At 40.5% G+C, this 117,808-nt stretch overlaps 1 protein-coding gene across 3 annotated transcripts; it reads right to left on the bottom strand.

The window, feature by feature from the left end:
- Positions 1-10,012: 10,012 nt before the first annotated feature.
- LOC127435764 (anoctamin-1) lies at positions 10,013-115,883 on the bottom strand. 3 transcript variants are annotated; one of them, XM_051689439.1, is made up of 26 exons: positions 115,560-115,883; positions 103,481-103,636; positions 95,590-95,925; positions 78,932-79,030; positions 78,691-78,842; positions 77,951-78,005; positions 77,418-77,469; positions 77,198-77,253; positions 76,553-76,594; positions 66,411-66,475; positions 66,198-66,332; positions 61,748-61,908; positions 50,357-50,439; positions 50,226-50,237; positions 49,708-49,779; positions 46,213-46,287; positions 21,827-22,028; positions 18,270-18,381; positions 17,878-17,935; positions 17,678-17,778; positions 17,387-17,529; positions 16,680-16,832; positions 16,431-16,483; positions 16,033-16,217; positions 15,770-15,875; positions 10,013-12,681 (listed from the first exon to the last, which is right to left on the bottom strand). In XM_051689439.1, exons 2-26 carry the CDS (start codon positions 103,583-103,585, stop codon positions 12,454-12,456), a joined length of 2,841 nt encoding a protein of 946 aa, XP_051545399.1. In that variant the 5' UTR covers positions 103,586-103,636; positions 115,560-115,883; the 3' UTR covers positions 10,013-12,453. The 3 variants fall into 3 exon arrangements, with proteins under 3 accessions (XP_051545399.1, XP_051545401.1, XP_051545400.1); XM_051689441.1 differs by lacking the exon at positions 21,827-22,028 and adding an exon at positions 20,637-20,658; XM_051689440.1 differs by lacking the exon at positions 50,226-50,237.
- Between the last annotated feature and the right edge of the window lie 1,925 nt (positions 115,884-117,808).

Below are 117,808 nucleotides of genomic sequence, written 5' to 3'. Positions count from 1 at the left end.
TGATGTTCCCGGGCCAAATTGAGAATAAATGCTAAGGATGGCTGCAAAACATTTACATGTCCCCAGCAAGCAATGTCTTCCATAAAGTCAGTGGAGTAATTTATTTTGTAGTACTCACATTGTAGCCGAATGGACCGACTCACTGAACATTTAATTGACTGTTCGAGGAACTGAGCACCTTTTTTGTTTCTTTTTGTGCTGGTTCCGCCTAGTGGCTGGAGATTGTTTTCCCTCCTCCAATACCAAGTTTAAATCTTTCTCCCATAATCTCTTGATAGAAGTTAAAGCTCCGTCCCCCAGATTCTGAATTAGCAGGGAGTAATACACTGATCCCTCATGACCTTTTCCAAAAGCAGTAATCACCATTCCCAGAGTATCTGCCTCTTTAAGGGGGTGTATGCTACTTCCAAAAAATAGTACAGAGCAGGTGGTGCAGCTGTAAATACCTAAAAAACTGAGATCTGGGAATCCCAAAATGTTGAACCAAATTTTCAAAAGATCTCAACACCCCACTTTCAGGTCTCACTCTATAGGTCACCGAGTGTATTAACCTCCCTCACAATCCACTCTGATCAGCAGAAAGGGGACTTATTAATACATAATTTTGGGTTCAGCCATATGCTCGAGGCAACATTTAAATAAATGTCCGAATTAAACACTCTAGACACTTGCAAGTGCAAATGCGAGATAACGGGGTCTAACTTAACTTATGGTTAGTTTAATAGAAAGGCTTTGCAATGGTGAAATAGGGTAAGAACTTCCTGTTCAATTCAAAACCAGGGAGGGGCTCTCTCAGGTGGAAGTGACCAATGAGCCAAATGTCTGAGACCGAATGCATAATAATAAAACAAAATCTTGGGTAGGCCTAGCCCACCCATGTCAATCGGCCTATAAAACTTACTGAAATTTAATCTGGGACATTTACCCAAATACTTAATGCCCTGTTTGGGCCACTGGAAGGCGCCCAGCTGAAAAGATGTTACCGGGCAGTACGCTGTTAGAGCCAAAGCTTCGGATTTAGACCAATTACCTCTGTATCGTGAGAATTTAGAAAAGGAATTAATTATGTGGAGGCAAGGCAAATATCTAGTACGGTCGTACATGAATAATAAAATATCATCTGCGTAAAGTAAATGCTTATGCGCCACACCTCCCGCCACCACCCCTGGAAAATCATCCTCCTTTCTTATCGCAGCTGCTAATGGTTCCAGGGCAAGACAAAACAATAATGGGTAAAGAGGGCAAACCTGCTGGGTGCCCCTTTCTAGAGTAAAATAATCTGAAATTAATCCATTCGTTTGTACCGCCGCTACCGGGTGTCTATAAAGTAACTTAATCCAACCAATAAAAGTATTCCCAAACCCGTACATTTCCAAAATCTTAAAAACATAATCCCATTCTACCATATCAAACGCCTTTTCGGCATCAAGTTAGATGGCAATGACCGGAGTCTGATCATTCGCCACTGACCACATTATATTGATGAAACACCAAATGTTATAAGAAGAGCTACGGCCTTGAATAAACCCCACCTGATCTATATGTATAAGAGATGTCATAACCTTATTTAATCGGTTAGCCAAAATTTTTGACAATATTTTAACGTCTAGCTGGATCAGGGAAATTGGACAGTAACTCTTACACTCACTTGGATCTTTGTCCTTTTTAAGAATCAGACTGATCCAGGCTTGTGTCATGGTTGGCGGAAGCTTTCCATTCTTTAATGATTCCGTATAAACTTCTAACAAAAGTGGAGCCAATTCTGTAGCATAAGATCTAAAAAACTCAACGGCAAAGCCATCTGGCCCCGGAGCCTTGCCAGTAGGCAAGGCCTTAATTACCTTGCCAAGCTCCTCCAAGGTTTTCTCAGAATCAACAGAATTTTTTTGCTCAGCTGTCAGTTTAGAAAGTTCAAATGGTTCCACAAAGCATTATTAATATCAATGGCTGAGGTAAACATTTCACCACCAGCAGATTTCACTGAGGGAATGGTAGAAAAAGACTCTCTCTGCTTTATATATCTAGCCAAAAGCTTCCCTGCTTTGTCACCTGACTCAAAGTATGACTGTCTTGCCAAAACTCCACTTTCTGTGACAAAATAGTATTATATCTATATTTCAATCGGGTCAATTCTCTGAGGCCATCAGCTGACATACGGCGCTTCAGCTCTGCCTCTGCACTTTTAATATTCCCTTCCAACTCCACAAGTTCTTGTGCTTTGGATTTTTTGATGAATGAGGCATACTGTATGATTCAACCCCTAAGGCGGTTGCCTTAAGTGCCTCCCAAGCCACGCCCACAGAGGATACTGAGGACCAGTTGGTCTCCATATAAACATTGATTTCAGTCTTTAACATTTGTTGGAAATCAGGATTTTGCAAAAGGGATACATTAAAGCATCAACTATATGATTTATTTTTCTCTATATGTGGCAACACCTCTAAACTCACATTCTGAGACTAAAATGTTTCAAATTGAGCAATCAACAACAGATGAAATGAGGGATTTGGATATGTAAAAAAAATCTATTCTAGAATAAATCTTATGGACTGATGAAAAAAATGTATAGTCCCTACCAGATGGGTTCAAAAGTCTCCAAATATCTGTAAGACCAAGATTTTTTACACAACCTGTGAAGCGTCAATGTTGCTCTAGGGGGCTTGCACAATTTTGCTTCACTGTGATCAAGGATTGAGTCCATCAAAAGATTAAAGTCTCCTCCCAATATTATATCATGAGGGGTGCCAGCGGTTTGCAGCATCCCTTCAAGATCTATAAAAAAGCCCTGATCATCAGCGTTAGGTGCATAAAAATTTTAGCCAAAATCAACCTTTGCCCTTGAATTTCTGCTAAAACAATAATGACTCTTCCTAATTTATCTTTAACCTGCATGAGACATTTGAATTGTAAATGTTTACTTACCAATATAGTGACTCCCTTGCCAGCACTAAAAAAAAAATCCACCCTATATCTTCCCAAATATTTCAGCTTCATGCGGGGAGAGATGTGGCATTAACCCTGCGCATGAAAGCGCCAACCGGCGACAATCCCTCTAAACTCAAAAGGTCCATGAACGCCTACGAGAGCCCCCGTGACAACTTTGCCATCGGATTGCTCAATTTTGCCTCACAATTACATAACAGAAAAACTTTGAAAAATAAACCCAGCAAATAGGAAGAATGAACACAAAGAACGTGTAGATTCATTCACAGAACTGTCTCAAAGGTGTGATCTTCCACAAAACAAATTCCAGCTGATATAAAACCGTTCAGATTCCTCGGACAGAAAAACGAATGTTCAGTGAGCCAGCTGTTAGGAGTTCAACGGATGACATATTCATTCCAATATCCCGTAAAAAAAACCTCAGCAAAACAAACTACAGCCAGCAGGAGGAATAAGCATGAAGAATGACCAGATTAATCCACAGCTGTTCCAAAGGAGTGTTATTCAATAGAACAAGCTCCAGCTGCTAGGCAGATCAACACAAAAAGAAACAAAACCGGCATCCCGGTTCCCTGGGTGGTCGAGTCAATTCACTTGGAGGCCGCATAAAAGTATATACCATGACTTACATAATCCGTCAACTTTATAAAAGACATCCTTTGTGTGAGCATGTAGATATTTTGCAGTCATCCATAGTGTCCACTCTCAAACTGGCCGGGAACTTCAATGCAAATGTTTCTTTAAGGAAAAGTGTTATTCACAAAACAAGCTCCGGCCGCATGGCGGAGCCAACGCAAAAAGAAAAAAGAAACTAAAATGACGCCCAGCTTCCTCAAGAATAAGTACAGTGAGTCGACCCACTCATATGAGAAACATCTAATGGTTTACTCAGACATTGATTCAATAAAAGACATTGCTTGATTGGGATATGTAAATACTTTGCGACCGACCTTCATTTCTATTCTCAGTTTGGCCGGAAACATTAGAGCAAAAGTAATCTTTCGCCGATGTAAAAGTTTCTTACATTCCTTGAACCGATCGCGTTTCTCTCTTGTCGAGTTCGCAAAGTCCGGGAACAAGAAAATATTATGGTTCTTCCAAGAAAGCTTCCCTTTGCTCCTCGCCTGGCGCAACACAAGATCTTTATCGGATGATCTCAGAAATCTGGCCAGAATCAATCGGGGCCTGTCTCCCTCAGCAGATCTATGAGCTGGGACTCTGTGAGCTCGCTCGATTTCCAGCCTGTGGCCTGTTATGTCGAGCAGACTTGGGAAAAGCTCCTCTAGGAATTTCACCATATCTCTGCCCTCCTCATGCTCAGGAATTCCAACAATTCGAACGTTATTCCTGCGGCTTCTATTCTCAAGATCTTCAAGCTTTTCAAGGAGATGTTCCAAATCAGCTTTGGTCGCGGGCGGATTAGTGGTTAATTCCCTCTCCGAAGATTCCAAAAAATCGATTCATTTCTCAGCATCAGTCACTTTTGTAACTAACTCAGAGAATTTTGTTTCCATCGCCATAATCGATCGACGTATTACAGCGAGATCCTCCAAGTCAGCAAGAATCTTCGTCAACATCGCCGACATGTTGGACAACTGACGCTGGATTCCTTCTCCCGCCGCGCCATCCAAATCGAGTCCCCGGTCTGTAGGTCTGTCGGGGCTTTCATCCTGAACACGTAAGTGTCTTTTAATGTCTCTAGAGCCCGAGGATTTTGACTTCCTTGCCATGTTATGCATCAAAGAGCAAATGTGTAACTGGGTGTATCAAAATTCACCAGATTATAACATGAAAATAATTACAAATTTAGCAAAGTGCGCAGAGCTCATTGCTCACACGTCTGCCCCTTGCGTGGCGTCACGTGACCTCGAGAGAGAATGTTGACATTGGTTGCGAGATACAGAAGAATAAGAAGAACATACAGAAGAATGGGAGAATATTTCCACAAAATGTTTTGAAAACTCTTTACATGTGCTTGTTCCACATGACAGGTTCATGCTGCATGCCTCTGAACAAACAGCGAATCAGGTGAATTTTTTTGCTTAATTGATTTTGCTTTAAAAAATTAATTCATTTATTGAAACACGAAAAACAAAGAAAAGATATTTCTAAATTCAAATTGCACTTTATACGAAAAAAGCAATAAAATAACAAAGTAATCAAAAAATGTCCTGGTTACTTTCATAACCTCCATTTCCTGATGGAGAGAACGAGACGTTGTGTTGATGTAGTGACACTAGGGGTCACTCTTGGGAGCCCCAAACACCTCTGCTTTTTTTAAAAAAGGCCAATGAGAATTGGCGAGTGGAATTTGCATGCCACTCCCCCGGACATACGGGTATAAAAAGAGCTGGTATGCAACCACTCATTCAAGTTTTGTGCTGAGGAGCCGCGACCAGGTCCCGGCCATTTCAGCAGGTAGTTCAGCTTTGTGGCAAGAGGGACACAATGTCTCATTCCCTCCATCAGGGAACGGATGTTATGAAAGTATGCAGGACATTCTGTCACTCACTCGACGTTGTAACTCTTACACTTGACTAAGGGTCCCTATTCAAAACGCCACAACTAGCTGAACTGTGTTATGTAAACTGGCGGTGTGTGATGGGCAGACTGCTGTGTGCCTCGTAGCCAGTGCACCAGGCCATCACGTAACCTCTCCCAATGCTCTTATAAGCGTCGAATGGACCATTAGGAACAAGTCGGCTACCCAACTATAGAGACAGGCTAGCCCAGCCGCGGCCTCTTTTCCCTCTCTTTTCTCCCCAAAAAGAGTGGAATTTGTTAACTGACTGGGAGCCATAAGTGTCTGCATCGGGGGGTGTCCCTCCCAAGGGGAAGACACCGCGGAGACCACACCCCACCCAAAAAGAGGGGGGGGGGGTATTCTGAGTGGAATACGTCACATGGTCTTACCGAGTCTTGTCATGTGGAGAGGTCCCATGGTAGGTCCTACCCAAAGGGGATGGAGTTTCTACAGAGCATGGCGACCGGGGGCAGAGGGGCCTCTGCCCAAGGAAGACGCAGTTTGCCATCAGGGAAACAATTTTGCTGAAGATATCACATGGGGTCGCCTTCGAGGAATCAGCACATGTGGAGCACCTACCTCAGTACAGGGGCTCATTAGCGCATGTACTGGGCCGGTCAGCGATTTTCTCCGCAAACTCAACTGCCAGAGGGCTAAGGAGGAAAGTCATCCAGGGATCACAGTCTGTGAACACAACTGGGGGTCAAGATCGCACATCTTCACCTCAAGGGAGGGGAAAGGCGCTTTGCGCAAGTGGTACACCTGGCCAGTTTGTCCTAGAACTTACCTGCTCGTGCCTGCCAATACACGGGACGAGACCGGCTCAACCCTGAGATTGTAGAACCCCTCAAAGGTGTTGGGTGTTGCCCAGCCCGCTGCTCTGCAGATGTCTGCCAAAGAGGCACCACTGACCAGGGCCCAAGAGGCCGCCACAATCCCGGTGGAGTGGGCTCGTAACCCTGCAGGAGGTGGCACGTCATGATATGCCATCGTGATGGCGTCAATGACCCAGTGGGCGAATCTCTATTTGGAGACAGTGCTTCCTTTCCGCTGTCCACCAAAGCAAACAAAGAGCTGCTCGGAGCTTCTAAGGCTCTGCGTGCGATCCAAATAGATGCGTAAAGCTCGCACCGGACACAGCAATGCCAAGGCTGGGTCTGCCTCCTCCTGGGGCAGCACTTGCAGGTTCACCACCTGATCCCTAAAAGGGGTTGTGGGAACCTTGGGCACATAGCCCGGTCGGGCTCTCAGGATCACGTGAGAGTAACCCGGACCAAACTCCAGGCACTATTCGCCGACAGAGAACGCATGCAGGTCCCCTACCCTTTTGATGGAAGTGAGCGCAGTCAGGAGGGCAGTCTTCAAAGAGAGTGCTTTAAGCTCAGCTGACTCCAAGGGCTCAAAGGGAGCTCCCTGTAGACCCCAAAGGACTACAGAGAGGTCCCACGAGGGGACAAGGTGTGGTCTGAAGGGATTCAACCTCCTAGTGCCTCTCAGGAACCTGATGATCAAGTCGTGCTTCCCCAAATACTTACCATCTACTGCATCATGATGAGCCGAAATAGCGGCTACATACACCTTCAGGGTGGAGGGGGACAGTCGCCCCTCCAGCCTCTCCTTGCACAGGGTCTGTGCAAGTAGGCTCACTGGGGGAAACGTGTATTTGCGTAGTCCATGGGGCCAGCTGTGTGCCAGCGCATCTATACCGAGGGGTGCCTCGGTCAGGGCATACCAAAGCGGGCAGTGGGACAATTCCCGGGAAGCAAACAGGTCTACCTGTGCTCGACCGAATCGACTCCAAATCAGCTGGACCACCTCAGGATGGAGTCTTCACTCTCCCCTGAGGGTAACCTGACGTAACAGCGTGTCTGCTGTGGGTTGAGGTCACCCGGCGGTTAATGTATGCTACCGTCGCTGTGTTGTCCGTCCGGACCAACATGTGCTTGCCCAGGATCAACAGCCGAAACCTCCGCAGGGCAAGCAGAACTGCCAACAACTCTAGGCAGTTTATGTGCCAACGCAGTCGCGGGCCAGTCCAGGAGCCGGCAGCTGTGTGCCCGTTGCATACGGCGCCCCAACCCATCTTGGTGGCATCTGTTGTAACCACGACACGCCTGGAGACCTGCTCTAGGGGAACCCCTGCCCGTAGAAATGCAAGGTTAGTCAAAGGGCTGAAGAGGTAGTGACAGATCGGCGTGATGGCCACGCCACTCCAAACCGAGAAAAGAGATGCTCAGAACCGGGGAGAGTTTGCTCTTTTCCCAGTTGACCCGAAGCCCCAGTCGGCTGAGGTGCCAGAGCACGAGGTCCCTGTGTGCGCACAGCAACTCTCAAGAGTGATCTAGGATTAGCCAGTTGTCAAGATAGTTGAGTATGCGAATGCCCACTTCCCAGCAAGGGCTGCCTCTGTGACCTTCGTGAAGACGTGAGGGGACAAGGACAGGCCGAAGGGGAGGACCTTGTACTGGTACGCCTGGCCTTCGGAGGCAAACCGCAGGAAGGGTCTGTGTCGAGGTAAGACCGAGACGTGGAAGTACGCGTCCTTCAGGTCTACCACCGCAAATCAATTTTGATGCCGGACGCTCGCTAGAATGCATTTTTGCATCAGTCTGTGCAAAGCCCTGTTCAGTACTCGCAGGTCCAGGATTGGTCGCAACCCACCACCTTTGTTCGGTACGAAGAAGTAAGGGCTGTAGAACTCTTTCTTCATCTCGGCTGGATGGACAGGCTCTATCGCACCCTTGCACAGAAGGGTAGCGATCTCTGCACGCAAGGTAGCGGCGTTCTTGCCCTTCACCGAGGTGAAGCGGACGCCGTTGAACCTGGGTGGGCGCCTGGTGAACTGAATCGTGTAGCCGAGTCGGACGGTCTGGGTCAGCCGTCGCGACAGGTTGGAAAGCGCGAGCCTAGCGCCCAAACTCTGGGCGAGGGGGACCAAGGGAATGATCACATCGGACGTACCGGCGGGTGGGGCCTCGTGGCGGTGTGGAGCTTGAGGTGCCACGTCGAGGGGATTCAAGCCCCGTGGCCGTGCTGAGTCCAGGGACATCGAAGCACTTACATGGCTCCTGCCGCCCACCATAAGATTGGCCGAGGAGTGGGGAGGAGGAGTCTCGTCCCTGTAGTCCACTGGACCCAATCCTGTGTGGGCGTGTTTGTGCCACAGCTGGGCACACAGGTGCGGGGGGACCGCCGCTGGAGCGCCATACCTGCGAAGATGGAACGGTGGACGGTGGTCGTGAAGACGGCCGTGCGCACCGGACATGTGACCCAGGGAACAAGAAAACCGCTCTTTTGTTGAATTTTTGGGTACTGCAGCCTCTTGGACATGTGCCGAAATTAAATGAAAATGAAACAAAAGATTCTTCTCCGGGGTATGGAGTGGTCTGCTCACCAGCTCCAGAGAAGTGGGTCTCCTTGCCCCTGGGTCGCCCGTCTCAGGGGTGCTTCGAAGCATTCCTCAAGTTCTTGTTGGCCGGCCATGAGACGGGTCTACCCGTATGTCCGGGGGAGTGGCATGCAAATTCCACTCGCCAATTCTCATTGGCCTTTTTTCAAAAAAGCAGAGGTGTTTGGGGCTCCCAAGAGTGACTCCTAGTGTCACTACATCGACACAACGTCGAGTGAGTGACAGATAGGAATCATATTTAACCACCTCCCCAAATCCAAAATGTTTTTTATAAATTTATTTTTTTGTAAATAATTTATGCAATATATGGAAAACACAAATGCTTTCTTGTCTCCTTGGTGCTTAAGCTTTATTTTCTGAAAATATTTTGGATGTTCAACACTTATAGACCCCAATTATATATTCATGAAAACAGAGTGACCTAAGTCTCTCCAGTATGAGTACAGTGTGTGTGTGTGTGTGTGTGTGTGTGTGTGTGTGTGTGCGAGAGAAAGAAATTGAGCTGCAGTTCCGAGGTAGAGGCACTAATTTTACATAGTACGTTAACGAATTCTAGTGAAGTAACCCTTTTGGACCACACTATCTGCCACATTGAAGAACTCCGGGTTAAGTGAATTATCACTTCTACCTCTAATCAGCAATCATGGGATTCATTCATGCTCCTTAGATGCCAGATTAGGGCTACACACTAATTTTCTGTCATGGTCTATGGACCCCCTTAATTAGACTTGGCCACCCCCTGGCCACCCCATGAATAAAACTCTAGTTCCGCCACTGTCTCTGTAGAATAAATCAGCTTTTATAAGGTTACTGATATGACTGGAGTCTTCATTATAATGTGAGTGGTAATGATTTTCTACATATATTGCAAAATTACAATTTATGTCTTTAGGAGTTAAACTTTTTTAATGATGAAAAAATTACTGAGTGCACTTAAATATAGTTGATATCACATAACAATATAAATGCCATTTTTAATATGTAAGTGGCACAAACTTGAGAAACAACATTTATTTGACAACTAATGCAGACCACTTTATTTGTATTAAGAGTTCTATATAGTTACATTACAGTGCACAGCTACACAATTCACTATAGCCTAAAGTGTCTGGTGTAAGGCAAGCAAACAGAAGATATACAGTATATCAATAAGAATTTATGTTGAGTAGACATATGTAAATAATAAACATACTTAAAATATTCGACATTGTAAAATATTTGATACAATACATTGTTCTGCCCCAAACCTTAAAAACTATCAGAGCACAGAAATGTTTCATATTTGGAGCATGAAATCCCATTCAGTTCATTTGTGTCTTTATGTGGTTTTCATGAGGCTGAGCTGCATTTGCTTTTACGTTTATTAAATGTTGATCAAACCCAAAAATCTGAGGATAATATAGTCTATGTGAATGGTTCTGTATCAAAGCTTAAACTTTACTGGATTTAAAATGGAATTGATGTTTTTTTCAAGTCTGTTGCACTTTATGAACACAATGTGAATGAAAACCGTTAGAAGACTGACGTCATAATGTCTCAGATAATGATCCATAATGTTTATGTTTGCTTACACTTCATTAGCTCAAGACTCTATCAAGCACCATTAAATATGAAAGCATCAGATGTAGAAAATAATGAAAGCCAATAGAAAAACACCATTTTAGAAAAACACCAAGGCAATAAAATATGTGATAACATGAAATATTCATCAAATGTTTGAGGCATCTATGCATCTAATAAAACAGAAGAGATCACGGTTCAACACATTATTTACTTTATTCCGAGACACAGGCTGTCTGACAGTTTTATCACTTACTAAACATTTAAAAGCCACCTAATAAAATTCGCTTGTTGTTGTTTCCACATTTACGTAAGTTAGGATGTTTCAAAATGACAAATATTGTTTTATTAAAATGTATCAGATTACTCATTTGTAATGCTAAATGGGACTTCATGTTTTAATCATTGACTGTTGTTTTCTGATTACACTGATTTGCTTTTAATTTGTTACAATAATTTAATCATTTAAGTAAATTATTTAGACAACTGATTTAGACATTAAACCTGATGTGTCTTATATAATAGATCCTGTCTATGAAATCCCACAGACTCAAATGATAAGGCTTTGTGTATAGGTTTGAAAATATTCCACATAAATTACATAGAACAGAGATCAACACAATAAAAAAAATCCCAGGAAAAAACCGTCAGGAGCTCAAACATATTGAAATATACAAAATACTGAAATGTCAAACTGAAAACAAATCAAGTAGCCCTTTTTAACTTCATACTGATAAATTATTAAATATATTTAGTTTTTATACCATGATCTCTTAAGATAAATATTGCTTCATATGAGCTTTGCTGTGTATTAGAACAACTCTGCAATCTGTTTGGGGTTTTGTCTCTTAAAATGAAGTGCTGGATAACACATTTTTAATATGTAGTTTTTTAGGATAATTGATTTGAAGAACAATGTATGTTTTTACAAACAGTAGCTCATTGGACAGAAGCATATTTGACGCAAGTATGCAAATGCAGATGCAAATTGTAAGCGTGGTACTGTGGTGGAAAAAAAAAAAAAAATCTTAGTACTCAAGGGGGAAACAGACCCTAACATTCAAATGTGCCATTAAACTGGGTAAATCGGGAACAATAAGCTATAAATATGTTGACAGTTTAACTAACTTAAAGTTCAATCTGGCCCTCTGACTGAATTCTGATTTCTGACTGAATTTATGTAAAAAGACAGTTCTATATTACATTGACAATATCAACCCACTTAAGAAAATAGCGACAAAGATACAGAATTTATCAGATCTAAATGTTCTACCAAGGTTTTCGTAATTTGTAAACAATAGCCCTGCATTGTTAAAATTATCATTACATTTTTTTATTTTCAATGGAGAGTTCATCAAAACCTATTTGTTGTTAGTTGAGGGTGTGAGGTCATATTTGTTCTTCAGCCAGATCTTTAGAAAGAATTTATTTCCAGACCATAAAAAATATTAATTGAATACCCATGAATATTTTAATGTAAATAAACGCACAGTATTAATAGCATTAAGTTTCGTCTTCCGTGTTAACATGTAAGTTACATTGAAAATGTCAGCTAAGATAAATATGGAAAAAAGTTTGGCCCCCATCAAGTTTTTCTCTGGATAATCTGGCCCCCGCAAGAAAGTAGTTGAAGAGCACTGGTTTAAGCTAATGCCTGCTATAGCACCCCTTGCGGCTTTGCAGAGAATTGAAAGCATATCCGCGTTATGAACTGCGCTTGGAAATGACAGAAAATACAAAAATACAGCTTGTGTAGCATCTGAATTGACATACTTGCGTAAAGTTTGTTTTGGAGCTTTTTCCTCAGCTGTAAAGATCACTGCGGTGTGAGACGTCTATTGAAAAGAGAAAATCAGTATGACAAAAAGAAATGTAGAGTACACATATCACACTTCGAGAAACATGAGAAATGTTCATTATGCATTATGTCGTGACAGGGTGTCTTTTCGACCTGGTAGCATGTTTGGGATTTGTCAGTGGAATGTAATGATAGAAAGCAACCACACGGGTGCTAATGTTAGTAGTTCTTGCAGGGCGTGTGTGAAATAGAGCGCGAGCGTGTCAGAGGACTCGTCTCCTTACAGCCGCTGTACAACACTCTGTCCAGGGTCTGCGTCTTTCCCTGCTCCTCCTTCATAAACAGATCCATTATCAGGATTTTCTCTTTGTGGATCTGTAAGCTGATGTCTTTAGGAATATCTGGAATGATCCAGTCCACTATGTCACTCATCAACATCACCACATTCTACACAGGGCCAGAAGAGACACACAAACACATGAATCTGCTGATCTGTCACCTCTTCCACTCATTATATTACAGGATACACAAACTTAAGAGGAGTGACACTTAAATGTAAACACAGGCTTTACTCTCAAACTTCATGTCCTAAAGAATGAATGTTTTAGACTCATTAGGCCTCAATTAAGCAATTCAAGTATGGCTGAACGATTATTCGAAATAAAATCGAAATTGCCGCAAGGGCTGCAATTTAATCAAACAAATAAATGGTCTGCATGCGCTGTAGTTCTAGCAGGAAGATTTTGGGATTTATTCTATCAGGCATCTCATCCCATCACGATACAGCCTCCGCTTTATAAGCCTGCTCAGCTGTCTCTCATTGTTGGCATACTTCTGTTGTTTTCACATCACATGCTATGCCTCGTAATGCCTCATATTTTTCACTCGTGCATGGAGTGGCAGTTGCGTTGTGCGGGTACCGAGTTCAGGTCATTGCTCATTTGTTTACCAGTGTTTGCATGCCTGGAGTTACTTCTCATTGGGGAATCAGGATCCAGTGTTCATGTACAACATTATAAGTACTCTGTGTCAGGGTCTGGGTTGTGATGATCTCTAAAGGCCTTTAGAATCACGCCAGTCTTATTGGCAGATGGTAGTTGGCACTTGGCTCAATCCTTGTCCTAAGCAGCGCAAATGAAGTCAACAACAGGTGCAACAACTGTGGCATATTTCTGCTATCGGCTCAGAACATCTAAGCAGCGCAAAGGTGCTGTCCGGGTGCTGCAGCTGTAGTGTGTTTTCTGCTATCGGCTCAGATCAGCTTCTAAGCAGTGCAAATGTGCTTTCCAGGTTCCGCAACTGCGGCATGTCTTTCAGGTCATGCTTTTTTAAGTGTCCCACGACATCGCAAATGTGGTTGATAAATAAAGCATTTGTTCTCCCTTCACAAGGCAAAGCATTGTTTATCTTTGCAGGGGTATTGCACAAACAATGCTCGCCCTTATCACAATGCTTGCCCTTATCATGGGGCTCAAACGCAAAATGCTGTTATCCTTGCAGTGGTATTCCACAAGCAACACTGCCCTTATCGTAGGGCTCAAACGCGAACGTTGTTTGTCCTTTGCAGGGGTATTGCACAAACCATGCCCAGCCTTTTCTTAAGGGCTCAATCACAAAGGAAAGGCTCAGTCACAAGCATTGTTTACCCTTTTTTAAAGATATAGCACAAACAAGGCTCACCCATTTGCAGGGGCTAAAAAATTATCATAAGCTAGCCTACCCTTCTGCAGTGTATGGCACAACAGTAGTACATTTGTACAGTCATATACAAGCTTATGTTTGCATCATTCATTTATATTTCTTCTTCTTTCAGATTTGTCGCTCACCTTCAAAAGACCTGGTTGTTATCCTGAGTCTAATTTATTGTATTTTCTTTTTGGGGGGCATAAGTTATAAATTAGTTTCTTTTTTCATTTGGGGTAAGCTCTGCTCCCCTGCCGTCATCGTTTCCTGCTGGATTTGACGGTTCTAGCAAGTATCCGAGCGCCAAACCATAGGCCAAAATTATTACACCAAAAGTATCTCTACATTTGTATTAATCCCAATGATCCCGAGTCTTTTTTGATAGAAATGTTAGTGTAAGTAAAGTTCTAGCAGGAAGATCTTGGTATTCATTCTATCAGGCATCTCATCCAATCACAATACAGCCTCTGCTTTATAAGTCCGCTCAGATGTCTCTAATTGTTGGCATAATTCCATTGTTTTCACCCTCCTCCACCCCATCATCACCACTTTAGGTCCCATCCTGGGTGGTAGTAAGCTCTGCTGCCCTGCCGTCATCGCTTCCAGCAGGATCTGACGGTTCAAGCAAGTATCCGAGTGCTGAACCCTAGGACGGGGCTTACGCCAAGCGATATAAGTATCTGTACATTTGTATTAATCCCAATAAAACCAAGTATTTTCTATTAGAACTGTATGTGTGAAGATCTGTTTTCTGTACAAATACTCAAAGCACACCTGAGGCTAATGAGTTGAGCATGTTAAATTTACAGTGCTCTAGATTAACTAATTGCACATTTTCCGTGTTTCCATATGCTTTGCTGCTAAAAGTTACTATCCAAATCTAAAGCAACCCCATAACTCTGGAATTTTTGTGGTCAGAAGAGTGGATGAGAGCATTTCTCTACAATAAACGGCCATTGTGAACTAAACTACAAACAAACATCTTCCTTCATGTTCCGTCAAAATAAAAGCTACACCAAAATAAAGGCTTAAGAGTTTAACCGGGACGCATAGCAATGCCGCATTGCAAGTGTAAATTAGTGCATGAAATTAGTTCATAAATATGCTAATGTTTTATAATAATAATAATAATTATTATTAGTAGTAAAAGTAGTAGTTGTATAAGTAGAATTATATAAAAATATATATTTCCATAATAATTTCTTAATAATAATTTATCTATTGGTTCCAAAAAATAATAGTGAAAAGTGTCTGAAACCCTATCACAAAGTGGACCACAAATAGGTACACAGTAAAGAGATACAATTGGAAGGTGATGTGAATCTGTTTTTCCCCCACTCAAATGTGAACTTTTTTAAATATTTCGTATTTCTACTGGCAGAAGAGCATGTTTGCCCATGACTTACTTTTGGTAAATATTTGTTTGTTTTTTTATTAACATTTTTTATGTTAATAATCATATCGCAGTTCAAATTGCAATCGCAATCTTTTTCAAAATAACCACAATTTGATTTTTTGTCTAGATCATTCAGCCCTAAATACAAGCCTACATTTTTGAGAAAATTATTCATAAAACCATTCTTTCATAAACTGATACATTGAATTGAATGCAACAATTTAACAATGGTTTTATGAATGATATATACAAATTCGTTATGTAGAGATTTCATGAATGAGGCCCAAAGATATTGCTAAAAATGTGACAGCACAAATATTATTTTATGCATTTTCTCTCTCTTTTTTATTTTTCTTATGGTTGTATGAAGCCCTAAAGGAAAAAGATAAATCAACTGCTGCTGAGAGTAAACAGTTAGCATGGCGGAAGTAACAAACACATAATTCAGACACTGACCTGAAACACAATGACAAACGCTAGTCTGGCTGCTAGCACAGCCCAGAACTCTTTCGAGATCTCATACGGTGTTAATGACCATGGAGGTTCTCTGTAGTCTTTATACCTTTCAAGGAAAGAGACATTTTTTATTGAGTTTTTAAAAAATGGGTCCACTCAAATATTAGGATAAGCAGCTGAATGTAATTAGTCATTTATATAAATAGTAATCTAATGTAAATAGCTGAATAAATTAGTTTTGTACAGCTTTCTTTTTGCCATACCTGCATATCTCCACATGGAAGCCCAGGTAGGAGGGCTCGAGTGGGGCAGTGCCGTTCTGGAAGTGGCTGACATTGAAGTATGAGAGCGTGTGGTTGACAAAGCCGTGCATGGACCCATCTGGACTGTACATGTACTGATAGACCAGTCGTGGAATAAAGTCTGAAGTGAAGGAGATCACAAATGCCTACAAGAAACATAATGAAATCACTTGTGAATCTATGCATATAACCAATATGATTTTTTATTTTAAATCAAGATGTTTTACCATCATTCAGAAGAATTGACTTAATGACATTCTGTTACAGTTAAGTCATATTATTAGGATTGGAAAAACTGAGAAAACTTTAAACTTTCCCCTCTTTGATAAAATATGCACAAAACAAATAAGCAGCCTTACATTGACAATAACTGCCACTTTTGCAACTCCTCTGAGAATATTATACCAGATTCCTGTGAACACAAAGAGAATACAGTGAAATTTCTCAATTTACCAAGAGTGTGAGGTGTTAACTTAAAATACATCCTCTGAATCATGCCAAGACATAATTATTAATGTTATGTGAAGCTATTTATGGTTTTATCACATGATTTTTATTTGTTAATGCAAAGTATTTGAGTGAGAACAGAGATGAGTGTAAATCCAGACCGATGTCTTTGGCTCTGGCTGCATCTGGTCTTCTGAGCTCTGCTACAAATTTCTTTGCATCCAGACGGATTTCAATTATGTTGTTCAGAAGAGCAAACAGAGGAGCCAATGGAAAAGATGCCACAAACAGAGTCACAAACCCAAACTGGATTACTGCAAAAACAGAAAAACAACACTTACTGTCTTTTTATAAGGAACCTTCCCTTGTCATACTGCTGTACTTTAGTTTATTTTGATACAAGCTAAATGTAAATGTTGAAGCTCTATGAGCAGTCTGTCTCATCAGTTCCTCTTGTAAGTTCTTAATAAGAACCATCTCACTCTTAGCGACACTCTCAGTCTGCTCTATTTCAGTGTAAATACTGTTCTCTTATCAGGGCTTGTGCTTTCAGGTTTACCTTTTCATCACAAAAATGCTCTAAGCTGAAATCTTTTGAAATGATACAATGATTATAACCTGCTTTTTAAGATCACCAAAAACCATTTGCTATTTGGTAAAACGTGTTATTAGTAGTAAACAGTCCATCCCATCCATGATTATGGTGGGTAATGGCAACAAAACATGGATAAAGTCTATAGCCGTACTGTTAATGCATGCCAAATATGATGTAAAATCACACTAGCATCCTGAAATTGACAGAAAACAGAGTTTATACAGTACGGTGATTTGAATGATTTAGTTTATGAACAGATTAAAACAGACTCACTCATCTCCATATACTCTGGTGTCAGACCAACAAATGGCTCTAGGAAATGATCTGTCTCATAACGTTGTAATTTCTTCTCATATTCCTCCTCCTGGAAAGAACCTCGCTTGGATTTGATGAACCTGATCAACTTTTTCAGTTTACTGCAATCAAACAACACCCAAACAATAAATAACACAAAATACTTTCAACATGCCCTTAAAAACCCTCTAAAGAGACACACATATAACCTATATAAACGATTAAATGCTTTGATTAAATGTTTGTTAATGTAGTGTTTGTGATACTCACGGGGTGCCAATCTCAAACAGGTTGTTCTGGATAAGTTGTTTGCCAAGCATAGTGATGCTGAGTTGAATGCACAGCTCCATCAGACAGCCACCATGAGCGCACTGATACAGAGCACATATCACATAATCAAATTCATCATTTCACACACTACATCAACATCTAAAAATCTTTCACTACTGATATTGTGTTTGTGTTTTTACCTCCTCCATACGATAGGACTCAAACACATAAAGATAACTGCCTGGACATCCACCAAGTCTGTACAGTAAAACAATGATCAGAGGTCAGCATCACTATCATCATAAAGACTTGCTTATAATTAGTATGAAATAGTCTAACACTAATAACAAAACTTTTAACATGATTCATTCATTGCCAAACATTATATAATGTAGTACAGATCGGTAATTCAAGAACAAATAAATATGAATACATGACTCAAAGCTTCATTTGAATGTAAATTAACTAATGATGTGTTATGCATTATAGTATAATGAACTGTATAATGCGAAAGCAGAAAGCATATGGTGCAGAACTGTGGAGTTCTTTATCATTTTAGGAAGGTTTGTGTGAGTCTAGTGAAAATACTTACCTGCCTCTGAAGAATGCAATGTATATGATCGGAGTGAACGCATTCACAAACTTGAGGATGAAGGTTTTGAAGATCAGCCTTTCTTCAAAACTCTTATCTGTTTTAGGAACCTCTGAGAAGACCAAGATAAAATTAAGTTTGACTTCACATAAAGAAATCATAAATATAATACATACATACATATATATACACCGATCAGCCACAACACTAAAACCACCTGCCTAATATTGTGTAGGTCCCCCTCGTCACCAAAACTGTGCCAACCCGCATCTCAGAATAACATTCTGAGATGATATTCTTCTCACCACAGTTGTACAGAGCGGTTATCTGAGTTACCGTAGACTTTGTCAGTTCAAACCAGTCTGGCCATTCTCTGTTGATCTCTCTCATCAACAAGGCATTTCTGTCCGCAGAACTGTCGCTCACTAGATGTTTTTTGTTTTTGGCACCATTCTGAGTAAATTCTAGAGACTGTTGTGTGTGAAAATCTCAGGAGATCAGCAGTTACAGAAATACTCAAACCAGCCCATCTGGCACCAACAATCATACCATGCTCCAAATCACTGAGATCAAATTTTTCCCCATTCAGATGGTTGATGTGAACATTAACTGAAGCTCCTGACCTGTATCTGCATGATTTTATGCACGGCACTGCTGCCACACGATTGGCTGATTAGATAATCGCATGGATGATTGTTGGTGCCAGATGGGCTGGTTTGAGTATTTCTGTAACTGCTGATCTCCTGGGATTTTCATGCACAATAGTCTCTAGAATTTACTTAGAATGGTGCCAACATCCAGTGAGTGGCAGTTCTGTGGATGGAAATGCCTTGTTGATGTGAGAGGACAACAGAGAATGGCCAGACTGGTTTGAACTGACAAAGTCTATAGTAACTCAGATAACCGCTCTGTACAATTGTGGTGAGAAGAATATAATCTCAGAATGCTATTCTGAGACGCAGGTTGGCGCTGTTTTGGCAGCATGAGGGGGACCTACACAATATTAGGTAGGTGGTTTTAATGTTGCGGCTGATTGATGTATATATACACATATCTATCGATCTATCTATCTATCTATCTATATATATATATATATATATTTCAAAAAAATCTAATACATTTTAAATCAAACCATCAAGTTTTATGCATTATGCCTTGTGAAATATATTTAATCATATGTGTGCTTTTTTTTTTTTACAACTTAAGGCCTTTTCACACCGGAGGTGACACGAAAATGTGATTTTTCGATTAATTGTTTTTTTGTTTTTTTAATTCGGTCGATTCTATATCGTTTCTGAAATCAATGGATCGATCTTTGTGTACTGGGTCTGATTAACGTGAATCCTTTTATTACTAGCTTCTCCTCTAGATATCTCTCTCTCAGCATTTCCTGCACTGCTGTTTAGCAATGGCGCTGCAAAACAATGTGCAGATCAGGGGTGCATTAATCCACAGGCTTACGTGGTCTGCAGCTAACAGGTACGCAACAGCTAAATCTGTCCGTGTAGCACATTGACAGAGTACAACTTTTCGTCGGCTTTTGTGTGTGTGTGTGATTTCCAAGAGTGCTCGCGATGTGGATTCGCGCAAGAATGCTCAAAAATGCTTAAAAATTCTGTCAAAATACCCATCTGGTGACTTATCGAGGTATGAATGTAAACACAGAGAGTTATTTCTAAAGTAAATGTAAACAGTGGAAAAAGGCTGAGTTGTATCAAAATATTTAAATTATAAATGTCTAATTCCAGCTCCGTCGCTGTCTAGCATGTCATTAATAATAATCAAACAACAAGGAAACGAAAAATCCTTTCACTGCTCTTGGCTGGGTTATTTTAGTAGCTTTAAAATGTATTATAATCTTATAGTGAAGACCACCAGTAATAAGTAGAATCTTGAATCTGCTGTGTGTGTGTGTGTGTGTGTGTGTGTGTGTGTATATATATATATATATATAGAGAGAGAGAGAGAGAGAGAGAGAGAGAGAGAGAGGGGCTATATATGGGCTATATACAAAATTTGAGGGGGCGGTCTACAGGTTTCCCCCGTTACTCAGAATCCTGTAGAAAACAGGAAACAGTTATTTTTAAATTGGTGTTCCATGTACAGCTTTAGAAACATCTTTCCAGTTAGTAGTACTGAATTTTCAATGTCTGATTAATCGATATTCGAATCGGATTGAATCGAATTGAGGTCTTGTGAATCCAATTGGGGCATCTGTGCTTATACCCAGCCCTACGAATCACCATTGAATGGTACTATCACATAGAAAGTGACGCGAATGTTTGCCATTAGCACATTCACGCCTTTACAACAGATGCACTAATCAACAAGCAATTTTACCCCTGTATGGTAGGTGGCTCAACTCACCTTTGAGCTGGTCTGCCTCCGCCTATGACGGAGGAGAGGAAGAACTACTTAAAACTTCGCAAAACAACCATGGAATCACAATACGAGAGTCTAGCAAGCAAGCCAGTTCTCTTGCAAGCTGAAAAAAGAAGATGTATTTCTTTTTAAGCAGCAACGATGATGAGTTTATTGTCATTTTGCTCAACAAAGAAAGTGGAAGAAAAAGGCGTGGATAATGGGTTCACCCCGTTCTTGAGGGGAGTTCCACAGACTGATACAGGAGCTGAAGTTGTATCATGGTTATTTTCATCTAGGGATGCAAATTTTGGCAAATTCTTTTAACCGGTTAACCACCAGCATTAACGGGTTATTAACCGGTTAACTGATAAGTAATGAATCAAACAAGTGACCAAACAGGCATGACAAAGGTCTATACTGGCTGAAACAAAACAGGGTCACATGACAGATGTGCATATTTAGCAGTTATTTCATCAACATTTGAATGAACAACCGTATATTTCCTTCTTATATTTTGTAATAAATTTTGAATGGGTTCGCTTGCAAGCCAAATTAACCTACGAGGTGATAACTTTTGGCAGTTTAAAAACGGAAGAATAAAAACAGCCAGCATGCAGCTGAACAATCCTAATCATTTTTGTCTAGAACAGTTAACACACATATACATGGGCAGGGGTCAGTATGGTAAGCAGCCGTTTGACAGCATGCCCGGGAAATCGCTCCCCTCTCCCGTGCAACATAAATTAAATGCAGGGCTGTAAACTTATGCTCTTTGATGTCGAGTATTGCAGAGGTTTTTCATATGGTACAACATTGTACTTGTGTTACTACTAAACTTTAAAGTCTATACTGTGACATTTAATTGAACATAAATGTTATGAAAGGTCATCACACAGGTGACATTAGACATTCAGCAAAATCATTTTCAATTATTTGATCGTAACTCTTTTGTTTATGTTGCTTTCTTCTTCGGGGTTTAATGTCAGTGGTCAAAACAGTGTTCTGTGCTTTGGTAACTGCTTTTTATCTCAAATGTTCTCTCCAGGTGTGATTGGCTTGTTAGGAATCCATTGTTTCTATTCGAAATGTTAATTGCAGCGAAGATTTGCATTTGGTGTGAAAAGGCCTTTGTAGTCAGTGATGCAGTATGAGTCCTGTGTGAGTGAACACTGCTAGTAAATGATATGACTGACCAAGAACAGTAAGCCAGCGCGCTACAGCCCCGTACACTTCATCCAGAATAAGAATGACCACCAGGTTAATGATGGCTGCAGTGGTTTTAACGGTCAGCCGGACGTTAGAGCGGGTCATAGGGTTGGAGCTCATAGCAAGCGCCGCTTTGGTTGATATTCGGTATAAAATCACACCAAACACTATAGCAAACGTCACACCGATCTGGAAAAGAATGATCATAAACTTATGAGTCAGTTTATTCAGCAGGTAGATCTTTGAACATATATTTAAGAACATAAAATGATTTAATGTAAACTGTTTTATTTTAAATTAAGGCAATCCTAAGAGTACACAATCGAAAATACACCCAGATAAACACCAACCAAAAAGTTTTGAAAAACAAGATAAATCACTAAAAATTATACTAAATTAAAAGATGAATGTGAATCCATGACAACAATAAAGGTATAAAAAAATTTTTTTTTTAAAAATGACATATGAGTAACATAATTGTGTTTAAAAATTGAAAAAGGAAATAAATGCTAAAGAACACAAAATTATTTGTTGAAAAAAAAAAACATGATTTAACAATTCTGAGTGTTAGATTCAATGTCAATATCAGTGCTTATGTTATTATTACATACTTTTTTGATTTTGTAATTTTGAAATATTGATAAAAGTTAAATTTTGTTACATATGCAGCAAATTATTGTCAAATTATTATAAGCACCCCAACCCGGACAGACTTAACAATAACCAATGACGAACCTAGCAAACAAAACAAGGACTACGAGTGCTATATGAAAATGTGGCAAGATTGGCAAAAACTTGCATGGCCTGAAGATCCACCAGGCCAAGATGAAATGCCTGGGGTAGGAGCAGGCAGCACAAGGCACATGGGTCTCCCCTGGTGAGACGGAGGAGTAGCTAAGCCTGGAGCAATCCAAAACAGCCGAAACCTATCAAGTGCCTAAAGCTTTAACCCCGGGCTGGACACAGGAACATTGTTGAACATCAGTTAAATTAAGACATGAACAGAGGTCTTGAAGCAACAGAGAAAGGAGGTGCAGACGAACATCTTCAGACCATGTTGGCAATCATCATAAGTCTGCTGGCTGAAAAGTTCAGAGTGGAGGAGAGGAAGCCAGCCAGGACAGTGCACACCAGGAATGGGAGGAACAAATTCACCAGTTGAGGCAAGAGTTGAGAAGTCTTAAGCAAGAATACAAGTGAGTGGAAGAGACAGAAGCTGAGAAAGAAGCTGAACCTAGGCAGGGCAGAATGGCATATGAGAAAGAAGAGTGAAAGAACAAAGAAGAGCTCCAAATAATTTGGGTTCATGAACAGAAGGGAGTCATGATTCCCAAGAAGGAACATTTTCAAGCCATTGAGCAGTTCAGGACCATCTCCATGCTCAGCATTGAAGGCAAGATATTCTTCAGTATTGTGTCCTGAAGGCTGACAGAGTACCTCCTCAAGAACAAGAACGTCGACACTACAGTGCAGACAGGTAGGGTTCAAAATGTGCCTGGATGCCTTGAACACATAGGAGTAGTTACCCAGCTCATTAGGCAGGAAGGCAGAGGAGACCTTGTGGTGCTTTGATTGGATCTGGTCAAATCTTTTGGGTCAGTTCCTCACAAGCTGGTGAAGGAAACTTTCGATCATCACCATGTTCCAGACATGATTTTGGATCTCATACTGGATGATTCAAATAGTTTCTATTTGAAAGTCACCACTGGGTACATAACATCAGAATGGCATCACCTGGAAAAAGGCATTATTAATGGCTGTACAATGTCAGTTATCCTCATCGTCTTGTCAATTACCATGTTGGTGAAAGGTGCAGGGTTGGACTGCAGAGGCCCCTTGTCTAAGTCTAGGGTGTGGCATGCCCTGATAAGAATATTAATGGATAACCTGAAGGTGACAACATCATTGGTGCCAGTTGCATCTCGCAGGGGCTTGAGAAGTTCATTTTTAACATCAGCACCATCCCTATACCATTTATTACTGAGAAGCTGGTGAAAATCCTAGGGAAGGAGTTCAGTCAATCCAGGCAACCAACCAGACTCTGGAGTCCTGGTTGGTGGTTGGTCTTCAAGTCAGGCCTAACTGGAAAGTTTAAAGCATGGCTATACCAGCATAGAATCCTCCCACACATCCTCTAGCCGTCCTAATTTATGAGGTCCCATTAACAGTGGAGAGTATCGAGAGGGGAGTAAACCATTAACTCCAGCTGTGGTTGGGCCTACCTCTGAGCCTCAGTAACATTACTTTCTATGGTCACCAGACCAAACTCAGACTTCAGTAGCATTAAGCAGGAGTATATCTTGGCTTGTGTAATTGAAGCCATGCAGTACAGGGACTCCATTGATCCCAAAGACTCAGAAGCTGGCATCGAGGTAGAAACAGGGCAAAAGTGGAGAGCACTGGCTGCAGTGGAACAGGTAGAATGCAGCATAAAGAGCTGGTGCACTACAGACAGACCCAAGGCAAGGAAAGGCACAAGCTGATTCAACAAGAAGTTGGAGCACGGGTTAAAGAGGCACAAGTCAGCAGGATGGTTGGAATGAAACAGCATTGGGCATGGGTAAGGTGGGAAGCAGCAGCAGCACGAAAGGTCACATGGCCTGAACTCTGGAAAGCAATGCCCCAGCATATCAGCATCCTGGTACAGGCCATCTTTGACATACAACCAATCCCAATCAACCTCTTTATCTGCAACAAAGTGAAAACAAATGCATGCTCACTATGCCAATGGAAAGGAAGCTTGAACATGTCCTGAGCTGCTGTCCCAATCCAGGAGCTGCCAGGATCCAGGTGCTACAGGAAATCCCCGAAACACCATTGCTACTGCCTTTAACAACATCAAGTGCTTCTGAACAACAAAGAGCACTACCATCACATTTTTCAGCGAAGGATTGTAAATAAAGCTTGACTGCCAACAAATGGTACTTGAAAGTCAACCTAGGAAATAGTTAAGATTTCCAGTGGAGATCACAGAGACCACCCTCAGGCCTCACATTGTACTCTTATCAGTCAACCAAGCAGGTGGTCATGCTGGAGCTCACTGTGCCTAGTAAGATTGGATAGAAGAGGCCCTTGAGAGGAAGCAATCCAGGTACGAGGACATCGTAAAGCTGTGCTGCTGCAAAGCGTGGAAAGCACAGAACAAAACTGTAGGGGGTAAGCTGCTGAGGATTTACAGGATCACAATGAGCAAACCGTGGAGTGTATGGGCTACTCCGACACAAGCTTGATCAACCCTGGTTGGGCCATCTGGGTAAGGGTGAGGTCTGATGTTGAAAGTCCCAAAACACTGAATGACCACAGGATACATCACTGATGATGTGTCCCAGTGCACCAGCAGAGTAACAGCAGGTGTGTATTACAATTGGAATTCCTTTAGCATTGGATTTCAACATTAATATTTCCTAAACTGGGGTTTGAAATCACACAAAGTCACACATACACTGCCTGGCCAAATAAAAACAAAAAAAACAAAAACAAATTGCATAATCTAATATTTTGTTGGACCGCCTTTAGCTTTTATTACAGTGTGCATTTGTCGTGGCATTGTTTCGACAACCGTATGCAATGTCACAACATTTATTTCCATCCAGAGTTGCATTAATTTTTGGCTGAGATCTTGTATTGATGACGGGAGAGTCGAACTACTCCGTAAAGTCTTCTCCAGCACATCCCAAAGACTTTCAATGGGGTTAAGGTCAGGACTCTGTGGTGGCCAATTCATGTGTGAAAATGATTCCTCATGCTCCCTGGACCACTCTTTCACAATTTGAGCATGATGAATCTTGGCATTGTTGTCCTGGAATATGCCCGTGCCGCCAGGGAAGAAAAAATCCATTGATGGGAACCTGGTCATTCAGTACATTCAGGTAGTCAGCTGACCTCATTTTATTGCAGCATAACGTTGCTGAGCCTAGACCTGACCAATTGAAGCAAACCCAGATCATAACACTGCCTCAAGAGGCTTGTTCAGTGGGCACTATGCATGACGGGTGCACCACTTCAAGCACTTCCCTTCTTACCCTGATGCGCCCATTGCTTTTCAATAGGGTAAATCTGGACTCATCAGACCACATGACCTTTTTCCATTGCTCCACAGTCCAATCTTTATGCTCTCTAGCAAATTGAAGTCATTTTTTCCAATTATCCTCACTAACAAGTGGCTTTTTTGTGGCCACACAGCTGTTTAGTCCCAATGCTGTAAGTTCTCGTCGCATTGTGCATGTGGAAATGCTCTTACTTTCACTATTAAACATAGTCATGAGTTCTACTGTCGAATTTTTACAATGTGACTTCACCAAAAGTTTTAGTGATCAAAAGTTTTTTTTTTTTTTTTGCATTAAAACACACAATTTAGTAATATATGATCATTTCCCACCTTGCTTTTGGCCCTCTGTCTGAAATGCTCGGTTTTGACCTAAGCGCCTCCTTAAAACTTCAACATAAACGCCCACTGTTCTAATTGGATAACTTCATGCAGCCCCTTTAGCAAACTCAATCGGAAGAACATTATAAAACAAAATTGCAGGGTTTACACATAAGCACATCCAACACATTGCATCTGAATATACTGAACTGTTCATCTCAAACACAACTGTTAACACTCAGCACCATAAACTATCAAACAATCATATACACACATACATACTGAAGGTGCACTGAGGCACACATCAGCAGAAACACATCAAAACAGTTAAAGACTTCCATCGTCCAAGACGTCCATCATCAAAGACGTCCTATGTTTACATACACAAACAATTAAAAATAGCACAGATAGGCGAAAGAATGCGTCCATGATGCGTTTAAGCTCAAAACAACAAGAGGCAGCAGCTGAATGAAACAGAATTGCTTCTCCCTTTCAGAGTTGTAATTTGACACCGCATATTTTAAAAGCGGCACAAGATATGTATCAAGTGGTCAAAGATGTCTGTCTAGTGCATGTGAATAAATAAAAAAAGAATCCAAAATAGTCCAGATGGGTCCCCTTTGGTGTTATGTTTGGAACAGTTAGCCACACAAGGTCTGTTCTCTTGACTTGAATTGCGTGCCAGTGGGTGGGGCTAAGGGTGCAATGACACATGTTGTGGGATGTGTAAATACAAATGAGCAATGTTTCATGATGTCACAAACAGACATATTTCAAAATGAGACGTTTCAGCAGAGTGGCAAATATAAATGTTCTTTTTAGACTGAGGAAGATGTTTTGAGTTCTGAAATTTACAGTATGTTTTTTTTAGTACAGTTACCTCTTTTATGTCTAAATATCAAGGACAATTTTATTCTCCATTTCATGACCCCTTTAAGACAATTGATAAATAACCACATACCTTATGAAAATAAAATTTTCACTGTTATTGCCCAGAAAAAAGAAAGAACATTGAACACAGGTTTCATGTGAATGTTAGGGATGACACATTCCCCTCACATTAAACAGCCTATTAAACTTTTTATACTCATTATAGGTTACCAGGGCCTGTCAGATCCAGCTTTGTGTCCAGTTTATGTACCAACCACACTGCATATGTGTTGCTAAGCAGTGACTTCTAACTGCAGCCTGTACCAACCAGTCAACAAGGGACACTTCACTGACCAGTTCCTCCATCACTTCAGTCTACTAGAAGGGACTCCACAGATAATGACCTACTACAAACTACCAGCCAGACAGCATTTCAGTGACCACTGCCTGCATCCTCTCAGTCTGGATGCAGCCTATGCAAGTTTAAACAGTGAGTAACACTTCAATGACCACTGCCTGCATCACTTCAGTCTCTTAAAATGGAATACATAGACACTAAACTATGGTCAACTAAAGCCTATACCAGCCTGACAGCCCCTGAAGTGAATTTTGGATGAACTTCAAACACACTTTATCATTAATCTTACAGTTCAGTAATTACACTTACAGTTTTAAACATTGCTTACTACAAAATGCATCATGTAATATATTCAATGAGCACAGGACTTGTATTACACATAAAATATAGCTAACTAATATTGGAATATGTTCCTGCTGTAAAGCCAGAGAAGGATGGGTTCCCACAACTGGTATATTGGTCTTCTCAGAGGTTCCTAAAACAGACAAGAGCTTTAAATAAAGGCTGATCTTCAAAACCTTCATCCTCAAGTTCCCTTACAATTCAGTTCACTTGACATTGCGTCACTAAGCTGACGCTATGGGAGTGTCCTTCTACATGACCTAGTTGAAACACTTCTACAATAACGGAAATTGTAAGATTGGCTATGGTGTTTAAGCCCCACACATTTAGGTGCAAAGATGTCTGGTATAAAAGCGGGCACACAAACAGAATTCTTTTCCTCAGAATTTTCTTCCTTCAAGACTGCGAGCATCTCTCTCATCTAGAAGCCCTCTACAACTTCACCGTCGACATACACAAGTCAGCAGGCGGGATCTTCATGGCAACGAGAAGAACACTCCCCTGCAGTGTTCCGGCGAACATTTACTCCACCTCGCCTCTTGATGCTTCGCTGGTGAACAGGCCGCTTCAGCATCCTGATTCCCTGCAGGACTTTTGTATCCTTATAAGCTATTGTTGATATTGTGTGTATATGCAGTATATATATATATCACAAAAGGGCCGCTTGCACATCCAGTCGTCAGACGATCATGATAGCTGTGTTCGTTGTTTGGCCCGTGGCCACTCTGAAGCAGTACTTATGGAAACATTGCCCTCACTGTGAGAGCATGAGTCTCAAGATGCTTTACTCTCGGATCGCTTCGACCTCATTCTGAGGGACAATTCCGTCTCACACGCTCTCCCACTTGCCCCTTCTGTGACTCTCGAGGGATCACACGAGGGGGCACGGCGGGGGGTCAGGTTGAGCTAGATGAATCAGAGGTGGATTTCAAGCCCTGCAAGCCCCTCGATCTTCTTTTGAAGTGGCTTCACCTATATATTATATGTGTAATGAGCTCCGGTCCTCTGTTGGAGCGCGGGACCTCGTTACGTTTGCCGGTTGTGACGATGAAGAAGATGCCATATCCCTCGCAGCATCAGAGACTGCAAATGGTCCAATGTTGTCGAGTGATTCCCTCCTAAAATGATGAGTACTGTGCACAACTGCTTCCCAGTGGCGAGCAGTGCTCAGTCTCATCTAGCGCACAAGCCGATGCGCCCATTTTCCTGGTCCATGGATGTGTGGCGGGTCTACACAGCTACACAATTCAGTTCATACACCAGCCACCTCACTCCCAGTTTGAGAGTAATTCTTCTTCCCAAATTCACTAGGTGGGGAAATTAATCATTTATCACACTTGAGAGTGCAGGGTCAGCCATGATATGGCACCCCTGGAGCAGATAGGGTCAAGGGCCCAACAGTGGCATCTTGGTGGTGCTGGGGCTTGAACCCCCAACCTTCTGGTCAGTAACCCAGAGCCTTAACCGCTGAGCCACCACTGCAGGTCCACATGGCTACATGACACCAGTGCCGGCCACAGTGCTCTCAGTTTGAAATTAATCTTCCCTCCCAAATTCATTAGGTGGGGAAATTAATCATTACTAATCACACTTGAAGTGTGTATATTGAATGCTATCACCGTCCTGTGTGCTCTGTGACATCCTAATTATTTTCATCCCTCCCATATTCACTTGGTGTGGAAATTAATCATTACTAATCATACTTGAAGTGTGTATATTGAATGCAGTCACCACCCTGTGTGGTCTGTGACATCCTGTATATTTCCTTCCACATTACTAATCACACTCTGAGGCATGTATTGAATACTGTGCACAACCACTTCTCGGTGGTGAGCGGCGCTCAGTCTCATCTAGTGAGCGAGCCGATATGCCATTTTCCCACTCCGTAAATGAGGGGCGGGCTCACACGGCCATGTCCGACTGGGTTTTAAAGACGGTTGGACACGGCTGCACGATTCAGTTCGTACGCAGCAACCTTGCTCTCAGTTTGTAGTCAATTTTCCCTCCTGAATTCACTAAGTAGGGAAATTAATCATTACTTATCACACCACCCTGTGTGGTCTGTGACATCCTAATTATTTTCCTTCCTCCAGGACCGGGATGTTACTCAAAATGTTGTTTCTGTATATTACGTTCAATAAGAACATTCTCACAAAAGAGAACGCACTCATTGCATGAGTTGCACACACATTCTGCTACACGCTCCAATATGGAACGTCAAAACGGTCATATTTCACCAATGGTGTCCTATCATTCACAGTCCTATTAAAAACTGAGGTGTGGGGGGCCAGGGTAGCTCAGCGAGTAAAGATGCTGACTACCACCCCTGGAGTCACGAGTTCGAATCCAGGGCATGCTGAGTGACTCCAGCCAGGTCTTCTAAGCAACCAAATTGGCCCAGTTGCTAGGGAGGGTAGAGTCACATGGGGTTTCCTCCTCGTCGTTGCTATAATGTGGTTCGTGCTCTCAGTGGGGCGCTTGGTGAGTTGTGCATGGATGCTGTGGAAAATAGCGGGAAGCCTCCACAGGTGCTATGTCTCCACGGTAACACACTCAACAAGCCACGTGATAAGATGTGCAGATTGACGGTCTCAGATGCGGAGGCAACTGAGATTCATCCTCCACCACCTGGATTGAGGCAAGTCACTATGCCACCACGAGGACTTAGAATACATTGGGAATTGGGCATTCCAAATTGGGGAGAAAAAGGGTGAAAAAAAAAGTGGGGGGTGATGGTGCAGTGTGCAGAAAATGCATTAGAGATTGTTTAGAACTGTAATACCCAATACCTGCACTGACCTGACATTTATAAAGAATACTCTTCCTGAGAACACAGGTGAACCTTTTGGTTAATGTTTTCATTATTGGTGACCCTTGCTTTAATGTTTGGCAGTATGGTTTTATAATATGAATAATCATATAACTCAAATAACCATACTGTACCATTGCATTCACAAAGTTGCATTAGTTTAACCATACTATTGTTGTATTGTTTAGCACAGTGCTGTCATTTTACAATTTAAATGTGGAAAATGCATTGTATGTTTGTAAAAAAAGTTTAGCAGCAATTAAAGATCATTAAATTTCAAGGCAGGACTACTTCAGAGACCATCTGCGAGAAGAGATCACTTCCCAGTCACCAGATGATACCTCCAACAATTCTGATGAAAAGGACTTCTTTTCAAGAATGAAACACACATACAATTAGGAAAGTGACACACACACACACACACACACACACACACACACACACACAGAGTGTTGCTGTGTATGGCAGTTTTTCTTAATAAAAAGCTCTAAACTATCTGTGTGTCTGTGACATTAGACCACTCTCTCCTTAAATGTATATGAGCAGGAGGATACAGCATATTGAATTGCAAAAAAATATTAAACAAAAGCTTTAAAGGGATAGATCCCCTTTATTTTTTCTGCACAACACAAACAAAGATTTTTAGAAGAATATTTCAGCTCTGTAGGTCCATACAATGCAAGTGAATGATGATCAGACCTTTGAAGCTCCAAAAAGCACATAAAGGCAGCATAAAAGTAATCCATATGACTCAGTGGATAAATGTCTTCAGAAGTGATATGAAAGTGTGTGTGAGAAACAGAACAATATTGAATAAATTCTCCTCCCTGCCCAGAAGGTGGCGATATGCACGAAGAATGTGAATCGGCAAAAGCAAAAAGGAAAAAAAGTGAAAATTGAGATTTACATTAAAAATCTGTTTCTCATTAACACTGATTACATCCCTTCAGAAGACATGGATTAAACCACTGTTGTCACATGGATTACTTTTATGCTGCTTTAATGTGCTTTTGGAGCCTCAAAGTTCTGATCTACGCATGCCCGGCCCCCAATCAGGCTAATCAGCTGAGGAGAGGGATAAATGCAGCCGGATGTGGCAGTTCGGGAGATAGAGAGCCACACGCAGCTGCCGTATGTGTATACGTGTATTTAAATTAAATATTACTTTGATTGTTCAGCCAGTTCCCGCCTCCTCCTTGCCCATCCTACCCCTGTTACAAGGTGGTAGCTTAATAATTGCTAAGTGTAGATTTTATGTTTAACAGAGACATGGTTAGATTCGACAATAAGCAATGAGGAAGTTAGTGCTGAAAACTATGATATAATTAGAAAGGATCGCAATAGAAAATGTGCTCTATATAAACACTGTGCATGCATTTTTATTTCTTGATGTAACACTTCCCGCAACAAAGCCTATTCTGTTTGGAGTGTGTTATCAACCACCAAATCAAAATGATTTTTATGAGGGGCTTGAGTATGCCTTAAACAATTATAATGGTGCTTTGACAAAGGAATGTATTATTATGGGGTATTTTAATACTGATGTTAGTAAAAGAACAGGGGGGAATTATAATGCTCTACGGAGATTATGTAAAACTTTAATTTAACTCATATAATAAAAAATCCCACAAGGTTTTGGGACAGTGGTGATAGTATCATCGATCTTTTTTTGGTGTCTGATGAAAAGAATATTTCTCAGAAAGGAGTGATTGAAAATGGTGTCAGTGATCGTGATATTTTCTGTACGAGGGAATGTTTTAGAAAAAATATAATAGTCATAAAACAGTAAGGGCTAGACTGCTTAAAAATTAAAATGATTAAATATTCAAAGATCACCTAAATAGAGTATTTATTTTGTGCTCTGTTTGTTTTGTGGAAGATCACACCTTTGAGACAGTTCTGTGAATGAATATACACATTCTTTGTGTTCAATCATTCTTCCTATTGACTGGGTTTATTTCACAAAGTATTTTCTGTTATGTAATTTTGCCTCACAATTTGTGAGGCAAAATTGAACAATCCGATGGCAAAGTTGTTGTGGGGACTCGAGGGCGTTCATGGACCTTTTGAGTTTAGAGGGATTGACGCCGGTTGGCGCTGTCGTGCGCGGGGTTAATGCGCACGTTTTTCTTTTTTCTGTTTGTTTTGTTCAGGGGGATGTTTGGGGTTTGATTGTTTCACTAATGGGGAATGTGGTCTTCATAATTTTGTTTTTGGCACACAATTTATTTTTTCTATTATATCAATATGTCAGTTGTTAATATAAGTGTACTATCTCTCTCCACATGGAATGTAAATGTGTTGGGGCCCCCCATAAAAAGAAGGAAGGTTATTACTTTTCTTAAACATAAGAAATATGATATAGTGTTTCTTCAAGAAACAAATCTCTCCCCGCAGGAAGCTGAAAAATTTGGGAAGATATGGGGTGGACATGTTTTCTTTAGTGCTGGCACAAGTAAGAGCAAGGGAGTCATTATATTGGTAAATAAATATCTGCAATTCAAATGTCTCAAGCAGATTAAAGATAAATTAGGAAGAGTAATTATTGTTTTAGCTGAAATTCAAGGGCAAAGGTTGATTTTGGCCAATATTTACGCACCTAACGCTGATGATCAGGGCTTTTTTATAGATCTTGAAGGGATGTTGCAAACCGCTGGCACCCCTCATGATATAATATTGGGAGGAGACTTTAATTTTTTGATGGACTCAATCCTTGATCATAGTGAAGCAAACGTGTGTAAGACCCCTAGAGCAACACTGATGCTTCACAGGATGTGTAAAAATCTTGTCATACAGTATGCCTCATTCATCAAAAAATCCAAAGCACGAGAACTTGTGGAGTTGGAAGGAAATATTAAAAGTACAGAGGCAGAGCTGAAGCGCCGTATGTCAGCTGATGGCCTCAGAGAATTGACCCGATTGAAATATAGATATAATACTATTTTGTCGCGGAAAGTGGAGTTTTGGTTATTCAGGGCAAGACAGTCATACTTTGAGTCAGGTGACAAAGCAGGGAAGCTTTTGGCTAGATATATAAAGCAGAGAGAGTCTTTTTCTACCATTCCCTCAGTGAAATCTGCTGGTGGTGAAATATTTACCTCGGCCATTGATATTAATAATGCCTTTAAAGAGTTCTATATTGATCTTTATAGTTCCATGTCTTCATCTACTGATGAAGATTTTAGAAACTTTGTGGAACCATTAGATCTTCCTAAACTGACGATTGAGCAAAAAAACTCTCTTGATTCTGAGATAACCTTGGAGGAGCTTGACGAGGTAATTAAGTGGTTTTAGATGGTTTTGCCGCAGAATTCTTTAGATCCTATGCTACAGAACTGGCTCCACTTTTGTTAGAAGTTTATACTGAATCATTAAAGAACGGAAAACTTCCTCCAACCATGACACGAGCCCGGATCAGTCTGATTCTTAAAAAGGACAAAGATCCAAACATGTGTAAAAGTTACCATCCAATTTCCCTGATCCAACTAGATGTAAAAATATTGTCAAAAATTTTGGCTAGTTGATTAAGTAAAGTTATGACATCACTTATACATATAGATCAGGTGGGGTTTATTCGGGGTTGCAGCTCTTCTGATAACATCAGGCGTCTCATCAATATCATGTGGTCAGTGGCGAATGAACAATCTCCAATCGCTGCCATCTCACTTGATGCCGAAAAGGCATTTGATATGGTAGAATGGGATTATGTTTTTAAGATTTTGGAAATATACGGGTTCGGGAGTACATTTATTGGTTGGATTAAGTTACTTTATAGACACCCTGTAGCAGCGGTACAAACAAATGGATTAATCTCAGATTATTTTACTTTGAATAGGGGCACTCGGCAGGGTTGCCCTCTTTCCCCATTATTGTTCTGTCTTGCCCTGGAACCATTAGCAGCTGCGATTAGAAAGGAGGATGATTTTCCAGGGGTGGTGGCGGGAGGTGTGCCGCATAAGCTTCTGCTTTATGCAGATGATATTTTATTATTTGTCTCTGAACCTACTAAATCTTTGCCTTGCCTCCACAGAATTATTAATTCTTTTTCCAAGTTCTCAGGATACAAAGTCAATTGGGCTAAATCCGAAGCTTTGGCTCTGACAGCATACTGTCCAGTAACGGCTTTCCAGCCGGGTGCCTTCCAGTGGCCCAAACAGGGCATTAAGTATTTAGGGATTTTATTCCCAGCAAATTTGTCTGATTTAGTTAGTGTTAATTTTGACCCTTTAATAAAAAGGTTTTCGAGTGATGTCAGCAGGTGGGCTTCATTACATTTATTGATGATTGGGAAGGTTAATGTTATTAAAATGAATTGTATTCCAAAATTTAACTACCTGCTACAATCTCTCCCTGTAGATGTCCCCCTCTCTTATTTCAAGGAATTTGATAGCATAGCGAAGTCCTTCATTTGGAATGGTAAACGTCCCAGATTGCATTTTAATAATTTACATAGGCCGATAGACAAAGGAGGGCTAGGCCTTCCCAAGATTTTGTTTTATTACTATGCGTTCAGTCTCAGACATTTGGCTCACTGGTCACTTCCACCTGAGAGAGCCCCTCCCTTGTTTGTTATTGAACAGGCAGTTCTTGCCCCTATTTCGCCATTACAAAGTATCTCTATCAAACGAATCGGAAAAGTTAAGTTACACCCCGTTATTTCGCATTTACACTCGGTATGGACTAAAGTGTCCAGATTGTTTAAATTGGACACTTATTTAAATGCTGCCTCGAGCATATGGCAGAACCCAAGAGTGTGTATTGGCAGGTCTCCTTTCTGTTGGCCGGAATGGATTGTTAGGGGGGTTGCAACACTCGGTGACCTATAGGAAAGTGGTGTGTTGAGATCGTTTGAAAACTTGGTCCAACATTTTGGGATCCCCAGACCTCAGTTTTATAGGTATTTACAACTGCGCCACCTGCTTTGCACTATTTTTGGGAGTAGCACACATCCCCCTAAGGAGGCAGATGCTTTGGGAGAGGTGATTGCGGCTTTTGGAAAAGGTCATGAGGCATCAGTGTACTACTCCCTGTTAATTCAGAGTATGGGGGACGGAGCCTTAACTTCTCTCAAGAGAGTATGGGAGAAAGATTTCAATTTGGCATTGGAGGAAGGAGTGTGGGCTAAGATTCTTAAAAACATTAAGTCTGCATCTAGTGATGCAAGGGTGCGTCTTATACAATTCATAAAATGGTCTTAAAGACACACCCACCTGTTGGTGATGCCAATCGGAGGATGGAGACATGGCCCATGTTTTTTGGTGGTGTGTCGAGATCCAGAAATTCTGGTCAAAGGTTCAGAATTTTGTGTGCGATGTGGTGGGCACTCAGGTTTCGTTTTGCCCCAGACTTTGTGTTCTGGGCGATGGGGTGGTCATCGATGTGGGGGATGGCCATATAGGGAACTGGGTTCTGACATGTGTGATGATTGCCAGGCAGGTTATTTTGAGGGGTTGGAGGTCAGCTGGTGCGCCCCCATATCCGGAGTGGTGCACGGAGGTGGGGAGGGTGGCAGCTTATGAGGAGGTGTCATCTAGAAGACGGGGTGGCTTGGATAAGTTTGTTTGGAAATGGGGCAGGTATTTGGAGTTTTTGGAGGGCTCTCGGGTGGGGTGTGGAGAGAGTAATGTATTATAGTTTGTATGATTATTATGTGTGTGTGTGTATGTATATATATATATATATATATATATATATATATATATATATATATATATATGTATATGTATTTATGTTTGTATATGTATGTATGTATATGACAACAGGGTTGTTTTTTTGGGGGGGGGCGGGGTCGGGGAGGGGGGTTGTGGGGTTTAAATGTTGATTTATATATATTATATATAAAATTTGAAGAAAAAAAGAAAAAAAGAAAAGGAATTAATAATTCTGTGGAGGCAAGGCATAGATCTAGTGGAGTTGGAGACAAATAATAAAATATAATCTGCGTAAAGCAAAAGCTTATGCACCACACCTCCCGCCACCACCCCTGGAAAATCATCTTCCCTTCTTATCGTGGCTGCTAATGGTTCCAGGGCAAGACAGAACAATAATGGGGAAAGAGGGCAACCCTGCTGGGTGCCCCTATCCAGAATAAAATAATCTGAAATTAATCCATTTCTTTGTACCGCCGCTACCGGGTGTCTATAAAATAACTTAATCCATCCAATAAAAGTATTCCCGAACCCGTATATTTCCAAAATCTTAAAAAAATAATCCCATTCTACCATATCAAATGCCTTTTCAGCATCAAGTGAGATGGCAGCGACCGGAGTCTGATCATTTGCCACTGACCACATGATACTGATGAAATGCCTAATGTTATCAGAAGAGCTGCGGCCCTGAATGAACCTCACCTGATCTGCATGTATTAGAGATGTTATAACTGTACTTAATCAATTAGCCAAAATTTTTGACAAAATTTTAACGTCTAGCTGAATCAGGGAAATTGGACGGTAACTCTTATAATCGCTTGGATTTTTGTCCTTTTTAAGAATCAGACTGATCCGGGCTTGTGTCATGGTTGGCGGTAGCTTTCCATTCTTTAGTGATTCCATATAAACTTCTAACAAAAGTGGAGCCAGTTCTGTAGCCTAAGATCTAAAAAATTCAGCGGCAAAGCCATCTGGCCCCGGAGCCCTGCCTGTAAGCAGGGCATTAATTACCTCGCCAAGCTCCTCCAAGGTTATCTCAGAATCAAAAGAATTGTTTTGCTCAGTAGTCAGTTTAGGAAGATCTAATGGCTCCACAAAGTTTCTAATATCCTCATCAGTAGATGAAGACGTGAAACTATAAAGATCAAGATTGAATTCTTTAAAAGCATTATTAATATCAATGGCCGAGGTAAACATTTCACCACCAGCAGATTTTACTGAGGGAATGGTAGAAAAAGACTCTCTCTATCTAGCCAAAAGCTAGATTGAGCTAGATTGAGTTGTCCCCCAACTCAAAATATGAGTCTTGCCCTAAATAACCAAAACTCCACCTTCCACGACAAAATAGTATTATATCTGTATATCTTTCAATCGGGTCAATTCTCTGAGGCCATCAGACGACATTCGGCGCTTCAGTTCTGTCTCGGTATTTTTAATATTCTCTTCTAACTCCATGAGTTCTCGTGCTTTGGATTTTTTGATGAATGAGGCATACTGTATGATCCGACCCCTAAGAACCGCCTTAAGTGCCTCCCAAGCCACGTCCACAGAGGATACTGAGGACCAGTTGGTCTCCATATAAACATTGATTTCAACCTTTAACATTTGTTGGAATCAGGATTTTGCAAAAGGGATACATTAAAGCGCCAACTATATGATTTCTTTTTCTCCATATGTGGCAACACCTCTAAACTCACCAGGGCGTGATCTGAGACTAAGATGTTTCCAATTGAGCAATCAACGACAGAAGAAATTAGGTAAAAAAAATCTATTCTAGAATAAATCTTATGGACTGATGAAATAAATATATAGTCCCTACCAGATGGGTTCAAAAGTCTCCAAATATCTGTAAGACCAAGATTTTTACACATCCTGTGAAGTGACAGTGTTGCTCTATGGGGCTTGCACACTGTTGCTTCACTATGATCAAGGACTGAGTCCATCAAAAGATTAAAGTCTACTCCCAGTATTATATCATGAGGGGTGCCAGCGGCTTGCACCTCCCCTTCAAGATCTATAAAAAAAGTCCTGATCATCAGCGTTAGGTGCGTAAATATTAGCCAAAATCAACCTTTGCCCCTGAATTTCTGCTAAAACAATAATGACTCTTCCTAATTTATCTTTAGTCTGTTTGAGACATTTGAATTGTAGATGTTTACTTATCAGTGCAATGACTCCCCTGCTCTTACTTGAGCCAGCACTAAAGAAAACATGTCCACCCCATATCTTCCCAAATTTTTCAGCTTCCTCCAGGGAAAGATGTGTCTCGAAGAAACACTATATCATATTTCTTATGTTTAAGAAAATAAATAACCTTCCTTCTTTTTATGTGGTACCCCAGCCCATTCACATTCTACGTGGAGAGAGACAATCCACTCATATTAACATTTGACATTTTGACATATTAGAAAAAATAGATTGTGTGTCAAAAATAAAATTATAATAACCACATTCCAACATTAGTGCCACAGTCAGACCCCGAACTTCCCCCGAACCAAACAAACAGAAAAAAGAAAAACGTGCGCATTAACCCCGCGCATGACAGCGCCAACTGGCGTCCATCACTCTAAACTCAAAAAGTTCATGTACGCCTATGAGAGTCCCCGCGACAACTTTACTGTCGGATTGCTCAAGTCCGGTGCTTCTGTACAAATTTTGTGAGACAGAATTACATAACAGAAAATAATCTATAAAACAAACTCCAGGCAATAGGTAGAATAAACACAAAGAACATGTAGATTCATTCACAGAACTGTCTGGAAGGTGTGTTCCTCCACAAAACAAATTCCAGCCGCTAGCGGGACCAGCACACACAAAAAAATAAAAAATAATTGTTCAGTTTCCTCGGACAGTCAAACAAATGTCCAGTGTGCCGGCTGTTTCATTAGTGCAGCAGATGACCTAATCCTGCAATGTCCTGCAAAAAATACTCTACGAAACAAACTCCATCCAATAGGAGGCATAAGCACAAAGAATGAGCAGATTCATCCACAACTGTCCTGAAGGAGTGTTATTCCACAAAACAAACTCCAGCCGCTAGGCGGAACCAACACATAAACAAAAAAGGCGCCCAGCTTCCTCAGACAATCAAGTGTATGTTCAGGGAGACAAGCTCACTTGGGGGCCATATGAAAATCACTAAATGGTTTACTCACCCCATTGTCTCTATGAAAGACAATGCTTGCTGTGGGCATGTAAATATTTTGTGGCCATCCTCAGTATCTATTCTCAATTTGGCTGGAAACATCAGAGCAAAAACGATCTTCCATTGATGTAAGAGTTTCTTGCATTCCTTGAATCCATCACGTTTCTCTCTTGTCGAATTCGCCAAATCTGGGAACAAGAAAATGCTGTGATTCTTCCAAGAAAGCTTTCCTTTGCTCCTCGCCTCGCGCAACACGAGATCTTTATCTGACAATCTCAGAAATTTGGCCAGAATTGATCGGGGACTGTCTCCCTCAGCGGATCTCCGAGCTGGGACTCTGTGAGCTCGCTCGATTTCCAGATTATGGCCTGTTATGTTGAGCAGACTCGGGAAGAGCTCATCTAGGAATTTCACCATATCTCTGCCTTCTTCATGCTCAGGAATTCCAACAATTTGGACGTTGTTTCACAGATTACGATTCTCCAAATCCTCCAACTTTTCCCAAACGCATTCCAAGTCTGTCTTGGTCACTCGAGGATTTGCAGCTAATTCCCTCTCCGATGACTCCAGATAATCGATCCATTTCTCGACGTCGCCGACTCTTGTAACCAACTCAGAGAATTTGGTTTCATCGCAGTAATCGATCGACATATTACAGCAAGATCTTCTAAGTCAGCAACAACTTTCGTCAGCATCACAGACATGCTTGCCAGTTGGGGTTGAATTTCTCCTGCCGCACCGTCCAAATCAAGTCCCTGGTCTGCGGGCCTGTCAGAGGTATCAGCAGGAAGAGTGACGTCACTGTTGGTGCCCAACTGCGCCGTCTCTGCCCTAAAAATGCCCACATTCTCCACCACTGTGGTGGGGTGAGCAAGAGACAGACACAGTGGGTGTTATGTCAAGCCACTATGGAGCAAATTGTGTCAGGGAGAAATTGTGTCCGAAACAAAAGGGGATCTGGCATCCTCGCAGTGAAACGGTTGCTCAATGAAGGTTGGGGGTGTGTCCATGGAGTGGCCCAGACATGAGCGGGGTCCGACGGCTGCACACGCTCCCCTCCTAGATCCATGGCGCGTGGGGAAGTGTCGTCGTCAGCGGACTGTCCTCCCAGGCCCGCGGCAGGTACAGTGTGTGCACACATGTATAAATGTGGTATTGTATTGCATTAGTTAACTGTATGATACATGTGGATATAGTATGTAAAGGTCAGTTCTATCAATTCCAGTGTACCTATTGACATTAATGTCATCTATGTTATGTAATATCAAGGACCATAGTGGAAATATGGTTTTAAATTTATTGTGTTATCCTTAATAACAAATAAATTGTGATTCTTTTAACTTTTTATTGTCAAATAAACCAAACCAACAGGTTTTTTACTGTATTCATCAAATACTTTTCTCGCTCTCCAGGCCTCTCCCGTTTTGAGCCTGGCTGATGGACGGCCCTAAGAGGCGGGGTGACAATGACGAGAGGGAGGGGCAGGTTTGCTCCACAGCAAACAAGATAGTTGTTCCAGTACCCTGGATGGACTCCTTCGGTCAATGTACATGCGTAATACCTTTACAGGGCAGAGCATGTGCAGTCTCTAAACCTCGTCTGACTCCAAGGGAGGAGGAGAGAACACCTGTAAGGTAACAACCTGAGCCATAAAGGGGGTTGCCAGCACTTTGTGTGCATAACCTCTTCTGGGCTTGAGAATGGCCTTTGACAGGCTCTGTCTGAACTCTAAGAAGAGTTGCTGACTGAAAGTGCCAGAAGGACCCAAAACATTTGACTGATTCCAAAGTGATTAGCAGCACAGTCTCCAAAAAGAGTATGCCAATGATTACCACCTTGAGTGGCTCAAATGGGGAACCTGTAGGCGCATTTAACACCAGCGCTAAGCCCAGACCCGGGTCTCGATCCTCGCAGAAATCTGCTAACCAGAGGGGTGCTTGCCTATAGACAAGCCCTCAGAGATCATGAGTGGTCTCAATGGAAGCGACGTAACCCTTGAGTGTGGATGGAGTGAGTCTTGCATTCAAAAGCTCCTGCAGGAAGGAGAGTATCGTCTGTACAGGGCAATGCTTTGGATCCTCACTCCAGGAGGTGTACCAATCAGCAAACAGTTGATACTTCAGCCGCCTTGTTGAGGGGGCCCTGGTCTGGTGCCTGGCACTGGTTGTGACAACCCTATTTTGTCAGCTGAGCTTCGTACAGAGGCCAGACATGCAATCTCCACAGCTGTTGCTGAGGGTGTCAGATCATGCCTAAAGCTAAGGGATCTAAGCCTAGTGGAATTTTCTGTCATGGAGTATTAGAGGCGATGATGCGTGGTCTCCAGGAAGGCAAACAGGTTTACCTCGGCTTCCTAATACCTCACAATTCCACTGAACTGATTGTAGGTGGAGTCTCCATTCCCCCGTCCTGGTACCCTGGCGCTAGAGTAAACCTGCTCTGCTGTTCTGGTGGCAGGGGACATGCATCGCATGTAGGAGAAATTACTCCCTCCAGAGGAGAATTCGGCTTGCCAGGTTCAACATTGGAAAATGAAAAGCACCTCACCTTAGTGCATACATGTCTCATTAATGAGAGCCCCACGATATAGCATTTCCTTCATCTCTGCTGAACATTAATGTATCATGTGCGCCAACTGTGGGGTGCAGATCGCTACATTCAGGCAAAGCAGCTTTATATGGAGAAATAGGAGGCATGCAAGGCTTGAGCTGGCGAAAAACCCTCCTAAAATATCCACGCTCTATATTCCATCCTTTCGCATCTCATTCATGCAGTCCCTAAGGAGCGGATGTGGAGCGTTAGCGGAAGGAAATGGAAGTGGGTTCGATTTTCAGAATGAAAGCGAGCCGAGAACGAAGCGTGTTGAGTTTCATGTGTTCGCCGTGAATACAATCAATCTCAGTGAGGGCTCCATGCAGGCTATATACAGTGCTCATACTGAATGGCAAACCACTTAAAGGAGGCATGCAAAGTTTGAGCCTGTGGCAAACCCCCCTAAAATCTCTGTGCTTCATATCCCCTCCTCTCATGTCTTACTCATATGGTCCCTGGGGAGCTGCAGAGGAGAATCAGAAGGAGAGAGGAGTGGCTTTGGCTTTCAGAATGAAACCAAGCGTCATGAGTTTCATGTACTCACACTGAACGCAATCAGTCTCAATGAGAATTGTTAGAGAACAGCTTTTCTCTCATGCCCATTTCAGCCAGAGGGATATATCGCTTGCAGGTGGAAAACACTTGTGAAGCATTTCCCTCTTTAAAAAGACATACTTTTCAGCATAGTTTTCTTCAGTATACTCTATGAGGAGTGCAGTGTAAACACATTACAATCCCGAACAAGCTTTTGAAAAGGTACATGTTGGAACACAGCAGGAAAAAGAAAAGAACTCAGTCTCGATGACCGAGTGCAGGCCAACAGCGAAGCTTTGGTTTAGGGTTCCAGAATACGAGAGATGTATACACTGCCCTGAAAAGAGTAAAATTCTGATGGCGTGATGCTGGGCTCTGGCTTTTATGCTTTATTGTCACTATTGTTGAGTTATGTATACTGAGTGTTGATATGTGTCTAGTTGATAAATCATAATTTCACCAGAAACGACAAACACTCAGTTTACAAAAATCACATTGCAGAACTCTATTTATATGTTTACAATTATATCTTTAGGTACTGTATAATGACATACACTATTGCTACATATACAGTAGTGGCGTTTGCAAGTTTTCCTTCCACATTCCCATATGTCTACTCCATGCATAACATGTGCCCTCAAGCACATCCCTGTTATTTGTTACAGACAGTTTATACGATATAGACGCAGGACACAACACAACCCGCACAACCTACGGCCACTTTGCACATCAGCGCCTGCTCCGCTCTCATTTTCAGTGGGACTCTGGAACTGCCAGTCAGATGTGAACAAAGCTGACTTCATTCCAGCCTTCGCCACACAGTCCACCCTCAGCATCCTTGCACTGACAGAAACATGGATATGTCCAGAGAATACAGCAACACTCTCTGGTCTCTACAGCAGCTTCACCTTTTCTCACACCCCTCGACATACCGGTAGGGGTGGGGGAACAGGTTTGCTCATTCCAAACAACTGGACATTTTCACCACACTACTCTCTATATAACAATACTTCTTTTGAATTCCATGCTATTACTACAATGCAACCCACAAAATTCCATGTTGTCATCATCTATCACCCTCTAAGTCAGCTGGCAAACTTTCTTGAGGAGCTGGATGTCCTGCTGTCCTCCTTCCCTGAAGATGGTAGGCCACTTGTGGTTCTTGGAGATTTCAACATACACCAAGACAAGCCCCAGGCCACTAAACTTCATGCTCTTCTGGCCTCGTTTGACTTGGAAAGACTAAGCACTACAGCAACTCACAGATCGGGCACCCAGCTGGACCTAATTTTTACACGTAACTGTACCAACACAAATATTCTTGCTACTCCTTTACATGTCTCTGATCACTACTTTGTTCAATTCAACATGACTCTTCCATCTATATTAAAACAGACTCCGCCTTTGGTTTCCTTTCGCCGTAACCTCTGTTCTCTTTCACCCACACGCCTTTCCACTGCTGTCTCTACCTCTCTTCCCACACAAAACTTATTTTCCACCCTGGATGTAAACACTGAAACAGACACACTAAGCTTTACTTTAACAACATGTCTAGACAGCATCTGTCCACTCTCCTCTAGGCCAGCATGTATGACACCACCCAGCCCCTGACTCTCTGACATTCTTCGTGAACATTGGACTGACCTCAGGGCAGCTGAGAGGAGATGGCAGAAATCTTAAGATCCAGCAGATCTGGGTAAGTATCAGTCTCTGCTTGCATCTTTTTCAGATAACGTTAAATCTGAAAAAACTTCTTATTACCAGGACAAGATCAACAGCACCACAGACACTCATAGCATATTTAGAACATTCAACACACTTCTCTGTCCTCGCCCTCCACCGCCTGACACCTCATTAACAGCAGATGTCTTCACCACATTTTTTACTAATAAGGTTACAGCCATAGCAATACACCCTCTCAAACACCCGCCTCCTGTATACAGCTCTTCTGTCTCTATGTTTTCTCCTCTGACTGACACTGAGGTCTCTAAACTCCTCTTCAACCTGAACCTTGGACTTAGGATGGACAAAAATCCAAAACAAAAACAACAAAATCCAAAACCTTTGTCTATTGATGGACTATACTCTTGAAATGGAATTCATAGACTATAATTTAATTGCCAACAAAAGCCTTCATCAGCCACAGGCCCAGTTCCAGATCAAAATCACTGAGGGTGCTTCTGAAAATAGTGGGGGTGCTCTGTATCATAATTACACATTTTTTAATATATTAAATCATGTTTAAATGCTACTTAACGTAAAGAAAAGTTTGTTTTTTTAATGTACAAAACATTTATTGCTTCTGTGTTTTTTTTCCCCATGATCTGTTGCTGAAAATGCTGCACCTGCAGATTAGGACATACTGATTTGCAAAATCATACACGTTTATAAGTTCTGATGCAGCATTTTGTGCATTCACAAAATGCAAGGATTTTTGTGTGTTTGCTGGTATTCAAGAAAATCTGCTTGCCAATTTACAGTATTAGTCTTACATATTCAGTTGAGCAGGGGTGTGCAATTATTTTTGTACTGGTGCCACATCAGCCATTAAGTAGAACATGGAACAGAGAAGATAAAAAGTTCTGCATAGTTTTATCTTTTAAGCCCAGACATGCACTCAGTGAATGATGCACAATTTTCTGAAGTGTATACTGATGGGACCATTCTGCGATTGCTTGAAGTTTTGCTGCTATACTTTCTATCATGTGTTAGTAAAACTGAATAAAGACTGAATAAAATTATAATTGATTATTTTACCATACTTCAATGCAATGGTAATTTAGTATTCAATTTAACACCCTATATCAGGAGTCTGGTTTAAAAGTAAAGAGATTCTAAAAGTTTATTTTCATGTTGGCTGCAAAGTGGACCCGTTTACTTATTTTATTCTCAGAACATTATCAACCTGTTTACATGTGGGTTTGTCAATGCCCCCCATTCAGCACACAACTGAATAAAACAGGCTGCATGACACTGGTAAATGATTACTGCCAGAGTAACATTCACATACAGGTGTGAGGGACTTCAGCATTTTACAAATAACACAAAGAATAAATATATTCCTCTCTCACTTGGTTTTACGTGCACCATTGAGTGCTAAGTTGTTGTTTGTTTGTTTTTTGTGGAGAGAAAGCATGTATGGTTGCCAGATTGCATAAATTAATTATGACATAAGGCGAAATATTTCCAATTTGTGCACGTATAAATCTCTGATTGGGGTGTTGCATATATTATCTGGCAACCCTGAGCATATTAAAAGCTTGTAGATGCGTGATAGGTCCAAAAGCCAGATAAATGAAAGATCTAATAAAAAACGTTCATGATAAATCGACCTGCGGGCAGTAGTTTGCCCTGGTCTGCAATTGAGGGTGCTCCAAGTTTCATTTGAGGGTGCTTAGCACGATGCATGATTACCTGTAAAGCTGCTTTGAAACGGCGTGTGTTGTGAAAAGCGCTATACAAATAAAATTTACTTGACTATTTACCATAAAACTAGTCCCTTCACAATGACCCTCCTCTCCATCTGGTTTACAACACTTTTGAATGTCTGTCTCATTTCTCTTCTACATAATAAACACACTCACATATTCAAATGGATATGACATGGGTTGTTAGATATATACATTTAGGAAAAATAGAAATCAATAAACAGGAAGAGTGGAAGAGAACCAGGAACAAGAATATGATACAGTAAGAGTAGTTGACTCACCATTAAGAGCATTATTATGAGGTTTGTCATGTAGGCAGGACATCTGTCTTTGCATGTTAGCTTTTCCTTCTCTGGCTAAAAGAGAAAAAACAACTTTATTCACTATGGTGATACAATTTTCAAAAATAAACCTAAAATAGGCTGAAATGCTGAAATAAGATATCTCATCATCACTCAGGGCCTTAGCTAGTAAGGCGAAAGGTGGTGACAATTCTAGCAGACCACAAAGGGGGGCCCACAAAAACTCCAGTCCAGATAGACAGCCCTGGGCTTTCGGGGCTATAACCCTGAATCATTTTTCTGTAGCCTCGAACTCTTATCTCTCATTCCTGCACCATGCATATATATTTTCCCTAATCTGACTTTTTGCTATGGTTGCTAAGAGCTGTGGAATCGCCCCTCCCCCGCTTTAATACAAGCAGAAAGTTGCCAGCACACGGATTCAGTGGCTGTGTTCACAATAGAATACAACCATAACGCTCTTACAGTTTCTGCAATATATGGATGCGGCTAAAATAGTAAGAGTAGTATGCTATTCCAAACAGCATACACATCACTCTCACATATTTGAGTGAGAAACTGAAAGTGTAATGGAGAAATAAGGAGATCTGAAATGTATACCCAACAGTTTTTGGTTACAAAAACACACACCACACAATTCTTCTGATGAGAAAAAGGATGGAGAAGCAGTAAAACCCTCTTCAGGTACTGTGATGTCATGTTTGCATTCTTGCCAGTACGGTGTACTGGCGTGTACCGGGCCACTTCTAGCAAGGGTCATAATCCCTGTCTTGATGAGATGTAAATGTAGTTTTTATAACAAGCAAGAAAAAAAATCTAATGTGTGTAAAAATACGGGATGTATTAGGTTTTGCAGTGTAAATGCAGCAATACAGACCTTCCACTGATGGAATGTATGTTTTTACTAAGACAATAATACTGTAAAAAAAAAAAAAAAAGAGAAAACAACTCTCTGTCATTGGCTGGATGACTTTAGTAGCTTTAATTATTAATATATTATTTACTTGAATTAACTGTAATACATGATACTGCTGTTAAGACACCTGAAAGTCTTGAAGAGCTTTTTATTTAATTGCTTGTATTTGTTGTTTTTTTGTTCTTTTTTTTTTATCAATTACCGTTTGTCTTGAATAATTGCTTGAGAACTTGAAACAATGTTTACTTAACAAATATTGATGGCTAAATGTCTTTTATTTTTTATATAATATTTATATAAACATTTAACTTTTTAAATAAGAGTGTATACAATAACAGGCTATTTGTTTTGGTATTGAAATTGCTATCGAGAAGCTTTTAACATTGGTATTAAATACTGACATTTTACTGTTATACTGAAATTTTGATGTTGATGCGAAGATTTCTTAGGATGGTTGATGATCAGCTGTTACATAACAAGTACAAGTCAATTCAGAACTGATCTAATCCAGTTGGACATCAAAGACATTATAAGTGACTTGATCAGCAAAAAGGTCCAGCATTTGGATTTTGGTTCAGCCCAGGTGTATATGAGGTAGCCTTTTATTTATGGATAAAATCATGTGAAGCATACAGTAAACTAACTGTTAAAGTTTTTGGTCATTCTCATTTTCAGTGTTATTTTGTGTACTGTGTAGTGATGTGTCGTTCATGAATTAATTGTTTTTTTGAATGAATCTTTTAAGTGAACGAATTGTTCTCGTTCACCACCATACACCGACTCATATTTCTTGTTTACGGATGTATTTCCCTTTCGAAGCCAATGTGCTCAGCGCAAGACTGCTTTGGTGACTTTTCATGCCTGTAAGACTGACAAGATGTGACGTCTCATTAATGAGCAAACTTAATATACTGGTACACTTGTTCATTAACGAAATTAATAAATCGTTCAGTCATCTCGTTCATAAACGAGGATCTGTGAGAGGAGGAGGCAAGTCGTTCGTTCACTTCGGAATGCGAGTCATTAAGAAGAGAAAGGGGTGAAATGCACTACAATAAGTTAATAGGTATGCACATAATCCTCAATTTATGAATGTGTAAAAATAACTGAAGACAATATAGTTAATAAAGAAAAAATGACATGGATTACGAATGGAAATGTTGTGCTTTGGTGCACAGTGTAAGATATTTAGGCTTTTCTTGAACTTCATAAAAGTGAAGCCCATTATTTTTCAGTCACCTCATTCATGAACGAGGATCTGCTGACTGGCTGAACAAGAGACGGCAAGTCGTTCGTTCAGTTTGGAAATCTCGTTAAACAAACAAAAAAAAGGGGCTGAATAAATTATGAATAAAATTTTTTATTTATACAAGAATAAACAAAGTAATGTTGATGAGTTTGCAAGTTAGTGTATGAAACTGGTGTAACAGCGCAAACTGAACGATTAGAAATGACGACGTTTATTATGCAATTTCTCTGTATGTAGCACTGAATAAGTTTCATTGAAGCTGTCAAACCGCAAAATGACATACTTGTAACTGAAAATGCATTGTGTAGGCTATATGAAAGATATATACATATACAATTTATCATTCACTGATGGCTAAAGTAAATAATCTTTGTCCTTTGATAATGCTTTAGGTCAAATTGAATGGAAAACTATGCGAGTTGCGCTCCGTGGCACTTCAGAATTTTGACTGAGCGTTGGCGGTGTGTGGGTACCTTCGTAGAAAATAATTGTTTTGAATTTAGGCTGGTATTGTTTTCTTTTTTGTATGGCTCGATAAATAGTTGTGCTTAGCAGTTCACAATATGATAGATATGCATTATAATTTATGGTGAAACATTTATTATGCTTAAACACTCTACAGAGTTGAAGTCTCAGTTGAATTGTAGACACGCACATTTTAATAAAGGATAATTCGATTTTTTCTAGTCAACTGTGCTTTTGGTTTAAAGCAATTATTAGTTCAAAACATATAAGACAGTCATTTGGCACCATCTACTGGCATATAAAGGCATATTTGGCCATTTGAAGGCCGTATACACATATTTTGTAATCGCTTTTACCTTTTCAATTTGCTAATACACGTGGAAAACACATATATTAGACACCAAAAAAACAGAATAAATATATATATATATATATATATATATATATATATATATATATATATATATATATATATATATATATATATATATTCAAATATGGGCAATTCTCCTATGCTTTTATTTGTGTTTGTGGAGAGAAAATATAGCTCCACTTTTATATTAGCTGTTTTCAAACAAGTAGTAAAATATTTCATACGTGTGCTTATTGTGTGCATATGTGTTATTCATGTGAAACCCTTGTGAGAATCATATTTGCTGCTTTACTTTAAATGTAAGTACAATTTAACAACATGTACTGTATATACACAGTAAGTACACTGTATCTAATGCTTCATTTTTATAAGAAATAAGAAGAAATACTTAATAGCATTACCATTTCACTGAAAAAATACATATTCCTGTTTTACTGTAATGACAGAATAAAACAACATATGTAGCCTCACCTTCTGTGATTTGTGCTCTTTCTTCAGGGATTTCTGCATGACTCTGAATTCATATTCAGCTCGTGGGTGATCCTGATATAAACACATGATCATCACATGTCAAAACCGACACAAATCAACCGAGCGAAAGGAAGGAGGCAAGGAAGAAAGAAATTCTAGTTTTAATCTATTAAAAAAATTAGATGTAATATCTACATTTTGTTCTATTCATATTAAGAGCTTTAACTCAATGCAGGAAATCTTTTAAAGTGTCTGCATTCATTGAAGGACATTGTGTTGTTTTATTTATGTGAATGTTTCACTAAGAAATTTGACTCAATTTGAAAAGTTTTGCTGTCATTGGCAGGTATTTCAGCATTATCCTAAACCAATGTACCCAAAATGCTCTGAATCCTGAGACAGATTTGAAAGGAAATGAAGAAGTTTTTTAAAGTGTGGGCAGAGAAATCTTTTGTAACAGATAGCTGTGAAAGCTGAGAATATAGTGAGAGGTTAAAGCTGTTTAAAAGAGTTCAAACCTTCAGTGCTTCCTATAAACACCAGGGGAAGAAAAGCATGACATTATTATATTAAAGCATCAATTAAAAAACTCTAATACAAACAACATGTGTTCATGATTATGTGTTATATGCGTGTCATGTAATCAGACCTCCTCATCCTCGAACCCTGTGAGATCCCACTCATAGTTGAGACGCATCTGCCGACGCTTCCAGTGCTCCATGAAGAACGCCGCTGAAACACACGGCAAACACGCAGATTAGATGACATAAAGTCCAGTGCTGGTGCTATATTATTAATGACACTGATGATGAGATGAGTTCATGTTTAACAGGAAATGAACACTCATTACAGTTCTGCTCACACCTGAGAAACTATTAGGAGAAAAGGTGCTAAATGTAGCAGAATATGATCAAATATTAAAATTTTAATTAAAGAAATGATTCATAATCACATGGAAATTATGAAAGCAGCTAAATGAGTCTATGTAAGAAGCTGTAGAATATGACAGACACATAGTAACCCGATTTTACCATTATAGTTTGATCTCTCTTTTTGTCATCTGGGTTTTACTCAGTGGTCGATTTGTAAAACAATTTCAAAGGGGATGTTGATGTCAAACTTTTGTGTGTGTGTGTGTGTGTGTGTGTGTGTGTGGGGGGGGGGGGGGGGGGTCATAATGCTTATGTTCATTGACAAATAAGGTTGTCTGAGGAGTAAAAAATAAGAAATCTTTATTTTAAAAAAATCTAATTTAAATTAAAACACTTTTGTCAAGTTCTTAGAAATTTAATCTTTATGTTCAGTTTGGTCACATAAATGTTTGAAAAAAACCTTTACAGTATTTAAAAAAAAAAGGACAATTTTAAAAATGTCATGTGGTCTAACCATAGAGTAAAAGGTAATGTAATCCTTTCTTTGCACCTTGAATACACGAGAGGATAAACAACTTAATCTTTAACAAAAAAAATATATATATTTTTAAATCTGAAGCATTTTTCTAGGTAAAAAAATATTGTTTATTCCTATGATGAATTTGTTTTGGTCAAAAATATCACTACATTTTCTCAGGGTTACACCACATGACCAGAACAAAATGTGCCTTTTCATAAAAAAAGATGTTTTTTAAAAACTTCAAGTTGTCTTGAGGATCTCAAGGTGTCCACTCTGTTTTATGGTCAACATAAACAACAAATACACGTTGGTTACATCACATGACTTTGATTTTGTGGACAAAAGCGTTTTTAAAAATGAGTCATATTTTAAAACAATTGTTTCACTGCTTATTTTTTTTTAAAGAAATAACATTAAAAGATAATTCTGCAGTAGTCATGCTAACATTTATTATTTCAAGAATTTCAGCTTTTAATGAGCCTTTTTTTCTGTTTCTGAACACCACATGACATATTTTACTTTGAGCCCCAGAAAAAAATATCAATATGACTTCGAACTCAACAATAGAAAATATGCTCAAGAGGTGTATTCAAGTAAATGTTTATTGTGAAATGCATTTTTATGTATTTTTAGTTTAATAGATCTAGAAAAAAAAAAATGAGCGTCACGTCATTGACCCTCACGCATGGCCATAATATACACTTGTTACCCTCTGTTATTGTATTTTATGATTAATTTTGTGAATAAAATCCATGTTATGACCATGAAAGAATCAGACACACACACATTTGTTTCTACTCCAATAACCTAACTATAAGGGAAGTTTGGGCTGTTTTTATGAAGGATGCTTAAATAGTGGCGCAAAAAGTTGTTCTACACACAAAAGCGTTTTATGGGCGAAACCCTGAAAATTGTTTGAATTAAAAACATGTTCATGTTGTAACTGTACATTTGTCATCTTACCTTCTTTTTAAAGAAAGACAAAGGATTTCCTCTAACTGTTCTCTGTGCCATCGAAATCAAATTCTGGTCACCAATATTTAAAGGTGCAATATGTAACATTTTTCAGTGTGTTTCAATTTGTCAATGTGTGAACGTCTTGTAAAGCAACTTAAAAAATGACCCTTCCCAGATTTCCTAGGTTGCCTATTAAAGCCTGTAGACTGATTTTCATGGGAAGGGAGCGGGTCGCTTTTGCCGGGAAAATCCAAAGGATGTGACGTTTATGCATGCTCCCTAGAGCCTTGCCTCAGTGCTTCCGCTATTTAACAGTGTCAACAGACAGTATGCAACACTAGGTGACGTTATCTTAGAGATGGAATCCAGCAAACAGCCGGTTCCCAGCACAACACCGACTCCTACACAAACTCTGAGTAAGCCAAAAAAAATAAATAAATGTATCTCCTGAATCCCATCTGGCTAAGCAGGAACGTGATCGTGGTCAAGCGAAAACTAGAGTGAACATCGGCAGGGCATTTGATTCCTGGAGGGAACTTCGTTCAGTTTTGGGGATCAAAACCGCCCCTGAATTGGCGTTCTTATTGGACAGGTAAGCTTACATAACTGCAAAGCATGTGAAATATAGTGCCATAAGGATTGATCTGTGTAATTTTAGCTAACTTGATCTTGCCCGCTAACGCTGACGAATTGCAAGCTACCTTGCTTCGTAACTTTCAAATAATTTCAACGATCTTCTTTTTATACTAAAAGTCAGGTTAAAGTCAATGTTAATCTGTAATTATTCAGCAAGGTAAACTACAATAACACATGAAATGAATGCTAGACAATGTTCAAGATAATGCAAAAAGACCCATTCATTAGTGTAACATAACTTGGCTATACAGAAAATATATACATTCTATTATTATAAAACAATAGCGCATTGATATATCAAAATGGCAGTTGTGATGGAATCACATCAATACTGAATTGTGTCAACATATTTATAATGTACAGTCTATTTTATAAACAGCTACTGACATCATCCACCAAATTTAGCTAAGAGCTATTGATAAAGCTGGCTAGCTAGCTAACGCCGACATAGGCTATCATATAAATGCAGTCAATATATCATGCAAAGAAAAGTGATTACTTCAATCTACAGTCTCGCATAGCCAGACCTACTGTATATCCACACTTTGTTTTAGCCCTGTTCCAGCACTGGAGAGTCAAATATAATATGCAGTCTCAAAGTTTGTAGTAAAACAATCATAACTGTGTAATTTAAATTATGCTACCTCATCTGTCAGCGTGATGTCGGTGAATCACGTTCAGCCTCCTTGTACGTTACGTCATTGTTTTGGTCGATGCTCGCTCGCGTCCCTATGGAGTGTGTGCATGAGCACGAGCAACAGGTAGCTGGCTGCAGTTTACTTAACGGCCACAGGTGTCATTAATATCAAGGGTTTCTGAATCTTACAAACTGCACCTTTAAATCTGTTATTTATCGAACGTAGAGAATTAAATATTTTATTTGCATGATTAGTTATTTGTAATACATGACACAATTGATCTAAAGGGGACTGTGGTTTTACAAAGGGGATGGTATTTGGTATTAAGTTGAATTAACAAGCGTATTTGCCATCTCAGTTTGCTTAACAAAGCTGTATGAACAAATAAAGATTTAACAGCTCCCAGAATGCATTGCAGCATGAATAAATAATGAGGTTAGTACTTATTTTTTTTTGCCATTTGCTAACTTTATTTGTACTGTTGTTTTTTATTACTGTTAGTTATTAGTTGCGTGATGTTAAAAGCTTATCTTTACTTGATGTTTGTTGAGTGTCACCATTACTGAGGTTTGCGTGTGAAATGTTGAAAACTATGTGAGTCCCAATCAAACTATTGTCCCAGCCTTTACCATATCCAGTCAGAGACCATTCTGCAATGCGAAGACTACATAATTTACTTTGTAACAGTCCTTCTGAACTGTTCCTTTTCTATTTATTTATTTATTTAATTTTTGTGTAATTGTCATCTCGGCCTCTAGGGGGCCTTAGAGATTTACTCTCTGAGAAAATTTCCTTTATAAGGAAGAGAAGGATAGAGTGTGTGTGTGTTTGCAGGTGCAATGAGAGTTTGCTTACATTTGTTAACCACAGCTATAACCCTATTTTAAGGAACAACTTTGTTAAAAAAACTCAATGTAAGTTACTTTAAAGCTGTTCTTTTTTATGTTATTGTGTGCTGTGTAATTAGCTGCTTAAAAGCTATGATTGCCTGTCAGCATACTTCATTGGTGTTTGTTGTCTGCTTGTTTGGATTTACAGGGGTTTTTCTGCATGTGTACTGGCTTTTCTCTGAGGACATCTCTGGATTTTCATCACTGCATGGTACATCACCTCACTATATGAATTATTACTTTAAAATGGATTAAGAATTTATACTTGGATCGTCAATGAAAACCTCAACCCATCAGGTTTACTTTCCACCAAAATAACAATTACTCTGGGTCAGAGACTGACTGAAAGTGTGGGGTATAATGCATTACTAAGTATTTAATTACTGTAATTAAATTACTTTTTCATAAAAAAAAGTAAAGGGATTACTCTTAATTTTTCAGTAATTTAATTACAGTTACTGTAATTGTGTTAAATACTTTATAGACTATAGAACAATTCTATATAAAACAATAGTGAATTTAAAATATTAAAATGGATGTTTTCTAATTGAATGCAGCCCTCTTAAATTCTTTGGCCAGTTCATGAATAATTTATTTGATTTTATATTATTTATTTGAAAGAATTAAAAGAACAATTTCATGTCTATCCTTGTATTTTTCATCTGGTCGAGGTTTATAAGGGTTTAAGAAAGTAACAAGTAATGCAATTACTTTTCAGACAGAGTAATTGGTACAGTAATCTAATTACACTGTAGATGATATAATTAATTACTTTTCTGGGGTAACTTACCCAACACTGTTGACTGATATATCTTTTTGTCTGCTGTTTGAACTCCCACTGGTACTAAAGGTTTCCTTGAATTCAGAAGCCTTAGAACTGAACTATGATCTATTGAAATTTATGAATGACAATGGGACTGCGTGTATACTGTATATATATCTGGTGAAGAGTTTGTTGTATATCATTGTTCTGTTTATTGTAAATACACTTTGAATGAGCTTGGATTTATCCCCCCCTCTTTATTTATGCGGCCTCGCCAATGGATTTTTGATGAGCATCACAACTTGATATAAAAGTCAGGTTCACTGAACACTAACTGCAGAAGACTAAAAAACTAGGATAATAATGTTGTAATAGTTGACTAAATCTAAAAAAAATTAACAAACAATGCTCTATATAAAATGATTAACTTTGAAACACACATTTTGCTTTGCTGTAGCTATCCAACTTCTGGTGATACTATACACTCCTAAATGGTGAGCACAAAAAACAACAGCTGTAAACACATGTCGTAATGGGTACCTAACTATTCATAGAAACGAACAGCAAAGTGAACTTATTTAAATTGATCATTTGGAGTTCATTAATCAGAACATAAAACATCAAAACTGTGGCATCCTCGATAACATTGGATAACTTAAATAGTTTTGTCAATGGATTTAGTTGTCTCAAAACTTAAAAGAAATGTATATTGTTTATTAATGTAACTTGACTGAGTCAAAGCTAAAAGATAACTTGACTAAGTTAAGTCGACCAAATTTGTTTTACAGTATAACAAAGTACTACTAACAAAGTAGCTAACTACATCTGCACAATAGACTTTTTTCCACAGACTGTGATGACGCGTTTCCGCCTTATTTGTCAGCGTAAATCTCGCAAAACTTTTTATAATACACATTTTATAAATATTGAGTGTACATTTTTAGAACCTTATGCTTCTTGTTATGTGACCCGGAATTCGTTTTAAAAACTGAATTACCACAGATCCGAGGGGGTTTCTATTACAGCTGCTGAGAGAGTGACCTCAAATTTGGCATCTTCTCCCATCTGACTGTCTTAATCCACCACTCTCTCTTTTTTTTCCTCTTCTGGAAAGTCATTCAAATGTAATAGTGGATTTTTTCTTTTGCTCTTGGAGCAAATGGGTAGGTGAAAATAATATTTGCTGTGATCTCCCATTCACTCCCATTTACCGCTGTCAAAGTTTACCCTGCAAACATTTACTTCTGCGTTCCAAAACCCGAGTGTGAAAAAGGTCTATTTAAGAATTAGATATGTAACAGTTGGATGTTGTTATTTATTCCATAATATCACCTGATAGTTATATATTCAATTAGGGTGACATTCCCTTATGAAAATTAACCATGGTTTTACCATAGATTGGTTAGTGGTATTTGTAAAACCATAGCAACAACAAAGTTAACCATGGTTACTATAGTCATGGTTACTATACAACAGGCTTTGACTATAGTAAAATCATGATTCATTTTGGTAAGGGTTAAACAAATAGGGTGACAACATTAAAGACATAAAATCAAACTTGAGCTATAATACCTTATAACGCTATAAAACTGCTATTAAAAAAATCTGTCAGTCAAATATAAAACACTTTAACCAATTATTTAAATATTCGAAAATAAACATTTATTGGTACGTTTCTACGAACAGACTTAAGTATTAGCTAGTATTAGTATTATCTTTTTAGAAGTTATGGTGTTGTTAATCATTTTAGGGACTGTTAATTTTCCGTGTTTTAGACAGGTGATTGGTGATCAGCTCAGTTCACGCAGCTCATGCGAGGAAATCCCCAAAACTATGCCAGGATTATTTAATACATATTTCTTGATTATTCTTTTTGAAAACATTTTTAGTGCACTGTTAATGTCTTTCAGTATTTTTTTTCTCACATTTTCGTACAGAGTAAAAAAGTTTAAATTAAATCCTTACATTTGTCATAATCTTCTTTTTCTTGTTTTTGTTATCATTTATGTAATAAAAATACCTCTATATATTTTCATCATTACTTTCATCAAGGTACACTGTGCGTACTGACCTGAAGAAAAATTCTCAGAATATTTCAGCAAAAATGACTTGTGTCCCATACTGATGTTGTCTATTTAACAGAACTATCGCTGATTCATTCGCAAATTGGGCATTCTATTGAGTCTTTTCTTTTCAGTGAATTGGCTAAACAGGCTTGCAAAACGGTCTGAATCGATTCGTGATTCATCCAGTTAGTTCATTCGGACTGCTCTCTAATGGAATAATTTGGAGCGGTTTCTCACTCATTAAAACAGTATCATGATATTTAAAGACAGAGAAAACAAACAGCACTGGATAAAGTTAATATATACCTACAATCAACTGAAACAAAAGACTGCCTTTTTGAGAGGTAACTTCGAGAAACTTCAGCTAGTTCAGTGTTCAGTCTGTTCAAGCCAAATGTGTTTTTTGTGTCCGCGCACGCTTTTTCAATCGTTTACCATATAAACATTTGTAGATGTGTGTCTTTTGACAACTGTGTCACATTTCATTGTGTTTTTAGCATCTCTCACAGAAGTGCAGCATTTTTAGATGCCATGTTAAAAAGTTAAAAAGAACTTCAGATGTACATGTTTCGAGACACCTGCGTTCTGCTCTATTCGTTGTGGTGTCTTGCTTTTTTGTGTGAGAGAACGCGTTTGTTGTGAACGGTTACTGTTCTCAATGGTTCCCAACTCTGTTCCTGGAGGCCCCCCAACACTGCACATTTTGTATATCTCCCTTTTCTGACACACCCAATTCAGGTCTTGGAGTCTCCACTAGTGAGATGATGAGTTGAATCAGGTGTGTTTAGGGAGATGTCCAAAATGTGTAGTGTTGGGGGGGCCTCCAGAAACAGGGTTGGGAACCGCTGCTAGCCAATAGTTACATGAATGCTACACATACTCGAGAGAAAAAAATGTTTTTCTTAAAGTCACCAGAACTGAATGTTTTGGTGTTATTGCAAAACATTTTTTTTTAAAATGTGTATGCCCCTGGAGCCCCCCTAGATATAAGCGTATATTAGTCCGATTTCTGTGCATACCCTCCGATGAAATCCTGCAGGCGCCCATGAATGGAACATACTTATTATCATGCTTTAGCAGTGGAGACAACAGGAGATTCAGTAGGTGTACCTCTGAAGAAGTGAAAAAGGTCTGAAACAAGAAGACAGAAAGACTGGCAAAGGCAAAAAACTAGAGTAAACATCAGTACGGCATACACAAGCTTTGATGAAAGATTTGATGACGAAGAAACCCCTGAGTAGTGATGCTGATGTTGCTTCTTTTTTGTTGGACAAGTAAGGAATTATTAATTGTTTAGGCCACTCTCTAAAATAGTATTAGTGGAATTTACAGAAAACTCATACAAGTTTCCCTCGAAATTTTTTTAAATTACTTGTGTAGTCAGCATATGTTAGTAATGGAAAGTTTTCAGCTGTGTTTACAAACGCAACCGGAAAGCAATGTGTAATTTTCTTTTCTTTGTTTCACAGCTATAGTAAGGGGGTCCTATCTACCTCCACCTCTATGAAACGGCGTATGTCTTAATTTGTGTAATGCAAAGTAACTTGGCAAAGGGATTGTTGTGGATTTTGTGTAAACCATGACTTTGTTTGCTTGGAAACAAAACAAGTTTGCCAAATACAGTGTTCATGGACATGCTAAATTTGATAATCAAAAACTATTCTAATCTTTCCTTTATCATAACATTCTGTATCGCTAGATAATTGAGGTTTATTTTACGCTAAGCAATTCTCTAATAAAAGACAGTCTCTAAAGGTTATTGTAATAATAATCTGTCCTTAACTGTAAAAGTCTGCTCGCTTGAAATGCCATTTGTTTTGAGGCAAAGCAATTATATTATAGTAGTAATAAATAACTTTAGAAATTACCTGAAACTCTGACATTTTCCAGATGCAAATTATATTCCTGAGCTGTAGGGGGCAGCAGAGACAATCATGTTGATTCACATCAATAGATGGCAGCACAGCGTCTAACACCACTGTCGTATTGTTTCTTAAAGTACACGAAGAAGACCAATGCTAAGGCTACCTAGAGAACCACTGAATGCCCCTTTAAGGCTACTTAATTTGAACCAGTCCATTTACATGAGCTCTTTGAAAGAACAGATTCACTTAAATGCTACATGAGAGAAAAATGACAGTTTAGGTGAGTGTGTTTGATTACTCTCTCTGCTCCACAATGTGACAAATGAAGCCTTTTGTGCCACTCCTGCACAAGATGCTGTAAAAACAGGATACATGGGGCAACGGTACATGACGTCCATCTAGCACAGGTTTACATAGGCAAACAATTGCAAAACATCATGGATGAATGCAAAAAACGCATTCGGTGTGAGCCGCCCCTAAGACAAATAACAACCTCATGCGGACCACTGAAAAACGGGCTGGATTTGGCCCGCAGGCTGCCAGATGAATAGGCCTGCTCTAGTGACTAATAAAGAGCTCTAGCAAGTATCAACAGCTGTGTTTCACAGGATGTGTTTGAATAATAATAATAAAAAAAATTTAACACACAAGTAGGGCAGAAATATTTTGAGAATATACACTCACTGAGCACTTTATTAGGAACACCTGAGCACCTAATTATTCATGCGATATCTAATCAGCCATTCATGCGATTATCTAATCATGTGGCAGCAGTGTAATGTATAAAATAATGCACATACGGGTCAGGAGCTTCAGTTAATATCCACAGCAACCATCATAATGGGGAAAAAATGTGATCTCAGTGATTTGGACAGTGGCATGATTTTTGGTGCCAGACAGGCTGGTTTAAGTATTTCTGCAACTGCTGATCTCCTGGGTTTTTCACACACAACAGTCTCTAGAGTTTACTCAGAATTTTGCCAAAAATAAAAAAACATCCAGTGAGTGGCAGTTCTGCGGATGGAAATGCCTTGTTGATGAGAGAGGTCAACGGAGAATGGCCAGACTGGTTTGAGCTGACAGAAAGGCTACGGTAACTCAGATAACCTCTGTACAATTGTAGTGAGCAGAATAGCATCTCAGAATGCACAACATTTCGAACCTTGAGGCAGATGGGCTACAGCAGCAGAAGACCACATCTGCCACTTTATTAGGACACTAATAAATTGCTCAGTGAGTGTAGAAGATGTACACATTGATTGAACATTACGGTATTCTTGGGTAGCAGTTTTGAGCCCCTTAATGAGCATCAGCTCTTAATGAGCATCAGCTCTGTCATATTGGAATGGACTCTATACTGACTACGTTCACCTCAAAGCAAAACAACATACAGAAAAATATAGTCTGATCAGAATACAAGCAACAAATACAGTACCAGTTTGGACACACTTGACTGAAATCCATTTTCTCATTATCTTAAAAACCTTTTGATCTCAATAATAAGTCCCCTTTCTGCTGGACAGAGTGGATTGTGAGGGAGGTTAATATGCTCGGTGACCTATATGAGAGTGGAGTGTTGAGATCCTTTGAAAATATGGTTCAACATTTTGGGATTCCCAGATCTCAGTTCTTTAGGTATTTACAGCTGCGTCACCTGCTCTGTTCTATTTTTGGGAGTAGCATATACCCCCCTAAAGCGGCAGATACTCTGGGAGTGGTGATTACTGCTTTTGGAAAAGGTCATGAGGCTTCAGTGTATTACTCCCTGCTAATTCAGAGTCTGGGGGACGGAGCTTGGGCTGCTCTCAAGAGATTATGGGAGTAAGATTTAAACTTGGTATTGGAGGAGGGAGTGTAGGCTAGGATTCTAAAAAACGTCAAGTCTACATCTAGAGATGCAAAGGGGCACCTTATGCAATTTAAGATTTTACATAGATTCTATTGGACCCCCTCTAGATTGTATAGGCTTGGTCTTAAAGACACACCCACCAGCTGGCGATGCCAATCAGAAGATGGGTACATAACCCATGTTTTTTGGTGGTGTGTTAAGGGGGGGATTGTTTGGGGGGAAGGGTTATAATTTTATATAATTTGATTCCACATTTTCTGTTATGTTTAAGTTGTTGTATGGAATCAATAAAAATTGTTTATATATATATATATTAAAAAACAACATTTTGATCTTAAGTATCTTATATGTTTATAACTTAGCTAACAATGAGTGGAATGATTCAGTGTGTCTCATACCCATTCCTCCAGGAGTAAAGAGAACAACTAGAATTCAGATTAAAGTGATAAAAAACAGAATGAGAGGTTTCAGGCTGCATTCTGAAGACTCCCTCAATATGATTATTTTTCTGTTTGTGTAAAAACAACATTGAACATTAAATTACTCATCCATATAACAAAGATATCCTGTTATTGGACTCCTTTATTGTACTTTAAATACATATAATGTTTGTAGGTATTTCAATATCAAAAGCGGTATTAACTGGTATATTTATATTTGTAAAAGAGCAAAAGCTGCCACATCTCTCTTTGCAAACACAGGAAACAGAGTAAATCTTGTGTGTGAACTTCTGCCCTCAAACAGATGGAGTCAATGACTTCCTGTACAAATCCCTCAGCAGACGACACTGAACAGACCGGATCAACTTTACAGAAATGTGTTTAAACTGCCTACAGACAGACACGCACACACACACGAAACAGATGATAAAGATGAAGAGATGTTTAGTTTAAAAGATCTAGTGATAGAGACAGATGAGATCTAGTGACAGCAGTAAACTGAGGTGTTGTTCCTGAGCAGAAATGAACACACTGATCTTCTCACCCCAAAGAGCCATGAAGATGGAGAAGAAGACAGTGGCAGGGTTATCAAAGAGATGACTAGCTCGAGCTGTTCCACACGCCATGCTCAGATTCCAGTAACTGCACACGCGGTCGCAGAGTGGACACATGGTGATGTTCTTTCGTGGGTCACAGATCTCCATACTGTCAATATAGAGAGAGAGAGAGCGAACACATCTATAACACACTTTACTGAACTCATATCACTTTTCTTGTGTCCAGTAACTACTAACAGGAATATTACTGGATCAAATTGGGGTCCCTTTACTTTTATAAAGCAATATAGGCCCAAAATCCATGTTTGTTTGATATAATGCCACATCAGCATAAGAGCCTATTTGCCACACCAAGAACAAGGTTGAATCAATCAATTAGTAAAGAAAGAACATTTATAAAAATAGTTCAATTCTACCTTAGGATACCTTAAACAATATGATCATGCAAGTTACTATTTGCAATATTGCTAATAAATGTTCCAGTACCCTGACATCGACCCCATTCTGCCTAGTTCTTGACAAGTGTCATCTACTATCAGACATTTTTGCCTCCGAGACCCAGGTTCTGTTCCTATGTTGAAACCAGCAAGTAGTCATGTTTACGTAATCAGTAATGAGCGCGATTCTGAGGTTGCACTTTCCCTCCAAGATTACATTTTTACTCCAGTGGTGGTAATGCTTATGGTAGAGAGAATTAAATATGCATTCCTCTTAACTGTATTACATCACTTACAACTAAAAACAACTCGCATTTGGCACCATTCTATGGACATTTCACCCAAAAACTGAAGTTCACTTCCCGATTCAGCCACTGGGGGCAGTGTTTTTTATTTTGGTAAACGGACCAATTTCAGCGAAATAAATTTTGACCATGTTGCCAAATTTAGTGAAATCAATCTGACTAAACATCCTCCAAAGTACTTTCTGAAAAAAATTTGGCCTATTGTGCCTAATGAAAATTATGTCAGGGGTGCTACAGGAGTGATGATAGTATGATGATGGTTTGTCATCTTTTAATAAAAACCCATGTGTAAGTCTAGTGTGATTTATTCAACATATTGTCTAGATAGTCTTTTACAAATAACAAGGTTAATTTTAAATCATTTGTTGCTTTCAAATTCTTCTAATTATACTTGCCATTTGTTTAAAATATTGGAGTTGAGTAACCACTTGAGGTCTGGAGGTAGAGTTTACAAATTCGATGCTCTTTAGACAGAACTCTATAGAACGCAGCAGTCTGGTACCAGAAGTAAAAATCCCATTCATGTTTTCCATAGGGGAACTGATTATTTACTTATAAACTGTTAAAGACAGATCTACCATGAGTTTTGAGGTTGTCAGTCGATGGTATATGCTTCTGTTGAAGCCATCAGTCCATGTTATTTTAACTTTATTTATAAAAATTGCATTTCACAGCAGAATTCCTGGTGAAGAACTACACTTCACATGATCCTGAAGAGAAAGATCCATCAATCATAAAATTGTGATCAAGAAAGCACGGCAAAAGCTCTGGGGTTCTAAATACAATTATAATTTAATTATTTATTTTTATACACAATTTACAATCATATTTAATCAAACTACACAATGATGACTAAGACTTTATAGATATTACAGTTTCATTTTCTGTTAAAGCATAATTTTCTGTAAAGCTGCTTTGAAATTATGTGTTGTGAAAAGCGCTATACAATTAAAAATGACTTGACTCTGCAGCAACCACCCACTCCCATGATGCACTGTGAATGACACAATCTAATCACTCTCTCTACACTCTTAAATTACTTCTTTATTTGAATATGTCTAAATATTTTGCAATATTGATACAAATATATTGATTCTATACTGTACTTAAAATCAATAGTTTAATATCTTTCCATAATTTTTAATTTGATTATTTCATTCGCAATGCTTCATGGGATTGTACTTAATTCCCTCAATAAAGACGTTAAGTACACAGTCTTGTATCTTTGTCTTTTTATCTGATTTTCATATACTTTTTTAAAATCAAAGTTTGTAATGTTGTGATTCACCTCTGAGCTGGTTGGTTTGGATGGGTTCATGGCTTAGAATTCTTTTATGAAGCATTTTAAAAAATCCCTATGGAAAAAATTTATGGGAAAAATACTTACAGAACCAAGATGGCTGAAACGGTTGCACTCTGTTACTAACTTATTTTAATCCTCCTATGGTATTCAGTAATTTTTGACCGAAATAAATTGTAAAATGTAATAAAAATGGTTTCCTTTATCTGAGCAGTAAAAGACTTGGTGACTTTTCCTCCATTTGTCATATGAACATGAAAATTTTGGGCTTGATTCAATGAGTCTAAGAGGTTGTAAAAAGCGACACTTTTGATATTCGTGGACAAAATTGACTGACTTTTTGAAATGAGACGATAACACACACAGAACCAGGGCATCCATCTTTTGGTCATTGTTGGCATTACAAGTCATCTATTGTTTTCCAATATTGACTCAAACACACACACATGTTTGCAAAATACATTTTTACTATAGAAAGTTTGAAATTGCAAAATGTTTACTCTGATTCTTCTGTTTCCTGATGTTCATTTTCTTGACATTATTATGCATTTACTTTGAGTTATTACATTTTTATGTTTTAAATAATTATTGGTAGTAAAATGCTTATTCTATATCTTCTCTTTGTAACACCATGGTCAGGTTTGTTGACAATAATAATGACACTTCAAATCAATATTAAAATGCTAAACTTTGAGAAATAATAGTTTGATAATGTCTAAATATACATCCAAATGGATATCTTGTGATAAAATATAAAATTAGGTTACAACAAGCCATCAGACTTCACAGTAGGTGGCTACAGCCATCAACTGGCTCTTACTGGCATGACATGATTTTCAAGTCATATTATTTATATTTTGTTCACCAGATAGCAGCAATGTGCCTCCAATTTATGTCACATTCTAATATTTTTTTCATGCTTCAACTCATAGAAGTGTAAGTTCTGAATTTTTTTTTTCTTCCAAAAATTGCTTATTTGTATATGCAAATTAATACTAAAATGTAGACATTTACATGTAAATAATATAAAAATAGCATAAAATCCCTAAAGAAATGCATAATGTCATTGTTCTTACTTCAGGGAAGAAAAAATTGTTTCATCACCATCATCATCAAAAAAAAAAAGAAAAAAAGAAAAAAAGAAGGGGTTATACATCTGACCCTTCCAGCCAAAAATGACAGCGAATACCAAAGGAAGGTGCCATTTTTGAATACCATAGGAGGATTAATGACGAAAAACAGAATATTTAGCTTCTCCCACATTTTGTGTGTAACCCTGTTACTGCATGATTTTGCCCCACTACAAAACATTTACATTCTTTAAAATTGACACAAGAAGTGACATCATTTGTCCCTTTCTACTGCATGGTGGGAAGACAAGTAAATAAACTCATTTTCTTAATCTGTACTCAAATTGCAATGTTAACTGCATTAATCAAGCTCAACCTATAATCCTATTTCCAAAGTTATTGTAAAATGATCAAACAAATGTTTTTCTTTAATTTATGGGGAAAAAATTAAGTTTATCAAAAACTAAACACAAACATTTTTTCCCAAATTAGCTAGCATCTGCAACACTGTTACTTGCAACAATGTTAGCCATATTGTGTACCCTTTTCATGGAAAGTGCCAATTTACATCTGTCTTCACTGTCATGGAAAAACATTATAAGGCTTCATGCCAACATAAGCATTCATTTACATCCTTTAATTTAACCTGATGATGGTCAGTATTCTTATCATTTCTATTCCAAAGAATGAGTTTAAAATTAGATAAAAACTGCAGTAACGGTTCCAAACGGCCTTTGTCAGACTGTGTCATAATATCCTGACAGTGACAAACTCCAGAGGGACTTTCAGACAGATGTCTGGTTTTATTCACTCTTTCTCAGAGTATGAACTTCCTCTTTCACAGTTTGAGGCTTTATACACAGGATGGGGAGCTCATTTATTAGCCAACAGTATTTTTAGACCAAAAATGTGATGGTTCAAGACTACCCTCACAGAGGAAGAATAATCTTCAAGAACTGTTATTTAACTGTGATTAAATTAGACATGGGTTGTGATAATGTTTCTAGTTATTGAAATAGACCTCAACGGTCTTTTGGCAGTGCATTTTATTCTGTAATATACTTATTTTAATGGTCATAGGACATCCCAGGCAAAAAAAAAAAAAAAAAAAAAAAGAGAAGCTAAGAAAAGCATATGTGTGTAAGGTCAAATATTCTGTTATGTATCAATTCCATAAAAAAAAAAAAATGTCTCCTTTAGCTTCTGAAATGTTGTCATTACCAATAATAATTAAATTAATAATAAAACTTGCATGGAGTCTGGATCGTGCTTGTATCTTGTCCACTGAAAAAGCAACTTGAATGAATGCAGTGGTGTCCACTCACCTTGGAATGTCATCATCAACAGTAACGCATCCGTAAAGGAACACAAAGACCCCTACTATGGACGCAGGGATCAGCATCTGGGTGTAAACACCAAGCCAAGCAAAGTACAGACCGATCTTCTCTCCAAAGTACTTCCTGTAAGGTTAATGAGAGATGTTAGCAATGAACCAACAACACTATGACAAGAAATTAAAAGAGAGAATAGAGATATACCTGATCAAACCAATAGGCTGGTACTTATAAAAGACGCTGTAGCAGGCCCATTCTTCATACAACAGCTGAAATAAAGAGAACAGTGTAAAGTCTCTTACCATCATTTTCCCCCCACTCATCTTCACCTCCAAAATAAGAAGCTGCTCTCAGTAAATGTTACTGCACATACCAGTGATTGGCTTCATAAAACAACAGAATATTTAATTTCCTCTTCTTTTTCAAACAGTTCCTACATAGTTTTGCTTTGGGTCATTGGCCTCTGGAAAATTAATCTTTGCTCAAAGAGCAGATCTTTGAAGGCAGCACACTCAACAGATCAACATGACAAGATGGCCTAGAAATGATGGTGATGAATGACTAATCCCTTAAAAGTTAATGGCTTGTGACTCAACTTTGGCTCAATTGGTAAGGTGCTGATTTCATTAAGAATGAAGGTAACTGCTTTGAATTCCACTAGCTGCATCTGTTTCAGTATTGTTTGTGGGGTGCACACTCAAAAAACTTGCTCTTTGGCTGAACTTGATTCAGTTGTGAACAGTGATCCACTTGTTTGAAATTACACTGCCTGGCCAAAAAAAAAAAAAGGTAACATACTCTAATATTTGTTGGACCACCTTTAGCTTTGATTAAAGCGTGTATTCATCCTGGCATTGTTTTGACAATCTTATGCAACGTCACAACATTTATTTCCATCCAGAGTTGCATTAATTTTTGTCCGAGATCTCGTATTGATGACGGGAGAGTCGAACCACTTCATAAAGTCTTCTCCAGCACATCCCAAAGACTTTCAATGGGGTTAAGTTCAGGACTTATTGTGGTGGCCAATTCATGTATGAAAATGATTCCTCATGCTCCCTGAACCACTCTTTCACAATTTAAGCCCAATGAATCTTGGCTTCCCTATCTGTCACTCACTCGACGTTGTGTCGATGTAGTGACACTAGGCATCACTCTTGGGAGCCCCAAACAAGGCCAATGGGAATTGGCGAGTGGAATTTGCATGCCACTCCCCTGGACATACGGGTATAAAAGGAGCTGGTATGCAACCACTCATTCAGATTTTCTCTTCAGAGCTGAGCCATTGTGTTCAGCGAGCTGAATTACTCTACCGATCCATTCACCTCAAAAAGCTGTTGGATTTATGGCGCATTACAGCGGCTTCTCCACCTCTTGCACTGGTGAAGTGCAGAGAATGCCCTGGGCGCTTCAGCAGCTAAAAGAGTATATTCTTCCTACTATAAGAGTATATTTTCCCTTCTTAAAAGAGTGGCATTAACGGAGAGCATCTTTTTAAAGATGCCTCTCCATTTGTGTGTATTTGCTGGTTGCGGTCATTACCTCTCCACTTCCGATGGCCACGATCGCGGTCTTGGGCGCTGCCCACGCGGAGACAGCGTTCGTGGACGGGTCATGTTCTCACTGCGAAAGCGTGACCATGGCAACGTTGCGGTCACGGTTTTTCCTTCGTTAGAGGGAGAGACCACCCCAGCGGCTCCCCGCCTCGGTCCTTCTACCTACAGGTTTGAGGCCACGTCGGTTAGCACTGGGGGTGATTTGGGGACCCCAATGGGAGCCACTCTGCAGGGTATCTCCCCACGGACCTCCTGTTCGGCCGAGATGAAGAAGGGGTTTTACAGACCCTACTTCATTGAACCGAAGAAAGGCGGTGGGTTGTGGCCAATCTTGGACCTACGAGTACTGAACTGGGCCTTGCACAGAATCCTGTTCAAGATGCTGACGAAAAACGCAGTTTAGCGAGTGTCCGGCATTTTGGTTTGCGGCGGTAGACCTGAAGGACGCATCGATACAGACCCTTCCTGCGGTTTGCTTTCGAGGGCCGGGTGTACCAGTACAAGGTCCTCCCCTTCGGCCTGTCCTTGTACCCTTGTGTCTTCACGAAGGTCGCAGAGGCAGCCCTTGCCCCGCTAAGGGAAATGGGCTTACGCATCCACAATTATCTCAACAACTGGCTAATCCTAGCTCACTCTTGGGATGTGTTGTGTGCGCACAGGGACCTGGTGCTCACGCACCTCAGCCGACTGGGGCTTCAGGTCAACTGGGAAAAGAGCAAGCTCTCCCCGGTTCAGAGCATCTCTTTTCGATGACAGCGCGCCTCACATACGAGCACGCACAGTCGGTGCTGAACTGTCTGAAGGCTTTCAGACAGAAGACAGCGGTTCCACTGAAACTTTTTCAGAGGCTCCTGGGGCATATGGCATCCTCAGCGGTGGCCAAACCACTCAGGTAGATGCATATGAGACCGCTTCAGCACTGGCTTCAGACTCGAGTCCCGAGATGGGCATGGTGCCACGGGACACATCGCGTGGTCATCATGCCGATCTGTCACCGCCTCTTCAGCCCTTGGACCGACCTTGTATTTCTATGGGGCAGGGGTTCCGCTACAGCAGGTCTCCAAGCATGTCGTAGTTACGACGGATGCCTCCAAGACGGGCTGGGGCGCCGTATGCAACGGGCACACAGCCGCTGGCTCCTGGACTGGCCTGCAGCTGTGTTGGCACATCAACTGCCTCGAGTTGTTGGCAGTACTGCTCGCCCTGCGGAGGTTCCAGCCATTGATCCAGGGCAAGCACGTGTTTGTCCGGACTTACAACATGGCGACGGTAGTGTACATCAACCGTCAAGGCGGTCTACGCTCCCGTTGCATGTCACAACTCGCCCGCCGTCTCCTCCTCTGGAGTCAGCAGCACCTCAAGTCGAGGAGCAGGTCATCCTAGTGGCACTCTGGCCCACCCAGACATGGTTCTTGGATCTCACGCTCCTTGCGACAGCCCCTCCTGGCGAATTCCCCTGAGGAATGACCTTCTTTCTCAGGGACAGGGCACCATCTGGCACCCTCGACCAGACCTCTGGAATCTCCACGTCTGGCCCTTGAAAGGGACACGGAAGACCTAAGTGCAAGCGCTGCCCCAGGAGGAGACAGCGTTGCTGTGTCTGGTGCGTGCTTTAGGCATCTATTCGGATCGCACGCAGAGCTTTAGAAGCTCCGAGCAGATCTTTGTCTGCTTTGGTGGACAGCGGAAAGAAAGCGCTGTCACCAAACAGAGGATCACCCACTGGGTCGTTGATGCCATCGTGATGGCATATCACGCTCAGGACGTGCCGCCCCTGTGGGGTTACGAGCCCACTCTACTAGGAGTGTAGCAGCCTCCTGGGCCCTGACCAGTGGCGCCTCTTTGGCTGACATCTGCAGAGTAGTGGGCTGGGCAACACCCAACACCTTTGCAAGGTTCTACAATCTCCGGGTTGAGCCGGTTTCGTCCCGTGTATTTTCAGGTACGAGCAGGTAAGTTCCAGGACAGCTGGCTGGGTGTACCGCTTGTGCATAGCGCCTTTCCCCTCCCTTGAGGTGAAGACGTGCACTTTTGACTCCCAGTCGTGTTCACAAGCTGTGATCCCTGGATGACTTTCCTCAGCCCTGTGGCAGACAAGTTTGAGGAGAAACTCGCTGCCAGCCCAGTACATGTGCTAATTAGGCCCTGTACTGGGGTAGGTGCTCCACATGTGCTGGTTCCCCGTAGGTGACCCCATGTGATATCTTCCACTAAATTGTTTCCCTGTCGGTAAACTGCATCTTCCTTGGGCAGAGGCCCCTCTGCCCCCGGTCACCATGTTTGTAGAAACTCTCCCCCCCTCGGGTAGGACCTACCATGCGACTTCTCCACATGACATACTTCCGACAAGACTCGGTAAGACCATGTGACATATTTCCACTCAAAATTCCTCCCCCCCTTCTCTGGGCAGGGTGTGGTCTCCGCGGTGTCTTCCCCTTGGGAGTGACACCCCCCCCAACGTAGACATTTATGGTCCCCAGTCGGTTAACAAATTCCACTCTTTTTGGGGAGAAAAAGATGAAAAGAGGCCACGGCTGGGCTAGCCTGTCCCTATTTGTTGGGCAGTCAACTTGTTCTCGAAGGACCGTTCGACGCTCATAAGAGCGTTGGGGGAGGTTACGTGATGGCCTGGTGCGCTGGCTACGAGGCACACAGCGGTCTGCCCATCTCGCACCGCCAGTCCACGTAACACAGTTCAGCTAGTTGTGGCGTTTTGTATAGGGACCCCTAGTGTCACTACATCGACACAACGTCGAGTGAGTGACAGATAGGGAATGTCCTGGTTACTTTCGTAACCTCCGTTCCCTGATGGAGGGAACGAGACCTTGTGTCCCTCTTGCCACAACACTGAACTACCCGCTGAAATGGCCGGGACCTTGTCTCGGTTCCTCAGCACAAAACGTGAATGAGTGGTTGCGTACCAGCTCCTTTTATACTCGTACATCCGGGGGAGTGGCATGCAAATTCCACTCACCAATTCCCATTGGTCTTTTTTCAAAAAGCAGAGGTGTTTGGGGCTCCCAAGAGTGACCCCTAGTGACACTACATCGACACAACATCTCATTCCCTCCATCAGGGAACGGAGGTTACGAAAGTAACCAGGACAATTGTTGTCCTGGAATATGCCCGTGCCATCAGGGAAGACAAAATCCATTGATGGGATAACCTGGTCATTCAGTACATTCAGGTAGTCAGCTGACTTCATTTTATTGCTGCATAATGTTGCTGAACATAGACCTGACCAATTGAAGCAACCCCAGATCAGATCCAGAGGCTTGTACAGTGAGCACTATGCATGACGGGTGCATCGCTTCATCCACTTCCCTTCTTACCCTGACGTGCCCATCACTTTGGAATAGGGTAAATCTGGACTCATCAGACCACATTACCTTTATCCATTGCTCCACAGTCCAATCGTTATGCTCCCTAGCAAATTTAATTTTTTCCCATTAGCCTCACAAACAAGTGGCTTTCTTGTGGCCACACAGTTTTTTAGTCCAGGGCTGGCCAGTGGGTTTGTGGGGCCCTAGGCGAAATCATGAAAATGGGCCCCGGTGTTAAAATTGTCATAAATTTAAAACATTAACCACTACAAACGTGATAAGCATTTTTTTTAAATAGAAAGCACTAAAATAGAAGCACTCTGTAGCTCAGTAGATGACAAATAACGTGTCCAATTGCATTTTTTCCCAACATGAAGATGTTAGGTTAAAATCTACATGCATGCATAAGGGAATATGTGTATTTTACACATGCTGTGACAAGTCATCAATTTATAGCTTTATTTTGATCACTTTTCAACCTTTTTCTAGAACTACAAATAAACCAATGTCTCATTTATTTTGAGGTCATGGAAACTGGAAGTAGAATAAGTACTGGGTAACATTTTACAACAAGGTTTGCATTAGGTATCATTAACAATGTCAAATCAAATCACTTTATTGTCACACAGCCATATACACAAGTGCAATGGTGTGTGAAATTCTTGGGTGCAGTTCTGATCAACATAGCAGTTGTGACAGTGATGAGACAGTACCAATTTACAATAACATCAAATTAACACAGCACAATTTAAACATCTGATATACACATAATTACACTCAACAATATACAAATAATAACATACACTGTACAGTATACAATACGCACTATATAGATACACATTATTCAATAAAAATAACAAATAAAAATATATAAAAAAGTATATATAGTAGTATATATAGAATGTACAGTATTGTACTGTATTGACATTCAGGCTGTCGGTTGATAGTCAGTTGTTAAGAGAGAATATAATATAATAATAATAATATAATTTATGACAGTCCGTTGTGAGATATAAGAATAAGGGTAATAAAGTGCAGTGCTGATGTATTTTGATCGTGGGAGATCAAGAGTTCAGAAGTCTGATTGCTTGGGGGAAGAAGCTGTCATGGAGTCGGCTGGTGCGGGTCCTGATGCTGCGATACCGCCTGCCTGATGGTAGCAGTGAGAACAGCCCATGGCTCGGGTGGCTGGAGTCTCTGATGATCCTCCAAGCTTTTTTCACACACCACCTTGTATATATTTCCTGGAGGGAGGGAAGTTCACCTCTGATGATGTGTCTGGCAGTTTGCACCACCCTTTGCAATAATTTGCGGTTGTGGGTGGTGCTATTGCCGTACCAGGCAGAGATGCAGCCAGTCAGGATGCTCTCTACAGTGCAGGTGTAGAACCGTGTGAGGATGTGGCGGTTCATTCCAAACTTCCTCAGCCGTCTCAGGAAGAAGAGGCGCTGATGAGCCTTCTTCGCAACGACTTCAGTGTGGACGGACCATGTGAGTTCCTCAGTGATGTGGACACCCAGGAACTTGAAGCTGCTGACTCTCTCCACTGGTGCTCCATTGATGGTGATGGGACTGTGTTCTCTGTCTTTTCTTCTGAAGTCCACCACAAGCTCCTTTGTCTTACTGACGTTGAGGGAGAGGTTGTGCTCCTGACACCAGTGTGTCAGAGTGTGCACCTCCTCTCTGTAGGCTGTTTCATCATTGTCAGTGATCAGACCTACCACCGTCGTGTCATCAGCAAACTTAATGATGGCATTGGAGCTATGTGTTGCCACACAGTCATGTGTGTACAGGGAATACAAGAGTGGGCTGAGAACATTCTCACATAAGTGTTCTTTTTTTCCAGGTGGGAGAGAGCAGTGTGTATTGTAGATGCAATGGCATCATCAGTGGAGCGGTTGTTGCGGTAAGCAAACTGCAGCGGGTCAAGAGAGAGAGGCAATACAGAGCAGTCTCTCAAAGCATTTGCTGATGATGGGGGTCAGAGCAACAGGACGCCAGTCATTTAAGCAAGTTATTTTTGATTGTTTTGGAACAGGCACAATGGTGGATGTTTTAAAGCATGTGGGGACTACAGACAAAGAGAGGGAAAGGTTGAAAATGTCCGTAAAAACACCAGCCAGCTGGTTCGCGCATGCTCTGATGACGTGGCCCGGAATGCCGTCTGGGCCCACGGCTTTACGGATATTCACCCGTCGGAAGGATCGGGTTACATCCGCTACAGAGACGGAGAGTGAACTAACCTCTGTAGCTTCAGCCATGAGAGCTCTCTCCACGAGGGCGGTGTTATTTCCCTCGAAACGAGCATAAAAAGAATTTAGCTCATCTGGGAGAGAGGCAGCGGTGTTCATGGCGGAGTTTTTATTCCCTTTAAAGTCCGTGATGATGTTAATTCCCTGCCACATGCTTCTAGAGTTGATGGTGTTAACCGGTTTCGTCCCAGGTAGTGGCACGCAACACAAGCGGATAAGCCCGGGATAGCCGGCCGGGTGTATCGCTTGCCCATAGCGCCTTCCACCTCCCTTTGAGCTGAAGACATGCACCATTAATTCCCAGTAGTGTTCACAATTTGTTCCCTGGTTGACTTCCTCCGAGCCCTGTGGCAGTCGAGTTTTCGGAGAGATTTGCTGCCGGCCCAGTACATGTGCTAACTAAGAGTCCTGTTCTGAGGTAGGTGCTCCGCATGTGGCGGTTCCCTGTAAGGCTAACCCGATGCGATATATATCTTCTGCTAATTCGTTTCCCTGTTGGCAAACTGCGTCTTCCTTGGGCAGAGCCCTTCTGCCCCAGTCTCCATGTTTGTAGTAACTCCTCCCCCATTGGGCATGATCTACCTTGAACACTCTCCACATGGTTGGAAAGACCATGTAACGTGTCCTTCCACTTAAATATCCCCCCCTCTCTTTGGGCGAGGTGTGGTCTCCGATGTGTCTTCCCCTTGGGAGGGACACCCCCCGACTAGACCTGGCGGCCCAGTCGGATAATCCCCCTTCTTTTTTAGGGAGTGGAAAAAAGAGAAGGGGAAAAGAGGCCATTACTGGGTTAAGCCTGTCTCTATCTCTTGGGTAGTCGACTTGTCCACAAAAAGGGCCGTTCGACACATAACTATGTTGGGGGAGGTTACGTGTCAACCTGGTGTGCTGGCTATGAGGCACACAGTAGTCTGCCCACCTCACACCGCCAGTTCACGTAACACAATTCAGCCAATTGTGGTGTTTCGTATAGGGACCCCTAGTGTCACTACATCGACACAACGTCAAGTGAGTGACAGAGAGGGAACATCATGGTTACTTGTGTAACCTCCGTTCCCTGATTGAGTGAACGAGATGTTGTGTCCCTCCTGCCACAACGCTGAACTACCCGCTGAAATGGCCGGACCTTATATCGGATCCTCAGCATAAAACCTGAATGAGTGGTTGCATACCAGCTCCTTTTATACCCGTATGTCCGGGGGAGTGGCATGCAAATACCACTTGCCAATTTTCATTGGCCTTTTATCAAAGACCAGAGGTGTCTCGGGCTCCCAAGAGTGACTCCTAGTGTCACTACATCGACACAACGTCTCGTTCCCTCCATCAGGGAACAGAGGTTACACAAGTAACCATGGCATTTTCTTAATTTAAAATTACTATGTAATCAAAACACAAACACTTTGTGTAGAAAGAACCTAGTGGAATTGGATAAACCTAAGAAATGTAGATGTGTCATTGCAACTCAAATGTCTTCTATTTCTTTATGTACTGACTAGTGAGAGTAAATGTTAGCATGTTAAATACATGCTGGTTGGAAGCACTACAAAGTATAGTTTATTAACTATACTATGGTTAGCACAGCATTTGCTTAACAAAGTGAGCAATCATTTTCATGTAGAACCTCTACCTATCCTGATTGTAGCTCAAACTCCACCCTTCATCGTTATGGTAACCCCCAAAAATCCAACGTAACAGAAACTCTTCTAAACCTCAACATAACAAAAGATTAAACACTAGCAGGTATGCCCCTTAATATTCATTTTGCACAAAAACACATAAAATAGCACTTAATTGTAACATTTACTCTCCCTATCGAGTCCCATGCAAAGCATACTGGGAAATGGAAATCCCCTGCCCAGTTTCATCAATGCTACTTTAGCACCACAAAACATATTAATGTAGCCCCAACTCAAATGGATTAAGAAAACTTCCATTTTACAAATTTAAATGGATAGAATGCAATTTAATCAAGTTGACAAAATGTTCTAGAATTTTGTCTCTTTAGTTCATTTTAATTAAGGAAAATTAAAAAAGGAATTTTTTATTTTATTTTATATAGTGGTTAAGATTTAAGACTGGTGACCAGAAGTTTGCTGGTTTAATCCCTTAAACAGGTTCTCATCAAGGATGTGTCTTTTTTCTGGCTCTATCCATGTTGCCCTTAACGGTAAGCCATTTCCTGGACATTAGTGACAGTGTGATCTTGGTCAGCAGACCACAACAGTTTTGCAACAGACTTAAAGTTGGCTTTTCTCAGAATGGACTTAATTCTAATCTCTAAATAAATTCTTCACAGATTCAGACTCCCTAAAAAAGAGATTGAATCAATTATGGGGTCGAGAAATTGCTGTAGAGTTCCACTCTCTGAAACACTGTCAGTGTTGGAGCACTTTAGTAATTCTCCAACCAGTGACAGTTGTTTAATTTTGTGGTTACTATAAAATACCATGGTGATACTATGGTAACTGTAGTAAAACCATGGTTAATTTTTGTAAGGTAAGGTTAGGTTTAGGGGTAGGAGATGGTGTAGCGTGTCTGTTGGACTATGAATAATGACAATTTGAAATTACTGGTGTAGGCATTTATGAAATATAAAAATGGAGATGAGGAGGTGGAGGGATGCTGGAAGAATAATCGCCGGAGCGAGGAAAGCAGCTGCTTATATATACTTTGGATATGATTGGCAGGCCTAGATGGACAAGCTCCTCCTGAACTTACGTTTAGAACTTAATTTTGATTTTTGTTGGTGAGCATTTCAGGAGATTACATTTTTATGCTAGTATGTAGCAACAAATGAGCGTCTTTTATGTTAGTGAGTCATTGACTTCATAACCAAAACAAAGGAAGTGAATGAGAAACAGTCATTCAAAAATGAAGATTCATCACGAAGGAAACACCACTAGTTCAAAACCAGAGTAAGAGCGCAGTTCAGAAAGTGAGTTTTGCTTGATGGATTCTTTTAGAAATAAGAAATGCATGAACTAACTAGCCAATATTTGTCTGAAATGTAAGTTATTCACTATTATATGCTTGTTTTTACTGAACTGTTGCCTCATGCCTAAGGCCGAATCACAGCCATGCTGATATTCAGAACAACAGCACTCTTTCTCCTGAGATATAGCTTAATTAAGTAGCTTTTAAGGAACCCTATTAGGCAACTCACATTCAAAAACATTAGACTTTACTGATCTGGAGGAATACTGAATATAACTCACCTTCCTGTCATTTGGCTCAGCATTTTCCCCATCAACATCTCCCTGTAATGAAGAATACAGTCTATCATATCCTGTAGAAAAGGGGTTTCAAACTCAATTTACCTGGGGTTGAATACATGTCATTTGAATACCCCGTAAGTAATTATAGCTTACTGATTTAAGTCTCACAAACCATAGTGCACTTATGGTAATCTTGGTTCATTTCGAGTCGGACATGAATAAAAGGTCTGATGACTTACAGTTTAGTGATGCCTTAGAATAATTCAAACCGATAATGGGTCGCATCTCAGCTCTTTAAATTATTGATTATAATTATTGATTATAATGGGAGAAATGTAGTTTTGTTTAGGTGTGAAAGAAGCCATGCGGAAATATTTATGTGTATTTCTATATTAGTCTACAAATATATTATAAGGCTACTGTTTAACAATCCTTTCAGAAAGAGAAAATGTATTTGTGGGCTGGATTTAAGGATAAATTATTAACACTTGAGGGTGTACATGCATTCATATGAGAAGTTGGACGACTGGTCTGTATCTAGATAAGATTGGGTTACTATAATACTGCAAAAATCCTGATCAGATCTGTAAAGCTTAATAAGTTCAACAGAAAAATGTAAAAGAAAGTATACAGATTCATACTTACATCATGTAATGGATAAGCAGCTGTATACACACCACTCCCCAGTAGACTAGTTAATCCTAAATAACATGTCACAATTATATGATGAATTATTTCTGGATTATTCAATTTTAGGCTTTGTGAATCGGTTTGTGCCTCTACAGGTAAAATGCTAGCAAAGCACTAAATATAAAATGGAACTATTCATTTTCAAAAACATTTCCCAGCAATCCTAGATACTTACCCATGCTAAAATTTGCTTTTGTGCACTTAGTTCGTTTCAAAACTTCACATACCTAAAATACATAATAAATAATAAACATAATGCAAATAATAAAACTTTGCATACATGAAAAGCTAACAAAACTTTAAACTGCTAAAATATGACAATAGATTTCATTCACTAACCATGTGTATGCATGTATTTGTGCGTACAACCTTTGTACAAAAGTTTTCACACAAGAATGATTTATCAACAAGTTTGTACACACACACACACATATATATATATATATATATATATATATATATATATATATATATATATATATTAACATTTAGAATAAAATTTAGAACCATCTCAAACCGCACATAGGAAAAACAAAAACAGAGACCGCTGCTGGCCTTAGAAAGCACCTGATGCACGCACCTGTTTAAATTTTGCATGAAAACGTTTCTGTTTCATAATACTCAAAATCATAATACATGTACGCAATCATTAAGTGAATGAAACCCATTAATACAGTACATTTGACACTTTCAACACTTTATACTTACTATTGAGCTTCTTGTTTTGCTGTCAAAAAAGGAATCTCTGTCAGACAAATCGAATCTGTCAAGACAAAATGGCAAAAAGTCTGTTAACACCAAGAGCAATGACAAAGACATGAGCGTGGATTGGAATCTGAGTTTAACGGCTGACGGGAATGCTTATCATTAAATAAAGACTTAAATTTGGATCCAGTTCCTCACACAAAACCATCACAGATCCAGAATACAGCACACAAAATAGAGTATTACTTTCATGACTATTTTTATGACGCTTTTCTCAGTTTTGAGGCATTTGGATATTCCGAAACTCCCTTTGTGGCCCACGGCAAACAGAATAAAAATGTAATAATAAAGCAATGAGTAAATAATTATGTTTTTTTATTTTTTTATTTATTTTTTTATTTTAAATCACTTCATTTTGTAATGTAGCCCTAGAATGAGTTGAACATGGCATCGGAGTGGCATTTAAAATACGGATCAAGGGCAACGTTTTGGTTGTGCAGGCAAAAAGTCCCCCAGTGACATTTTGTCATGAGAATGTGTTGAACAATAACAACAAAATCGCAAGAAAGGTTTGCAAGAAGTAAACGCTAAGACAAACATTGTTTCACCCATGTGAAGGTATTTAGGGGTAACAAATCTAGCCTAAAAGTCAAGCATTACTGTCTCTGAAAAACTGTTGAACGTTTAATGTGTTTTATGGATCTGAATGGATATTTAAAGATGTTGTTGAAGCAGACACTGACAGATGCTGCTTTTCTCTGGAGAATGGATATGAGAGGTGCTTCAGGTTCTGTATCCTGTTCTCCTCGACATTGGGGTGAAGAGGATCAGTCACTTTGCTGATGAATGTGTTGATCTTTTCCATGACACCGCTGCTCTGCTTGACTTCATACACCTACAGTAAGAGCACAGTATCACATTTAATCATAACTATATATGCATGTAGATTTTTACAGTTCTTCTTGATGGTAAGACAAGCATTACTTTTTTGGTGGGCATCTTCAGTTTCATAAATTCTGCCTCACGACAAAGAACGCTCCATGGAGCATGAATCTTCACAAAGCCGACACCAGGAGTCTTGGTCTGAAAAAAGACAGAGTAGGTTTTAAAGCAAACACATCTGTGGACTTAATTAAAATATCTACTTATTTGTGCTTATGTCAGATTTCTGCTTTGATGCCTGGATTCCATGATGTGATGTACTCTAAAACATATGATGTCTGTCTTTTGACAAAAAAACAAAACAAAAAACAGGCTCTTTGCAAAGAAAGTATAATCTGGAGTGTTTATGTAATCTTAAACAACTTTTACACAATGTCGCCATTGAATGTGCCATTAACTTATTACAGGGACCATCCTGTGGTTGAGTGCTCAATGGTGTAATTCATGGCTCATTTATTAGTGATCTAACTATTTTACAGTTACCAGATCTTAATCTTAACTACAGCACCAGCTCCACAAGTCTTGTACTCAAAATATTCTAATATATAAAATGAGATTTGTACGGAGGGTCAGGTAGGGGGATAAAAAAGAGAACCGGCAATCTGTGCTCACGATTTTGTAATCCGTAAACTCAGTTATAAACTGTTCTCCCAGATTTGTAATCTGTTCCCTTGTTTTAATCATTCCCATGGTTTCATAAACCCTGCTCTCAATTTAGTAATTTGTACTCTCAGATTTGTAAACTGTAACCGTAATTTCACAATCCATACTTACGGTTTTGCAATCTGTACACACATTCTTAAGTGAACCCCAAGTGAATCAGACACATAGTTATAAAATGACAGATACAGTTCAAAAAGAAATATATGGGGCCTGGGTAGCTCAGCAAGTAAAGACGCTGACTACCACCCCTGGAGTTCGAAAGTTCAAATCCCAGGGTGTGCTGAGTGACTCCAGCCAGGTCTCCTAAGCAACCAAATTGGCCCGGTTGCTAGGGAGGGTAGAGTCACATGGGGTAACCTCCTTGTGGTCGCTGTAATGTGGTCCGTTCTCGATGTGGTGAGATGTGCATGGATGCCATGGTGGATGCCGTGAAGCCTCCACATGCGCTATGTCTCCACGGTAATGCGCTCAACAAGCCACATTATAAGATGCACAGATTGATGGTCTCAGATATGGAGGCAACTGAGATTTGTCCTCTGCCACCCAGATTGAGGTGAGTCACTATGCCACCACGAGGACTTAGAGTGCATTGGGAATTGGGCATTCCATATTGGGGAGAAAAAGGGGAGAAAAAAAAAAGAAATATATACCTAAATATTAATCAAATATTTAATCAATCAAAATTAATCAATCAATAAAATTAATCAAGTCCATTTAGGTATCACATAATTTAGCTTGAATGGAGGGGTTTGTGCTTCTGTGACAGTGGCCAGTTGTTATCATTTACATATACAGATTTGATGCAACACAACGTATAGATTGCCTGATGAAAAAGTGCAGGGGTTAAAATGTAGTTTTATTTTAAATAAGGGCGTATTGTGCCTGACTCTAACTGCTCATGTTCTAATCTATGTACATAGCATGGATAAGAAACTAAATGTTTCTTCATATTTGGTTCATTCTGAGCAGAAACTGTATTTTTTTATGTTCTGGCTCCAGCGTCCGTGGCCTCCTTTCCCAATGGTACCCGATCAAGAATTAAATAAAATAACAGTTAATAGTTCTCTTTAAAATCAGAGTAGTAGTAACACATGTTGTTTCACGTAACAAAGTGTTTCAATTGCTATTTTGCGCAGCCTAATATTCCCATGTTTATCTGCTAAAAGACATTATTATGCACAAATACTACCAGGCTGGGTTGTTACACTAAAAGAAAACAGGCATTTTAGGTTTTGTGCATGGTAATCAAATTTACTCAAAAATAATAATGCACATTGCACACAGGCTGTTATTCAAAGTAATTTGCAGCAAGTATAATTCCATAGGCTGTTTGTCATTTTGACAGATTTTAAAAAAACATTTAAACCTAGTGCATCAGTTTTCAGAGGCGATTGCTTTAATAACTCAAATTACTCAACCATGTAGTTAAATTATGTCTGCATGAGCATATTAATGTGTAGTGTCTTCAGCTTTTTCAACAATGTACTTATAATAACATAATAGAAATCAGAAAATAAAAAATATAATTATATAAATTATGATAAATTGGTGTGGATCTTTTTACCTTGCCAACTTGTTTACCTGGCCTAATATTTTTTTTTTTTAAACTAGGCATTTAGGGTGGTTTCACATATAGGGCTCTATTTATTCATGCAAAGACTGTGTGCTACAGCTTATCCAATTGTCTTGAGAGCACTAATTCTAAGTGCAATTTTTGTGCCAGCGTAAAGCAAAAGTGGGCGTGGGTGCGAGTGTCTGCGCTATCTGTGGGTGTATGTATGCAAACTGTGGGTGTATTGTATGTAAATTAAGTATGTAAATGCTATTTTCCTGAGAAATAGGTAATTGCACTAAGACATTTCAAAAGCTCAAAATCTAAAGTCAGTTTCTGCATTTGCAGTTTAGAGATTCCACCTGCAGATAGTAATAAAGTTCATGTACAAACTCTGAAAATATGATGGAACATAAAATTATGTAAATGATGGTGATCACTGCACCACTTTTATTAAACAAATATTTATGATTTGTGTTAAACTATACAGTATATTGGTCATGGTTTAATTTTCAAATATTATTATTATTATGTTTATATTTACAATTGTATTTATGATGTAATTGTATTGGAATTTTTCCACCAAGTGGAAAATTTTGAGTCACTGCAAAAGGAGCCGGTGGAAGGAGGAGTAAAATGTCTGGATTTGGTATGATTGTTTTTACCACTTCGTTATTTTGATTACATTTTCATTTAGTTTGAAGTGTAATTTAAATGTAGAAATATTTTTGGTTAATTTTTTCGTGTTTAAAAAAATGAATTTAATTTTTCAAAATCAAACGGAAGTGTGTTCTGGTACTATCACTAACTACGTTTCCATCCAAGGATTTTTTGCGAAAAAAGTTTTAGCGCATCAAAATAAAGCTGATGGAAACACTAATTATCGCGTTAATATAGTGTTGATATAATATTTTTCTGTTTAACTCTAGCGCATAAACTCTATGTCGATACTTCAAATGTTGCGAAAAACTGGTTTGGAAACACATTTTGTCGAGAAAATTGGCATTAACACAAAAAAGTAGTGTCACATGACAGAGTTTACACCAATCGTTAGCCTGTGTATACAAGGTATACATCCTTGAAAGTCAATTTATTGTGCGTGATTATGGATTGATCTTAACGGCATACCTGCACAGATCCGATGCTGCAAACATGACACTTCCAGGGGTGCCAACACAAATATCTCGTATCATGCACATCGACAAGTGCATGGAGAACAAATTAATGGCCACTGTTTGCAATTAATTTAATCCATCCATTTATTTATTAAAGTTGCTTTTCCACACCATTCAAAATAATAGACGGCAGTCACGGAATTAGCCCACAATACAAAAAACATATTTCTGTGCACAAAGATGTTTTAAATTAAAAATAAATACACAATACTAAGAGAAAAGTATTAGTGTGCTTTCTTGGAAAACTAACATAGCCCAATTCTATAAAAATTGTTTAGCTTACTTTTGATGCATGACATCATCACGCACACCATTTTTATCGCTAAAAGGCCATTTGAATGGAAACAGTCAGAAGACGGCAAATTTCGCAAAATTTGTTTTATGCATTTTCACTTTGTCGATAACAGAATAGTGTGAAAAGTGGATGGAAACTAAGCTACTGTTAATACTAGCCAGGATTTGTGTGTCAGTAGATGAAAATGATTAATAATACTTACATTCTTTATAATTTAACAAAGCCTACATTCATATTCTGAACCACATTTTCCATGCGTATAAAAGGATTGCGTCACATTCAAAAAGGACACAAAATAATGTTAATGCACAAAAGAATGTAAGTCCACATTTCTATTCTTCTACTTCTTTGCATACAGTCCATTTACACTACCAACTTCTAATGAATGTACTGTCAGTATTTATATCGTTGGTGCTTGAGGGAATGGACTATATACAGTAATAGGATGCAGGCCATGCCGGAGAACAACCTCCTAATTAAACTGCACTTGACCCAATTAGCGCCTTGCACGCACGATTTCGCCAAACACATTTGTGCCTAGACTTAGCGCATACTTGCATGAAAATACAAAAACATCATTGCCATGCCCGCTGACTTTGCACTTGTAAGTCTGGCACCGGGATGTCTACACCCAAAAGGCACCATTTCCGGTAAAAGTCAAAGAACAATGCGAGAGCCAACGTCATAAAACTTTCACACAGACGAGCATCTCCACCTGAGACAACACACCCTACTGAGTAAGGACCATAAAACGCAAATCTCACTCACATCTGCTCCATACCTCACATCTCAGGTCACTTTAGAGTCACCAAAAAAGTTATGACTTATTCTGTTCTGTAATGTAAAAGGTTTTCTGATCATACATGTTTGGTATCATTCAAGAGGTCTCAGTGCAACTGGTAAAACGGTCTCATTCCCTTTCAGCAAAGTCAAATCACAAGTAATATTTAAGAATTAGTAAAATACTGTATTCTATCAGGGGCATGCCCCTCCCAGGTCTCTCACAGGAACCATATGCTGTATACAGATTAGGTGTATTCTTTGTAAACATCAAACGACCTACTCAATTACAAGTTTCAAAGGTCTACTTACAACCCCCTAAATTGTAAACCAAATCCTGAATAACATCAAACAAACACATCTGAAATAACAATAAGGAGAAATGGCAAAGGAGCTCTGGGAATCTGTAGTCAGATGAAGCACTGTGAATGACGTAATCGAGTTGGTCTCCCTTCACCCTTAAACTACTTATATATTTGTACATATCGCAATATTTTGCATGAAAATGATTGTTCACTTTGTTAATCAAATGCTGTGCTAACCATAGTATAGTTAATAAACTATACTTTGTAGTGCTTCCAACCAGCATGTATTTAACATGCTAACATTTACTCTCACTAGTCAGTACATAAAGAAATAGAAGACATTTGAGTTGCAATGATACATCTACATTTCTTAGGTTTATCCAATTCCACTAGGTTCTTTCTACACAAAGTGTTTGTGTTTTGATTACATAGTAATTTTAAATTAAGAAAACGTCATGGTTACTTGTGTAACCACTGTTCCCTGATGGAGGGAACGAGATGTTGTGTCGATGTAGTGACACTAGGGGTCACTCTTGGGAGCCCGAGACACCTCTGGTCTTTGATAAAAGGCCAATGAAAATTGGTGAGTGGTATTTGCATGAGGAGCCGATATAAGGTCCGGCCATTTCAGCGGGTAGTTCAGCGTTGTGGCAGGAGGGACACAATGTCTCGTTCCCTCCATCAGGGAATGGAGGGAACGAGTAACCATGACATTCCCTATCTGTCACTCACTAGACATTTGTCGATGTAGTGACACTAGGGGTCCCTATATGAAATGCCACAACTGGCTGAACTGTGTTACGTGAACTGGCGGTTTGTGGTGGGCAGACTACTGTGTGCCTCATAGCCAGCACACCAGGTCGACACGTAACCTCCCCCAACATAGTTATGAGTGTCAAACGGCCCTTTGGGGACAAGTCGACTACCCAAGAGATAGAGACAGGCTTAACCCAGTCGTGGTCTCTTTTCCCCTTCTCTTTTTCCACTTGCTAAAAAAGAAGGGGGATTATCTGACTGGGCCACCAGGTCTAGTCGGGGGGTGTCCCTCCCAAGGGGAAGACATAAGGGGTATTTAAGTGGGAAAATACGTCACATGGTCTTTCCGCCTATGTGGAGAGTCTTCAAGGTAGATCCTACCCAACGGGGGAGGAGTTACTTCAAACATGGAGACTGGGGCAGAGGGGCTCTGCCCAAGGAAGATGCAGTTTGCCAACAGGAAAATGAACTAGCGGAAGATATATATCGCATGGAGATAGCCTTACAGGGAACCGCCACATGCGGAGCACCTACCCCAGAACAGGACTCTTAGTTAGCATGTGTACTGGGCTGGCAGCGAGTCTCTCCGAAAACTCGACTGCTACAGGGCTCGGAGGAAGTCCACCAGGGAACAAAGCTTGTGAACACTACTGGGAATTAATGGCGCACGTCTTCAGCTCAAAAGGAGGTGGAAGGCGCTATGTGCAAGCGATACACCCGGCCAGCTATCCCGGGCTTATCCGCTTGTATTGCGTGCCACTACCTGGGATGAAACCGGTTCCACCCGGAGGTTGTAGAACCTTGCAAAGGTGTTGGGTGTTGCCCAGACTGCTGCTCTGCAAATGTCTGTTAGAGAGGCACCCCTGGCCAGGGCCCAGGAGGCCGCTACACCCCTGGTAGAATGGGCTCATAGCCCTATCGGGGGCGGCATGTCCTGGGCGTGATATGCCATTGTTATGGCATCAATGTGCCAGTGGGCGATCCTCTGCTTGGAGACAGTGCTTCCTTTCCGCTGTGCACCAAAGCAGACAAAGAGCTGCTCAGAGATCCTAAAGCTCTGTGTGCGATCCAAATAGATGCGTAAAGCGTGCACCGGACACAGCAACGACAGGGCTGGGTCTGCCTCCTCCTGGGGCAGCACCTGGTCCCTAAAAGGGGTCGTGGGAACCTTGGGCACATAGCCCAGTCGGGGTCTCAGGATCACGTGAGAGTAACCCGGACCGAACTCCAGTCACGTTTCGTTGACAGAGAATGCTTGCAGGTCTCCTACCCTCTTGATGGAAGTGAGCGCAGTCAGGAGGGCAGTCTTCAAGGAGAGTGCCTTAAGTTCGGCTGACTGCAAAGGCTCAAAGGGGGCTCTCTGTAGACCCTGAAGAACTACAGAGAGGTCCGATGAGGGAACGAGGCGCGGTCTGGGAGGATTCAGCCTCCTGGCACCTCTTAGGAACCTGATGATCAGGTCGTGCTGCCCTAAGGACTTACCGTCGACTGCGTCGTGGTGTGCTGCTATGGCGGCAACGTACACCTTCAAGGTGGAAGGGGACAGCCTCCCTTCCAACCTCTCCTGCAGGAAGGAAAGCACTGATCCGACTGCGCATCTCTGGGGGTCTTCCCATCGGGAAGAACACCACTTAGCGAACAGACGCCACTTAAAGGCATACAGGCACCTTGTAGAGGGGGCCCTAGCCTGAGTGATCGTGTTTACCACCGCACGTCCCGTCCAGGGGCCAGACATGGAGATTCCAGATGTCTGGTCATGGGTGCCAGATGGTGCCCCACCCCTGAAAAAGAAGGTCCTTCCTCAGGGGAATTCACCGGGGGGGGGGGGCTGTCACGAGGAGCGTGAGGTCCGAGAACCACGTCTGGTTGGGCCAGTAGGGTGCTACCAGGATGACCTGCTCCTCGTCCTCCCTGACCTTGCACAGGGTCTGTGCAAGTAGGCTCACTGGAGGAAATGCATATTTGCGCATGCCAGGGGGCCAGCTGTGTGCCAGCGCGTTTATGCCGAGGGGGGCCTCGGTCAGGGCATACCAGAGCGGGCAGTGGGGAGCATTCTTGGGAGGCGAACAGGTGCACCTTTGCCTGTCCGAATCGACTCCATATCAGCTGGACCACCTGAGGGTGGAGTCTCCACTCTCACCTGAGGGTAACCTGTCGTGACAGCGCGTCCGCTGTAGTGTTGAGGTTGCCCAGGATGTGATTGGCTCGCAGAGACCTGAAGTGCTGCTGACTCCAGAAGAGGAGACGGCGGGCAAGTTGTGACATACAATGAGAGCGCAGACTGCCTTGGCGGTTGACATATGCTACCGTTGCTGTGTTGTCTGTCTGAACTAACACATGCTTGCCCTGGATCAATGGCCAAAACCTCCACAGGGCGAGCAGAATTGCCAACAACTTGAGGCAGTTGATGTGCCAATGCAGTCGCGGGCCCGTCCACAAGCCCGCGGCTGCGTGCCCATTGCAAACAGCACCCCAGCCCATTTTGGAGGTGTCCATCGTGACCACGACGCGCCTGGAGACCAGTTCTAGGGGAACCCCTGCCCGTAGAAACGAGAGGTCGGTCCAAGGGCTGAAAATTTGATGATAGACCGGCGTGATGACCACGCGATGTGTCCCGCGGCACCATGCCCATCTCGGGACTCGAGTCTGAAGCCAGTGCTGAAGCGGTCTCATATGCATCAACCCGAGCGGGATGGCCACCGCTGAGGATGCCATATGCCCAGGAGCCTCTGAAAAAGTTTCAGTGGAACTGCTGTTTTCTGTTTGAACGCCTTCAAACAGGCCAACAGTGACTGGACGTGCTCGTTCAGGAGGCGCGCTGTCAAAGAGACTGAGTCCAACTCCAAACTGAGAAAAGAGATGCTCTGAACCAGGAGGAGCTTGCTCTTTTCCCAGTTGACCCGAAGCCCTAGTCGGCTGAGGTGTGAGAGCACCAAGTCCCTGTGTGCGCACAACATGTCTCGAGAGTGAGCTAAGATTAGCCAGTCATCGAGATAGTTGAGAATGCGAATTCCCACCTCCCTTAGCGGGGCAAGGGCTGGCTCTGCGGCCTTTGTGAAGATGCAAGGAGACAGGGACAGGCCGAAAGGGAGGACCTTGTACTGATATGCCTGACCCTCAAATGCAAACCGCAGGAAGGGTCTGTGTCGAGGAAGGATCGAGACGTGGAAGTACGCATCCTTCAGGTCTACCGCCGCGAACCAATCTTTATGCCGGACGCTCGCCAGAATGCGTTTTTGCGTCCGCATCTTGAACGGGAGTCTGTGAAAAGCCTGGTTCAGTACTCGCAGGTCCAAGATTGGCCACAACCCTCTGCCTTTTTTCAGTACGATGAAGTAGGGGCTGTAAAACCCCTTCTTCATCACGGCTGGAGGGACAGGTTCTATTGCACCCTTCCGTAGCAGGGTAGCGATCTCCGCGCGCAAGGCAGCAGCGTTTTTGTCCTTCACCAAGGTGAAGTGGACACCGCTGAACCTGGGCGGACGCCTGGCGAACTGAATCGCGTAGCCGAGTCAGATGGTCTGGACCAGCCATCGTGACAGACTGGAAAGCGCAAGCCACGCGTCCAAGTTCCGCGCAAGGGGGACCAAAGGGACAACGTCATCAGACGTACCAGCAGGTGGGGCCTCACGGCGGGGTGGAGCTCGAGGTGCCACACCATGTCGTAGCCGTGCTGAGTCTAGGGACATCGAAGCACTTACCTGGCTCCTTGTGACCACCCCCGGAACAGCCTGGGACGGGGGAGGAAGAGGCCTGTCCTCGTGACCCATGGAGACTGTCACATCGGGGGCGGATTTGTGCCACAGCTGGGTGCTCAGGGGCGGGAGACCGCTGCTGGAGTGCCAAACCTGCCAAATAGAGTGGTGGATGGTGGTCGTGATGACGGCCGTGCACACCGGATACGTGACCCAGGGAACAAGGAAACTGCTCATGCTGAACTCTTGAGTACTGCAGCCACTTGGGCATGCAGCGCAATTAAATGCAAAGGTAACAAAAAGATGGAGAGGTCTGCTTACCAGCTCCAGAACAGCTGGTTTCGTTGTCCCTGGGTCATCCGTCTCAAGCTTTGAAGCCTTTCACGGGTTCTGGGCGGCCGCGAGACGGGTGGCATCTGCTTCCTGTGGTGGGCTCCACGCCAGGGCCGGGCCGACGGGGCGGGCTGTGGCAGAGCCGGTGCAGTCACCGCAAGGGGACGCCCTTGGCGACGAGCAGATGGGGTGCGGAATCTTGAGCCACGCCGGGGCAGGATATGCCAGATAGCCTCCGTCTACTGCTCCACCGTAGAGAACTGCTGGGCAAAGTCCTTGACGGTGTCGCCGAATAGGCCAGCCTGGGAGATGGGGATACCAAGGAACCGTGTCCTGTCGGCCTCACCCATCTCGACCAGGTTGAGCCAAAGGTGGCGCTCCTGGATCACTAATGTGGACATCGTCCGCCCGAGAGACCACGCCGTGACCTCCGTCGCTCGGAGAGCGAGGTCGGTCGCCGAGCGCAGTTCCTGCATCAGGACCTGATATCCTTGGCGGACTTGCAGGAGAGCCATGGCGTGCAGGGCGGAGGCGGCTTGTCCAGCGGCACCATAGTCCTTGGCCGTCAGAGGCGACGTAAACCTACAGGCCTTGGATGGGGGCTTTGGGCACCCACGCCAGGTGGCGGCCCTCTGCAGGCATAGGTGCACCGCGAGTGCCTTTATCCACCGGGGGATTGCCGAATAGCCCTTGGCCGCCCCACCATCCAAACTCGTAGTGAGGGCGGGGAAGCTGAAAAGATCGGGACCGGGCAGTAAAAAGTGCCTCCCACAACCTTGTCAGCTCTTCATGCACTTCTGGGAAGAAAGGAATGGGGGCGGGTGTGGCTTTGAGCAGCGCTGCGAGCCCAGGACCCAATCTTCGAGCCACGAGGGTTCAGGGAAGAGCGGAGAGTTCCACTCTAGCCGGCGTTCATGGCTGCCCGGGAAAGCATGTCGTCATCTCCGTGCCTGTGACTGGGCAATCGTCCCCGAAGGGAGGAGCCCAGCTGAGGCTTCCGCGTCCGACCGGACGAGCCCGCTCTCCGATGCTGTGCTCGAGAGCTCATCACTTTCGCGGGCTCTGAATAAGAGGCGGACTCATCCAGAAGCCCGATCGGGGCAGACGAGAGTGCTGGGGAATGGGAGGTCTGCGGGGGGATACCCGGTGGCGGCAGTCCCATTGAGGTCCCCAAATCGCCCCCAGTGCTAGCCGCACTGGCCTCATACCCGTGGGTAAAAGGACCGAGGCGGGGAGCCTCTGGGTGGCTTGCTTTCTTACGAAGGCAAGCCGCAACCGCATCGTTGCCATGGACATGTCCTCGAAATGAGTACATGACCATCCACGAACGCTGTCTCCACGTAAGCAGTGTCCAGACACGAATGTCAGTGATCGTGACCGTCAGAAGGCGAGAGATAACGAGCGCAACCAGGAATAACACACAATCGTGTCTTTAAAAAGATGTTCCATGTGTGCCGCTCTTTTAGTGAAATATACTGTTATTTCTGCCGAAGCACCCAGGGGCATTCTCTGCAGTGCACCAGTGCAGAGGAGGGAAAAGCCGCTGCAATGTGCCATCAGATCCAGCAGAGGTGAATGAACAGTCGTGGGAATTCAGCTCAGTGAACATGACCGTTCGGCTCCGAAGAGAAAATCTGAATGAGTGGTTGCATACCAGCTCCTTTTATACACGTATGTCCGGGGGAGTGGCATGCAAATACCACTCGCCAATTTTCACTGGCCTTTTATCAAAGACCAGACGTGTCTCGGGCTCCCAAGAGTGACCCTTAGTGTCACTACATCGACACAACTTTGAGTGAGTGACAGATAGGGAACTATATTGTATCTATACTTATAATCAACAACCTAAAATCAATAGTTTCATATATTCCCATTGTTTTTTATTTAATGACATCTTTGCTTCATGGGATTATAGTTCGTGCCTTCATGAAAGGCGGTAAGTACACAGCTTTGTACCTTTGTCTTTATGTCTGTTTTTCCAAATACTTTTTTGCCTCAAAACAAAGTTTGTGATGTTGTGATTCCGTTAGATTACTCCAGGTCGGTAATGTATTCTAAATTCTTTGGATTACTTCTTCAGCATTGGTAGATTTTTTTCACGTGTTTTGACTATAAAAACTCTGCCAGTACAGTAAGACAAAATACACATGTTAAAAATACATTCTCTGAAAAACCAAAATATCTTATGCAGTGTTGTTTCTAAAACAAGATAAATCAAATTGATCTTGTTTTGAGGATTTTTAGATATTTTTACAGGAAAACAATACAAAAATTATTATCAAGAATATGATTTTTGCCCTAATATCAAAGGACTTACTAGAAAAAAGAAATTATGATCTAACGTGAATTTTCTTGATAAAAAAATATGATCGTGCCTGGTAACGTGCATGTAAAATGGCTAGAAATAGCATTTTAGCTTAGTGTAAAGCTGACAATTTACACAAGGTTTATTTCTATTTCTTCTGCTCCAAACTTACTTCAAACTTCCTTCTGCTCGTATGAATGTAACACATCATAAGAAAGTGTTTCACCGCTGTTCAAATGCACTTTGGATCGCATCATTTATATGTATAAATGTTTTCCATCTGAAAGGACTAAATATTAAATGCAACAAATGACAATAAAATGCAAAGTAATCTCTTCAGTAATCTAAATACTTTTTGAATGTAACTATATTCTAATTACCAATTATTTAAATTGTAACTGTAGTTGAATACAGTTACTTATATTTTGTATTTTAAATACGTAATCCCGTTACATGTATTCCGTTGCTCCCCAACCCTGTTTACCACTGAGCTCCACCGAGTGTTTGTTCACTCGGCTCAAGGTCGGGAGGCGGCGAGCTTTTTATCTGGACTGTTTCAAGGAGATGGACGAGTATCAGATTATGCAGTTGAATTTCACACCCTAGCTGCTTCTTGTGAGTGGAATGACCACGCTATGTGGGATCGATTTCTGCATGGTCTTTCCGACAACATTCTGGATGAGATTTATTTGTTGGAGACCCATCACCGCCCACACCCTAAGTGGTACGCTGCTGTCCGTCATCATTCAATCCACAAAGCCGGTCACCTTCGTCTCTGGGAATCATACGGCGCAGTTGTCCTTCTACCTAATCTAATCTCCATCGGCACCGGTAGTGTTGGGGCATCCTTGGTTGGAAAAGCACAACCCACACACAGATTGGTCAACCAACACTGTTCTTGCTTGGGGTCCTTACTGTTTGTCGCACTGTCTTAACTCTGCTCTTTCCACTGTCCAGTCTTGTGTTTCATTGCAGGATGAACCGGTGGACTTTTCTGGAGTACCGTTGACATACCATGACTTGAGGCGGTGTTCAGCCGGTCCCGCACCATGACCCTTCCTCCTCATCGCCCAAATGACTGTGTGATTGAACAGCTTCTTGGCACTTCGCTGCCTCGGGAACAGCTGTATTCGCTCTTGGCTCCCGAGAGGGAGACCATGAACAGGTTAATCAATGATTCTCTGGCTGCCGGTCTAATTCGCCCTTCCTCTTCGCTGGCAGGGGCAGGGTTCTTCTTCGTGGAGAAGAAGGATGGCTCGCTTAGACCCTATATAAATTATTGGGGGATGAATGACATCACAGTGAAGAATCGCTATCCTGTACCGTTGATGTCCTCAGCCTTCGAACCGCCGTTTTCCAGTGGCTCGTGAATGACATGCTTAGAGACATGGTCGGTCGTTTTGTGTTTGTCTTGTCTTGATGATATTCTGATGTTCTCCCAGAATATCCAGGACCATGTGCAGCACATCAGGCAGGTGCTTCAGTGGGGTCACTCATCCAATGTCACTTGTCATCCAGGGGCAACTCACACTCAGACACTCATTAGACAGCAATTCTGGTGGCCATTATTAGCACAGGACTTACATCGATTTGTAGCGCTTGCCCCATTTGTGCAACTAATAAGACATCATGTGAACCCCCAGCTTGTTTCCTCCAACCACTGCCTGTCCCTTCAAGACCCTGGATGAACATAGCAATGGATTTCGTAAGTGGTCCCCCCCAGCGAGGGAGACAGTGGTAGCAGTCACTGTCACAGCTCCGGTGAGTTTGTCAGTTTGTTTTGTATGTTTTGTCATTTTCACTCCCTCATGTCTCGCAGGCACGGCTGGCATGCATGATCGGCGTTTCCATGGGAACACTGATTATTTCCGGGGAAACGCTGATCATGCCACTGATTAGCGGGCCAAGCAACACCTGTTCTCCCCTAATTCACTACGTTCTTAAGCCTGTCGTGTTCTCAGTATCTTTGCTAGATTGTTGTTTGATGTTGAGACCGTTTCCCTGCCACTGCCTATGTCCACGGCCACGAGGGCCGTTTCCCTGCTGCAGCCAGCGCCCACGCCCACCACGGCCAATGAGCTGTCGTCCACGCCTGCCATGGCCAATGAGCCAGTGCCTGAAGACTCAGCTGTCCCAGTTCCAGTGTCCTCAGTCATGACGGCCGCTCCCATAGCAGTGCTCCTGGCCGCCTGGAAGAGAAGGAGGAGAAGGGCTCTTGTTACCCAGGCGCCCCCTGCCACTGCCAGTTCTCCGCCCCCTGAGCCATTCCCCCCTGAACCCTGTCCAGCAGTTGTCACCCAGTTCCCTGCCCCCTGCTAAGCGGCCATCGCCCATTCCTGTGTTGCCTCCATCCTGAGGCCTCCAGACCCCTCCCCTTTCCTTAAACTCCCTCCCTGGTTTCCCTCCCTCCCTCCCCTCCCTTTCTTTTATGTTTCCTGTTCTTTGTTAAGTGTTTGTGTTGTCTGTCTTTTTATTTTGTTTTATGTTCCCGTTGGGATACCAGGAGGAGTCCTGTCTCTCACCCCACCCTGACAGTGCCCTTCAGAAACCTCGGTGAGTAAGCGTTGCCTCATGGTGCCAAAACAAAGAGGCACAAAATCACTCTCCTGAACTTTGACTCTCAATGTACCCCGATGGTGGAAAGATCTTCCCAAATCCATTAGAATTATCTTTAAAAAACTCTCCCATAAGCACTTGACTCATAACTATTAACAGACTTAACTCATAATTCTCTGCTATTTTATTGCTGATTCACTGCATCACACCTTCGGTCTCCTTTGGATGAACCATGTATGATTTCTCATTTCTAATTTGCTTTGTATAAAGTGCTTGCTGAATGAATGTACATGTACATAAAATGAAATTGATAATACCACAACAATTGCTGGGTTTCCATTCAACTATTATGTTTCCATCCAACTAACTTTATGTGCATTTTAAATTAAGACTTTGTGGTCAGAATTTCTGTCCACCCAAAAGTCACAAGTACCAATTATTTCCCCCCCAAAAAACTCAGAAAATAAAGTGGAATAAACAGTTTACTAATAAGAATGGCCTCACATTCCATGAACCTCACCAAACTTTGGAAAATACAGTGACTTGTACTTTCTCAGAAGTGGTCATTGTATCAGTATGGAAACTTGTAAACATGACTTTGTTTCCCGGTTTTCATACTTTTTAATGCCAAGGACCCCCAAAAATGATGACTGCATTGTGAGGGACCCTCTTCCTAAAATATAAAGGCAGCTATATACTTTCATGTATAAAGAGACCCATTTATACTGTGTGTGAAAAATGTTAAGTGTGATATTATTCACAGTCTTCCTGAGCATCTACTGGGCGGCGAATCTGAATGCCACTAGATTCCGGTCTTCATAAAAAGCAATGTAAAACCTTACCGAAACAAGTGATCCAGACAAAGAACAACAATTTTAAGTGTAATTTGGAGTTAAAATGAACTTGTGCAGTTGTTGGCTGTCATAAAATCTTGAAGTACTTTAAGTGAATTATATCAAAGTAACTAACCTCTGGCCACTGCTTCATGTCATCTACCCACTCGGGTGAGGTACTGTCAAAAGACGCTCATCGCAACTCTGTAAAGTATCGGCACTATGGAGCCACATATTTATTTCTTTATTTTTGGCAATTTTTACAAATGTAATATACTAAACATCACCTTATCCATTAAAAACATACACTGATGCGAGTAAAAACACTGGAGACCAGAAAACAAAGTGTTATGAATCATTCAACACATCAGCGTAAGAAAAGGTGGAAAAGGTGGGCAAAATTAAATGGTTGACTTTTATATTGTCACTGTACTTTTACACTCTATATTTTTCTACCTACTATTAAAGAAATGTTAATGGATTTCATAATGTATGATTGAAATTTAATTCCAGACTTTAGAAGGCAGAATGAAAAATTAACAATGTCAAATTTGGTAAAATGTTTTTCTTTTCATTTTTACTGACATTTTCCTCAAACCCCCTAGTGCCCCATTGCGGCCCCCTGGGGGTTCCCGGACCCCAGTTTGAAAACCCCTGCTATAATAACCCTCCAGGATTCATGAAAATTAAGAAAAGTAAGCCATTCATATTAGAGATTTCAGTTTTCGAAAAGCTATTTCCATTTTTGTGTAAAATACGCATCAGGCTGTATAGTGGCTGTATAGTCTATAACAGTCTTACAGAGATTCCAGGGCAGGGGGTCTCATTCATCCTGACATCTTACAGCCAGGTCCAAAAAAGGCTCATCTCGACAGTTGTCATCTTGCCATCATCATTGCTTTGGCCAGTTGATGGAAACATGAAATTTACAATGCATACATTGACATGACTCATGATTTATGAGTTCTTAATGCTCTACATAGCATTGGCATCTCTTAAACAAGAAAAGATAGTTAAAAAGCCTGGTGGAGAGACCATCACACTAGCATCTTGTGGATGGGAACCAGCATCCAAAACACAACAAGTGCTGGTACCAGTGATGCTTTAACACAACAAAAGGTGGTGACCAGGGGTGTCACTGCTTAGAATTTTTTTTTATACAACTTACAAACGGCAAGAATCAACTAGGAACAATCAAGTGAAAGGGACACCTAATGGTCCAATGTCAGCTCAAAATAGGTGGGATTTTTTGTTGTGTAATGCCATGGTCAGTGCCATGTGACATGACAATGTGTCATTTGTGCACATTTTCAGGGTGAGTGATCAAGTACAAGCAGTCAAGCTCAGACAAATGACAAAACAAAAGCCCTGCGGTGCAGTAAAGCAGTGGTGGAATGCAGGACTGTCCCCATCACAATCACATCCCTTCATAATGAGGAAAAAGACACGTACCTCTTCGTCACGCTCCAGCTCCAGACCCATCGCCATCAGGTTACCCTCAAACTCTTCACGCCGTAAACACTTGTCGTCATCGTGGTGGTCCGTGCTGTGGTTGGGCAAGCCCACTTCAGGGTCATCTTTGGGTGGGGGTGGAGGCGGCACTCGACCCCTTCGCAGGGTTCGAGTGAAGGCGTTGTCTGTGAGGTGTGACGTGTGTCGGCGTGAGCGTGAGCTGCTGGTCTTTTTGATCTGGTAAGTGAGGATGTAGTCCACATGTCGCTTGCCATCCTGGAAGTACAGACCTCGCCGGCATTGTGTGTTCTCCTCGGGAGTGAGAGAGTTCAGGAGCTGAGAGGAGAAGGGAGGGCCAAACATTAGCCACGCTGTGTGTGTGTTTATGTGTATGTGTGTGTGTGTGTGTGTGTGTGTGTGTGTGTGTGTGTGTGTGTGTGTGTGTGTGTGTGTGTGTTTGTCCAGTGAAAGGTCAAGATGTGTCTGAACTCAGCAGAAAACTGACCAGCTTTAACAATGAGTGTAATTATTTGCTGGAACAAAATGTCCTACATCCCTTATAAAATATATAGGCAATTAAACTCTGTTAATACAATTTGACAAAAGATTATATTTTGAAATATATAAAAAATGATTATCTTTGTGAAACATCTTAAATGTTCAGGGTGATCTTAGTGGAGAATATATGTTGGAAACTTTTTCTGAGAAAAAAAAAAACCTTTTTAATGGCTTATTTATATTCAAATGACCTCCAAATGGGACTAATAAAAGAATAATTATTTTCACCCCTTTTATGGTTGGATTTAATTATCATCAAACCTTAAGCATGAATTGTAGGTAAAACACAGTCGATGTTACGGTGTGTAATATTAACGTGTGTTTCACTCATTTCCTGATTCTGATTTTTTGAACCCCAAAGGATTCATATACATTTGTATATCTCTAAAGTTTTTCAAATATAAAATCCTTTATAATCACATTCTATAAATATGTCATTATTGTATGTTTCCCTGTCTATGCAATAGTACAAATAGTACACAGAAATATGGGATCTTTAGCTGCATGACAAACTAACAGGATAACATTGAAAAATGTTTGTGCAATTACAAGTGATCAATGTAATACAAATTTTAGTTTTAGAATTTTTCAATAGAAAACATTATTTAAACTTATACAGGCCAGGTTTCCCCAAAATACCAGATCTCTAATCTTACATTTAAAATTATATTCATCAAAAATTCAGCTTTTCCTCTTGGTTCAAATGTGCTCTGGCAGAATATGTTGTAGCCTACAGCATGGCAGTCATAAGCAGCAGGAGCTATCAAAATGTATCTATGATTGTACCATGTGTCTCTCTTTATGGAGATATACAGTATATGGTCAAGTTCACTACAGTGCATATGTGGCCATAATTTATATGCTCTTACAGGATAAAATTTAAAACATTTATTTTTTAAAATCTTGATAACCTTAACTTTAGATTAAATATCCATGGCAAAATCACGCCTATGTAACTGGCAGATGTCGCTTGGTGCTCCGCCCCCTATGCGCATGAAATAGTGGGCATATAAACCGAAGCACAGCCCCATTTAGCCAAGATTTTTTAGACTGAAGGGAGGAGAGCACCTCTCATGGTCCCTTAACAGCAAGAAATCAGTAGTGTGTCAAGTGTATGCAGCGTCTCGTTCCCTCATGTCAGGGAACCAAGATTACAGTCGTAACTGAGACATTCCCTTTCAAGTTGGTCACTTCGACACTCCATCAGTAGCTGACGCTATGTAAGCCTATGTCATTACACCTTGCTACTGATTCAATCACACTGGGGCAATGCCTAATAGCCATCAGGGTAGTGAAAAGGCATTGACATAACCAAACCTTCAGATTAAAAAATAGGAAGTAAGAGGAAGAACAATAAACTATTCATGGCTAAGCAGTAAGACAGTGACAACACTAACCATACTAGAATACTAGGAAACAAATTCTAAAACTCACCTTCTCATCCAGTGGGAAGGAATATAGCAGAACGGACACCGATCGAGGGAAAGAATGACACTAGCCGACACACTGCTCACATCCTCTTATTCCCACACAATTGGATTAAAGAGAAAGAGAAAATGGTCCTGAGCTGCGTTTTCCAAAAGCATCGCAAGCTTAAGTTGATCATAGAGACCATTAGCGCCAATGGTTTCTATGATCTACTTAGGCTGACGATGCTTTTGGAAAACAAATCCCTAGACTGAACACATAATACAATGAAACTAACCAACAAGTTAGTGAGGTATTGAACAAATTAAAGGAATGAATGGCCATCAAATGAACAGCCTGAATAAACAATGACAACAGCAGAAACTTGGGAGGAGAGGGAGGAGACATCCAAGTTATAGAACCTGGCAAAGGTGTTAGGGGAAGCCCAGCCTGCAGCCAGACAGATGTCCTCTAAGGACATGTCCTTCGTCCACGCCCAGGTGGATGCCATGCTCCTGGTGGAATGAACCTTGACACCCATGGGACACTGTATGCCTTGCAAATCGTAAGAGAGCACAATGGCATCAACAACCCAGTGAGAAAGTCTTTACTTGGAGATGGCCAGACCCTTTGAATGGCCACCAAACCTTAAAAAGAGCTGTTAAGAGAGCCTGAACTGACTCGTTCGGTCAATGTATATGCATAATACCCTCAAAGGGCAAAGCATGTGCAACTTCTTAGCCTCGTCCAACTCAAAGAGAGGAAGAGAGAATGCTTGAAGTTTGACAACCTGTGCCATAAAGGGAGTGGCTAGCACTTTGCGCACTTAACCCTATCTGGGCTTGAGAACTGCTTTTGAAAAGCCCAGTCCAAACTCTAAGTCGTTGAGTAACAAGGCCTGAAGGTTCCCGACACATTTGACAGAAGCCAAAGAGAGAAGGAGCACAGTCTTCAAAGAAAGTTTGAGTAAGCTTAATGCAGGGCGTGGCTCAAACGGGGAACCTTCTTTTTAATACCAACGCTAAGCCCCAGAATGGGATGGTAGTGGGACGAGAGGGTCTCAGCCGTCTTGCACCACACAAAAACATTTCTGACCAGAGGGTGTTTGCCCACAGATAAACCATTCAAGAGGTTATGACCGGTCATTATGGCAGTGATGAACACTTTAAGCATGGATGAAGTAACCCTAGTATTTCAAAAGAGCCCCGTTCAGGGGCCAAACATGAAGACTCCACAGCTCCTGCTGGGAATGCCACTTCATGCCTTGAACTAGCGAGAGCAGATCCTTCCTCAAGGGAATTTCCCATAGGGAAGCATTTAACAGCTCTACCAGCTCTGGGAACCATGGGCTGTTGGGCCACTTCTGCGCAACTAGCAGCACAGTTACTTCTCTTCACAAACCTTGCACTTGGTGTAATAAGTGGATAGGAGGGAATGCACACTGCATTTCATTGGTCATTAGTGAACTATGGCATCCAAGCACAACGACCAGGGCGATTTATGTTGCACAACAACTGCATGGTTATCCATGTGGATCAGAACGTGAAAGCCCTGCACATTTATTTATCCAAAAAGCTCTCAAAGCCAGAAAGACTGCAAGCAGTTCTAGGTGATTTATGCAACAAGAAGTTTGCGCACCTGTACAGATGCCGAAGGCCAGACAACCATTGCACAGTGCTTCCCAGTTTGTGTAAGATGCATCTGGCCACTAGGCTGAGCACAACGCTCTTCTGATAAAACACAGGTGTTCTCCACATTACTAGTGCGGCTAAACAACGCGTGTCACTAGGAGATGTAAGCGACCATGTTGTTGCCACATGTGATGAGGGACTCTTGAGCTGACCCAACATTTGAAAGGCCTTATATGTAACTAGCCCAGAGGGGTTAAGGCAGCTGCAGCGGCCATCAAACCCAAGGCCCACTGAAAGCTTTCGCAGCAGTACCTCTACCCCCGACTTGAAACTATTAAAGTCCCAGTGGATTTATTGCATTCATTATTTAGATGCACCTACATGACCACCGAGTCTAACTTCATACACAAGAAGGAAACTTGCTGACTAGGCACCAAGACACTTTTTGCCCAATTGACTTTGAGGCCTAAATTCTCCAGAGGTGTAAGCAGCATATCCCTGCGCTTGCACGTTTGTTTCTCGGATTGAGCTAAAAGCAACCAATTGACCAATTGCCAGAGGGAGCAGCAAAACGCCATGAACGCACTGAACAGGCGAAGCAGTTTAAGATTGAGAAGAGTAGAGACGCAAGGCTTAAGTCAGCGACAAATCATCCTAAAACTCTCTGTGCTCATTATTCCGTCCTCGCTGGATATAGGGAGGATAGGGGACTGGCATCAGAAAACTTCTGCAGAAAACTCAAATCCGTAGAAACTGCAGATTTGGGACACCCATCATTAACAAATGTCTGTACATCTCCCACCCCTTGTGTGTTTTATTAAATATTTTAGCTAATTTGATAATACGTTGAGCAGACAAAAGTCTGTAGTACTCTCAACTCTGTTTTAGAAATTTTACCATATTTAAATCCATTCCACAGAATTCAGCAGAATTTTCAACAAAATTGGTCCAGAAAATGCCAAAATGTCTGCACAAGTGATTTTCGTTGATGAATGAATTTGCCTTTTTAAATGAATCTTTTAAGTGAAAGAATCTGAAGTCTCTCTCTTTGGGATCCTCTGAGCCAATGAGCTCTAGTTTAAACAGGCAAGACTTCTCTTGCCTGTAAAGACTGACTATAGCATGGGCCAATAGCATTCGAGTGCAGGCTGTGATCATTGATTTGACCCTCAGAACGAATACTCCCCTTCACTGAACAAGTCAGCCATTTGAGCCTGAACGAGACGAGCCATCTAGTTCATGAACGAACTGAATGTACTGATACTCTCGTTCGTGATCAAAATGAAGGAATCAGACACCTTGTTCATGAACGAGGATCTGGTGGCTGACTGAATGAAAGGGCGCTAATTGTTTGTTCAGTTCAGCATGTGAGTTAATCGTATTCAATAAGAAAAGAAAGGGATGAATGTGAAAAAATGCTTGGCTGAAACTGAAAATTCTGGACACACTGGTCCAAAAACCAAAACGTAAAATTATTATTTTAAATTAGACTTTGTTTGCAATAATTGAATTCTAAATGTTTTTTTATTAGGGATGCACCAAAACCATTTGTTTGAAAATCTTCAGTGAACATGTGAAGCCAGTTCTAGCCAGTAAATGAATGAGATAAAAGCGATGTAAAAGCGATCCCTGGATAAAAGCGTCCGCCACGTCTCCACGGTGTCATGCACAACGAGCCACGCGATAAAATGCGCAGATTGACGGTCTCAGAAGTGGAGGCAACTGGATTGAGGTATGGATTCTTTAGTGGATCTCTTTCATGTTCATTTTAGTTGTGATAGGATATCACATTACTCAATTTAAATATTATTGTAATTTGTAATAAATTATTATTGTTAATAATAATAATAATAATATAGTTATATTATACAATAATACAATTTAATTTGTCATTTCTTGACTTTAAAACCCTCTGGCTTTTATTCTGTCTTCAAGAGACTTTGAATATAATGCACCAGTCATATTGACAACTTTAATGGTGCTTTTATGCTTCTTTAATGTCACATTGGAGCTAAACAGCAACAACAATGCAATTGCAAGTAATATGCAAAACACATATATGAAAAGTAAAAAAACAAAAAACAAAACAATAAATGACAAAATCCAACAGTTACAATTAATGTTGGCAACCTGCCACACACAACCTTGTTAAACTTGGGCTTTAAACAGCTTTAAATTCAAACAAAAAAACACTCCCTCCTTTCCGTATAGCTGACCCGCTATAATTATATAACAGTGTTGCACAGAAGTAAATCATTATACAAAGTAGGTGTACTGTTTATTGAAATCTGTCTATCAATATTCTAGTGTGTACCATTAAAATATGGCATACATCTATGTGTATAATAATGTACTGTTTGCATGGCGTGTTCCCTATAAAATGAGGTCTGGATTTTAGTGCTAGTGAAACTTTGAAACCTTAAGATGATTCGCTTATGTTTTTCTTGCTTTGGATAAAAGCATCTGCCAAATGAATAAATGTAAATGTAGTGCAAAAAAATTATGAGACGTAATCTTAGACATCACTATATTACTATAAATATACAGTTTTGATAACACTTTATAATAAGGTTCCATATGCTAACATTATTAACAACAATAGTTAACATGAACAATACTAACAGCATTTATTAATCTTGGTTCATGTTTGTTTCAACATATAGTAATACATTTTTAAAATCAAAAGTTGTTTGTTAATATTAGTTAATGCACTATGAACTAACATGAACTAACAATGAACGATTTAACATTAACAAACATGAATAAATGCTGTGAAAAATATTTTGTTCATTGTTAGTTTATGATTCCTAATGCATTAACTAATGTTAACAAATGGAACCTTATTGTAAAGTGTTACTGATATATTTTTCAAAGTCCTTATTTATGAGGTCAGCTTTTTTTGTCCAGCGACTGCAACTGATCCAGTAACTGCTGACTCTGTTATGAGGTATAACATTTCCTCTGGCCTCCCCCTACAACTTATGGGAACCTGTGCTTATTTTTTAATGCACATTAGAGCATTAGTACATATTAATTTACCATGAAGCGATCTATCTATTGATCTGTATGTATTATACCTTTATTAAATAATCAATAAATTAAAAGTAATAGTAAATGGCAGATATAGCACATTCGTTATTAAATACAGGGTAATAGAGAGCTCTATAAGCTTCCAAAAATAAATATTGATACATGCCCCACTCACTTGAAATTTGCCATGAAAAACCACATCCCTAAAGAAGTGTCTTTGTTTGCAGATGTTTTGAGTTGGAGATGAACCACTTTTATTCTCGGATAAATCCATCTCCTAACCATGCAATAAATCCCCAACCTGTTCTCACTCTCAGTCTTATTCTTGAACTCTGTTTTCTGTCTGTATGTTGGTTCCTTCTGTCTTTCAGAATGAAGCAAGCCTAAAGTCACCAACTGATCCCTGTTGTTACTTGAGATCAGTGAGATGTGCCAAGGGCTAATATTAGACTAAACTATAAAGTCATATATATTTAAAATCCTCCAAGATGCCCTCACTCAAGCCCTCACTCATATGCATTGGTTTTGGGAGCATAGATCAGTTCATTGGGGATAAATTGTTTCAAATCACCATTAATTATGAACAGAAAAAAGTCTTTGTAAAATAATGAGGTGGCATAATCATACTTATAGTTGTTGTTTTATCCCTGTTGTGGTTAAATAACATACATACTATGAGGCCTGGAGTCACGAGTTCGAATCCAGGGCGTACTGAGTGACTCCAGCCAGGTCTCCTAAGCAACCAAATTGGCCCGGTTGCTAGGGAAGGTAGAGTCACATGGGGTAACCTCCTCGTGGTCGCGATTAGTGGTTCTCGCTCTCAATGGGGCATGTGGTAAGTTGTGCGTGGATCGTGGAGAGTAGCATGAGCCTCCAAATGCGGAGTCTCCGCGGTGTCATGCACAATGAGCCACGCGATAAGATGCGCAGATCGACGGTCTCAGAAGCGGAGGCAACTGAGACTTGTCCTCCGCCACCTGGATTGAGGTTAGTACCCGTGCCACCAAGAGGACCTACTAAGTAGTGGGAATTGGGCATTCCAAATTGGTTGAAAAGGGGTTAAAAAAAATAACATATATACTATAGAGAAGCCTATACTTTCAGTAACTTTTAGTACAACAAAGAGTTAAACACTTAAATCAAATATATTGCTATATATGCTATATATATTGCTAGTTATTTATATATCGAGGAATCATGTACCATACCTGCTGCCACATGGAGTGACTGGCTAGACATGCTAAAGAGTTAAAAAAGAGACTTACTATTGCATCTTGGAGGTCATAGCCAATATCTTCTATGGCTTTGATATTGATGATGTTCACTTGCTTTTCTTTGCTTGGTACAGAAGGGTACTGTTCATTTTTCATGATGGCAGTCTGTATTGGAAGCAATGAGGTTCTCCAATAGATTGTGTTAACCTGTAGATGAAAAGCAAGATGAAATACATTTTGTTGTAAACTGTACAAAATCACGATTAAGCTTAAGAATGTAGTTATTCCACCTTATTTTAACAAATTTGCTATTAAAATGATTAAGTTAACAAAACTGCTGTTTTGTGGAGGCTAATAACCATGTGCAAACTAAAATAGTAATGATAGCCGTATGACTAAAAATGTTCTACAAATTCAGAAGTTAAATGCTCAGTTCCACATAGAGGTGACCTTAAAAAATGCATTTAAGACCAGGCTTCACTGATAATAATTTACACAAGTAACCATGGAATTAGAAGATAAGAGGAGTTGAGTTACCACACAAATTTTGTGTTGCAATTACTGTCATTAAATCTCAATCCAACATAAACAGCGCCTATTTTATCAAGGATGTCCAAACTACAGCCTGCTCTGATGCAGCCCGCAAGAGCTTTGAGATATAGAACAGAATTTGGCCCACTATTGAGAAATTATATGAAATACATATTCTGAACACTGGGTGTCGCTATCACATATAGCTAAAACTCACAGTGCATAACCTCCACTAGTGCGTTCTCCTAACAGTCACAACCAGCTTCATCCACTGGCATAGTACAACAGGAGTTCAGAGTGGATGCATGGAGAATATTAAGTGTGTGACACGTGAGCACACTCTCCTAGTATGTCCTCTGTGATGACACAATCATATATCGATATATCACCATAATCTTTTCTCATGATTTTGTATGAATACTTTAGATCCCTGTATTGATATTTGTATCCATCCATTTTTGTATTCATATCATGTCCAACATTTCAGTATTGAAGGAGCAGGTCATCTAAATTAATACAATCTCTGAGAGTGATGTTTCTCAGCACTAGAGAGATTGAAACTGAACCCGCATAATTCACATTTGTCTCTGTCACGTATTTCAGTCGCAATTCAGTTATGATATTGAACACTCTAATGTTAATACAGGATGTTCCTAATAAGACAAAGATCAAAATCTAAATCAAATGTTCTTTATAATGTTGAAATGTTCTTGAAGAACCACATGTAGGAGAGGGAGAGAAAGCTACAGCCATTCTTAGGGCAAAATAGCCTATTCTTTAAACATTGTAACAAAAAAGACAACAGAACTATCTACATGCTATTTACACGTTTCCACACACCAATTAATAATAATAATTAAAACAAATTCTAATCACATTAAATGTTCAAGTAGGAAATAGTAAACAGCCAAGCCAAACCATGTCATACATGCTACCATCTACCCTTGTCTTTTAATTGACAAACTATTTTTAAGTCTGGCCAGTTGGGACCAAGTTACCTCATGGTCAGTCTGCATTGAATTTGCAATAGAAACGTCATGCTGTTACACACACATTCATCAATAACACTTTCCATGTTCGCAATCATCACACTACTGACATGCACTGATACTAAAGTTACCTTGGGCTCAGCACTACATTTAGCAGCAAGCGGGACAGATTCATTTCTGCCCTAATGAGTCACAATTAGGGCTTGTTGCAGTTCCATATTTGACCTCAAATTTCCATTGGAAGAAATAAGGTTGGCTGTGGAGTTCGGGTGGGCAGCAGATTTTCTCCCGCACATGCTTGTGTCATATTAAGTGTAACTGAGTTTTCCGCTACATTACGAATAAAATAAAAACTTTTACTAAGCCTGCCATTAAATACATGTGTCAGTATTTTGAATAAATTTACGGCTTAACAAGTTAAATTATTGGCAGTTTATAATATGGATCTATGTTTTTATGGAGCAAAAAGGGCACATGTAGTGGATTAATAATTTAGCGGGCTCTGCCCCACCTGCACTTACAGTAGAGATGAGCCGTGACTGATTATTATGTATAATAATGTTATACATTTGAATGAATGCAATCTATAGAAGAAATCACTGCGGTCTATTGTGTTCTTGGTGAGTGAAATAACTGTATTTGTTAACACATGCACTGAATAAGTACACTAAAGAGCATTAAGAGTGATTAAACATAAAACATTAATGAGACAATGTAAAGATAATGTATTGGTGCCAGTCGAGTAGCATCAACTCCTTTATTTAAAGGTGCACTCAGTAATTTTTTCTCATTAAAAAAGTTTAACTCCTAAAGACATGGATTGTAATTTTGCAATATATGTAGGAAATCATGACCACTCACATTAAAATGAAGACTCCAGTCATATCAGTAACCTTATAAAAGCTGTTTTATTCTACATGGAGAGGGTCCGCACATGGGGACTGCCATGTTAGAATCACATGACCAGCCGAATACTACTCGCTTAATCTCAGTAACCGTCCTGTTATTTGACACTTTCACTCATTGATTAAAGGAGTTATGGCTGACTGTGAATACTAAATTTCTACAATGACATCTGAAACTGAAAACTATTGAGTTTAATTGATGCTGCATCCAAGATGCTAGATGTCAGTGTAAGTCCAAGATGACACAAAGACAAAAGTTATTGAGTGCACCTTTAATTATTTGAGCAATGCAGCCATCACCTGACGAAAAGAATCTTTAGAAACAAAGAAAAAAGCACTGTTGGTAGTTTGGAATTGCTTTAGATTCGCTAGATGTCACATTTTATATTAATTCTAATATAAATTAATAATTGCGATTACAATATCAAGTGAAATCATCATTAAGTAAGTACTTGGAATCAAGTAAACAGGTACTAAAGAACTTCACAGAGCTGGCTGGCACCATGGAGCTGAATCCATGAGGCCCAGCAGCACAGTGACATCACAGGACTTGCATATTATTGTTACACAGCAAATGGCTTATGGCACTACCCAGACAATAGTAACTTTATATGTGGATTACATTTACATTTCAACTCTATAATACCAGGACTGTTCCATAATAAACTACAGGTAGGGGGCCTGGGTAGCTCAGTGAGTATTGACGCTGACTACTACCCCTGGAGTCACAAGTTCGAATCCAGGGTGTGCTGAGTGACTCCAGCCAGATCTCCTAAGCAACCAAATTGGTCCAGTTGCTAGGGTGGGTAGAGTCACATGTGGTAACCTCCTCGTGGTCGCGATTAGTGGTTCTCGCTCTCAGTGGAGCGCGTGGTAAGTTGTGCGTGGATCGCGGAGAGTAGCATGAGCCTCCACATGCTGGGAGTCTCCGTAGTGTCATGCACAATGAGCCACGTGATAAAATGCGCAGATTGACGGCCTCAGAAGCGGAGGCAACTGAGACTTGTCCTCCGTCACCTGGATTGAGGTGAGTAGCCGCGCCACCTTGAGGACCTACTAGTGGGAATTGGGCATTCCAAATTGGGAGAAAAGGGGATACAAATTAAAAATAAATAAATAAACTACAGGTAGCACATATTAGTCTTTTCTTTCATCAGTCTGGAGGCCACCTAGTATGCGCAGTGCAAGGGCAGGCTACGGGGGCTTAAAGGTGCACTCAGTAATTGTCATCATTGACCTACACTGACACCTAGAGGCTTGGATGCAGCATAATTTAAAATCAATAGTTTTCAGTTTCAGACGCCATTGTAGAAATTTAGTATTCACAGTCAGCCATGACTCCTTTAATCCCTGTGTGAAACTGTCTAATAACAGACAGTTACTGAAATTAAGTGAGTAGTAATCAGCTGCAAAATGGCAGCTCAATGAGAGTACCATCTCCATGTATAATAAAAGAGCTTTTATAAGGTTACTGATATGACTGGAGTCTTCATCTCATTTGAGTGGTCATGATATTATTAATATGTTTCAAAATTACAATTAATTTATTTTGAAGTAAAACGTTTTAAATGAGGAAAAAATTACTGAGGGCACCTTTAAGCCCCGAATGTTTTCAGTGAAGCCCTGAATGGTTTTATCATCTTGTAGTGATGTCAAAAGTACCAGTGCTTCGCTATCAAGTTTATACTAAATATAAATATATATTTAATATTAAGTAATATATAATGATAGCGGTCTTTCTGCAGTATCGATATTACCAAATACAGACTCTGTACCCACACTAGAAGAGCACTTACAATTTGCTATTGCAGGTGTGTGTGAATGGTCAAAATGCCTGTATTAGTGAGATAATGGAAACTGTGTTGAGTTAGTCCATCCAGCTGCAATTAGTAACGATATTTAATAAGAATGCTTATGGTATTTCTGGGCCGATACGATAAATGATATTTCTTAACTCATTTTTGCTGATACGCACTGATACAACCTATGGCGCGTGTGCCACAACTGGAACGCAAAGTGGTAATCACTGCCATGCGAGCAAAAGTGAGAAAGAGGAGTATGTATATTATTATGAAGTTCCTCGCACTTGCATTCCAACTTACCAATCTACCTACCAGATGTAATCATTTACTCCACGTTTTATTTAGTTATGAGCAGAACACTAATAAAGTGTGACAAAACTGCGACAGTCAACTGACGAGCACAGTTCGTGAAAATCATTTAGCTTTTTACATTTTGCTTCAGAACAACATTTGATGTAAATAGGAGGATATCACTGTCAATGCAGGAGATTACACACTCACTAAACCACAAGTAATTATTTAATTATATACATAATTAAAGGAAAAGAGCAAACACACAGACAAACACACATGGTGGGGTTCAAAGTTCAAAATCTAAATTAAACCTGGAAATAATGTTTCATGATTTTGAAATTGTTAAACAAATGCCGTAACACACACACAAAAAAGAATAAGAAATAGTTTCCACAAAATTTCTAGTTCACTACTGAAGGAGGACATATTAAGAAAACTCTAAAATTCATGTTATTTTGTTTAGTTAACCTTTTCACTCAACTCTTGTGCTGATAATATACTTTGCAATGAGAAATAAAACAGTATTAAATTAGAAAAATTCTAAATAAAATTATTTTCACATTAAAACTTTTAAAACACACCTTATTGGTCTACATAGGACATACATGGGAGGAAAGAGGGGTCGGCACAGTGATTAACAAGATAAATTAAAAATGGCACTTCATGTCAAAAAAGTTACAGACCCCTGAACTAGATCATTCATTTTAATTTTAACCATATTTACATGGCTTCACTTTCTCTCTGCTGTGACAGAATTTTTTACAAATAACTATGACAGAAGTTTTAAGCCTTTTTTTATTTTTAACACAAAAATATAAAGAGCATGTCATAGAGATATACCTGACATTCAAGAATGACGCAGTTACCGTGCATAATAACGTAAGGCACATATGGTCTTTATTTCTATTGTTCACTACCAACATCTTATAAATGGGACGTCTTCATTTACTGTATATTGCTTCCACTTTGCATACACGATTTCGCCAACCCACTTACACCTAGAATTATTAATTGGAGCACTTGAATAGGTCCTCAAGAATGACTATTTATCAAAACAGTAAAAGATTATTTGAAATTATCTGTGCATAATCTAATTAATATTCATGAGTTGTATGATGTCACAGCCAGCACCATCGCCCAAATTGTCCCCACCACTTTTTGAAACAAAGTGATGCCCATGTGTAAAATGACTAGAATCTTTCACCAGTAAAGGAATATTTGACCAGTGAAGAAAGTTCATAGTAAAGTGATGTTTGGGTGGGTAAATCTAAACTCTATGGTATCAAAATAATATCTTACAAGGTTCATCCTAGAAAGCACTCAATAGCTGAGTTTCCACTATCGGGCCAATTGAGGGCATGCTAGTGCATGCCAGGGCCAGTTGTGTTCCCACTGTCACTTCCGGGGCTTCATCGTGCCTCCTCTGGGCTTTCTTGGGCCAACGGCCAATGGCCTGTGGCCCGCCAATTACCCTTGGGCCAAAAAAGGCCAACTGGGGATTGAGGCAGGTTTTCGGAGTTTCGTTGAACTTCCAAGGTTGTGTATCCAGCCACAACGGTACAGGTTCGGGAAAAAAATAAATAAAAAAATGCTGGCACAGTCCAAATCCATTAAAACGCCCAATGGACAAATTGAAGACTAAAGAAATTACTTTCCATGGTTTGGTTAACTTTCATAGACGATATGCTGGGACATCATCCCGCTGTTAGTGGAGAGACCACTCGGGACACCATGGAAGTTACAGTCGGTGAGTTGTCAACACTAACTTATCTTGCTGTTTACATTCGATATATACTTGAATTGTAGATAACTAGATAACATGATACCTCAGCTTGAGCTTCCCTCTTGCTTGTGAAATAGGCAGGGTTTGTGACATTGGCACCGCAGCGGTGTATTAAGGGCAGGTTTTTGGGCAACGCTGCGGAGTTATTGGTCCGATGGTGGGAATGCAGATTGATTTTGGTCTTGCAGCTCGAGGTCCGAGGCTATTGGCCCTGGCTGGCCAGATGATAGCCCTTGCTCGCACTGGCTCGATAGTGGAAAAGCGGCTATTGTAGCAACCTGCTAACTTAAAAACATAACTTACTGTAGTTTCCCAGGTGGCCTGACAACTATTTGTGCATCCAGCACCCAAATGTCTTAAGTTACTAAGCAATCAGCCAGTCAGATTCAAGCTAGTCATCATCTGCTCAAAATGGAGTTATGAACATTTGCTGTATTGTCCAGAATTCAGCACATTGGGTCCAACTTTAAACATTCATAACTAACACACCAAATTCCTTTGTGATCATGTATGGTTGTGGCAGCATCATGACTGGGGATGATTGTCTGCAGCAATTACTAGAAAACTTGTAAGGATCAAGAACTATAAGTGTAGCCAATCACAGAGCAAGAGGAAAACAATCCACAAGTGCATCGAGATCTTCTAACAGAACACTGACCATAAACATACAATAAAATACATAGTGACATTAAAATCTAGTGACCCAGTCAAAGTCCAGGAGCCTAATGAATAAAACTTGAAGTAGATTTCATACTAAAAGTGTGCATATGCACAAAAGTCAAAGTTTTCAGATTTATAGAACCGTACGTACAGCAGAACCTGCGCAAACTTTCCTTTATAAATCCCAGTTAGCAGAAGATTGTGCGTACAAAGTCTCCCTTCTGTTTGAGCAACAGATGCACAGACACCTGTTTTTATTATTATTTTATTCAATACGCAAGGGATTACAGGAATATTGGAATCTATGTGTTAAAAAAAAGTTTTTTTACTTTTACTAAATCATTTGTTGTGTTAAAATTGAAGCATTTTACTGTACACAATACTGTATTTTGCATAGCTTCATTAAAGTGAGTTCTTCTGCTTCTCAATATGTTGATTTGGACATGGAAGATCAGTTATCTTTCAGGCTCTAGATCTCTTTTAAAAAGATCATTAGTTTAACCCTCATGTGGTGTTCGGGTCATTTTTGACTTATTTTGATTTTGTTTCTTTAATAAAAAATTGTTTCCTTTATCTGAGTGGTACAAGACTTGGTTACTTTTCCTCCACTAGCTATCTAAACACACACACACACAAAATCTATAGGAAGTGAATGGGAAATAGATTTTTTTATTTTTTTTATTTGTCAAATAAAAATCAATAAATCAGACTCAATGTAGAACACAACCACACATAAATGAAGGGGTAAGACTATAAAACATCCACAATGCAGGAAACACATGCACGCACGCACACCCACATACCCACGCATACATACAGGTTTGTTTGACTATATTAGTGATCTCTCATTGACTTCCATTGATTTCATATCAGGCTAACAATATTTTCTATTTCCAAACTCTACGCCTAAACCTAACCATCACACAAACATGTGCACATCACTAGATTTGAAGATCAAAATCATCTGACCCATTTAAGAGCTTTATTTTATTTTTTATGAGGACATTTGCCCCTCACACGTATTGACAAACCTGTCCACACACACCAAACATACCACACAGGTCGAAGTCTGAGTCTGACCCCTGTGTGACAAAGTTTATTCTGGAATTTTGATGATTGATGTTTGAAATAATTGACAGGTAACACAATAGTAACTTGACAGCTTTTTGGAGCATCATTGCAAAATCTGACACTTCAACACAAGTGGTTTAGAAAAACTGCTACAATCTGACAAATAATAGTTTTTACAATGTCTAAATATACACCGATCAGCCACAACATTAAAACCACCTGCCAAATATTGTGTAGGTCCCCCACGTGCCGCCAAAACAGTGCCAACCTGCATCTCAGAATAGCATTCTGAGATGATATTCTTCTCACCACAATTGTACAGAGCGGTTATCTGAGTTACCATAGACTTTGTCAGTTCAAACCAGTCTGGCCATTCTCTGTTGACCTCTCTCATCAACAAGGCGTTTCCATCCACTGAACTGCTGCTCACTGGATGTTTTTTGTTTTTGGCACCATTCTGAGTAAATTCTAGAGACTGTTGTGCATGAAAATCCCAGGAGATCAGCAGTTACAGATACAGTGCATCCGGAAAGTATTCATAGCGCTTCACTTTTTCCACATTTTGTTATGTTACAGCCTTATTCCAAAATGGATTAAATTCATTATTTTCCTCAAAATTCTACACACAATACCCCATAATGACAACGTGAAGAAGTTTGTTTGAAATCTTTGCAAATTTATTAAAAATAAAAAAACGAAAAAAATCACATGTACATAAGTATTCACAGCCTTTGCCATGACACTCAAAATTGAGCTCAGGTGCATCCTGTTTCCACTGATCATCCTTGAGATGTTTCTACAACTTGATTGGAGTTCACCTGTGGTAAATTCAGTTGATTGGACATGATTTGGAAAGGCACACACCTGTCTATATAAGGTACTACAGTTAACAGTGCATGTCAGAGCACAAACCAAGCCATGAAGTCCAAGGAATTGTCTGTAGACCTCCGAGACAGGATTGTATCGAGGCACAGATCTGGGGAAGGGTACAGAAAAATCCCAATGAGCACAGTGGCCTCCATCATCCATAAATCGAAGAAGTTTGGAACCACCAAGACTCTTCCTAGAGCTGGCCGCCCGGCCAAACTAAGCGATCGGGGGAGAAGGGCCTTAGTCAGGGAGGTGACCAAGAACCTGATGGTCACTCTGACAGAGCTCCAGCGTTTCTCTGTGGAGAGAGGAAAACCTTCCAGAAGAACAACCATCTCTGCAGCACTCCACCATTCAGGCCTGTAAGGTAGAGTGGCCAGATGGAAGTCAGTCCTCAGTAAAAGGCATATGACAGCCCGCCTGGAGTTTGCCAAAAGGCACCTGAAGGACTCTCAAACAATGAGAAACAAAGATTGAACTCTTTGGCCTGAATGGCAAGCGTCATGCCTGGAGGAAACCAGGCACCGCTCATCACCTGGCCAATACCATCCCTTCAATGAAGCATGGTGGTGGCAGCATCATGCTGTGGGGATGTTTTTCAGCAACAGGAACTGGGAGACTAGTCAGGATCGAGGGAAAGATGAATGCAGCAATGTACAGAGACATCCTTGATGAAAACCTGCTCCAGAGTGCTCTGGACCTCAGACTGGGGAGAAGGTTCATCTTCCAACAGGACAACGACCCTAAGCACACAGCCAAGATAACAAAGGAGTGGCTACGGGACAGCTCTGTGAATGTCCTTGAGTGGCCCAGCCAGAGCCCAGACTTGAACCCGATTGAACATCTCTTGGAGAGATCTGAAAATGGCTGTGCACCGACGCACCCCATCCAACCTGATGGAGCTTGAGAGGTCCTGCAAAGAAGAATGGGAGAAACTGCCCAGAAATAGGTGTGCCAAGCTTGTAGCATCATACTCAAAAAGACTTGAGGCTGTAATTGGTGCCAAAGGCGCTTCAACAAAGTATTGAGCAAAGGCTGTGAATACTTATGTACATGTGATTTTTTTTTTTTCGTTTTTTATTTTTAATAAATTTGCAAAGATTTCAAACAAACTTCTTTCATGTTGTCATTATGGGGTATTGTTTGTTGAATTTTGAGGAAAATACTGAATTTAATCAATTTTGGAATAAGGCTGTAACATAACAAAATGTGGAAAAAGTGAAGCGCTGTGAATACTTTCCGGATGCAATGTATACTCAAACCAGCCCATCTGGCACCAACAATCATCCATGCGATTATCTAATCAGCCAATCGTGTGGCAGCAGTGCAGTGCATAAAATCATGCAAATATGGGTAGGAGCTTCAGTTAATATCCACATCAACCATCATAATGGGGAAAAAATGTGATCTCAGTGATTTGGACAGTGGCATGATTTTTGGTGCTAGACGGGCTGGTTTAAGTATTTCTGTAACTGCTGATCTCCTGGGTCTTTCACGCACAACAGTCTCTAGAGTTTACTCCGAATGGTGCCAAAAACAAAAAACATCCAGTGAGTGGCAGTTCTGTGGACGGAAATGCCTTTTGATGAGAGAAGTCAACAGAGAATGGCCAGACTGGTTTGAACTGACAAAGTCTATGGTAACTCTGTACAGTAGCTCTGTACAACTGTGGTGAGAAGAATAGCATCTCAGAATTCTGAGATGGAGGTTTGCACTGATTTGGCGGCACGAGGAGGACCTACACAATATTAGGCAGGTGGTTTTAATGTTGTGGCTGATTGGTGTATATCCAATGCATAACTTGTGACAATATCTAGAAATTAAGTTTGTTAGAACATGAGCTTATGTTAGCCAATACATGGAGCACCGAAGCCACTGAAAATACAGTAGTTGTTATTACATGTAATTGTTTTTTTGTTTTTGTTTTTTTAATTTCAGCAGATGTCACCAAAGACCCCCAATGCATGACAAATTGTGATATTTTGACACTCTTTCAATTTACTGAAATGAAGGTTTTATTGAAATTGAGATAGCATAAATTTGCTTATTTTATATGAAAACTTTTGACCAGTGAACACCACAAGTGTGACTCACAAACGAACAGCACACAAGGGATGTTTTACTATTTTATGGCTAAACTGAGAGTTTGGTGTTATCATAAACTATTTTGTTATATTTTGTTTATGTTATTATTATTAAGATCATTGATGCCTATTTTGCATTGTAGGATAAAACACCATATTAATACACTGTAAAATGTAATAAGTTTACTTTACTTTTTTTTTTTTTTTTTTAAGTGAGGAAACCAACTGGCTTAAAAAAAAAAAATCAAGTGAATATTCTTTTCTCAAGTAAAGTGGACTATTCCTAGTTCAATTTACTTGAGCCAAATAAGTACATTTACTGTCAAATAAGTACATTTGCAATCGATTTTCATGCTTTTTAAAGTACGGTTAACTAATTAGATTTTACCGTGTAAAGGTTACCTTCCGAAATGTAAAATATTACTATCAACAAATGTAGTTAAGTAGTCAAGTCATTATTATTTGTATAGCACCTTCCACAACACGCATCATTTTAAAGCAGCTTTGTAATAGCGTACAAATCAAAGCAATGGTGTTCTTTGAACGAACATTGGGTTTTGACGAGGAGACGGAACTAAACAACCTGAAAAATTGAAGATAGAGATAATATCATATTTGTGTTTGCGTATAAATAAAACGATTCAACATTTCCTTCAGCAAACTACAAATGTTCTTCAATGAGACAGAGCACACAGAGCCAGTGAACATTCCGTTCAAATGTATTATACTTAATAGGTGTATTTGACAAATTGATATTAAGTTTCGAACAAACAAAAATCAGTTAGACTGCAGTTTTCTCCATGTCACATAGTATATTCTCAAAGAGGAAACTTCACATAAAACGAATGCGTGTTATCAAACTCGCGGCATGAATTTACAGTATAATCAGACATCACAAACTCCTCCTGTTAAGAATCTCTAAAGAGTAATTCAGATGCAAACGACATCTCTTATTTTCATTTGTTATTCTAAACAGTTTAAACAGTTAGCCTGTAAACGCATGTTACTTCACGTGCGTAATATGTGAAATTACAAGACAAAATAGGTTACAATAGAAAGGTTACAAAAAAGTCACAAAGATTATGTAAAGTTGTAGCTTGCAGTGGTATTTGAAGAAATATAAATGTATGTTTAACGATACCTCAGACAAAAGAGTCAAATGTGATCCTGAACTCCTGTAACAGTTTACGTGTGAAGTGGGTCCGCGTGAGAAGACATCACTGACCCGCGCGCTCTTCACGCGATTAAGAAAGCGCGTGGACTGCTGCCTTTCTTCAGAGCGCGCTATCTATCTATCTATCTATCTATCTATCTATCTATCTATCTATCTATCTATCTATCTATCTATCTATCTGTCTGTCTGTCTGTCTGTCTGTCTGTCTGTCTGTCGTATTTTGTCTGAGATAGTCTAATGTGTTATTAATTTAACTGAGTACGATGCTCTCTTGAGCGGTTTAATTCCTCAGAGATCTGACCCTGTATGAAACAGACCGTGGGAAGAACATCACATCCCATGTTAGAATTTGAAACATTTAAACAAGCTCTTAGAAAAAAGGTGACAGGATGATAAAGTCAGTTCAGTGTGGCTGAGGTTGTTTTATTGAAAACACCTTCTCCTAAAAAAGCATTTTTACCATTAAAAGACTGTAACATATATAACAAATATTTAGGGTTTTCATTATTAATGTAGGCTATTCATGTGTCATATAAAATTAAACTGGATTTCAAATAATCAAATTATTACAGTTTTTCTCAGTTGCTTTGGTACATTTCTCAGATCACAACTGAAATTCTCAAAACTACTTGTTCAACCTCCACATCATCTAGTCACTTGTAGAAATCATAAAACAATTTCTCATTCTTTTGAACAAATTGCCAATGCTTTGGTACATTCTTGCAATTGACTATGTAGAATTGTCTGCTGTTTCCTACATAATCAATTGCTTATGTCATGCTGATCAAAATATATTATACTGGTTCTCTGTTGAATAGTCTTACCCCCCAAAACATCTAGGCATTAGTTCATTGCATAAGTCATTAAATGCAAAATGGTTGAACCAGTTGTCATAATGTCAAGCATATTTTCTATACATTTCTATTAGACTTTTTTTTTGTAAATGTGTCCTGATATGATGAATTGCTCTCATGTGAATCTTAACTTTCACTAATGAAGGGGAATGTGTGAAGCGTTAGATCAACCAGTGATCAACCAATTCTCTAAAATAGCTCAGAGGTGCATCTCATGAATGCATCGTATTTTCCTTTTCTGTATCGCAATGACATTGTACTGTAATTTGTTGACAGACCAACAGTAAAAGCGTAAATGTGAATCCTATCCCACATACAGTAATGTGTAACTTTGTTCTGTTGAAATTGACATATGCCATACAGAAAAAGTGCAGCCTTGTGCATTTTCAATCATTGTCATCAAAACCGTAGCCATAGTTTACATCAAAAGATACTGACAGAGTACACTGTAATATTGACAACATGGCTAAGCATTTTGACTATCTTGTTTGTAAACAATGACACAAGGACTTGTCATTCTGATGGCACTGATATGTTCATTGACATAAATATTTACTTTTAAGAGATGAACTAAGGATTTTGAGCAAGTTACAGGCTTTTGCAGGTAATCCATTGTGTGGTGCTGTTTGAACGAATTGTTTTGAGAAATGCACTTACTGGTTTGCAAATGTTAAGGATGATTAGAGAAATGTACCAAAGCGATTGAGAAAAACTGTAATAAATAAATAAATAAAAGTAGCCTACTTTATCTGCTAAAGCCACGACAGGTGGTAGACTAAAACTAAGCTGAGAAGTTCTGGTGAGGCAATGTATGTTGTTAAAATATTAGTAAGTTAATCCGTCCATGTTCTATTCATCCCTGTCTGTTTTCAGTTCTGATTATGCTACCATTACATACTGTGAGATGTACCCTTTGTCTTGGGAACATATGACAAGGTGATGTCTTACCACTGGGTGGCAGTATAACCAAAGATATTTTAGAATAGAATAGTGTGTTACAACAGTATGTCACCATTTGTGGATACCATACAAATGAATGGGGAGAGCCATAAATGTATTGTAAATTGCCTGTTGAAAAATTGTCTGTCTTCTCTTATAAAACAGCAATTTTAGTGTAGTAAACACCACACATAGTTCATTCCAAAAGGATAGTTTAGTGTAAAACATATTGAAGATAAGTGGACAGGTGGTCAATTAATTAAATGATGAGCTGTTTCCTCACAAAAGCAGTTTATTCAGCACACTGAAATCTCCACCATTAAAGGATTAGTTCACCCAAAAATGATAATTCTCTCATGATTTACTCATCTTTAAGACATCCCAGATGTGTATGTCTTTCCTTCTTTAGCAGAACTGAAATGA

The sequence above is a fragment of the Myxocyprinus asiaticus genome, chromosome 46 (assembly GCF_019703515.2).
Source record: "Myxocyprinus asiaticus isolate MX2 ecotype Aquarium Trade chromosome 46, UBuf_Myxa_2, whole genome shotgun sequence".
Taxonomy (NCBI): Eukaryota; Metazoa; Chordata; class Actinopteri; order Cypriniformes; family Catostomidae; genus Myxocyprinus; species Myxocyprinus asiaticus.
This window is presented reverse-complemented; position numbering and strand designations above follow the sequence as displayed.

Coding starts and splice junctions, on each gene's coding strand:
- LOC127435764 (XM_051689439.1), bottom strand. CDS start 103,585: ATGAAAAATGAACAGTACCCTTCTGTACCAAGCAAAGAAAAGCAAGTG. Junction 77,254..77,417: donor AAAAGCAAATTTTAGCATGG/GTAAGTATCTAG, acceptor CATGTTATTTAG/GATTAACTAGTCTACTGGGG. Junction 16,833..17,386: donor ACCAGAGTATATGGAGATGA/GTGAGTCTGTTT, acceptor CTGTTTTTGCAG/TAATCCAGTTTGGGTTTGTG.